Raw genomic sequence first — 144,179 nt, forward strand, 5'->3', positions numbered from 1 at the left:
TGCAAGATTAAGAGTAAAGTCTGGACAAATGATTTGTTATTCTTGGGTATCATCAGTTCTTGTAAATGCTATTTGTGATATCAAATGTATATTGTATTACATTAATGCTGTCCAAAGTATAGAAGTATAACTAGATCACACAAAATGTTATCAAAATATAAAAAGATAATAAATAAAACGAACTGAATTTTAAACGATTTGTGCGTCATTCTGTATCCTTCATAGGATGTCCTATGGGTCTCTACGGGATGTTCTTGAGTGTGCATTCTTACGATTCCTGTTGTCATTCAAGTAAGTGACTTTTTTTTTTTTCTATTGTGAACCTATTGGATTTTACATTTAATTAATGGCCTTTCTAAGGAAAGATTTATCTACCATTTCCTTTACATCTTCCACAGTGCCTGGGCTGGGCACACAATAGTAGCTTTTTGATTTCAGTAGAGCAGCTACATCTGTAACCTATTTTGAAGTTTCTTGTCCCTAAGGCCCATGTACCAGCACTGAGCCTCCTATGGGTAAATGTGATTTTGCAGCAGTAAGACAGTGGGATTCCTTAAGGCATGGTTGGTGAACCACTGCATCACACTCACCTGAGTGTCTTGGTGCAGATGTCTGAGTCTGAACACACAGCTTCTCCACCATAACCTACCGAGTAGGCGGGTGGCTGCCTCCCCAGAAGAGTCTTCTGAACTCTAAAGCTGGATCACCACTTTTCAGTTTCTGTAAGTTTTAATGACTTTGGTTGTGAAGATGCTTCCTGGGCCTGGCCTTTGACAATGAAAATAGAAGATGGTCCCTCACTTTTGAGAAAAGAGGTCAGACTATAAAAATGGCCCAAAACAAGGACGTCTGACACTTACTGAGAGAAAATGTTTACCTGTGCAAGAAACACTGTCACCCAGTTTATGGGAGCCAGTCCGCAAGCACAGCACCTAATTTCAGCAATCCACGGGGCTGCCTTCCTTCCACGTGCTGGCACTTAGCAGAGGACAAACAGGGCTGAGCACGGCCATGTCGGAATGACTAACATTTTTCCAACCCAGAGTGACATTACTGATTGGTAACTATTTTCCCCTCAAACCAAGCAAAATCAGCATTCCTCTCCCTCCCTTGTGCCAGAACCCGAAGATGAACAAAATAGTCTTTCGGAGGGGCCCGAGTTCTGCTCGGGGCTTCAAACCTGAGCGGGGCTGCAAAGGATGAGGCGGGAGGGAAAAGACCAGGGCAATGAATGCATATAAAGGGAGAGCAGGGCCCTTGAGGAACGGACAAAGAACGGGGACCCTCATTCCGGGGAAGGCTGGGATCAGGGGTTGAATTAACAAAGGATTCATAAAAGAAGGCTTCTGAATCTGAGAAGAGCGACGGCTTTAAGCTGCAGCCTGAAACAGTTAAAATCTGACCATACGTTCTTACAAACGTGGTAAAGTAGATGATGTGTCAAAACTTCTTTTTTTCGCCCTGAAAGGGGTAAAGGAAAGGCCCTATTTCCCAGTCCACATCCTGTAACCGCGGGCATGGTTCAGGGATGAGCCACCGCACGGCTCTTTCAAACGCCTGGCTGGGCAGTTCGAGGATTTTAAAAACACATCAGAGCTTCGCCCACAGCCGTACTTCGAGAATATCCTCTACCGCAGGCTCTTTCGCGGACTTACTTGGGATAAAGAGCGCCTAAAAGTCAGCAGGAAGGATTCAAGGACCTTGTCAGCCTGAAAGCTGGGACGACAGACCTAGGGAGGCGGGGGATCTGGGCACGCTTTCTGTTCCTGTAAAAACCGAGCCGCGGGCAGCCTGGGTCTCCCGGGTCCCCGCGGGGCTCGGGCTGGGGGCTCGCAGACGGGCGGTGGCCGCAGGGGGACCCGCGCGGGCGCCCGGGGGACGGCGCTCAGGTGGAGAGGACGCCGCTCTGCAGCTGCGCCCCGCGCCCCCGCCCCGGGCCCCGCCTCCCCGCCCCGCGCTCCGCGCCCGAGGAGCCGCCAGGGTTGGGGGCGCGGGCCGAGGCGCTGGAGCCGCGCCAGGCGTGGGGTCTTCGGCGCGCCGCGGCTTGGTCGCCCGGCGGCCCGGGGCGGGGCGGGCCCCCTCCCCCGCCCTCCCACCTCCCCCCACCCCCTCCCGGCCCGTCACCGTCCCGGCTCCTTCCCGCGCGCTTCTTTCCTTCCCGCTTTCCCCGGAGAAACATGGCCGGGAGCCGTGAGGAGGCGCCAGACTACGGGCGAGGCGTCGTGGTAAATGCAAACTCCGGTTTCGGGGCCGAGTCGCGCGCTCCCCGCCACTCCCTTGTTGGCACCCCTCCCCCCCCTTTTAGATTAAACGCCCGAAATGCATTCGGGAGAGAGCGGGCCACGGCTTTGTTCCTCCCTCGCGACGGGATCGCGTCCATCCTGCCCCTCCCCCAGTCTGACCCGCGCTTAACATCCCTTCACCCGGTGTCCTCAGTGTCCCCCCCTCCCGCCGCCAGGAATCCGCTACTCCCGCGTTAAGCCCGGGTGGTGCCGGCTCCCCACTCTCGCTGGCCACCGGGAGTCACCTCCGGGCGCCGGGCGGGCCTGCGAGGACCCCCGCGGGCCGCTCCTGTGGGCCTCCTTCCTCTCGTGCTCCCTCCTGACTCCTCCAGCGCGGGCTTCACGTGCTGTTTTCAGAAGGGATACTCAGAGCGCTCCGGGGCAGCCAGGAAGTAGAGGAGCTCTAGTGGACGGAGCTTGAGCTTGGAAACCCGGGCGAAGGCTCTTTCTGTGGGGCCTCTGCGCGGGCTCGGGACACGCTAGCGCCGTCGAGCGAGCCTCCGGTTCGGCAGAAGGGAAACAGCACGCTGGGCCCGCTGAGCCAGCTAGAGAGGGTGTGTACAGAGTAGCTAGTAGTGTGTCCGAATGAGAAGGTGGGGGAGGATGGGGTCCCAGACCAGAGCCTCTTTATCCCTGGGGATCCCTCGAAGTCAGCCAGCGCCCAGTGGGTACCCATCGCTCGGTGTCGTGGAATCAAATCTGGTCTTGGCCTATGGCGCCGGCTTCAGCTCGGTTTAGAATGGTCTCTATGGAAGGTGGTAGTTTTAACGCGTCAGGTTTAAAGTGACCCGGTGGTGAGGGTGCGGTGTGGGCTAACTTGCTACATTAAGAGTCTTTGTTCAGGGATCAGCCTCTAATGCACAGATAATCTGTGTGTGACGGGGAAGGGACTACAGGATAGGAGCGTTCTGCTAGGAAACATCTCACAGCCTAACCGATCTGTTCAGGTTGAACCGTGTTGCCCAGTATTAATTTCAAAGCCGGGCCTTTCCTTCTTAAAGGAGGAGTTCATTTATTTATTCATTCCACTCATGTTGACTGTCCTGCTGTGTTCCAGACCGTGTTCTAGGCTCTGGGGAAACAAAAAGCCCTGTGTTGGTGGAGCTCACATTCTAGAGGGGAACACAGGCAAGCAGTAAGAAAGCAAATACACAACGAAGATACTTTCAGAGAGTGATAACTGCAGTGAAAAGACAAGAGCAATGAGATGGAGAGTGGTTGGCGGAGGGCTGGGGATGCCGCTTTAGCTCAGGCAGAGCAGCCCCTCGGTGACATCTGAGCCAAGAGCTGAAGGCTAAGCAGGAGGTAGCCACGTGAAGACTCTGAAGAAGGGTCTTCCAGACAGCGCCTGCCAAGGGCAAAGAAATCATTACATTCTGAGAAGGAATCATGACATCCAGTTTACGCTTTAAAAAAAAAAAAAAGGATCATTCCAGTTGCCATGGAGAGGATGGTCAGGCCTAGACTTGGGGTGAGTTGGAGGGGGATGAAAATGTAAAAGGGGAAATCACTAAGTTCAATTCTGGGCAAGTTGAGTCTCTAGTACCTGTAAAGCCTATGGGTCAGGATGCACAGGAGGCAATTTGAAATTCCTGTTTGGAATTCAGGAGGGTGATTGGATAGATTTGGAAATTGTCAGCAAATAGAAAAATATCTGATGCTTGGCAGTGGATAGGGATGCCCAGTGAACATGGAGAAGAAATGTGAAACTATTGTTAAGGGTAGAAAGCCCCAAATGTAACAGGCCGAGTGTCTGGGAGAAGCCAGATAAGGAGACCAAGAATGAGTAGCAAAGTAGGAGAGAGCAGACGGGGTGGTAGGTGCCTAGGGAACAGAGTTTTGTGGAGGTGAGGAGGCTAAGAGGTCAGCAGCAGGGGCAGATGCCTCAGGAAGAGCAAGTGGCATCACGATGGAAAAGACAAAGCCATCAGTAGTGAGAATCTTTTAAACAACTATTTCATCAGTAGAACGGTTAAAGTATAGTACTAGTATCTAATAATAGATAGTCTTAAAAACGAATGAGGTCAGTCGATATGACTAATAGGAACGGTAGATTGTTAAAGTCTAAAAAGCAAATGATGGAACAGTAAGTAGCCCAATCTATCACTGTTAAAAGAAACTTTCTCAAAAGCAAGGTAATTTGGTGAAAGATGCAGGAAGGTAGTGAGAGGGTCCACCAAGGTTGGAAATAATCAAGGTATAATGGAGATCACCCCTGCCTTTATGTCATTCTCTCCAGTAGAACTTGGGATAATTACATTAATATCAAGTTGGATATGGGCAGGCAAGGCAAATTCAGAATGAATTCAAGGTGCTGATGGGAGGGTTGAGAGGAAAAGGAAAGCTCCAGAGGGTAGGTAATACGGGGAAAGCAGAGAACACTCAAGAATGGGTTGGAAAAAAATCAAAGGGAAATTTTAGTACCAGTGGAAAAGGGGGCAGGTAGTAATGGCAAGCATTTATTGAGCACTTACTATGTGGTTTTCCTGTATGATTCATTTAATCCTCACAAATCTTCGAGGCAGGGATATTATAATCCCCAGTTTACAGAGGAGGAAGCTGAGGCAATGATAAGCAGTCGCCAAGGTCACCTGATTAGCAAGTGGCAGAAGCAGGAGTTGAAGCCAGCTTTCCAGCACTGTGCTACATGGGAAGCTGTGCTTCTGGAGAAGAATCTGAACGGTGAGGCTGCTGTGGCGGATGGGATGTGGCTAAGGTGGACCGGAGGCGAAGTCGCTTGAGCTAAGGTAGGTGAAGTTACTACAAGATGGAGTAGCTAGAAGGATCATCAGGGCGTGTACTGGAGTGTCCAGAAATGAGGTGGAGAAGAGAAGTCTGAGTTGGTAGAAACTTGGTGATAAAGATGGCAAGGGACATAGAGCCAGATGACTTGAGCCTAAAACGAGAAATACAGTTCGTGCAAGAGAAGGGAAAATGAAGAGACTGAAGATGGCTCTTGCCTACAAATGGCTTTCAGTTTACTCGCGGAGGTAGGACATTAGTAGATTATTAACAGTAAATGGGAGCAGGTGCTAATTACCAAATCAGAGATGTAGACCCTGAGTTTAGAAACTTTGCTCAGGATAGACTGGCTACCAGTGTCCCCCATACCACGCCGCACACACACACGTCAGTTGGTATATCTTTGTTGCTTCTCAGGGAGAGAAAAGATTTCTCTACCTCTCTGGTCTTTGGGGATCAGGTTATTAGATATGGTTTACTTTTACAGAACCATTATCAAAGAAGCATAGTTAGTGCCTACACATGTGAGTTTGGTAGGAGTAAGGAGAAGAGAAAATCTGAAATGATTGTGCTTCTGTTATGGCATCTCCCTCCCCCTCCCCCCATGGAAACGACTTTACTAGATGTGAAGAGTTTCCCCTTCCGGGTATAGAGCCCCCCACAGAAGAGGAAGGCATGCAGATACAGGATGTTATTTGGTCTGTGGAGCCCCCCTTCATTCCCCTGGTAGCAGAACCTGGGACCCTTCTTTGAGGACACAGCTTCGACTCAGTTTCTCAACGTGTGGCTCTGAGGCATCCCTCACAGTGCACCCCCTTCCCTGGCTCTGGGGCTGGACCAGTGACCCCAGCTGGGCCAGTTGATGTTCTTGTCTGGGATTCCCAGAAGCAGAGCTGTGGGACGAGACACCCTTCCTCTCTAACAGTGGATGGGTGGATGTGAACCTGAAATTGGCGGCCACTGTGATCACTGCCTGAAGGAGAGAGTAGGGCCCAGGGTTTGGGGCTTAGCAGCAGAGAGGAGCCGAGGTTAGCTTTTTTTTTTTTTTTTTAAAGATGTTGATGCAAATACTTTAAAAAATTTTTTAAAAAAATTTTTGGTTGCTTTGGGTCTTCGTTGCTGCACGCGGGCTTTCTCTAGTCGCGGCGAGCAGGGGCTACTCTTGGTTGCAGTGTGCAGGCTTCTCATTGCGGTGGCTTCTCTTGTTGAGGAGCACGGGATCTAGGCGTGCGAGCTTCAGTAGTTGTGGCACGCGGGCTCAGTAGTAGTGGCTCGCGGGCTCTAGAGCGCAGGCTCAGTAGTTGTAGCTCGCGGGCTTAGTTGCTTCGCGGCATGTGGGATCTCCCCGGACCAGGGCTCGAACCCATGTTCCCTGCCTTGGCAGGCGGATTCTTAACCGCTGCGCCGCCAGGGAAGTCCCCCAAGATTAGCTTTTTGTATGTGTTTCCAAACTATTTTGCTCCCTAGGGGTTACAACTTGAAAAACAAGGCAAGAAATATTCTAAGCAAAAAATTTATTTCTGATGACTTAGAAAGAAGGTCTTCAGTATATCTTCCAATGGGGAAAAGAAAGTCCGAAGGAGTTCCGGGGTTTGCATGTGGTGTAAAATGGCTCAGTGTGTTTGTCACTTCCCCAGCTTGGCCATATTTTGCGTCTTTGAACAGAGAAGCCATTGTTCTGAATAAACTTAGAGCGTATTATCTGTGATACTGAAACTATTTAAAGACTTCTTGTTTTGATTTTTCAAAAAGCAGATGAAAAACATAATTATCTGCAGTTCCTAGCAGCCTCCATTCCTTCAGGTCTAGAACACATTTACAGTGCAATTTGCACGCACTATTAAGGATAAACCAGTGGTTCCCTCATTTCTAATTGTCTTTTATCTCTACAGTGAAAACTCACTATTTCAGACTCATTGGGAAATAGGCTGGTTTGGCTTATAGGATAGTTTTAGAGAAACACGTTTCTTGTACTTTGAAATTTACAGCTTTAACTAGGGTAATAAGACTTTGGCAGATAGGTTTAAAGCACTTCTTTAAATTAATTAACACACGTAATTTGTAAGTAAACTATTGATGTTTCAGTACATCTAACTGGTTAACATTTACTGCAGCGTTCTGTAGACCAGATACTGATGTAAGAGTTTTATATCCATTATCTATCTTATTTAGTCCTTGAAATAGCCATATGAGGTAGGCATCAGCTCCATTTTATAGATGAAAACACTGTGACCCAGAGAGGTTAAAATGCCCAAGGTCCAACAGCTAGTAAATTCACCCCCGGGTGTGTTAGACTTCTAATCCGTGCTCTTAACCATTACTCCGTGCTGCCTCTTAGCTACAGATTGCCAGTACAGTTTTTATATGTAGGTTTGTTCTGTCATTTTATCATTCTTTTCTTTTTGGGGGCGTCATTTATTAAGCATTTATTATATACCTGGAGATGTGCTAGGAATTCTAAGTACATTATCTGCTCTATCTTTTTATCCTCAAAACAACCCTGTCCATGGGTTTTATTGTGTCTTATTTAAAGGAGGGGGAAATGAGTCTCAAGTGTAATTTTCCTAACATCATAGTAAGTGTCAGAGCTGAGCCCTAGACCAGGGACTAGGGAGTGGTCTCAGATTCAGCCAGGCAGGGGGTTCTACAGGATTTCCGTGGTGGGAGGAGTGGCCACTAGTTCATGCCGCTGCCTCTGGGAGGGCTGCAAGAGGCAAGGTGGGTGGTGTGCGTGGTCTGGCAGGGGAGCCAGAAAGTGCTGTGCCCTTGGGTGATCTCCCTGGGGCCTGGTGCTGGTCAGGCTTCTCGTCTGGTCTTTGTCGTGGTCTGCTAGTGCATCTTCTGGAATCTCCTCACGTTCAGCTGGCGGTTCAGGCTCTGACCAGCCGTTGTGGTGTTGATGGTGACAGCAGGCCCCAGGAGTTCTCAGGGTGGAAGCCAGAGTTGCTCTGTGCAGATTCAACAGTTGCCACCAGCTGATTTGCTGGTCAAGGCAGAGCAGATGTGATGCTCTTCAGGTACGCAGATGACACATCATTTGACTGTCAGTCGGCCCACGGTAGGTAGGAATTTCTGGGGCCATGAACAGTGGTGCTCTTTATCACAAGGAGATAAACTGAGGGTTGGCTAACGTGTGGGTGGTGACTGTGCCATTTATTCACTCACTTAACATTTTTGAGCTCCTACCGTATTCCGGGTCAGGGTTCTGAGCACTGGCGTTTCAACAGTGAATGAGACAGACAAAGTCTCTACCAAAAGGAGCTAACATTCCAGTGGGAGGAGACAAGACAAAGCACACACTCAGACGTACATATGTCACAAGCAGTGGGAACACACTGAGCTCTGAGGGGCACCAGGAGTTTGGGAGACATGATCATAGAGCAGGAACAGTCAGCAAGGCCTCCAGGAAGAAGTGGGGCCTGACCTGAGTTTTTGTGGAAGATGCTGAGTTTGGGATACAGGGGTAGGGGGGACAGAGAGGGAGAGGGCATAGGTGCAAGACAAATGAGCAGAACACAGAGCTGGGAAGGATCCTGATTTGACTGGAGACCAATCTGAGGGCAGGAGGGGATGGTGTAGGCAGCTGGGCTGGGAAATTAGGATAGGTCTGCATTATGAAAGGCCCTGGAAGCTTACAGCTGCATGGAGGAGTCTGGTGGAAGTGTACGGGAGTAACCGGAAACCCAGAGCCCATTCAGCTGTGGTTTGTCTTGAGTGCCTAACACCTCCGTGTCACAGGTTTTCTGGATGACCTGAAAGTAAACGTAACTTGGTCTTCACCATCATTTACCTCTCCCGCATCTTCGCTATCTAACCATCAGACTTGCGCATCCTGTCCTAAGCAAGAGGAAGACTTGCTAGCAGTCTGTCCGCTATCTGAATATACCAGTTTTCTGGAGCAGTCGGCTCCCAACAGGACTGACTTACGTTCCCACCATAGCACAGCCTTTTTTTTTTTTTTTTTTTAATTTTTATTTATTTATTTATTTTATTTTCGGCTGTGTTGGGTCTTCGTTTCTGTGCGAGGGCTTTCTCTAGTTGCGGCAAGTGAGGGCCACTCTTCATCGCGGTGTGGGGGCCTCTCATTATCACGGCCTCTCCCGTTGTGGAGCACAGGCTCCAGACGCGCAGGCTCAGTAATTGTGGCTCACGGGCCCAGTTGCTCCGCGGCATGTGGCATCTTCCCAGACCAGGGCTCGAACCCATGTCCCCTGCACTGGCAGGCAGACTCTCAACCACTGCGCCACCAGGGAAGCCCAGCACAGCCTTTTGAAGTCTTTACTGTAATGACCCGACCACTCAGAAGTTTGGGTCCACAATAATCCCAGGAGACATGTACTTTTAGTAGGTAATCTTTCCCAGGCAGATGAGGTGATTACAGTGCACAGACATGTAAGAGTATATATAATAATATATTATAATAATGTGGGGCGATCCCGTCTCCGTCAGTAGACAGCCAGACCTCGGAGATATGGTGGGTTCGCTTCCAGGCCACCAAAATAAAGCAAGTATCGCAATAATGAGTCACAAATTATTTTGGTTTCCCAGTGCATATAAAAGTTATGTTTACACTACACCATGCAATAGCATTGTCTAAAAAAACAATGTACACACCTTAATTTAAAAATACTTTATTCCTAAAAAATGCTGAGCATCATCTGACAACACAAGGTTGCCATAAACCTTCAATTTGTAAAAAGCATACCATCTGCAAAGCACAATAAAAGGTGTGCCTGTAATTAGAAACATAATTTTACTTATAATATATTCATGATAGTATTTGTAATTTAGATATAAATTGTATATTTACATATGTGCACTCTTACAAACAATGCTATCAGGTTAGCTGTAAGACATTAAGTTGGTATTTTATCTTGTGATGCCAAAAGTCAGGAATGGAGTTCCCTGTTCACTTCAGTAGGTCCTTCGTCAGGTTACGTGAAACAAATTACCTTGTCCCACCTGGCTTCTCATAGGTTGACGGAATATAATTTTTTTAAAAATTTATTTGGCTGTACCAGGTCTTAGTTGCGGCTTGCGGGAACTAGTTCCCTGACCAGGGATCGAACCCAGGTCCTCTGCGTTGGGAGCGCGGAGTCTTAACTGCTGCACCACCAGGGAAGTCCTACAGAATATAATTTGATGCCATATGGATTATCAGACCTAGTCTGTTTTCAATATTATTCTTTTTTTCAAAGGATGCTCTTGTTTATTTATGTTTCTTAAAATAAATTTCCAATGAAAAATATTGTAACCAAGATAATTTGATTTGCAGATTATGGACGACTGGCCAGGGTATGACTTGAATTTGTTCACGTACCCACAGCACTATTACGGAGATTTGGACTATGTCCTCATCCCTCACGGCATCGTTGTGGACAGGTGAGTGTTCTTTGCCGTGTAAGTTTTGTCTAGCCCTCTCTTGTGTGAGTCATACGGTACACTTGGGGACCCTATTCCTGAGTCTCTTCTATATAATGGTACACAGAACTTTTATACTGCAGAGAATTTGGAATAAAATAAATCTGTGCTTTACATGAACTATTTACTGGGATATTTGTTCAGGGGAAATGGTGAGAAGGCTATACATATGGAAGGTGTTACATCACAAGTAACATCCTCAAAATAACAATGTCCTGTACAAACTGATGAAAATGAGCGTTGGGAAAGCGTTTATCTCACGTTTTTCACAGACTCTTAACCAGGGACAGTTAAGAGGTGACCTTTGCTTTCACAGGCCTCACCCCTGAAGGCTTTTCCTGCGACTTGTGTTTATCTCAAATAAGTCATTTCTCACAGGTCGGCCAGTCTGTGCACAATTACGTTTTCAGTGGTAATGTTTTAGAAATAGAAATATTTGCAGCTTAAAAATAGCAGCACAGAACTGTTTCTCGAGTAGTGTTTCTAGTTCTTTTGGACCCGTCGACATAGATATCCTCTGGCTCCTTCCTAGCCGATTGGCTTTTCGAAAGCCAACATTTTCTCTCCTGTTCTAAGCCCCTAAGTCACCCTCATTGGTTTTTTGGTTTTCAGAGAGCCCCCTCCAGTTCAGCCCACCACAGGCTTCAGGATTGATAGGTCCTATCCCTTTAACAAAGCTTCCTTAATGCCCGGACTCTTGCCTTTCCATGGACCTCTAATTTCTTGTACAAAGATCAAGTACTTAAGCCTTCACATTTATATGAAAAGCAAGCTTCATGGATTTCAGACTCAGAAATTGGGGTGGGAGAGGCTCTGAGAAGCAGGAGCAAACTGAGACTTTGGGCTCCGCACTCTCCCCTTTTCCTTAAGCCGTTGTATTTCTGCCTCTATTTTTTTAAGCTGTTATATTCTTCTGAGTTAAAATTTAACTTGTAAAATAGATCCTCAGCCAAAGGAAAGTTTGAAAAGCGCTGGATGGTCACTATTCCCAGGATATTATCTTTCCATCAGTGCCTGTCTGTAAGCAAAAGGAAATGTCATTCTCTCACTCACATTCTAAGATTTTCCACTGGATAAGATCTGCACATTGTGTATTCTCTCAAACTATAGTATATTATTAAAATAAGGTCTAGTTTGTGGTTTCTCACAGCCTCAGGTGGCCTTCCATGGTATACAAGTTTTGATCCTTGGAAGGAAAAAAGGTTCTGTGATGAAATAAATGTAAGAAATTTGACATCTCCCAACTTGCTAAACCTCTGTGTTGGCAATTCGTATTAAAGATACAGATTCCTGCAAAGAAAAAGGGAGGGGTAGGGAAGAAATCTGCTTGACTTTAGCAGTTAAAGCACCTTTTTTGTGTAGTGGGTGTCTTTGTACTCAGTTCACTTCTTAATAACTCTCAGAAGCATTTTCTCTTCACACGAGTTTGGGAACCCCTGGTTTAAACAAATTCCTGCTTTTCTCATCTGAAAATTAATTTATGACTTAAGTTAATTGCATCCTGATTTAGTACACGATTGAATCCTGGTAAGGTTACCAGTTCCCTCTACAGGACACTTACCCAGTGAACTTGTAAAAATGCATAATCTTAAGCTTTATGTCTAGAAATTCTGATTCAGTGGTCTGGAGTGGCGTCCCAAGAATGCCCCTTCCCACCTTTAAAAATGAATTTATTAAGATATAATTTACATACTACAAAAGTCACCCATTGTAGGTAAATGACTCAATGATTTTTGGTACATTTTTATGGTTCGGCAACCATCACCACCATCGTTTTACAATATTTCTATCATCACCAAAAGTTTGTTGTCAATCTCTGCTCCTACCCCCACCATCAGGCAATCACTAATCTGATTTCTTTCTCTATAAATTTGTCTTTTCTGAGCACTTCATATAAATTAAATCATACAATATCTGATTATTGACTCATCAGTTGATGGACGTTTAGATTTCTAGTTTTTGGCTATTGTGAATAATGCTTCCATGAACATTCATGTATAAGTCTTTGTGTGGACATATCTTTTCATTTCTCTTGGAGAGGAATTCTGAGTTTCATGGTAAGTTTAAGAAACTGCCAATTATTTTCCAAAGTGGCTACACCATTTTACATTCCCACCAGCAGTGTTTGAGGGTTCCAGTTTCTCCACATACTTGCCAACATTTAGTATTGTTTGTCCTTTTAATTATAGCCATTCTAGTGGATATATAAAGGTATTTCACTGTGGTTTAAATTTGCATTTTCCTAATGATTAGTATGCTCGTTAGCTATTCATACATCTTCTTTGGACAGATGCCTGTTTAAGTCTTTTGCTAATTTTGCAGTTGGGTTGTTTCTCTTCTTATTGAGTTGTAAGAGTTCTTTATATATTCTGGACACAAGTCCTTTATCAGACATATGATTTGCAAATATTTCCCACTAGTATGTGCCTTGTCTTTTCATTTTATTATTGATATCTTTTAAGGAGAATGTTGGGTGAAGTATTCTACAAATGTCAGCCAGGTCCAGTTGGTATATGGTACTGTTCCTTTCAACTATATCCTTACTGGTTTTCTGCCTTGTTGGATCTGTCAAGTACTGAGAGAGGGGTGTTGAAGTCTCTAACTGCAATAGTGGATTCATCTACTTCTTACAGTTCTATCAATTTTTTGGTACTCTGTTGTTGGGTGCAGATGCATGAAGGACTGTTATGTCTTCCTGGAGAATGGACCTCTTTTTAATACACTAATGTCAGCCTTTATTCCTGACAATTTCTTTGCTCTGAGGTCTGCTTTGTCTGAAATTGATACAGCTACTCCAGCTTTCTTTGGATTATGTTAGCATGGTACATCTTTCTCAACCCCTTTAATCTATCTGTGTCTTCATATTTAAAATGAATTTCTGGTGGACAACATACATTAGGGTGTTTTTTGGATCCACTCTGACAGTCTCTGCCTTTAATTGGTGTGTTTTGACAATTCACGTTTAAAGTGATGATTGATATACTTGGTTTAATCTCTACCATATTAGTAACTATTTCCTATTCATTGCCCTTCTTATTTTTTTAAAATAAATTTATTTATATATTTATTTATTTTTGGCTGCATTGGGTCTTCGCTGTTGCACGTGGGCTTTCTCTAGTTGCGGCAAGCTGGGGCTACTCTTCGTTGCGGTGCGTGGGCTTCTCATTGCGGTGGCTTCTCTTGTTGCAGAGCACGGGCCCTAGGCACGCGGGCTTCAGTAGTTGTGGCACGTGGGCTCAGTAGTTGTGGCTCGTGGGCTCTAGAGCGCAGGCTCAGTAGTTGTGGCTCACGGGCTTAGTTGCCCCACCGGCATGTGGGATCTTCCCGGACCAGGGCTCGAACCCGTGTTCCCTGCATTGACAGGCGGATTCTTAAGCACTGCGCCACCAGGGAAGCCCCTGCCCTTGTTCTTTGTTTCTTTTTTTGTCTGCCAGTCTGTGAAAACTGTCTACCCCACAATGTGTAGCCTCTGATGATGTGTAGTTTATTTTTCTTGTTTTTCCTTTTAAGTTTTGCTCACCAGAGTTCATGCTTGTGTCTGAATAGCTTAATCTTCAGCCTAAGATTGGGTAGAGATTGTACTCAAACACCTTGAGCCAGGGAGGCTTCCACTCTTTGCTGATGAATGTGTGTGGGAGCCTGGCAAGCACATTCAAATTTCCAGCCTTTTTCAAGCCTTCCTTGGCTTTTACTTTCCACTGAGCTTTCCTGTGTCTCTGCCACACAGGCTTACGGGCTCCACCATCCAGGGATGTGTGGTGGCCTGGGCCCACACTAGTCTCTGCAGTGCATATGCACGGCTTCCGGTCAACTTGGGATATGTGGAGAGTTTATTATCTGCCCCTCTCCCATGACTGTAACCTCCCGGAACTCTCTACTAAATCTGTGACTAGTCTGCCAGGTAGTTGCTCAAACAGGACTGCAACTTCAGGATAACGGGGCCCCTGGCCCTCCCTGTTGGCATGCTACCAAGATGGCCTTGTTAACTGACGGTGCTCCCCATCGGGTGAGCAGTGCCCCACCCTGCTTGACTACCTGGTTGAACGGTAGAGCAGATTGGGGGCCAGGGAGAGGGGACCATTCTCAGACAAGAATACCACAGATCTGTGCTGTTTCTACCCAGTGTTCAGTGTTTTCATGAATAAATGATTCTCAGTTTGGTGCATGCCTTTGGTTGATTTCCAGAGCGCTGAAATGGTTGCTTTTGACAGTTTTGTCCGACTTTCTACTTTCTTTTTGTGAAGAGGATGTGTTGACCTCCTCACTGCATCATGCTGGAAACAAGTGTCCCTTTTTATAGAATATCTGGCATGCTGGGGACTTTCCTGGCAGTCCAGTGGTTAAGACTTCGCCTTCCAATGCAGGGGGTTCAACTTCGATCCCTGGTTGGGGAGCTAAGGTTCCACATGCCTCATGGCCAAGAAACCCAAAACATAAAACAGAAGCAGTATTGTAACAAATTCAATAAAGACTTTAAAAATGGTCCACAACAAAAAAAATCTTTAAAAAAAAAAAAAAAGAATATTTGGCATGCTGATGTACATGTTTCGTTGATCATATTTTGAGAAACATGACCTGAAACCATGGTTGTCATTTTATATGTATATGTATGCACATATACACACACAAATAAAAAACCTATAAAAATATATAAAGTGAAGTATATACTTAGAAGTATATATACTTAGAAGTATATATATTATATATATATATACTTAAAAGTATATATATTATATATATATATATACTTAGAAGTATATACTTAGAAGTATAGAAGTATGTAGAAGTATATACTTAGAAGTATATATATTACATATTTAGAACATATGTGATATAATATTTTATTTTTTCACATCATTCACTTCATCTGTTTTAAATCTAATTCAGTTTGAGGTGCCAGTGGGAATATTTTAAAAAGTGTGCACCTTAGATCCTACCTCCATTCAAGGTTTTAGTGTTGTATGGGTGTATGGGCAATGGACTTCCACATATGAAACAATGAGAAAAAATACAATGACAGTTCCACATTAGGTGTTGGGTGCCAGCCCAAGGCTGCATCATTGTAGAACTTCAGGAGACACCATTCAAACTATGATCTGTGGAGACGGTGTCCACTGAGATTGTCTGGAGCACCTTTCATATAGGTTACGTGTTATCTTCATCAAATATAAGTCAAATATTATTCTTTCGATAGTTATTATGGTCTTGACTTTTCCTCCAGTCTCGTCTAATGTGGTCAGGTGGGTGAGTCATTCTCCATTTCCTTTTTCTCTGCTTTAAAGGGAACGTAATATCACCACATACCATCATAGCCTTGTTAAAGCTAACAACCAGGCTCTGTAGTGATCAAATAATAGCCTTCGTGATCTTTGACATCATATTTCACACCTTAATCATTTTTTGTGATGCAGAGGAGCAAAAATGTGTGATTGATGGTGTGGTTATCAGAAATATGTTTTGAACACTTTCTCTTTGTCCAACGTTAACAAAGCTTCTTTATTTGTAAGCTTCTGTCTCCCAAGCCCTTCTCCACATTCTCCTGCATAATCTAATATGTAGAGTACATCATGCATTTTTTTGGGAAAGGAACAAAAATGCTCAGAAGTAATCATGCTTTAATATATCTTTTAATCCCTTCTTTCAGAATTGAACGGCTGGCTAAGGATATTATGAAAGACATAGGATACTGTGACATTATGGTCCTATGTGTACTTAAAGGAGGCTACAAGTTCTGTGCAGATCTGGTAGAACACCTTAAGAACATCAGTCGAAATTCCGATAGATTTGTCTCTATGAAGGTTGATTTCATCAGACTAAAAAGTTACAGGGTAAGTTATGATTTACTCCATTTTCATTATATGATGTTCAGAATGAACAGTGCTGTAAATCAAAGAACTAATAATATTATGAAGATGAAGGATGTATTTTATTTTAATTTGCAAGATACTACAACCTGTAATTCAGATAATATTCTTTGGGCAGGGGGAACCCTCCTATTATATTTCCCATATAGGGAAAGATGATTCAGGAATGATTCATGCTTTTTTTATGGTTATAAAGTTCAGTGGTTATTTCCTGGTGCCTAGTCTCACCAATGGCCGTGTTGAGAATGAGTGTTAAGGAAGTCCAGTGAATACAGACGTGTTTCTGCTCTGGATGTCACTGTTGGCCCTGGAGACCTGTGGGAGGGTGTCCCCCCCAGAGAGGAGTGTTAGTACTTGGGTGACTGCAGTCAGGGCCCGGAGGTAGAGAAGTAAAACCTGTAGGGACAATGAGTTATCAAGAGCAATGAGACAAGAACAGGGAACCTCCACCAGTCTGTGCTGGGTTTTCTTGGCCACCACTGGATGGAATTGATAGAGATTATTCTCCAAAGACGTCTGCCCTTAGCCTTCGCCTCTTTTCTCTATGCTGTTGCCTTTTGTGATGCTTTTTTAAAATAAATAAATAAATTGCAGAGCACAGGCTCTAAGGCACGCCGTCTCAGTAGTTGTGGCACACGGGCTCAGTAGTTGTGGCTCATGGGCTCTAGAGTGCAGGCTCAGTAGTTGTGGTGCACAGGCTTAGTTGCTCCACGGCATGTGGGATCTTCCCAGACCAGGGCTCGAACCTGTGTCCCCTGCATTGGCAGGCGGATTCTTAACCACTGCGCCACCAGGGGACCCAGATAAGCTCTTTTTGATGAACTCAGAGTCGATTGACTAATCACCTAATCATGGGAGTGAATTCCTGTTATATTTACAAGTCACACCCACACGTAAGTGGAGGAGATTATACACAAAGGGTGTGTACACGGGGGGATAGGGATGGGAGGGCATCTTAGATTTCTGCCTACCGTTCTCTTTCTTTGACTCAGTTGCCTCAGCTTTTGAGTATCTGGCAAATTAGTTCTTATTTCTTAAGATACTCTGTATTTCCCTGATGACCTCTCAGGGCAGGATGAAGCTGGGGTTTTTTTGTTTTTGTTTTTTGTTTGTTTGTTTGTTTTTGCAGACATCTTAAACCTGATTTATTGGTTTCATCTTCTCTTAAAAATCTTTTCTCTCTTGAGGTGTCTTTCATCCTGATTTAAGTAGCTGTGCTTCCTTCTTAGAAGACTTTTTTTTCTTTTTTACTTGACTCTGATTCTTACTGTATTTTTCCCCAGCAAACAGCTTTTTAAAAAAATCTTTTAAAATCTTAAAAAAATTAAAGTGAGGTTTATTGAAGCATAATTTACGTGCAATAGAATTTGCCTCTTTTAGTTTGCAGTTCTATGAGTTTTGACAAATGCATACGGTCATGGAAGTCACCACAATGAAGACAGAGAACAGCCCTTACCACAAAAAATGCCCTTGTGTCCCTTGGTAGTTAATCCTTTCCCCAGGCCCCAGGCTCTGGCAACCACTGATATATTGTCTGTTCCTAGAGTTTTGCTCTTTGCAGAATGTCGTATAATGTAATCAAATATCATATGGCCTTAGTAAATCTGTAAAGCTTAGCATCATTCATTTGAAATTCATCCATATTGTTTTGTGTCCCAGTAGTTCATTTCTTATTGTCAGGTAAGATTTCATTATATGGATATGCCAGTTTTAAAATCATTCATCAGCTGAAGGATATTTGGTTTGTTCCCTTTTTGGGGTGATTATGAATAAGGCTGCTATAAATATTCACCTGCATGTTTTTGTCTGTACTTATGTCTTTGTTTCTCTTGAGTAAATTTGTCTTGAGATTCCTAGGTCATACGGGGAGTATACATAAGAAATTGCCAAACTGTTTTCCAAAGTGATTGAATAATTTTGCATCCCCACCAGTGTGTATGAGAGTTCCAGTTGCTTCACATTTTTGGCAACACTAGGTATTGTCAGGATTTCTTTATTTTCTTTGTTTTTTACCCATTCAGCTAGCTGATAGTATCTCACTGTGGTTTTAATTTGCATTTCCCCGGTGAATAATGATGTTGAGCATCCTTTCATTAAGTAATCTTTGCTTAATTCAAGGTCATGAAGATTTTATCCTCTATTTTCTTCACAGAGTTTCCTAGTTTTAAATTTAGATCTAGGTGTATGATCCGTGTTGTGTTAACTTATTAATATGGTACAGATAACGGTTTCTTTTTTTTGGCAAGTGAATGTCCACTTGTTCCAAGATCATTTGATGAAAAGACTGTTCTTTTCCATTGAATTGCCTTTGATCTTTGACTAAAAATCAATTGACTGTATATGCATGGGTCTATTTCTGGGCACTCTGTTCAGTTCTGTTCATCTACGTGCTTATTTTGATTTGGTCAATACCACACTGTTTTGATTACTGTATCTGTACAGAAGTCTGGAAATCAGGTAGTATGTGTCCTCCAAGTTTGTTCTTCTTCATAACTGTTTTAGCTATTCTAGTTGTTTGTCTTTCCATATAAGTTTAAAAATCATGTTGTTGATTTCTGCAGCATAACCTGTGTTCTGCACAGGTGTATCTGAGTTGCATGCTTCTTCCTGGGACGCATGTTCAGAAAATGACAGCGTTAGGATGATCTGAGGGTGGAATTTTCGGTCCTATGACGTCAAATGGTCATCCATCAGATATTTGCACAGGACCAGTTTAATGGTCGGGGGTTCTTGACTGATTTGACCTGGGCAAGACTAACTCCATGTTCCTGAAAAAACAACTGTACTATAGCAATCCATATGTCAGAGGTGTTATCTGTAGGGGGTGATGAAAGGCGTCTTGTGATATATTGTCTAAGCTACGTGAAGCTTGGAGGGTATGCAGTTTTCGAAAACAAAGCAAGCTTTGTCAGTGAAGGCAAGTTACAGGATGTTATTTATTAAGCAAGTTATAGTTTAAGGGATCTAACTGATGACTGCCCTTGGTTTCACTATTATATATGGTAAGTTTTTCTTTGAATTTCAATTTCCAGTTGCCTATTGCCAGTATATAGAAATACTAATGATTTTGTGTATCAAATACTATGACTTTTCAAAACTCTCTTATTAGTTTGAATAGCTTTTTTGTAGATGCTTTTGGATTTTTCTATGAACACAATCATTTCTTCTGTGAATAGAGATGGTTTTCCTTCTTTCTTTCTAATTTGTGTATTTATTTCTTTTTATTGCTTTATTGCACTGGCTTGGACTTCCTGTACAATTCTGAATAGGAATAGTGAAGGAAAACATTCTTGCCTTGCTCTCAGTCAGTGTGATATTAACTGTTGCATCCTCAAATTTTTGATGTATTGTTTTCATTTTCATTCAACTCAAACTATTTTCACATTTCCTCTGTGACTTCCTCTTTCATTCATGGATTATTTCTTGTTGTTTAATTTCCAAATATTTGGGGATTTTCCAGAGATAGTTCTATACGATTTCTAGTTTAATTCTGTTGCAGAAAGGATACTTTGTATGATTTCAGTTCTTTTAAAGTTTTTGAGTCTTGTTTTATGGTCCAGAATACATCAATCTTGCTGAAACTAAAAGCATTAGGACCCATGTGAGATTAAACCATGTTGCTAACTCTCACTGTCCATTTCTCTAAACATCCTCTATTTCATCAGTGTTTCAACCTAGAGGCACACATTCTAACACTTATTATCTCATGTTTATGTGATACTAGTTCTGAACAAGCATTTGCATTTGTATAGCTCCAAGACTATTGTGATCATTTTTGCTGCATCTCGACAGATTTTCAAGTCACCGTATTTTTTTCCCTGGGGATATGGCTGTTGGGACGCCTGCCCAGGGTTCTGATGAAGGAGGAAGGCAATAGTAGACTTTATTTACTATTTATTTTTGGCCGTGTTGGGTCTTTGTTGCTGTGCGCTGTCTTTCTCTAGTTGTGGCGAGCGGGAGCTACTCTTCGTTGCGGTGCGCGGGCTTCTCATCGCGGTGGCTTCTCTCGTTGTGGAGCACAGGCTCTAGAGCGCAGGCTCAGTAGTTGTCAGGCTCAGTAGTTGTGGCACGCGAGCTCGGTAGTTGTGGTTCGCGGGCTCTAGAGCGCAGGCTCAGTAGTTGTAGCACACGGGCTTAGTTGCTCCGCGGCATGTGGGACCTTCCCGGACCAGGGCTCGAACCCGTGTCCCCTGCATTGGCAGGCAGATTCTTAACCACTGCGCCACCAGGGAAGCCCTAGACTTTCAATCTTTACCACCAGCGTCCATTCTCACACACAGCGCATTTTAGTGTTTGTCCCACCCTTAAATCCTGTAGGAGCCAAGGATAATTGTGGTGTCTCTTCTCTTCCCTTCTCACAAAATATCCTTCCTCTTGTCCATCACCAAGGTGACACAGATCATCTCCTGAGAGACGACCTCACGTAAAAACCTATCTGCTCACTCAGAGCCAGGTTTTCCCCTGATTAAATTCCTCAGAAATGGATGGAAAGCCATATTCATAGACCAGGCTACGAGGTGAACAGCCCAGCTCTCTGCTCATAGAGCGTAAACTGTCCTCATCCAGAGGTGAATTCATTGCCCTCAGGTTAGTCTTGAGCTGACCATCCCTTTACACACTTGAGCTCTTTCAACATTCCCGAGGACAGAGACCTATTAAGACACCACCAAATAAGGGGAGCGGGGCTAGCTCATTTTCCTCTGGGGGTGTCTGGTGCTCCCCGTACCTCCAAACCGACTCATCCAGAGCAGACATCTTGAAGACCTCTTAGCAGAAACAGTGGCCACTAAGGTGTTCTATTCATTCCTTTAGAGATTTCTAGAGGGCAGTCAGGACTCTGGGGGCTGTTGTGACTGCTGGTCAGAAGCATCATGTAGTTTTACTCCCTCCTATCCTTCTGCTCTGTGATTCTTTTCAATTTTTCTTTTTTTTTTTTTGAGGAAAAAAGTTGGAAGTTCAGTTTACTGAGAGGCAGTGTGTCTCTTGGTCACAGCCATCAGCATTCATAGTTCACTTTAGGGGCTCTTTTCCCAGGAGGGGTCCCAGTTGTTTGACGCCCTCCACTGTTTACTAAGGGACCTTCCTGAGGGATGGATGGTCCAGATATCTCAAGGCTCTAGGCAATTTGACTTGTCTTTGTTTTGTATTAAACTTCCCATAAGACATGAAGTGAATTTGCATGAATGATAACCATCTAGACGAAGATTACTTAGAAATTAGCATTAGGCTAATTCATTGGAGAGCACGGCCTCACATACTCCTGTTCTTTAAATGAAATGAGAGGCACTGGCAGCCTGGATTCCTGAACATTTCAAGCTTTCCTTCCTCCTTCCCTCCGTTCTTCTTTCCTTCCATCCTTCTTTCTGTCTTTTCACTAGCGTTCATTTAGCATTTGCTAGATGAATTCATTATCTCAGTTAATCCTGAGTGTAACTCTGCCAGGTATCTCTCATCTCTTCTTTTATTGATGAAGAAAAAGAGGCTCAGAGAGGTTAATTAACTCACCTAAGGTCACACAGCCAATAAATAGTAGAGATGGCACCAGAGCCCAGACCCATCTGTCTCTCAAGCCTGTGCCCTTTGCAACATATCACATTTCCCACAGTTTTTTCTAAGGTTTTCCACAAAATTTTACTGTTTCACGAGATATTAACATGTTTGCTAACATTTATAAAGGAGTTGTTTTTTTTCCTAAAATATATGTAAGACAAATATTAAGTTCATATATACAATTATTATCATTATGCAATAATTTGCCTTTAAGAAACGGTGACCTTACTTGAGAAAATCTGGAAGTTGCATGAAGAAAGAACTTATTACATGTATTACACCCCATATGCCCACAAATGGCTATACTTTGTAGCTTGTCTTATAAGATCAACAAAACTAGTGAAAGTATTCAGTGTTTATTTTATTTAACAAAGAATCAAATATCAATTATTTCTCATAAAAATTTTTTTGTCTACGGAGCCTAATTTTTCAGCTGATCTAATAATCCAAAGATAACACTGCATTACATGAGCACCTATTTGTGTTACACCATTATGTTACACATTTTAAAAATATTTTCTTTTTCTCAAAGTAATACATTCAAGTAGGTTAACAACCCAAACAAAGAATTTGATTGTGGTAGTTTTATGGAATAAACAACTTGAAAATCCTCTTGCTACAGACATCTAAAAATGCTAGGTGAATATAATAACTTAAAAAGCCTTTTCAATGCTTACTGGAGCTCACAAGAAGGTAGGGAATATCCAAGGGGCAGAAATGAAGATCTGAGAATCAGCGCGTAAGTGTGAACTGGGGGCTTCCAGGAGGCAGGGTTGGGAGTTGTCTCAATAATCTGACTTTAACCCCCATGCAGAGGCAGATGGTAAAGCCTTGAACCCATATAAAATGGGAAGTTAGATGAGACCCTCATGCAAAGCCAGTGCCTTCAAAGGTATATGCCCTTGCCGAAAAGAAATCCATCCTTTAGTAATGGAAGACCCTAACAAACTAGCTTGTCCTTCTTGGCCTGGGCTGGAGTGGGAAAGTGAAATATCCTGTGGGAACTTTTAAACAGGGGTCTTTACCACATGTGAGTTTGAGGTTTTCATTTACTTTACCTGCATCATCTGGGAAATTCCAACCAGAGAATTTAATATTAAAATTGGTCTCAGACCACAATAGTCCCAAATTCCCTGGTAGAAGCAAGTGGAAAACCTCTCTGGAGGGAATATCTCAACCTAGGCAGGATTCCACAGATAAGCCTCACTTAACCTGAGCTCACACACCCAAAGCACAACAGATGCATAGAAACAATCTACCATAGGCCAGATCGGCTGGCAAAGTAAATAACAAAAATAAGTAAACAAGCTATGTGAAAGAGAATATAACATAATTGTATTTAACATGACTAAAGACATAAGTTAAAGGATTTAAAGGAAAGATAAGACAACACGAGAAGAAAAAATAACAGAACTTTTGGCAGGGAAATTATAGAATGTCTAGCAAGGAAAAAGATACTAATTGAATGGATAAGAAAGTAACTTGAATGATAAACAGCAGATTGAATGTTGTTATGGGTATGAATTTTGAACTGGAAGATAGATCTGAAAAAACTATCTAGAAGGTAGCATGGATAGAGATGGAATATAAGAAAGAGAGGATGGGAGACATGAAAAACTGAGTGAGAAGATCAAAAATGTGTCACCTAGGAATTCCATATGGGAAGACTAGAGAGAATTGAGGAGAGGCAATTTTTGATAAGATAATGCCTAATCATATTCTAGAGCTGACAGGAGACGCGAATATTCAGATTCAGGAAGCACGGTGACACCACATGTAGACACACCCTGGTGAAACTGAAAGGCAAAACCCCAGAGTCAAAGAATAGATTGTAAAAGTAACTGGGGAGAAAAGGAAAATTGCCTTTAAAGGAATTACCACCATCCTGTCAACAGACTTCTCAAAGGCAACAGCAGAAATCAGAAGTTGTGGAGTAGTATCATCATTTTGAGAGAAAATAACTGTTAACTTAGATTTTCATTCCCAGCTGATCTTGAACTCAAGCGTGAGTGGCAGATAAAGACTTCAGTAGTAATATTCTGGAAGAGTTTCCCGATAACAGATGCTGACTGAAAACATCTCCTAATTTATTTTAGTATATTTAGGGTATATTTTAGTAAAAAGGAAATTGAACCCAAATGAATAAATGTGATGCAAAGAGATTGACAAGCATGTAGGTAAATCAACAAAGTTTTGATTGGTTCAAATAATTGATGAAACAATACCACTATAACCCATTTTGGTGGTAAAACAAAGTGGAATTTAAAAAGACCAGAATAATAGCATTCTAAGGTTGTATATGGTTTAGGAGAAGCATCGAGAGGTTGATGATTTACAAAATTTCAGTTAGGTATGCCTGTTAAAAATTTAAGTGTAACACTGAAAGAATAAGAATACTATGTATATTATGTATAACTTTCCAGCAAATAGAAAGGACGAGAAAGAATAAAGAAAACTCCAAACTTGACTGATTCAATAGTAGACAGAAAATGAGAAACAATTAGGTAATATTGTTATACCCATTTTACAGATGAGGAAACTGAGACCTGAGCTGTTAAGTAATATGTCCAAGGTCAAACAGCTTGTAAGTGGAGGACTAATATTCAAACCCAAGTTCAACTTCAAAGCCCGAGATTGTGACCACTAAAACATACTGTGAATCTAGAGATATGTTGATGTGTTGAGATGTATTAGGCTGAAAGGAGGGAAATTTCACCAAACATATCAGCATAATTTTTTCCCGAGGTTTATTTTAATATTTACCTTACTAGGTTAAGCCAGCTCCTGTAATTGCTAGAAGAATGACAGTGTCCATAAATAGACACTTAACTGCTTATTTTTCTGAAATGTCTTATATTCGATATTAATAAACTATGAAGACGTACCCTCCAAAAAAATGAATAATAAATATTCACAGCTGGTTTTCTTGTAAATGATGGGAAGCTATGGTTTTCTTTTCATCTTTGCCCCCTACACTATGGAGATTTTCCAAAAGATAAGAACATTCCCTACACCTGCTTTCTGTCTGGATTCACTTAGAGCTGTTGCACTTGGGAAGCCAGATCTAGCAGAGTTTCAAAGGAACCTTGAGCACCAAGCTGCCTACCAACTCCGGAGGGTATAGAGACTTGAAGCAAAAAGAAACAGGCATCATTCAGCTACCAGTTGAGCTCCCCAGTTTAGTGTGTTCTGAGGAAGCTCTGTAAGGGTAGGGGTGGGAAGACTTTTGGAATATCTGTCCTAAGGGGCTTGGGAGAAGAGAAACGAGAGGATTTGAGAGAAGTGGGATGGAGTATTAGTAGGTGCCAGCAAGTTACTTCTCAGCCAGCTTTTTTGTGCGTGGATGTATTGTTTGCCAAGTGTTTTTCCTTTATTCCCTCTGAAATGTTGCCTTGATTTAAAGCTTCGTTAATTTGTGTACAAGCCCATGTGAGGATAAAGTGTATTTCAGGGAGCTATACTCTGATTTCTTTGTTTTCCACCAATTTGGTTAACTAACCTGTGAGCAAAGTAAAATCTTCATCAAACTTCAAGTCGTTACAAACTGAGACTTTAATTTTAGGCAAGTTGTTGTTGTCCTGGATCCCTCCCCCATGCTGCTTGCACATGCCCTGCTTGTATTCACTAATAATTCCTGTGTGTTGGCAGCGCCAAGGGAAAGCTTTTTGGAGATGAAATGGAATCCAGAGTGTGGCTGCAGGGGGACTGAAACATTTGCCGTGCAGGGCATGTGGGCCCCTGGGGAAGCTGGCACCTTTAGTAAAGAGGCTCATTAGAGCAAAGAGTTGGCCACAGACCCATTCCCATGAAGGAAGGGGAAAGCCAAAATACATTTCTTCTCTCTCATTCCCAGAGTTCAGAACAAAGGCTTTAAGTCAGTCCTTTATCATCCATGCTAGTGAGGAATGGGGACCCGTTAGATAAACCAGATCCAGCATCCTGAGTGTTGTTAGTGAGTAAGTGAGTACTTTTCACTTCACCCTGCAACAGCCTTTCACTGAAAGTTTTCCACATAGTAAGGGGGCCTCGTGTTGAATGCCCCTTTCTTTTGTATTTTTTTTCAGTTTATTTAAACAAAAACAAAAACAAGAACTGTTCACCCATTTCTTCTACCTCTCACCACCCTACCCCCGCTGCCTCTAATAACCACCAGTCTGTTCTTTGTATCAGTGAGTTTTTCTTTTTTTTAGATTCCACACATAAGTGATCATATAATATTTGTCTTTCTCTGTCTGACTTATTTCACTTAGCATAATGCCCTCAAGGTCCATCCACGTTGTCGCAAATGGCAAGATTTCATTTTTTTATGGCTGAATAATATTCCACTGTGTGTGTGTGTATACTATCTCTTCTTTATCCATTTATTTATAAATGCACTCTTAGGTTGTTTCCATATTGACTATTGTGAATAATGCTGCAGTAAACATGGGGGTGCAGAAATCTTTTCAAATTGGTGTTTTCATTTTCTTCAGATAAATGCTCAGAAGTAGAATTACTGAATCATAGGGTGGTTCTATTTTTAATTTGTTGGGGAACCTCCATACTGTTTTCCGTAGTGGCTTCATCAGTTTACATTCCCACCAACAGTGCACAAGGGTTACCTCTTCTCCACACCCTCACCAACACTTGTTATTTGAAATAGAAAATATGAACAGACCAGTTACTATTAAGAAGATTGAATCAGTAATCAAAATCCTCCCAAAAAACAAAAGTCCAAGATTAGACAGCTTCACTGGTGAATTCCCCTTTTCTTTTGGAGACAGGCAGTCCACCTTTAGCAGAGTCCCATATCGGGCTTGGGGTGAAGAAAAGGACCCCAGTTCGATTCTGTAGAGAGGGACAGGTGGAGAAAAGAGGTCCTCAGTTCTTGGGGGTGCTGGATGGGTCCAAGACAGGAATATATGTGTGTGTACGTGTGTGTGTATCTATAGTATGTATGTATGTGTAATTTGTATATATGTATATACATTTTACATATATATGTGTATATATTATGTACATATGTGTACACATGCCTTTTTAAGCGAGAAAGGGAGGAAAACTAAAGGAATAGAAAAGTAGAAGAAAATAAAGGAATGAAAGAGGGAAGGTAAGAGAAAAGAAACTCCAAAAGGTACATTTTGTTAAATCTGAGACATCATTGATGGTAAAGAACACCGTTACTTTAGGTACTACTAAGAAAGAAAAAAAGTGCTATAAATTAAGCCATGACATGACATGATTGTAAGATGCATCCTGATTTTGGGTATATTAAAATTTAAGGAAAATGTACAACTTGGAATCGATGAATTGGTAGTTCCCCTCTTTTGGGCAGTACCAAGTATTTCAACAGCTGACATGTGGCAGAAAACATTGTCTTTACCCTTTGGTTATTCTTAAATCTCAGGTCCTGTAATATTATTCCAATATTCTTTTGCAAATGGTAGGATATTTCTTTGAGACTACAGATTTTTTCCACCTTAGTATCTAAAATATTTTTAATATCCTCAAAACATTTATGCAGACTTCAAAGGGAGAGTTACTTAGTAAAGAATAAATCGGGGAGAGGCCTGGGTGGTTTGATTCAATCCACATAAATCCTTAAGCGTCATCAAAAGCACATATGAAAACCAGAACATAATTTCTCTGTGACCTCTGGATAGAGATGCTGCAACATCTGTCATGTTTATATGTTTACTGAAACAAAGAGCGTTGACATTACTTGTTTTGTCTTTGACCTTTGGTTCTTAAGATATATTTACTGCTGGCTTCCAGGATGCATGGATGAAGAAACTTGGCATGAAGCAAATATCTAGTTTGATCTTAAAAGAGATCATCTACTGTTGCTCTAGGGAAGTTTACTTTGAGATTTTTAATTCTGTCAAGTAAAATATATTAAAAAAAAAAGTGAAACCAAACTGTGTAATAAGATGGTAGGGATTATAGCAACATTTTTAGTTATCATTCCTGGTCTTTATTTTGTAAATACCTATGCATTTTCTTAGTGTACATTCTTTGTATTCAAATTTAATTTTCTGTAGAGATGCTTATTAGGATTTGTCTTTCCTTAGGAAGAGCGAAAACTGAGAGGGCAAATAAGAGAGTAATGCAGAAGCAATGATTAAATTGTAGAGGCAACCAAGTTTTCAGAGAACACTGGGGACAGAGCTGGGCTTAACTCTGTATCTGCCTCAGGCTGGGGTTGGGTCCGGGACAAGAAACCAGACCCAGCCTGGAGGGGGGCGTGCTGGGGGGCGGACTTTGCTGCCAGTGCAAGGTGAAGTCCAGTGCCGCAGGTGTAACAGGTAGTAGAAGGATGGGCAGAAGGACCACAGCCTTTAGAGCTCCAAGCACGAGGCCGGTAGTATCCACCAGCTCATGTCCTACTGTGGGTTCTACTATTAATAAAGCTGGATATCCGCTGAGTACTTATATATTACGGCAAACTATTGTTCTAAGTGCTTTATATGTATGAACTCTTTAAACCCTCACAAGACCCCTATGAAGTGGGTGCTCCTAATACCCCTTTTTCACAAGTAAGGACACTGAGGCCAGAGAGATTAGTTGGAACCCCAAGGACACATGGCCAGGAAGTGGAGGTCTGTCAGACTCCTGAACTAGGGCACCACGGCTGCCTTTGGAGCTGTGGAGGAGGCAAAGGACCCCAGGGCCTAGGAGGTAGACAGGCAGGAGAAGGGAGCACCCCCAGTTCCTTAAGAGTGCTGGGCAAGTTTCAAACAGGACAAGCCACAGATCCAGAGTACAGTGGGGTGTTGAACCTTGAGAACAAGGCAGAATGCCAAAGCCAGCAGGAGAAACGTACTACTGAGTCATGGGGCATTAGGTTCCAGATGCCTGCTCAACAGTTCCGAGGAGTTCCAGTCCCCATCTGCGGCTGGCTTTGTTCCTAGAGGTTTGATGAGGTTGAGCCAGTAGGTGAGGTGTGGGCGGGAGTCAAGTGACTTAGCTATTAGAAGAGAAGGCTGCAGCACCTGCCAGCAGGGCAGGGCCTGGCGCACCAGAAGGCGTATGTACTAGGAGTATTGATGGCATCACATGCCCCAGGGTTCCAGTTATATTTCATGTCCCTGCCTTGCCCCATATAGCATTCACAGGCATGCTGGACCCATGAAACTCGGGCGTCCTGCCTGTATACAGTAAGAATGCTAAAAATCATTTAAATCCATTTGTACCTGACCTTTTCCCAAAAAGATACAACATGGTGTTTTATTAATTATGTCCAGACAGTTTCTAATTTTTGGCACAAAAATAATTGCTGGCAGCAAAAATCCTTGCCCTTATTATCTTAATCAACATTTTGTTACTGATATAGAATATGAAACCTAGCATCAAGACCATAAAGCCTCAGGGCTTCCCTGGTGGCACAGTGGTTAGGAATCCACCTGCCAATGCAGGGGACACGGGTTCGAGCCCTGGTCTGGGAAGATCCCACATGCCGCAGAGCAACTAAGCCCGTGCGCCACAACTACTGAGCCCACGTGCCACAACTGCTGAAGCCCGCACTCCTAGAGCCCGTGCTCCACAACAAGAGAAGCCACTGCAATGAGAAGCCCGCGCACCACAACAAAGAGTAACCCCCACTCGCCGCAACTAGAGAAAGCCCGCGCGCAGCAACGAAGACCCAACGCAACCAAAAATAAAATAAGTAAAATAAATAAATTTATTTTTTAAAAAATCCTTTATGATGGTCATTGTGCTATAACACAGTTTGAATTTAATGTTTTGATTCCATTTTAGATTATAATATGGGTTACTTTATGGCATGAGTTTGCCATTATTAAACACAAGATGATTAACAACTTAGGTAATTTCAACACATATTAAAATGCTTGAGATTCATAGCTTTCAAAGACAAGAATGATTTCACTTTCTTTTTGTTAATTTGGCATTCATTTAGAGGATAGTTTTGAAAATACTTCTTTTTTTGTTTGCCTAGCATTATTTTCTCCTGGAGAACAGAAATGGAATTCAAACAGACATTGACAAATGAGAGTCTTCCATGAAAACAGGATGACTCTCAGGGAGGGAAAGGGCACAGCAGTACGTCAAGGGCCCTGAAACTCACGCCAGAGACAGAAATGACTGGTCAGAAACACCTCCGGAAGAGACTCAGCAGTCACTCTAGAGCAGTAGTTGTGATGAATCAGCAATGCTTTTGCTACAAATGCTAATCTAATACAGTAGTGGGAAGTATGGGTAGGCATGTGACACTTGGAAACCAGGAATTACTCCTTCCTTTCTCATGAGCCCCTGCAGAAGTGCCGGCGTGGGCTTAGTGCCCTACTAACCTCTGTGGGTTGTTTTGGTTGTAGAGCCTCTTCTAATTAGGAAAGGCAGCTGGAAGAGATGGCTTCCAGAAGCTGCCCCAATTAGAATTCTGGTAAGGGTGCACGTCTGAAGTTCATCTTGGCCTGTGTTTAAGAAATCTGAGAAGTGAAAATGTACAGTGTTAGCCCTCTTCCTATGAAGATAATTTATTTTAAAAAATTATCTTAATTGAAGTATAGTTGCTGTGCAATATTATACGTTACAGGTGTACAATATAGTGATTCACAATTTTTAAAGGTTATACTCCATTTATAGTTATTGTAAAATATTAGCTGTATTTCCTGTATCGTACAAAATATCCTTGTAGCTTTTTTAAAAAAATTTATTTATTTTTGGCTGCATTGAGTCTTCGTTGCTGCGCACGGGCTTTTCTCTAGTTGCAGCGATCGGGGGCTACTCTTTGTTGTGGTGCGCAGGCTTCTCATCGCGGTGGCTTCTCTTGTTGCAGAGAACGGGCTCTAGGCGCATGGGCTTCAGTAGTTGTGTTACACGGGCTCAGTAGTTGTGGCTCGCCGGCTTTAGAGCACAGGCTCAGTAGTTGTGGCGCACGGGCTTAGTTGCTCCGCGGCATGTGGGACCTTCCCGGACCAGGGCTCGAACCCATGTCCCCTGCATTGGCAGGCAGATTCTTACCCACTGCGCCACCAGGGAAGTCCTATCCTTGTAGCTTATTTTATACCTAGTAGTTTGTACTTCTACATCTCCTACCCCTATATTGCCCCTCCCCCTGAAGATAACTTCTTAAAGATGAAAATAGGATTTTCCCCTTATTCCACTGCTTTCTGAGCCCAAGTCACTCAGGAAGATATTAATTATGCCTCTATTGTTCAATTCTTTAAATCACTTCTAACTGTTGTTGAATTGTAGGCAGGGAAATAATTAACTATGAAAGAAACATAGCCTGGCTTTATTTCTTTATTTGAAGCAAAATCCACTCACTTTTAATGCAGATCAGTTTGGACCAGCAAAAAAGGGTAATTATTTCTGATGTTTTAAAGGTAGTGTTCTTGTAAGAATTAGAATTGTTAGTCATTTTAGATGATTAATGAGTATGTTTTAATTTGAAAACCATTATGTAATTCAGTTTGTTTCTTTCATTGGATAAATTTAAACATATTTCAAAAGGATGGGTTAATGCAGACTTTTTCAGGGATAATGGTTTTTCTGTCAGCAGTATTGTTAAGCTAATCTCTCCATACAGAACACATATACTAGAATAAATTATCCCTAATATTAGTTGTACAAATTCTTAAATTAAGATCTCTTTCTACTATAATAGTACTGTAATAGCACTATGCCTGGGTTTTTTTGAAAGTTGAGTTAGATTTATCCAAACTAATAATAGTAATATTGAATAATTGACTATAGTGTAAAAGTACTATTTTAAGTGCTTTACAAATATTAATGCATTACTGCCAACCACAGCCTGCTGAGTTAGGTATAATTATCCCCATTTTACAGTTGAAGAACACATGCCACAGCGAGTTTAAGAAACTGTCCCAAGATCACGGAGCTGATAGAGAATGGGGCTGAGATGCAAAACTAGGCAGCCTGACTCAACAGCATGGAGGCCGGACCATGTCTCGTGCTGCTCCCAGAAGGACCCCGTCACTACAGATCACTGTGGCAAGGACCTCATTTCTCTGAGCTTTCCTGTCTTCTTTTGTAAAATGACAAGGTCAGCTTTCAAGATGGGTAGGGTTCCTGACAGATTTGAATGTATAGAATCTTTAAAATCCTGGGGTGTCTGCATTAAAATGACAGGTTGACCACACGTAGTCGATTTACATTCTCCCCTGAAGTGACAGTAATATATTTTATATACACTATATATAATACCTCACATGGCACACTGAACAGGAGGCAAGATAGTAGTGCCAGGGATAATGGGCATAATGGCACAGGGTGAACAGGCCCCAAATGCCCACAGGAATGACACGGAGAGCCTTGAGAGACTTAGGGCTCCAAAGGTGTCAGTGCAGCAGACAGTGGGCTCATATCTGAACAGACCATTTGGACTTCCTGGTTGCACTACCCCACCTCCATAGTTTGAAGTCACGTGACTGCTGTCTTCCCCTTCCAACCCACCCTCATCTGCCTCTTCCACTGTTGCAGAAAATTGAGGATTAAATTTTCAGGAAAAATGAACCAAAAGGTGTCAAAAGTGTGGACATCAAGTAAAGCAGAGGCCTGGGGGAATTCAGCTAAAATCTCTATATAAGATTTTGGGACCATCACTCCCTTCCTTGGCAGTCAGGCGTATTACTACTCCCACCCCCATCTAGTAAATCCATCTGTCGTCACTCTCTGCCCCCAATGGACACATAACTCCTTACAATGGACTTTTTGTGTGTCTCACTTTTAAATACACTTTTAAAAACAAACAAGCAAAACAGTCTCTAACATGAAAGAGAAAGACTACACAACACGAAACAAAATAAAAGCAAAAAAACATATAAAGGGAACTCCAAGAAAATAGAAGTAAAGCAGGGAACAGAAGAAAATTTCAAAATATTATGTTTAATAATATTGAACGTAGGTCAAAAATGAGATATTGTATCTCCAAAGCGAGAACAAGACTCTGTAACAGAAAAAGAGAAGACAAATAAAAGGGGAAGAAAAATTCTTGGAAGTCAAAACTCTTTGCACGGTAGCAGATACTCTTGCCTGCCTGTCCAGAAACCATTGCTACCCCGACCATAACTTCTCCACCTCCCACTGCAGAGGGCGCTGGTGCCGCACCTCTCTTTCCTACCCTCCCTTGCACTTAAGAAGTGGGCATTTGACACAGTAAAGGGAAGCCCACTGTGAGTCTTCTCAGAGGGAATAGTTTGTTTCCCTAATGAAAGACAAACCGTGGGAGGAAGCTCTCTCTCTTTAGCAAGGTGGGGTTTTGTCACAGAGTGAGTGACTCGTGGAACTGTGGCAGTCTTCTCGGGACCACAGGAGGAAGTGTAAGGGCTCATCTAATTACTGAGGATGGCGGGAAGGAAAGAGGGACAGGGCCTGCGTCCTCGATGGCGCCACTGAGCCAGGGCGCTAACTCTGATCTCTAGGGCAACGGCAAGACAGGACGATACGGCAATCGGGCCGTAAGAGGGAAGGTCTGAAGTTTAGGTGGAAGAGACAGCCTTGTCAGGAAGTGGGAGATGATGCATTTGGGGGTTCTTTGAGCACAAGATTGCCGTAGGCTAGTCATTCAACAAATAATTATACTATGGGTCAAGCCCTGTTCTAGGTACTAGGGAGACAGGTGTGAACAAGACAAATTTCTTGCCATTCTGCAGCTAACATTCTAGGTAAAACAGACGGGAAATTTAAAATAAGACAAAAACAAGAAAATATGAAATGCGTCAAGTAGTGAAAAATACTTCAGGGAAAAATAAAGCTGAATCAGAGAGATAGGGTGGGCTAAAGAGGGTCATGGGAGGAGTAGTCAGGGAAGGTGGACTTTAATTGAGGGTCATTTGAAGCAGAGACTGGAAAAAAACAGAGAGCAAACCATATGGATAAGGGAGGTAAGACCCCAGCAAAGGAACAGCAAGTGTAATAACTCTTAGGTGAGAATGTGCTTGGCACCTTTGAAGAAAAGCAGAGGGGGCCAGAGAAGTGTAAGTGAGGGGAGATTGACAGGAGATGAAGTCAAAGAAGTAACAGAACTAGAATCTGGCAGGCCATTGTATGGACTTTGCCTTTTGCTTTGAGCAAGTGAGAAGACTTTGTTGGGTTTTGAGCAGACACGATCTTACTTATATTTTAAAGGGTAAGTCTGTCTGTTGTGTTGAGAACAGAAAGAATGGGGTAAAGGTTGAAGCAGGGAGACATTTGGAAGGCCATTACAGTAATTTGAAAGATAATAATAGCTTGAATCAGGCTGGTTTCAGAAAACGTGGGGAGAAGTGTTTGGATTCTGTATACGTCTTAGAGGAAAGCCAAAACCATCGGCCAAATTTGCTGCTGTGATGGATTTGATGTTGCGTTTCAAGAGCGACTCCCAGGTTTTGGGCCTGAGCAACAGTAAGAACTGAGCTGCCATTTGCCTAAAATGAGGAAGAGTATGAAAAGAGGAGGGTTGCAAAGGAAACCAGGAGTTTGGTTTCAAGCTATTTTTCCTCTTGCACATTTGAGATGAGCAGCAGCTGGATATGCCAGTCTGGAGTTCAGAGAAAAGGTTGAGGATGAATAGGTCAATGTATAGAAGGAATTTAAAGCCACGGTAAAGGATGAGGTCACCCAGGGAGTCGGTGGAGAAGAGATCCAAGGACTGAGCCCCGGGGCATCCTAATATTTAGAAACTAGGAGGGCAAGAAGAAACTAGCCCAGGAGTCGGAGGAGAAGCAGCCACGGAGTCATGTCCTGGGAGCCGAGTGAAGGTGGGGCTGATCAAAAATGCGGCTGATCGATCGAGTAAAAAGACCGAAAATTCACCTCCAGATTTAGCAAGATGGAACTTGTTATTGGCCTTGACAAGAGCCCAAGTGTCTTAAGGAACAAAGAGAGAAGGACAGGTTCAGCAAATGATGCTGTCAGCAATAGCAGCTAACCTGGACAACCAGTCATCGGAAGTGGGGTACAACATTGGAAATGACTCCTTGCCTAGGAGGTGTGTGCAATTCTAACATTGCCTTTGGGGAAATAGAAGCCAAATGTTGGACAGGGTCATTAAGAGGAAAATAATGGTAAATAGTAATGGTTTTACCTTTAAGTTGAGTAGTAATTATCTCTGAAGCTCTTATTTATTTGGAAGCATGGCTAAGGAAGCTAGAAGACCCATTTCCCTGTCCAGATGTCAGAGGTCTTTGAAAAAAGCAAGCGTAATAAAGAAGAATGTGGAAACCGTAAGCATAAACTTTAGAATAAAGATGCATCTGATGCAAATTCCAGTATCACATACTAATTTTTGGTACCAAGTTACTAAACCTTTCTGAATCTGAGTATTCTCATCTCAGGCTGTTCATGCCTATCTCATGAGAGGATTTTATGAGCAATAAATTAGATAGCCTGTAGAAGACCCCTAGTACAGATTCATGCAAATTGATGATCAATAAATAACAACTATGATTTATTATTATTATTATATACTAGTTAGGGTCTGAGGTGGAGGCCACTTGCTTTGATGTGGAAAAGATGAAGCATTTGTTGACATGAACCTAGTTGGAGAAGGAGTTGGCTGTGCCTGCAGTTTCAATAAAATTCTTTGAAAGGCATTTCTTATGGCCCAGACCTTGTAAGAAGCAGAGCAGGGCCGAAGGCCATATTTTCTCGATATATCCCAAAACAAATTTCACTGACTTCTCTTAAACTCTCCTCTTTAAACCAGATCATAGCATGTGTTGAGGTTAAGATAATACCACACCCCTGGGATGCTGAGGGCAGAAACCTTGAGCAGGAGAGAACACCTTGCTGCCTAAGGATGTCGCCAGGCCAAGAAGTACATCTTCGTGAAGCACTCGCTGGCTGTCAACCTTCATTCTATGTTTTCCTCTCACCATTATGCATTTTTACTTTAGAACACTGTGTACACATGGGTGTTGGTTCTATTCTCACTGGTTCACAAAATAGAAAGCAGATAGCAAATGCCTAAGAAATAATTCTGTGGAAGTACATTATGACTTTCTTTTTATTTTCACAGTAACTCAGACCAAACTGGAATCTTTATAGTAGAAAGTGTCACATTCCTCACACTTGAGTAAAATATTTAGAAATTTAGCAGATGGGTTCTATGTCCTAAAACAATGTTTACTTGTAGCTATTATTGACTTCATTTTCTTATTTAAATATGTAATTTTGAGTCCTGGCTCTACGATTTGTTTTTTCTAACTGACTTGTCTCTGAAACTTTATGGCATTGAAACACTTGAGCCAAGAGGTTCATAGGGCAGTGTTGGTTTTGGATTTTGTTTTTGTATTACAGTTCGTGGTCATTTAATTTATCAACATAAAAAAATTCAAACAAACGGATATTCCCAGAAGTCAAGTAATTTCCCCAGAGGGAGTCATGCTAATGCCATTAATTCCTAAAGTTTAAAATCTCCTAACTCTCTTTAATAATAACCATGGAAATCCTATTTCTTCACATGTGACTCAAAGAAAGATTTGTTTGTGCATCTTGAATGCACAGCTGCTTTGTATGTTTCCTGACCTTCACTTACATGCATTCTAGTCCCTATATGAGAGGCAAATAGATTCTAAAAATCTCTTTAAAATCACTGCCCGAGTGACCTTTACCCTTAGTAGCATCTGACTATAATCTGAATGAAAATACATCCTAATAGGGGCATTGGAAATCATTTAAGTTAACTCAAAAGGGTCATTTCTGGCAGAAATGACACAAGTTTATTATAATTAAAAATTGCATTAAGCATCTCACAAACCTAACATACACATGAATTTATTTAATGGGTCAAGCTTAAAGGAACTTTAAGATTGCTTGATGTTATTCCCTGACAGCTTTACACTCCCCTCTCTTTGCTAACCTAACTTTGAACTAACAAGAGGAAGACGATTACAAGGTTATCTCTTTATCGGCATAGCGTTCCTCTACTGGGTGACTCTGCCTTGGAAACTGGGCAGCCCTAGAAAAGATAGTGTTTTCTCCATAAAGTAGCTGAAATTTCAATGGCAAATCGTATTAGAACCATTCAAGAGGCCATACTTGAAATCCTTCCTATTTGATTTAGTGAAAAGATTTTATTATACTGTATTGTCAAACCTAATTTAAAAAAAAGTAAATGGGTAATATTTTCTGAAATGAAAATGTAAACATTTTCTCTGTTTTTACAACTGTAGTTTTTGACTTAGTAAAGGGAAGACTTTGGAGGGTTTTGAGTGGAAAGTGACAGGATCTGACTTTTGGTTTAAAAGGATCACTCAGGGGCTTCCCTGGTGGCGCAGTGCTTAAGAATCCGCCTGCCAATGCAGCGGACGCGGGTTCGAGCCCTGGTCTGGGAAGATCCCACGTGCCGCGGAGCAACTAAGCCCGTGCGCCACAACTACTGAACCTACGCTCTAGAGCCTGCGAGCCACAACTACTGAGCTTGTGTGCCACAACTACTGAAGCCCGCACGCCTAGAGCCCGTGCTCCACAACAAGAGAAGCCACTGCAATGAGAAGCCCGTGCACCACAACGAAGAGTAGCCCCCACTCACCACAACTAGAGAAAAACCCACGTGCAGCAATGAAGACCCAACGCAGCCAAAAATAAAATTAATAAAATTTAAAAAAAAAGGATCACTCAGGATGCTATGTTTAGAATAGCATGAAGGGGCAAGGGAGACCAGTTAAGAGGTTACTGCAGTAATCCCAGTGAGAGATAGATGGTGGAGCAGAGCGGGAGCAGTGGAGGTGGTGAGAAGTGTCAGATTCTAGATACATTTTAAGATAGAGCCAGGAGGATTGCATTGTGAAAGGAAAGAGGATGAGAGGTGTCAAAGCTGACTCTAAGGTTTGGGACTTAGGCACCAGTTGGAGGAAAATATTTGCAAAGCATATCTGATAAAGGTCTCGTATGCAAACATATGAAGAATTCTTATAACTCATTAATAAGAGGACACATAACCCAATTTTTAAAAATAGGCCAAAGGATTGAATAGGCCGTCCACCAAAAAAGATAAACGAGTGGCAAATGAGAACACAGGAAGATTCCCAGCATCATTAGCCGTCAGAGAAATGCACATCAAAACCACGAGATACCACTTCACACCCACTAGGATACCTATGATCAAAGAGTCAGAAGATGATGTCGAGAAATTGGAACCCTCATACACTGCTGGTAGGAATGTAAAATGGTATAACTGCTTTTAAAAACTCTGGGGCTTCCCTGGTGGCGCAGTGGTTGAGAATCTGCCTGCCAATGCAGGGGACACGGGTTCGAGCCCTGGTCTGGGAAGATCCCACACGCCGCGGAGCAACTAGGCCCGTGAGCCACAACTACTGAGCCTGCACATCTGGAGCCTGTGCTCCGCAACAAGAGAGGCTGCGACAGTGAGAGGCCCGCGCACCACGATGAAGAGTGGCCCCCACTCGCCGCAACTAGAGAAAGCCCTTGCACAGAAAGGAAGACCCAACACAGCCAAAAATAAATAAATAAAGTGTAAAATTAAAAAAACAAAAAACAAAAAAAAACTCTGGTAGTTTCTTATATACACTTGCCATATGACACAACAATTCTGCTCCTAAGCACTTATCCAAGTGAAATAAAAACATGTTTTACACAGAGACTTGTATACAAATAGTCATAGCAACTTTATTTATAAAAATAACTAAAACTAGAAATAATCCAAGTGTCCATGAACCAGAGAAGGGATAAACTGTGGTACTTCCATGAATAGAATACTACTCAGCAATTAAAAAGAATGAACTACGTGCAAAGAATAATACACACAGCAACATGGATGAATCTCAAATGCATTATGCTAAGTAAAAGAGCCAGACTAGAAAAGTTACATACTGCATGATTCCATTTCAGTGAAATTCTAAAAATAGCCAAAGCTATCATAACAAGCAAGCAGAACAGTGTTTGCCAAAGGCTGCAGGTAGAGGGGAGGGGAAAAAGAGGGGCGCAGGGAGCTTTCAGGGTGATAGAAGTATTCTATATCATGATTGTCATGATGGAGACATAGCTGCATACATTTGTCAAAACTCATTGAATTATATGCTCAAAATTGGTATATGTAACTGAAACCTTAAAAGAGCAAATTTTTTAAAAAGTAGCTCTAAATATCACTGTCTTTATTTTTGAGGTTAGCATATTTTAATTGTTTGAGATTCAATAAATAAATGCACAGGTGTACAGTGCATAAGCAATCTTGAAAAAAACCACTAAACTCTCTGGCCATCTGTCTCCTTACCTGTAAAATGAAGACCATTGTTCCTGATTTAGTGGGGTTTTTTAAATCTGAAAAGTCGTGTATAATAACTATTTTTGTAAATGGTTTTGAATTTTAATTGTCTCAGGTTCAGTTTTTATTTAATGGAATCCAGTAGTGATTCATAGGGTTGGTATCCTTTTGCAGTGAAATAAGTGGGCTTGAATTATTTTGTAGACTTGCATTTTTTTTTCTTGTGGGATTTTTTTTTTTATTATTCAAACAGAAAGTCACAAAAATTGTAATCATCCTCATCAGTTCACTCAGTCCCATGTAATTAATTTTTTTTTCATCTTGATCTTTTGTTAGCACTTTTATGAATTCATCAGTTTTCCATTAGAGTTCTGAAAATGCTTATTCATTCAGTTCAGCAGTACAGTCAGTTACCAGAAACCTGTACTTGTCAGAGTCTTTTCCATGAATTCCTTGAAGATGAAACCCTTTTATAGGAACATTTTTGCGAAAGCACCAGAGTACACTCAGAACTGTCTGTAAATGACAAAAGACTTAAAAATGACCATAGTTAAAGATTTGATGAAAGTTCATAATGCAATTGACAAGGAAATTTAGTTATTTCTGAGATATACATTTTAAAGTAATAACTAGAATTATGACTTAATAACATTATACCAGAACATATAAGATTTTTAGAAATTTCATGTAATGTCTGAAACATTTATATTAACATATTTCCATACAAATAACCCAAAGAAAGTTTAGTATGTTGTTTTTTTGTTTGTTTATTTTTTTATACTGCAGGTTCTTATTAGTCATCAATTTTATACACATCAATGTATACATGTCAGTCCCAATCGCCCAATTCAGCACACCACCATCCCCACCCCACCGTGGTTTTCCCCCCCTTGGTGTCCATACATTTGTTCTCTATATCTGTGTCTCAGCTTCTGCCCTGCAAACTGGTTCATCTGTACCGTTTTTCTAGGTTCCACATATATGCGTTAATATACGATATTTGTTTTTCTCTTTCTGACTTACTTCACTCTGTATGACAGTCTCTAGATCCATCCACGTCTCAACAAATGACTCAATTTCGTTCCTTTTTATGGCTGAGTAATATTCCATTGTATATATGTGCCACATCTTCTTTATCCATTCGTCTGTCGATGGGCATTTAGGTTGCTTCCATGACCTGGCTATTGTAAATAGTGCTGCTGTGAACATTGGGGTGCATGACTCTTTTTGAATTATGGTTTTCTCTGGGTATATGCCCAGTAGTGGGATTGCTGGGTCATATGGTAATTCTATTTTTAGTTTTTTAAGGAACCTCCATACTGTTCTCCATAGTGGCTGTATCAATTTACATTCCCACCAAGAATGCAAGAGGGTTCCCTTTTCTCCACACCCTCTCCAGCATTTGTTGTTTGTAGATTTTCTGATGAGGCCCATTCTAACTGGTGTGAGGTGGTACCTCATTGTAGTTTTGATTTGCATTTCTCTAATGATTAGTGATGTTGAGCAGCTTTTCATGTGCTTCTTGGCCATCTTAGACTTGCATTTTTGAATACTCTATTTTATTAAGGCTGAATAGATCTATAATCAGATATTCCTGAGGGGAGAAAAAGGCTTTTGGTCTCATACAAACAACCAGAAATTCTAGGTTTTTAGTGATTCTCACAGAGCTAACATCGATTACAGGATTGACTGTGATCATACACTGCATTTTCACATACATTATCTTAATCTTCCACAGCCTTTGAGACGGCTGTCATCGTCCCCATCATATACATAATGAGATAAAAATATGTGAGTTGTTAGATGACTTGCTCGTGGTCACCCAGCTTGTGATTGGTAAAACCAGAATTAAATCTTAGTTTTTTGGGCTTTATGCCCTTTCCTCAGCCAAAGGTGTATTCTTCCCCTAGTCCTTAAAATATATGTAAGTTGTCACGCTAATAATGGTTCTTAATTTGCTGAGACCCCATCTTCTGCCATGGTTCAGCTCATTAGACATATTTTCTTTTTCATTTTATTGGACTGAATCTGTGTGGGAACCCAGCAATGTTGATAGAGTCTGGCCATAGCATTGAGAAAGGTCCTTGCACAGCTAAATTAGCCCCCTGCCTAATTTCATTGAAGTGTAAGTGTTTCATGGACTTTCAATAGGAGGCAAGATGAAACAAAGTGTCATTTTTCAATATAGAGGGTAAATGTGGAATAAGAACCTTTGAAACCTAAATTTAGTGCCGGGAAGAGCATACTAGACTCTCACTATGGGAAGAAAGGGACATACCACCCCCCCACACACACACAAAGCTGTACAAATTAAGAAGTATACGCAATATTTAAAAATTCACCCATTTGACTGACATTTGCTGCAAGTCCGTGCATCAGTGATTCTGCTAGATCCTGCGAAAACACAAGCCCTACACGATCCCTGTCCTTAAAGGGACCCACAGCCTCGTAAGGGAGACAGCGCCAACAATGAATGCTGAACAGTGAGATCACAGGTAATGGATATATGATCCCAGCTACTTATTAAAAGTCCTGCAATCTCTCTCTAATCTTTGAGGTAGATGTTCTTTTTTTTTTTTTTTTAAATTTTTTTTAAATTTATTATTTATTTGTTATTTTTATTTTTGGCTGTGTTGGGTCTTCGTTTCTGTGTGAGGGCTTTCTCCAGTTGTGGCGAGTGGGGGCCACTCTTCATCGCGGTGCGCGGGCCTCTCACTATCGCGGCCTCTCTTGTTGCGGAGCACAGGCTCCAGACGCGCAGGCTTAGTAGTTGTGGCTTACGGGCCCAGTTGCTCCGTGGCATGTGGGATCTTCCCAGACCAGGGCTCGAACCCGTGTCCCCTGCATTGGCAGGCAGATTCTCAACCACTGCGCCACCAGGGAAGCTCGAGGTAGATGTTCTTATCGCTACTTAACTTACGAGGTGACCGAGGCTCAGGAAGGTTAGACACCCTGTTTAAGGTTGATCGCCCCAGGGTGGGAGTTGGTGTTTCAAACAGACGCCCTCTCTCCTGCATCCTCACTGCAGCCAGAGATCTGTTTTCCTTGGGCGTAGCTGGAATTGAAGGGCTGTTTGGAAAGGGGGTAACTCCTAACGTTCATCTGTTGCCTCCGAGTGAACGTAGGTCTCAGATCCAGTGAAGGGTACGGTTGCACGTGGAAAGTTATAGCACTCAGCCCTTCCCAGCCCCTTCCAGCCCTGGCTATGCCGTCATTCCTTAGGGGAAAAACTGGACACTTTGTCACTTGGTATATTTCTTCCTGCCTGAGACTGTGAAAAGTATCAAAATATGTAAAGAAACACTGTTTAGGCCTTAAAAATATTGCCTTGAAATACAGCATGGAGTCTTCCAGTCCTTTATTCGATAAAGGATAGAAGGCATGTTCGATTAAATGCAGTTCATCAAAAATGTATTGAGGGTCTTTTGTACCCCAGGGGTGGGCATACAAGCATGTGACGTAGCCGTGGGCCTTGGGGGACTTTGTTATAGCTGCAGCCGCAGTCAGTGAAACTTTATTCTAAAAGGCCCTATTCAGCATTCATGTTAAATGTCTTGGACCATATCCTAGAAAGCAGTGCTACCGTCAAGTAAAATTTTCCCACATTTAATGCTCAAAACACTTGGTTGCTAGAAAACTCTGTAAAGAAATTTTACTGAAAATCAAACTCTGAGGGCAAAGGTCATGACATTTTGTTGCCTGGCTCCAGAATGAAATAGTCTTTTATTCTGTATTCTCTACTTATACTGGGTTAGAATACTTCACTTTGAAATGTATTTGGATGCAGTTTTAAAACGAAAAAGGACAGAAAGAGAAAGAAAGAAAACAATCATTCCAAATATTTTTTTTATTGTTAGACATTACATTTGAAAGACTATAACTTCTTCAGTGGTGTTGTTGAAGCTTTTACGGATTTTCAGAGCTCAAGTGAAAGTGTAATAGCTCCAAAAATGATTATGTTGCTATTTTCATAGGAATGATTTTTTTTCTGAAGAATTTGCCTTGAAGTGATTCAAGTCAGATACTTTTATCCTGTGGGAATCCTAACTCATAAACTCACTATCTCTCCGTCTCCATTTCTTGGGTCATTTTCCATTTTTATACTTATCTACACTATCCCATTTTTCCGTAATGTGTTCATGTGACTTTTATATTCAAGAAAGTAAGACATAAGCTGCTTTATATGCTGAGTGGATATAACTGTGACATAACTATATGCCCATATTCCAAAGAAATCCATTTAAGGAAAGATAAACTAGCAGCAAAACCAGGAAAAGTGCCAAGATCGCCTGGCATCTTGTCCATTTCTCTATTCCTCTGACCCCATGCCTTTCAGAACCAGGGCCTGTGATGCTTAAATGGGAGCATGCAGCCAGGAGCCCTCAAGGCAGCTCTGAGGAGCAGCTGAGGCAAAGCTCTTACATGTGGGGCTCCCGTGAAATGAGGTCTTGTAGCAATCTCACTTTTATTTCCTTGACAAATAAAAATGTTCCAGTTCACTGGCCTCTTAGCAGAAATGCCAAGGATATCAAAGAAGTAAAGAGAGCCTTTTGTGTTCCTTCTGTGTGGTCTATATTCTGGCCATTTACCAAGGGAGATATTATTCTGTTTGTTTCACATGGTAAGACAAACTCATTCATTCACTCATCCGCGTCATTAGTTCCAGGTATCAGCGAGGCCCATCTGCGTGTAGGAGTTTGTTAGTGTGTGTGTGTGTGTGTGTGTGTGTGTGCGCGCATGCACACACGCACACGCATGCATGCTAGTGTTCTGTTAGCATCCAAATTATACCACGTTTTTGTAATTCTTAGTATTTCTCCGTATCCAACGTATAAGGATCCTCATGTGATGGGTGACCCAGGCCTCCCTTGACTTCAGAGAGGATCTGGCAGCCACACTGTCATCAGGCATATACACAAAGCACGGGAAGCAGAGAGAAGGCTGGGGAGACTTCCTCAGCTGAGTTATGAAGGCAGAGTAGGGTTCTTTTTGCAGACAAGAGGAGACAGCAGTTAGGCTGAGAAAGCAGCATCCGCCACCGCACAGGGACAGGAGGAAGCCTGATCTGGGAGGGATGGAGGACCAGGCACGTGGGGCGTGATGGGAGACAGGCCTGCAGAGATGGGCCTGGTCAGCCTCTGGGAGTTGGCCCTGGTGCCCTGGGCCTGGAGGATGAGTGTTGTGTGTAGTGAACTCAGTTGGGCAGAGAAAGACAGATACTGCGTGATATCACTTGTATGTGGAGTCTAAAAAACAAAAGCTAGTGAATATAGCAAAAAGAAACAAACTCACAGATACAGAGAACAAACTAGTGGTTACCAGTGGGGAGAGGGAGGGGGGAGGGCAAGATAAGGGTAGGGGATTAAGAGGTACAAACTATATAGACTACTATGTATAAGATACATAAGCTACAAGGGTATAGTATACAACACAAGGAATATAGCCAAGATTTTGTAATAACTATAAATGGAGTATAGCCTTTAAAAATTTTGCATCACTATGTTGTACATCTGAAATTTATATAATATTATAAATCAACTATACCACAACTTAAAAATGGAAAAAAATTTTGAATTTCATTAAAATCTTTTATTGAAGTGTAATTACATTCAGAAAAGTGCTCAAATTGTGAGTGTACAGCTCACGGAATTTTTCACCAAGTGAATATAAATACACTTGTGTAATCATTACCAGTTAACTACAAACAGAACATTACCAATGGCTTCTTTATTAGTTTTCAACTTTTTTATTGGAGTATAGTTGATTTCTAGATAGATAGATATAGCTAGATACTCTTTTTCAGATTCTTTTCCATTACAGATTATTATAAGATATTGAATATAGTTCCCTGTGCTATACAGTAGGTCCTTATGGTTTTAGTTTTCAACTTTTAAGGGATGCTCAGTAAATAACAATTTACCTAGTCTGTGAAGATGATCCAGTCATTTCTCACAGAAGTCTCTATACCGTGTTAATCCATTCATAGTGGGAAATTCGTGCCAGATAATCTACTCAGTCTTTTATGGTCTTAGGGGAATCAGTAGATATTTGTTGAAAGACTAAATGAATGGCTACCCAAGCCAACAATTATGGTGGAGCACCAAGAAAATGAGGGAGGAAGCAATCTAACTATAATCTTGTTAGACAACATTTGCTTACTTTCTCTCCTAGCTCCTATTCCTAAGACCGTATCACTGGGTGGTGAGGGAAGAAAGCTCTCTAAGCTTTATTGTCACTCTCTTTGGTTCCAAGTATGAAGAAAAATGTAAAAGGCAACTTCCTCTAGGGCTTCTAGAAAGAGCCAGAGAGGCTCTTTGCACTGGATTGGATTTACGAGGACTAGATTCTAGTCCTGGTTCTGATGTGACCTTGTGAATCACAAGGTCTCGGACAGAAGTTGACTGGGTCTCTCATCTGTGAAAGGACAGAAGTAGACAATTGCTAGAAATTACTCCTGCTCTAAGATTCCAACACCCATTCCTTCGCAACGACTGGCTGTAGCTCAGGGTGCAGCCTGTGGCCATAGAGCAGATAAAAATGACCTGGGCCCCACTGTAGTAAGCCATTGGCACGGGTCCACGGCTCTGTGAGTTGGCCAATCCTACTAACCAGGCAGAGATTCATGCCTGACTAGAATGTGAGTTGTCGCTTTGCAAAAGAGCAATTTGAAGATTAAGGGGGGAAAAAAAAAAGTCCTGGTCAATCACATCCCTCTACCATCCAGCTAAATGGGCAGCTTTGGTGAGTAATCTATCGATTGCTCCAAGCCATCGGCCTTCTTCTTCCATCCGGATTTGCTGGTGCCGAATTTTCACTGCCAAAAGCAACTCCGACTGTGTAGGTTCCCCCCAGATTAATGGTGCAGGAAATGCAGTGGTGTCCGTCGGGGGGACTCTGGGGCTTTGGACCTTGTGGATGGATACCTCCTGTGACCAGTTGTCGTGCCCTTAGACCACCTCATTTGGGGGAATTGGATATTCATAGATGCTCAGGAAGAGAAATTCACTGCAAGTGCAGTGATCTAATACAGTAAGACATTCTGGGTGTGACTAGAACCATGACACCACGACACGGGGAAGATTAGAAATGTTCTGTTTCAGCCTTTTTTCAAACACACTTTAGCGTGTATTAGTGAGGTGAGGCGGTGGTAGTCATCTCTCTTCCATCAGTAACTTCTGTTTTTGTCTTACTGTGACAGCATGCACACGCTCTCACCCTTGCCAGTTTCCTTCCTCTTCTAATTGCTGACGTTCTGCCAGAAAAGATGGTTTCTTTCTCACACAGTTGCAGGTTCCTTTTTTCATAGTGACTTGATGTTACCCTGCTCAGCCATTCAAGAAACAGGAGCCTAACAATTGAGAGATTTTAACTGTGGCTTGCAATCCACTACACATATGTAAAGGAACCAAGATACAATTTCCTATTAACTTGTGTGGTGATGTTTGAGGCATATGATTCTGAAGAATTTTAGAAGACTAGACACATTTCTGATGATAAATTATGATTTCCAGGTTGTAATTACTTTGTACTATGATAGTTTGAGGTTCAACTTTCAGAGTAGAAATTTCAAATTCTCATTTCAAACACCAATTCATGACAGGTGGCCATGAGGTAATTTCCTTTCTTAAGGACATGCACAGGAAACAAGGTTCTTCCTTTTTAAATGCAGCCTTTATGCATAGATTTTATTTACATAAAAGGTGCATCCCAAGTCTTTGTAAATAGCACTCAGCCCAGTTATTTTGTTTTTTATAATTCTGAAAATAAACATGTACAGAATTTAGCAACTAAAATCCAAACTCACTGGGCTTGCAATAATGATATAGATCTGTTGATTTGGTTTGTAGGAGAAATGACTGATTTTTTTTTTTAATTCAATGAATGAATTTGAGGAGACAATTTAAAATAAAGAGCTATGTATCCCAAAGAGCATTTTGTTGGTCACCAGATTAGCACATTCTTCTTTCTTTACGTCCACTCAAGATTCTAGAAGGGTCTGAGGTATTGCCTGTCTGTTAATTAGCCAGAGTAAGAGGGCAACTTCTCAGGAGCTGCAGAAGTTGATGGGAAAAATTCAGTTGCAAAAATACTAAGTTACCTAAGGTTATATAAAAAGTCAGCTGCAGAGAAGCAATTTCAGAGTTTCTGTTTTTTTTGGTTTCCATTTGGACCAACACTACTGCCGTGGTCTTCTTCTCATGTCCCCTTGATACTGGTTTAGGTTTTCACAAGAATTCGTATTTGGAAAGAAACTCTGAAGGGGCAAATATTTAAGTTCTCTCAACTTAGCAACATAAGAAATAAAATAAATGGCGTGTTTTTCAAAAGAGAGAATTAGGTTGCATCAGGTAATTAGGTGAGCTGTGGAATTCTGCCTACTGATGGGCAGTAAGCAACGACTAAAGTGGTTTTTTCTTTAATTGATTTTCAAACCTTCGCCAGCTAGCAATCTCTACAGATCCGTTCTCTTCATAAATAAAATCTGTGCATTCATTTCCAGTTCATCTTCAACCTACTTCTTAAATCCCCCAATTTTAGTAGGTAAGAGTCCACAGATATCCACGTCTGAACAATAAAGAAAATCTGTAAAAGCAGCAATATTGTTTAATTTGGAATACTTCCTGCAACATCGTTGGCTGTTCTCTAATGGAATTAGAGCATTTCACTGTTGTGCTAACATGTTTAAATGACCATCATTTGTCATGTGATTTGTCTCTACTGTCTTGAAATCTTGGTTTTTTAAAGACTTATGTCAGATTTCTCTCTCTTTTTCTCTCTAAAGTATGTGGTTCAAACACGGCATCTCTAATGATAGCATGATAGAGTCCACTTGCTGGTTAGTTAGAAATCAGTATGTTTTAGAAATGCTAGATTTCAATGCAGTAGATCAGTTGCTGTTTCCCATAACCAGCTCTTACCCACTGTGTTTTGTGGAAGATATGAAGCCTTTCATCAGTTCATCTGTCTGGTCCCATTCAAACAATGTGGCCGGGGGAGTCATGCACAGGGTAACCCCTATCCAGTGCCCTTTATCCCAGAGCACTTCCCAACCACCAGAGGAATCCCTGTACATGAAATAAAGGAAGACAAAGTTCCTCTCTAACCTCGCAAAAAGCCTAGGCCCAGCTATTATGGAGAGGAAGCACTGACAAATAATATCACCAACTGAACTCGTGGGAGACACACATGGGAGTGGCTCCCCAGGTCCTAGCAGCTGGCCAGGTGGCCCTGACTGAGCTGTCCCATCCTCTCCACGCCTCTCCCGGGGGCTCCAAATCGCCCCCTTGATCACAGCGGTTGATTTCAGAGCGGTTATCTGACACGAGGTAGGCTAATCCTTCCAGGTCATGTATACAATGATTGGAATAGACATGTGATCCAAACCAGACCAATCAAGTCTTCCTTGGAATTTATTACAGGGGGACATTGTTTTCTCCTGGGTGATGAGGTTGTTAGGTTGAGCCCAGAGATGGACTGGAAGCAGACACATGAGAACGAGAGGTCCTGAGGCTGAGTCCCTGGTTCAAGATGCCCTGTATCCGTCCTGCCTTCCTATAAGCTTAGTCATCCAAGTCTTCCTATAATCAATCGCCTTTCTGTTTAAATTAGTTCAAGTGAGGTTCCTATCACCTGCACTTGAGAAAAGCCTGAGTTGCACGCGTATCAAAAAGAAAAATTTCGGGGGCTTCCCTGGTGGCGCAGTGGTTGAGAGTCTGCCTGCCAGTGCAGGGGACACGGGTTCGAGCCCTGATCTGGGAGGATCCCGCATGCCGCGGAGCAACTGGGCCCGTGAGCCACAACTACTGAGCCTGCGCGTCTGGAGCCTGTGCTCCGCAACAAGAGAGGCCGCGATGGTGAGAGGCCCGCGCACCGCGATGAAGAGTGGTCCCCACTTGCCACAACTAGAGAAAGCCCTAGCACAGAAACGAAGACCCAACACAGCCAAAAATAAATAAATAAATAAAAATTTTTTTAAAAAAGGATAATTTCAAACTCACAGAAAAAGAGGTCAGATTTATGGTTTCCAGAGGCAGGGGTTGGGGGGTGGGGGAAGGGGGAGGGGGAACTGAATGAAGGTGGTGAAAAGGTACAAACTTCCAGTTACAAGATAAAAAAAGTACTAGTAATGAACAACATGATGAATACAATTGACACTGCTTTCTGTTATATGGGAAAGCTGTTACGAGAGGAAATCCTGAGTTCTCGTCACAAGAAAAATATTTTTTTTCCTATTTCTTTAATGTTGTGTCTCTGTGAGATGTTGGATGCTCACTGAACTTACCGTGATCATCCCTTCACGATGTTATGTGGGAGTCAAATCATCATGCGGTGCGCCTTGTATGCGGTGCGCCAGTGCTGTATGTCAATTATATCTCAATAAAAATGGAAGAAAAAATAAAAATAATAAAATATTTTTTTAGAAGAGTAATTTATGGTACCACTTTCAGTGGCTGGTGAGCATCCCATCATATGCGTATATTTACAGATTTTCCAGGTAGCCCACTATTATTAGACACTTAGATCCCTTCAAGCAGCGGTCCCCAACCTTTTTGGCAGCGGGGACCGGTTTTGGGGAAGACCGCGTTTCCACGGAGGGCGGTGTGGGCGGAGGATGGTTCAGGTGGTGACGCGAGCGATGCGGAGCGGCACCTTCGCTCACCTGCCTGCTGCTCGCCCCCTGCTGTGCGGCCCGGTTCCTAATCGGCAGCGAGTGGTACTGGTCCGCGGCCCGGGGGTTGGGGACCCCTGGCTTAAAGTGCTCCCGCATGGTAAATAAGGCTGTGGTACACATCCTTATTCACAAAATGTTGTGCGCGTCTCTGATCCTTTCAGTCGGCTAGCTACTGAAACCGTGTGCCCTTTGAAAGCTTTTGATACCTTATCGCCCGATTTCCCTGTCAAACAGTTGCATTTAATGTGTATTCCCAACGGCGGTTCATGAAAGTGTCTGTTGTTTTCACAGTGTCACCACCTCGGGATATTGTCAATCTATTTAATACGTTTCTCAATTTCATACTCAGAAAGTGCCAACTCATTGTTTTTTCAGTTTGTACTTCTTGGGAAAAACAGGTCATTCTTACAAAGAAGTCCTGGATTTCCCTCACGTTGTAGAGCCTCATGCCGGTGGCACTGTTATCACTCCACTGGGCCTCCGTGGCTGACTGACTCACGCTATCAAAATGCTAACAGAGTTTCCTGCTGTCACAGGGTTCTGTCAGAATACCACTTGCCTAATTTTGATCCAAAATGCCAACAACCCTCTTCGTTCTGACAGGAGGGGGAGAGAAAAAGCATCAAGCAAACATCCTAAGACATGATAGCAGGTCGCAGGAGCATTTCTGCTTTCATTTGTCTGGATTTGTCAAGTTTAGACGTGGTGATTGAAGGGCAGATGGGAAAGCCCTTTCTCTGGCAGGGAAACCGACCCTAAGGAGACTTTCTTTTGACCCAGATTGCTCTCGATTTTTTAACGCATTCACAGTAGTTCCTCCTTCTGGTGTGGAGTTGGAATGACCTTGGATTTCACAGAGGCACAGTGCCCCTCCTTGCAGATGGAATGACTCATGTTCCGTCCTTCCTCTGTCGCGGTTCCAAATAGGGTGCGTTTGCTCTCGTGTTTTTCCCTCCCTTCCATTAGGAACAGACTAAATCTAGCATTACATTGTCAGAAGTTGAACTTAGTGAACTCTGGGATTCTCATGAAGGGGCTCGAGTGAAGAAAGGCCAGGTCTCGTAATTAAAGGCTTCAGGAAGCATCCTTCAGGGCACGTGCCATTGGCTTCTGTGCCTCTTTGCCCAGCCAAAGCCCCTTCTCTGCATACTGCAGTGTGAGTGGGATGTGGCCAAAGAGAGCTGATGCCGGAGATTTTTCACCGTGACAGCGCAGAATAAGAAGGAAGGGGGAGGCACTATTTTCATTTTATTTTTAGATTAAGCGTGTGTTGTCCTAGCTTCCATTGGTCTGAGAATTACTGTATGAAAAAAATTTTTTAATAAAGTCTGTACTATTATATCATTATTATTAATGTAATGGGTTAAAAAGATTGCATGAAGCCATGTTGATTTTCATTTTTAACCAGTCTATTGTAAGTAATATATAGTTATATATTAAGTATTAAATACGTATTTCTATATTTAAATATATATGTGTATATATATATTTTGGCCAGCTTCAACTCTATCCCTCGTAGATTTTCAGGCTTTCTTTCACTTGTATTCCAGAACTACAGCTTTCCCCTAAGCTTACATCAGGTCCCCTCGTATGTAGAAAACTACTTTATTTATTTGAATAAGAAAGTTTAGAGATTTCCAGAAGAAAGGAAAAAAGGTACATGGGCATAGAAACAGAATAGTTTATAGAATATACGTTTCCAAGTTAATCTTGGTATAAGTCACAACTTCTCTAGACCTCAGATTTTATAATTATAACAGGAGAGTTTTATCATTAGAAGACATAACACAGGTAAACTTTTAACTTCAGACCTGTCTGAAGCCAGGCCCCAAATCTTTCACAAACCAGAAGCTGTTTCCCCTTCTCCTGAATTTTAACCCAATTCCCTCTAGTTCTTCCCTCTAATAGGGGCCAGACGGTAGTGTTAATAACAACCACTGATTCCTATTCTGGAGCCAGAATAGGTTTGAGGTTCAGAGAGTGGATTAACTGGCTCCGTGGGGCACGTAGTCCAGGAGTGGTTGAACCTGGACTTGAACCCATGTTATCAGGCTACAAAGCCATGATCTCAGCCACTGAACTGTGCCGTCTCCCAGCAGCCTGGTGGTTCTCAAACTTTTGTTTCAGCACTGAAACTTTTTAAGTGATATCTCCCCTAAAACCTCAACAGTGGAGCTGCTCTGGGTAAGTGGGAACCCAGGTCTCAGCAGCTTTGCCTCATCTACAAGCCTCGGTTGGCACCACAGTGCTTTCACAGAACCCTGAGCTACAGGAGGTGGGAAAAGAAACCACTGTATTCCCGTGACTACAGGCGACCGTGATGGAGCAAAACTCACCTTCCCTCCTCCCCGGAGACTCTGGGTGAAGATCAAGCAGTCAGGGTCCACAGAGGCAGAGGCCCAAGGGCATGACTCACAGCTTAAGCAGCGGTGCCAGCAGCCAAAGGGCCATCAGAGCTGCCCTATCTTGATGCTTCCTTTGAGGGCCGCAGAAATGTTATCAGGAGACAGGCAGCGTCTGCGCTTCCTCTGCCTTGACCCTCTCACACTTCCAGTGGACATGATAAGGAAGGAGCCCTCGGGCCTTCATTTTGGAGCACGGCTGCCACTAGCATTGCCAACTTGATTAGTGTTAATTTGTATCTTCTTTTATTTATTATTTTTGGCCACGCCGCATGTCTTGCAGGATCTTAGTTCCCCAACCAGGGATCAAACCTGGGTCCCGGAGTGAAAGTGCTGAGCCCTAACCACTGGACCACCAGGGAATTCCCAAATTTGTATCATTTTCATGAAGTTCACCATAATGGTCAAGTGTGAGAACTCTGCTGTGGGCGGGCCTGGGTTCCCACTCTGGCCCTGCCAATAAGTAAGTGAGCTTGGACCAGCTATTTAACTGAGATGCCATTTTCTCATGTAGAAAATGACATAAAGCAAGTAAAACACAACACAGCATCTATCACAATAAAGGGTAGCTATTAATAATATTATAAGTTAACAAAACATGTTTCTAGTTATAAGAAAATAAGAAGAATCCAAAAACTCTATTAATATATATGGTTATTTAATTATTAAGAGATGGACCCATGAAAACTTTTTTCTTTTTTACTTTGAATACTTTCCTTCTAAATTGCATTTGCATTTTTTTAAATTATCTCCACAATAAGTCCAGTTAATATCCATTGCCACACAGTTACAAATTGTTTTTCTTCTTATGAGAACTTCTAAGATGTACTCTCTTAGCATGATGTAATGTACAGCCTGTTGACTATAGTTAATAATAATACTAGTAATAGTATTGTATATTTGAAAGTTGCATTTGAATTTTAAGTGAGTTTTCTCTCATTACGTAATATAGGCTGTGCTACTTCCATTTCGTGGCACTGCAGTCAGAAGTGCCATTATGAAGAGGGATGTTACATGATCAGAGTTTGAGTGGATTTTATTATCTATGGATAAGCTAAATCCCAGGGTTTTAAGAGACTTCGGGAACTCCTTCTTCCCGTTCTTCTTAGCCAAATAAAAACCAGCGTTATAAAAATTGAACATCCTGTGTGACAGGTTTGGGAGTCATTAATGCATCCTTAATACCTAGCCATGTCTGCCAGTGGTAGCAAAATCTGCTTTTAGGTCTTTAATGCTCCAGAAATAACTAGTGCTTTAATAGAATCTGACATGTCCGTTTTCTAGTGAAGAAGAATATTGCTTTCATTGCCTCTTGCCTCCGGAAATACCTCAGTCCCTTTCCACTGTGGACCAGTGTATTTATAACACCCACAATTTGATATTAAATTTCAGCTGTTGAGTTAGGTGTGCTGGGAGAGCCTGTGAGCACAGAACCACAGCTACACTACCTAATTGGCCCCGGTGGCATTAATCATTAGATAAATGGGAGGAGAAGAGAATTTATTTTGACTGTAGGGGTAAAAACCATAGTGCACAGCCAATCTGAGCAGATGAGAATCAGGGGTGAACATGCAGAAGAAACAGATGGTGGTGAGTAAACAGAAGGAGGCCAAAAGTTTTACATAAAACGTGTGACTTAATCAGAATCCTGGCAACTTGAATGGGATTTAAAAGCACATCTGAAAGAAGTTTGCCTTGTTGGTCTCTATGGTGGAAATGGAGTTAGAGCACTTGGAGCAGCTTCCTAGAACTTTTGGCCACAGTAGGGTGTAAATTATGTAACATTAATCAAAACTGTTGATTGATTTTTAATTTTTTAATTTTATTTTTTTTAATTTATTAATTTATTTATTTTTGGCTGTGTTGGGTCTTCATTGCTGTGCGCGGGCTTTCTCTGGTTGCGGTGAGCGGGGGCTACTCTTCATTGCGGAGCGCGGGCTTCTCATTGTGGTGGCTTCTCTTGTTGCGGAGCACGGGCTCTAGGCGCACGGGCTTCAGTAGTTGTGGCACGCGGGCTCAGTAGTTGTGGCTCGCGGGCTCTAGAGCGCAGGCTCAGTAGTTGTGGTGCACGGGCTTAGTTGCTCCATGGTATGTGGGATCTTCCCAGCCCAGGGCTCGAACCCGTGTCCCCTGCATTGACAGGCGGATTCTTAACCACTGCGCCACCACGGAAGTCCCTGATTGATTTTTTTAAACTGAACTTTTCATTTTGTTTTTTTGTTTTTTGTTTTTTTTACATTTTCGAATACTTCAACCAGATGTGAAGTCCTCTTTGAAAATGGCCAGTCAACAAGCACTGTTACAGGCACACGTGGGCATAGCACACTTAGCAGAGGATCCTGTTTGCACATCCACTCATCCACTTGCCAGTGTGAGGCATTTCCGTTTCCTAGTGCACAGCACCCCCTCTGAGCCCGCCTCCTTGGCACCTGTTGATGGACATGGAGGCAGTTTTCAGTTTGGGGCTGTTACAGATACAGCTGCTATGAACGTCTGTAACAGCCCTTGTGTGTTCATGAGCTTTCTTTTCTCCTGGGTAAATACGTAGTGGTGAATGCCTGGACTTTATAGCAGACGCATATTTAACTTTCTTAAAAACTGCTCAACTGTTTTTCTTTTTTTTTTTTTTTGAAACATTTATATTAACATATTTCCATACAAATACAAATATAAGATTTTTAGAAATTTCATGTAATGTCTGAAACATTTATATTAACATATTTCCATACATATTTCCATACAAATACAAATATAAGATTTTTAGAAATTTCATGTAATGTCTGAAACATTTATATTAACATATTTCCATACAAATAACCCAATGAAAGTTTAGTATTAGTTGTTTTGTTTGTTTTTTTATACTGCAGGTTCTTATTAGGCATCAGTTTTATACACATCAGTGTATACATGTCAATCCCAATCGCCCAATTCAGCACACCACCATCCCCACCTCACCGCAGTTTTCCCCCCCTTGGTGTCCATATGTCCATTCTCTACATCTGTGTCTCAACTTCTGCCCTGCAAACTGGCTCATCTGTACCATTTTTCTAGGTTCCACATACATGCATTAATATACGATATTTGTTTTTCTCTTTCTGACTTACTTCACTCTGTATGACAGTCTCTAGATCCATCCACGTCTCAACAAATGACTCAATTTCGTTCCTTTTTATGGCTGAGTAATATTCCATTGTATATATGTACCACACCTTCTTTATCCATTCGTCTGTTGATGGGCATTTAGGTTGCTTCCATGACCTGGCTATTGTAAATAGTGCTGCAATGAACATTCGGGTGCATGTGTCCTTTTGAATTACGGTTTTCTCTGGGTATATGCCCAGTAGTGGGATTGCTGGGTCATATGGTAATTCTATTTTTAGTTTTTTAAGGAACCTCCATATTGTTCTCCATAGTGGCTGTATCAATTTACATTCCCACCAAGAGTGCAAGAGGGTTCCCTTTTCTCCACACCCTCTCCAGCATTTGTTGTTTGTAGATTTTCTGATGATGCCCATTCTAACTGGTGTGAGGTGATACCTCATTGTAGTTTTGATTTGCATTTCTCTAATAATTAGTGATGTTGAGCATCTTTTCATGTGCTTCGTGGCCATCTGTATGTCTTCTTTGGAGAAATGTCTATTTAGGTCTTCTGCCCATTTTTGGATTGGGGTGTTTGTTTCTTTGATATTGAGCTGAATGAGCTGTTTATATATTTTGGAGATTAATCCTTTGTCAGTTGATTCATTTGCAAATATTTTCTCCCATTCTGAGGGTTGTCTTTTTGTCTTGTTTATGGTTTCCTTTGCTGTGCAAAAGCTTTGAAGTTTCATTAGGTCCCACTTGTTTATTTTTGTTTTTATTTCCATTACTCTAGGAGGTGGATCCAAAAAGATCTTGCTGTGATTTATGTCAAAGAGTGTTCTTCCTATGTTTTCCTCTAAGAGTTTTATAGTGTCCAGTCTTATATTTAGGTCTCTAATCCATTTTGAGTTTATTTTTGTGTATGGTGTTAGGGAGTATTCTAATTTCATTCTTTTACATGTAGCTGTCCAGTTTTCCCAGCACCACTTATTGAAGAGACTGTCTTTTCTCCATTGTATATCTTTGCCTCCTTTGTCATAGATTAGTTGACCATAGGTGCGTGGGTTAATCTCTGGGCTTTCTATCTTGTTCCATTGATCTATGTTTCTGTTTTTGTGCCAGTACCATATTGTCTTGATTACTGTAGCTTTGTAGTATAGTCTGAAGTCAGGGAGTCTGATTCCTCCAGCTCCATTTTTTTGCCTCAAGACTGCTTTGGCTATTCGGGGTCTTTTGTGTCTCCATACAAATTTTAAGATGATTTGTTCTAGCTCCGTAAAAAATGTCATTGGTAATTTGATAGGGATTGCATTGAATCTGTAGATTGCTTTGGGTAGTATACTCATTTTCACAATGTTGATTCTTCCAATCCAAGAACATGGTATATCTCTCCATCTATTTGTATCATCTTTAATTTCTTTCATCAGTGTCTTATAGTTTTCTGCATACAGGTCTTTTGTCTCCCTAGGTAGGTTTATTCCTAGGTATTTTATTCTTTTTGTTGCAATGGTAAATGGGAGTGTTTCCATAATTTCTCTTTCAGATTTTTCATCATTAGTGTATAGGAATGCAAGAGATTTCTGTGCATTAATTTTGTAACCTGCAACTTTACCATATTCATTAATTAGCTCTAGCAGTTTTCTGGTGGCAGTTTTAGGATTCTCTATGTATAGTATCATGTCATCTGCAAACAGTGACAGTTTTACTTCTTCTTTTCCAATTTGGATTCCTTTTATTTCTTTTTCTTCTCTGATTGCTCTGGCTAAAACTTCTGAAGCTATGCTGAGCAATTGTGGTGAGAGTGGACATCCTTGTCTTGTTCCTGATCTTAGAGGAAATGCTTTCAGTTTTTCACCATTGAGAATGATGTTTGCTGTGGGTTTGTCATATATGGCCTTTATTATGTTGAGGTAGGTTCCCTCTATGCCCACTTTCTGGAGAGTTTTTATCAGAAATGGGTGTTGAATTTTGTCAAAAGCTTTTTCTGCATCTATTGAGATGATCATATGGTTTTTATTCTTCAATTTGTTAATATGGTGTATCACATTGATTGATTTGCGTATATTGAAGAATCCTTGCATCCCTGGGATAAATCCCACTTGATCGTGGTGTATGATCCTTTTAATGTGTTGTTGGATTCTGTTTGCTAGTATTTTGTTGAGGATTTTTGCATCTATATTCATCAGTGATATTGGTCTGTAATTTTCTTTTTTTGTAGTGTCTTTGTCTGGTTTTGGTATCAGGGTGATGGTGGCCTCATAGAATGAGTTTGGGAGTGTTCCTTCTTCTGCAATTTTTTGGAAGAGTTTGAGAAGGATGGGTGTTAGCTCTTCTCTAAATGTTTGATAGAATTCACCTGGGAAGCCATCTGGTCCTGGACTTTTGTTTGTTGGAAGATTTTTAATCACAGTTTCAATTTCATTACTTGTGATTGGTCTGTTCATATTTTCTGTTTCTTCCTGATTCAGTCTTGGAAGGTTATACCTTTCTAAGAATTTGTCCATTTCTTCCAGGTTGTCCATTTTATTGGCATAAAGTTGCTTGTAGTCTCTTAGGATGTTTTCTATTTCTGCGGTGTCTGTTGTAACTTCTCCTTTTTCATTTCTGATTTTATTGATTTGAGTCCTCTCCCTCTTTTTCTTGATGAGTCTGGCTAATGGCTTATCAATTTTGTTTATCTTCTCAAAGAACCAACTTTTAGTTTTATTGATCTTTGCTATTGTTTTCTTTGTTTCTATTTCATTTATTTCTGCTCTGATCTTTATGATTTCTTTCCTTCTGCTAACTTTGGGTTTTGTTTGTTCTTCTTTCTCTAGTTTCTTTAGGTGTAAGGTTAGATTGTTTACTTGAGATTTTTCTTGTTTCTTTAGGTAGGCTTGTATAGGTATAAACTTCCCTCTTAGAACCGCTTTTGCTGCATCCCATAGGTTTTGGGTCGTCGTGTTTTCATTGTCATTTGTCTCTAGGTATTTTTTTATTTCCTGTTTGATTTCTTCAGTGATCTCTTGGTTATTTAGTAACGTATTGTTTAGCCTCCATGTGTTTGTCTTTTTTACGTTTTTTTCCCTGTAATTCATTTCTAATCTCATAGCGTTGTGGTCAGAAAAGATGCTTGATATGATTTCAATTTTCTTAAATTTACTGAGGCTTGATTTGTGACCCAAGATGTGATCTATCCTGGAGAATGTTCCGTGCGCACTTGAGAAGAACGTGTAATCTGCCGTTTTTGGATGGAATGTCCTATATATATCAATTAAATCTATCTGGTCTATTGTGTCATTTAAAGCTTCTGTTTCCTTATTTATTTTCATTTTGGATGATCTGTCCATTGGTGTAAGTGAGGTGTTAAAGTCCCCCACTATTATTGTGTTACTGTCGATTTCCTCTTTTATAGCTGTTAGCAGTTGCCTTATGTATTGAGGTGCTCCTATGTTGGGTGCATATATATTTATAATTGTTATATCTTCTTCTTGGATTGATCCCTGGATCATTATGTAGTGTCCTTCCTTGTCTCTTGTAACATTCTTTATTTTAAAGTCTATTTTATCTGATATGAGTATAGCTACTCCAGCTTTCTTTTGATTTCCATTTGCATGGAATATCTTTTTCCATCCCCTCACTTTCAGTCTGTATGTGTCCCTAGGTCTGAAGTGGGTCTCTTGTAGACAGCATATATATGGGTCTTGTTTTTGTATCCATTCAGCCAGTCTATGTCTTTTGGTTGGGGCATTTAATCCATTCACGTTTAAGGTAATTATCGATATGTATGTTCCTATGACCATTTTCTTAATTGTTTTGGGTTTGTTTTTGTAGGTCCTTTTCTTCTCTTGTGTTTCCCACTTAGAGAAGTTCCTTTAGCATTTGTTGTAGAGCTGGTTTGGTGGTGCTGAATTCTCTTAGCTTTTGCTTGTCTGTAAAGCTTTTGATTTCTCCATCGAATCTGAATGAGATCCTTGCCGGGTAGAGTAATCTTGGTTGTAGGTTCTTCCGTTTCATCACTTTAAGTATATCATGCCACTCCCTTCTGGCTTGCAGAGTTTCTGCTGAGAAATCAGCTGTTAACCTTATGGGAGTTCCCTTGTATGTTATTTGTCGTTTTTCCCTTGCTGCTTTCAGTAATTTTTCTTTGTCTTTAATTTTTGCCACTTTGATTACTATGTGTCTCGGCGTGTTTCTCCTTGGGTTTATTCTGTATGGGACTCTCTGCGCTTCCTGGACTTGGGTGGCTATTTCCTTTCCCATGTTAGGGAAGTTTTCGACTATAATCTCTTCAAATATTTTCTCTGGTCCTTTCTCTCTCTCTTCTCCTTCTGGGACCCCTATAATGCGAATGTTGTTGCGTTTAATGTTGTCCCAGAGGTCTCTTAGGCTGTCTTCATTTCTTTTCATTCTTTTCTCTTTATTCTGTTCCGCAGCAGTGAATTCCACCATTCTGTCTTCCAGGTCACTTATCCGTTCTTCTGCCTCAGTTATTCTGCTATTGATTCCTTCTAGTGTAGTTTTCATTTCAGTTATTGTATTGGTCATCTCTGTTTGTTTGTTCTTTAATTCTTCTAGGTCCTTGTTAATCATTTCTTGCATCTTCTCAATCTTTGCCTCCATTCTTATTCTGAGGACCTGGATCATCTTCACTATCATTATTCTGAATTCTTTTTCTGGAAGGTTGCCTATGTCCACTTCATTTAGTTGTTTTTCTGGGGTTTTTTCTTGTTCCTTCATCTGGTACCTAGCCCTCTGCCTTTTCATCTTCTCTGTCTTTCTGTAACTGTGGTTTTTCAACTGTTTTTCAAAGTGGCTGTGCTGTTTTATATCCCCTTTAGCAGTGTGTGAGAGTTCCAGTTGCTCTACATTCTCACCAACATTTGGTATGGTTTTTCATTTCAGCCATTCAAAGGAATAAAGGTATCTCATTGTATTTTAGTTTGTATTTCTTTAATGAATACTGATGTTATATGTTTCTCTTTCCTTTTGCTTTTAACCTTTGTTTCTTAATATGTGAAGTTGGTGTCTGAAGGCAGCATATATACAAATATCTTCTACTAACTTTGCAACTTTTTTGTAAGTCTGAAATTATTCCAAAATTAAAAGTTTATATTTTTAAAAAGACTTAAATACTAAGAGAAAAAAATCTTTTATATTTACTCATGTAGTTACCATTTCCAGTGCTTTTCATTTCTTTGTGCAGATCCACATTCCCTTCTCATAATCATTTTCCTCCTGTCCGAAGTTCTTCCTTTAACAGTTTTCGTAGTACAGCTCTGCTGGTGATGAATTATTTCAGCTTTTGTTAGTCTGAAACCATCTTTATTCCACCCTCAGTTTTTGAATGATAATTTTGGGGGGTATAGAGTTCTAGGTTGACAGTCTTTTTTCAGTACTTTAAATGTGTTTTTCCATTATTTCCTTACTTGATTTGTTTCTAATCAGAAATATATTGTCATTATTATTTTTATGCTTTGGTGTAGTTTTCTTCATGTTACATGTACTTGGATTTCATTGAGCTTCTTAGATCTGTGGACTTACACTTTTCATCAAACATGGAAGTTATTCAGCCATTATTTCTTCTAATTGTTTTTTCCCCACTCCTCGTTTTCAGGGACTCTAATTACATGTCTATTAAGCCATATCCTAAAATTGTTCCACATCTCTTTGATGATCTTTTTGTTTTTTTATTTTAAATGCTTTTTTCTCTGTTCCATTTTGGATACTCTGTTGTTGTCATCAAGTTCACTAATCATTTCTTCTGCAATGTCCCATCTGCCATTAATCCTATTCAGTTGTATGGCTTCTCTATTGCTGCATGACAAATTACTACAGATTTAACAGCTTAAAACAACATACAGGCATAAGCTCATTTTATTGTTTCACTTTATTTAGTTTCACAGATAGTACACTTTTTACAAATTGAAGTTTGTGGCAACCCTGTGTCAAGTAAGTCTGTTGGCACCATTTTTGAAACAGCATTTGCTCCCTTTGTGTCTCTGTGTCACATTTTGCTAATTCTCATAATATTTCAAACTTTTTCATATCATTATACTTGTTATGGTGATCTGTGATCTTTGATGTTACTATTGAATTATTTTGAAGCACCGTGAACTGCACCCATATAAGATGGCAAACTTAATTGTTGAAATGATAGCACAGGATTTAGAATATTACATAAAGTCAGTTGATAAAGCAGCAGCAAGGTTTGAGAGGATTGTCACCAATTCAGAAAGAAGTTCTACTGTGGGTAAGATGCTGTCAATCAGCATTGCGCGCTTCAGAGAAATTGTGCTTGAAAGGAAGAGTCAATCGATGCGGCAGATGTCACTGTGGTCTCATTTTAAGAAGTTGCCACGGCCTCTCCAGCCTTCAGCCACTGTCACCCTGCTAGGTCAGCCGCCATTAATGTTGAAATAAGACCCTCCATCAACAAAAATATTACAACTCACTGAAGGTTCAGATGATGGTTAACATTTTTTAGGAACAAAGTATTTTTAAATTAAGGTATGTACCTAGTTTTTTTTAGACATAATGCTGTTGCACACTTAATAGAGTACAATATAGTATAAACATAGCTTTTATATGCACTCGGAAACCAAAAACTTTGTGTGACTTGCAAGAGAGTAAATCTGGTCTTCTTTATTCTGTCTTGACAAGAAACAGAGGTCACAGAGCCTTATCCAAAGTATAATGAAATTTTGAAGCTACAACAATAATAAAAATCATTGCCTTAACATTTTTGAAAATTAGGAAAGCAAGGTGTATTAGGAAATAGTTTCACGAACTCCATTATGTTAAAGACATTGTGACTTTTACAGCAAATGAATGTGGCATAGCCAGAGGAAGATTATATAAATGCCAAATAAGTACCTGAAATTTCCAAAACCCAAATGTCATTTTCTGTGTAGCTTTGACCTTTGGCATTACCAGTCAGTAAATACAAAATTGGATCCATTTATGAGTACGCCCAAAGTTCATTGAATTGGGCTTGAACGTTTCCCATCTGCCCAATCAAGAATGTAACCTTCAGTGATTTCTGAGGGTCCCCAAATGGGTCCTCACATGTGTCCACAAATCAGTCTGTCAGCTGCAGTTACCACAACGCACCTGCCACCTCCTTGGTCAGCCCCTACTCAGTCTGTGCCTGAGAAGCCTCTTGTAGCATCATTAGTGAAGCCTTCGCTAATGGGCCCTATTGTGAGAGTGCCAACCCTCTGGGTCCCAGGGCCGGGCCAGGTTTCTCACAGAGGCAGGGGGCCCCAGACAATTCTGAGCCTACCGTGCCTCAGACCTCTCAGCCCTGCAAGAATCTTACGGTCTATAGTGAAAGCAGTTCAGTCCTTCAGCAGCAGGGCTCAAGTGCAGGCCAGGGAGCCAGACAGGGAACAGAGGCCACACCACCCTCCAGCCTCCTCTCCTCTCTTCCCCACCACCTCTGAGTCAGTCAGACTTCTCTGTCTCCCCTTACAAAACAAGGGCCCTTGTGCTCATCAGCCAATGACAGCAAATATTCGACAGGGCAAAGGCAGAGAAAAGTAGGTATTTCATGCATTAGCAATATCTGGATGCAAAAACCCGACAGTCCAAGTGCCCTGTTCCATAGTTGCTGGAGCTCAGTAGCCCATGTCATGGGGACATTGTGATCTTCAGGGCACAGAGGTCATCGGGTCTGGAGCTCAGTTGAATGTCTCATTGAGTTGTTCTTGGATCATCCGGCAAAAGCTAAGAACAAAAGCCCCCTCCCAGGGTGATTTGGCATTCTCCTTGGCAGTCTAGAATAAGGTACCCTCCCGGAGCCTCTACATTCCCCATCTTTAGAGAAGGCACGGCCTCTCTTGCATCAGACACAGCTGTGGACTTCTTCATCCTCCCACTCCTCCTCCAGGCTTCCGCCAACAGATTGGTACAGTGGAGTCTCATTTCCTTTGGTGTCCTGGACCTTCCTCTCCACTGTGATTATAAGAACATTTACTAGAGAATAATTTATTCCTCAGGCACATTAATGGAGTCCAGATTCTGTTTGTTTTATATGGAGAGACAGATGTGCAGCGTTTTGGGCTACTTTTAGATGAGCAATGCTGTTTGTACGGAATTTTCCTGAGACCACCCAATTTAGTTCACATGACCTCTTCAGCTACTTCCAAGCCCTGGCTTCCAGAGAAAAAGAAAAAAACTTCATAACTCAGCGCCCCACCCAGTTTTGAAGACATGACTTAATACCGAAGGAATTTGCAAGCCTGCACTGCCAATCAACATGCCTACATCAAATAAACCATCTCTTCTTATTCTGAAAAAGGGAAGGTGGCTCTAGAAGCATTCTGCTCTCCAACCTCTTCACATATGACTCATGTCTCATTTAGATACCTGGAGCAGTTGGAGCCAAGACCATCAATCTAAAAAGTAATAATAGTAGATGAAATACTTAATAATTGGTCCTCCCCAAGTCTTCCACTTTCTATATGTTGCCTTTCCCCTCAGCTCAGGATTATGCCCAAAGATACTGTGAATGATTTTTTGCACATAGAAAGTTTGCTATATTTTTCATAGCATTTGCATAAATTGGCAATTTTTTGCTCATTACATGAACCCTGAGAAGCAAGTAAGGCAGTTGGTAGTGTGTGCGTTTTCCAGATGAAGTAAATGAGAAATCACGTGAGTTTGCCAACGTGTCCCAGTGAGTAATTGGTGAAGGTAATCACTCTGGTTGATCATAATCATTCATTTTCTCTTGTATGATCATGTTTAATCTGGAACCATTTCCTATTTTTAAATTTGCTTGTTTTGAGTTACATAGACATACCATTACATTATAGATGGATATTAAATATATTATGTTACTTTATCGTTTACCAAGATGTGAGGATACATCAATGCCTTTTATTTGTAAGCTCTGTCTGAACTTTAGCCAGTGAAATCGTACAGAAAATGTGAACCAGGAAACAATATTCTAGATTTCTTCTGTAAACAGCGATAAATTTTAGTCACACGAATGACTGGGAGTTACTCACATAACCAAAATAGAGCTTGATACGGTGGAAAAATGACTAGACTAGAATAAAGGTTAAGATACCTGGTACCAGGCCTGGCTCTTGTCATTAACTCACCTCCACACCCACGTCCTTTCCTGATTCAGATAATAAAAGAGGAAAATCCAGTTCAATAAATACTTATCAGGAGCTTACCGTGGGTGAGGCATTTTACGTATGACATTTAATTTAAACCTCACAACAATCCAAATGTGTAGGTGTTATCGTCCTATTTTATAGAAGAGAGGACCAATATCAGGAAGATAAGGAAGGGGGCAAGGGAGGGTCATGTTCCTTTCTGCATACAAAGCCCTGCTCACTGTTAAGGAACCTATAAAGATGAAACAGAGTCACTCTCCTCAAGATGCTTTCAAAACAGCAGAAGTGAACAGATGCACAGCCAATGAGCAGGGAGACGCCAGTTAACAAAGAAGAAGCAAGCGCTGCATGAAATGGCGCTGAAGGCAAGGGAAGCACATCAGAGGGAGAAATTGACTCTGGCTGTTGGTGGGGGTGCATAAGGGTCAGGTGATGATTTATCATGAGAGTATAGACTTTAATTTGTATATCGAAGGGAGATTATGATCTTTGACAAGCAGAGATGTGGCAGAAAGACATTCTTGGTGGAGGGAGCATCAATAAGACACTGGTAGATGATAAAACGCAGGGTGTAGACTGGACTCAGGCAGCAGGTTGGTGTCGGTGGAACACAGACCCTGGCAACTCAGAGTGTCCCCTCTGGACCTGCCCTATCCCTGTTGCCAGGGAACTCGTTAGAAATGCAGGCTGTCAGGCCCCACCCCAGACGGGATCACATCCTGCCCAGGTGATTCATGTGCAGAAGGAGTAAAGGGGCAAGTCACACAGAAAGGTAGCTTCTGTAGGACGTATTGGTTAGATAGAGGCCTTGGAGCAAGACACAGAGTCAATCTCTGCTCTGTCTTCAGCTCCATCACTTTCCAGCTGTGGTGTGAACTTCGGCAAAATTACTTACACTTTATTTAAGTTACCTGTTGCCTCATAAGATTTTTTTTTTAATTTTTTAAAGATTTTTTTATTTTTTAGAGCAGTTTCAGGTTCACAGCAAAATCCAGGGGAAAGGACAGAGAGTTCCTGTATACCCACCACCTCCACACACACTTAGCCTCTCCCATTATCAACATCCCTGACCAGAGTGGCACCTGGGTTACAGCTGATGAACCTACATTGATTCATAATCATCACCCAAAGTCCATAGTTTACAGTAGGGTTCACTCTCTTTTTTTTTTTCTTTATGGTGTTTTATTTAAGAAATGGTTTCTTCACTCTGTATCATAATGACTTGCCTTTCGATTTTTTTTTAACATCTTTATTGGAGTATAATTGCTTTACAGTGTTGTGTTAGTTTCTGCTGTATAACAGAGTAAATCAACTACATGCATACGTATACTCCTATATCCCCTCCCTCTTGCATCTCCCTCCCACCCTCCTTATCCCACCCCTCTAGGTGGTCAAAAAGCACCGAGCTGATCTCCCTATGTCGTGCAGCTGCTACCCACTAGCTGTCTATTTTACATTTGGTAGTGTATATATGTCAATGCTACTCTCTCACTTCGTCCCAGCTTACCCTTCCACCTCCCCGTGTCCTCAAGTCCATTCTCTAAGTCTGTGTCTTTATTCCTGTCCTGCCACTAGGTTCATCAGAACCATTTTATTTTTTAGATTCCATATATATGTGTTAGCATACAGTATTTGTTTTTCTCCTTCTGACTGACTTCACTCTGTATGACAGACTCTAGGTCCATCCACCTCACTACAAATAACTCAATTTCATTTCTTTTTATGGCTGAGTAATATTCCATTGTATATATGTACCACATCTTCTTTATCCATTCATCTGTCAGTGGACACTTAGGTTGCTTCCATGTCCTGGCTATTGAGAATAGTGCTGCAATGAACATTGTGGTACATGACTCTTTTTGAATTATAGTTTTCTCAGGGTATATGTCCAGTAGTGGGATTGCTGGGTCATATGGTAGTCCTATTTTTAGTTTTTTGAGGAACCTCCATACTGTTATCCATAGTGGCTGTATCAATTTACATTCCCACCAACAGTGCAAGAGCGTTCCCTTTTCTCCACACCCTCTCCAGCATTTATTGTTTGTAGATTTTTTTGATGACGGCCATTCTGACTGGTGTGAGGTGATACCTCATTGTAGTTTTGATTTGCATTTCTCTAATGATTAGTGATGTTGAGCATCCTTTCATGTGTTTGTTGGCAATCTGTATATCTTCTTTGGAGAAATGTCTATTTAGGTCTTCTGCCCATTTTTGGATTGGGTTGTTTGTTTTTTTGATATTGAGCTGCATGAGCTGCTTGTAAATTTTAGAGATTAATCCTTTGTCAGTTGCTTCATTTGCAAATATTTTCTCCCATTCTGAGGGTTGTCTTTTCATCTTGTTTACGGTTTCCTTTGCTGTGCAAAAGTTTTTAGGTTTCATTAGGTCCCATTTGTTTATTTTTGTTTTTATTTCCATTTCTCTAGGAGGTGGGTCAAAAAGGATCTTGCTGTGATTTATGTCATAGTGTGTTCTGCCTATGTTTTCCTCTAAGAGTTTTATAGTGTCTGGCCTTACATTTAGGTCTTTAATCCATTTTGAGTTTATTTTTGTGTATGGTGTTAGGGAGTGTTCTAATTTCATTCTTTTACATGTAGCTGTCCAATTTTCCCAGCACCACTTATTGAAGAGGCTGTCTTTTCTCCATTGTATATTCTTGCCTCCTTTATCAAAGATGAGGTGACCATATGTGCATGGGTTTATCTCTGGGCTTTCTATCCTGTTCCATTGATCTATATTTCTGTTTTTGTGCCAGTACCATGCTGTCTTGATTACTGTAGCTTTGTAGTATAGTCTGAAGTCAGGGAGCCTGATTCCTCCAGCTCCGTTTTTCTTTCTCGATTGCTTTGGCTATTCAGGGTCTTTTGTGTTTCCATACAAATTGTGAAATATTTTGTTCTAGTTCTGTGAAAAATGCCATTGGTAGTTTGATAGGGATTGCATTGAATCTGTACATTGCTTTGGGTAGTACAGTCATTTTCACAATGTTGATTCTTCCAGTCCAAGAACATAGTATATCTCTCCATCTGTGTGTATCATCTTTAATTTCTTTTATCAGTGTCTTATACTTTTCTGCATACAGGTCATTTGTCTCCTTAGGTAGGTTTATTCCTAGGTATTTTATTATTTTTGTTGCAGTGGTAAGTGGGAGTGTTTCCTTAATTTCTCTTTCAGATTTTTCATTGTTAGTGTATAGGAATGCAAGGGATTTCTGTGCATTAATTTTGTATCCTGCTACTCTACCACATTCATTGATGAGCTCTAGCAGTTTTCTGGTAGCATTTTTAGGATTCTCTATGTATAGTATCATGTCATCTGCAAACAGTGACCATTTTACTTCTTCTTTTCCAATTTGGATTCCTTTTATTTCTTTTTCTTCTCTGATTGCTCTGGCTAAAACTTCTGAAGCTATGCTGAGCAATTGTGGTGAGAGTGGACATCCTTGTCTTGTTCCTGATCTTAGAGGAAATGGTTTCAGTTTTTCACCATTGAGAACGATGTTGGCTGTGGGTTTGTCATATATGGCCTTTATTATGTTGAGGTAAGTTCCCTCTATGCCTACTTTCTGGAGAATTTTTATCAAAAATGGGTGTTGAATTTTGTCAAAAGCTTTTTTCTGTATCTATTGAGATTATCATATGGTTTTTATCCTTCAGTTTGTTAATATGGTGTATCACGTTGATTGATTTGCATATATTGAAGAATCCTTGCATTCCTGGGATAAACCCCACTTGATCATAGTGTATGATCCTTTTAATGTGCTGTTGGATTTTGTTTGCTAGTATTTTGTTGAGGATTTTTGCATCTATGTTCATCAGAGATATTGGCCTGTAGTTTTCTTTCTTTGTGACATCTTTGGTTTTGGTATCAGGGTGATGGTGGCCTCGTAGAATGAGTTTGGGAGTGTTCCTCCCTCTGCTATATTTTGGAAGAGTTTGAGAAGGATAGGTGTTAGCTCTTCTCTAAATGTTTGATAGAATTCGCCTGTGAAGCCATCTGGTCCTGGGCTTTTGTTTGTTGGAAGATTTTTAATCACAGTCTCAATTTCAGTGCTTGTGATTGGTCTGTTTATATTTTCTGTTTCTTCCTGGTTCAGTCTCGGAAGGTTGTGCTTTTCTAAGAATTTGTTCATTTCTTCTAGGTTGTCCATTTTGTTGGCATATAGTTGCTTGTAGTAATCTCTCATGATCCTTTGTATTTCTGCAGTGTCAGTTGTTACTTCTCCTTTTCCATTTCTAATTTTGTTGATTTGAGTCTTCTCCCTTTTTTTCTTCATGTGTCTGGCTAATGGTGTATCAATTTTGTTTATCTTCTCAAAGAACCAGCTTTTAATTTTATTGATCTTGGCTATCATTTCCTTCATTTCTTTTTCATTTATTTCTGATCTGATCTTTATGATTTCTTTCCTTCTGCTAACTTTGGGATTTTTTTGTTCTTCTTTCTCTAATTGCTTGAGGTGTAAGGTTAGGTTGTTTATTTGAGATGTTTCTTGTTTCTTGAGGTAGGATTGTATTGCTATAAACTTCCCTCTTAGAACTGCTTTTGCTGCATCCCATAGGTTTTGGGTTGTCGTGTTTTCATTGTCATTTGTTTCTAGGTATATTTTGATTTCCTTTTTGATTTCTTTAGTGATCTCTTGATTATTTAGTTGCATATTGTTTAGCCTCCATGTGTTTGTATTTTTCACAGTTTTTTTTCCTGTAATTGATATCTATTGATAGGGTTGTGGTCGGAAAAGATTCTTGATACAATTTCAATTTTCTTAAATTTACAAGGCTTGATCTGTGACCCAAGATATGGTCTATACTGGAGAATGTTCCATGAGCACTTGAGAAGAAAATGTATTCTGTTGTTTTTGGATGGAATGTCCTATAAATATCAATTAAATCTATCTTGCTTAATGTGTCATTTAAAGCTTGTTTTTCCTTATTTATTTTCATTGTGGATAATCAGTCCATTGGTGAAAGTGGGGTGTTAAAGTCCCCTACTCTCATTGTGTTACTGTCGATTTCCCCTTTTATGGCTGTTAACATTTGCCTTATGTATTGAGGTGCTCCTATGTTGGGTGCATAAATATTTACAATTGTTATATCTTGTTGGATTGATCCCTTGATCATTATGTAATGTCCTTCTTTGTCTCTTGTAATAGTCTTATTTTAAAGTCGATTTTATCTGATATGAGAATTGCTACTCCAGCTTTCTTTTGATTTCCATTTGCATGGAATATCTTTTTCCATCCCCTCACTTTCAGTCTGTTTGTGTCCCTAGGTCTGAAGTGGGTCTCTTGTAAGCAGCATATGTATGGGTCTTGTTTTTGTATTCATTCAGCCAGTCTATGTCTTTTGGTTAGAGCATTTAATCCATTTACATTTAAGGTATTATCGCTATGTATGTTCCTATTACCATTTTCTTAATTGTTTTGGGTTTGTTTTTGTAGTTCTTTTCCCTCTCTTGTGTTTCCTGCCTAGAGAAGTTCCTTTAGCATTTGTTGTAGAGCTGGTTTGGTGGTGCTGAATTCTCTTAACTTTTGCTTATCTGTAAGGGTTTTAATTTCTCCATCGAGTCTGAATGAGATCCTTGCTGGGTAGAGTAATCTTGGCTGTAGGTTTTTGCCTTTCATCATTTTAAATAGGTCCTGCCACTCCCTTCTGGCTTGCAGAGTTTCTGCTGAAAAATCAACTGTTAACCTTGTGGGGATTCCCTTGTATGTTATTTGTTGCTTTTCCCTTGCTGCTTTTAATATTTTTTCTTTGTATTTAATTTTTGATAGTTTGATTAATATGTGTCTTGGCATGTTTCTCTTTGGGTTTATCCTGTATGGTACTCTCTGTGCTTCCTGGACTTGATTGACTATTTCCTTTCCCATGTTAGGGAAGTTTTCGACTATAATCTCTTCAAATATTTTCTCAGACCCTTTCTTTTTCTCTTCTTCTGGGACCCCTATAATTCCAGTGTTGGTGCATTTAATGTTGTCCCAGAGGTCTCTGAGACTGTTCTCAATTCTTTTCATTCTTTTTTCTTTATTCTGCTCCCTGGCAGTTATTTCCACCATTTTATCTTCCAGCTCACTTATCCATTCTTCTGCCTCAGTTATTCTGTTATTGATTCCTTCTAGAGTATTTTTAATTTCACTAATTGTGTTGTTCATCACTGCTTGTTTGCTCTTTAGTTCTTCTAGATCCTTGTTAAATGTTTCTTGTATTTTCTTCATTCTGTTTCCCAGATTTTGGATCATCTTTACTGTCATTACTCTGAATTCTTTTTCAGGTAGGTTACCTATTTTGTCTTCACTTATTTGGTCTTGTAGGTTTTTACCTTGCTCCTTCATCTGTAATGTATTTTTTTGTCGTTTCTTTTCTTTTTTTTTTTTTTTTTGATGGGTGGTGCTGTAGTCCTGTCTTACTGGTTGTTTGGCCTGAGACGTCCAGCACTGCAGTTGAATAGAGCTGGGTCCTGGTGCTGTTTTGCACACAGTTGAATAGAGCTGGGTCCTGGTGGAGTTTGCACGCAGTTGAATAGAGCTGGGTCCTGGTGCTGAGATGAGGACCTCCAGGAGGCCTCACTCTGATTGATATTCCCTGGGGTCTGAGGTTCTCTGTTAGTCCAGCAGTTGGGACTCGGAGCTCCCACCGCAGGAGCTCAGGCCCAACCTCTGGCCTGGGCTCCAAGATCCCGCAAGCTTGGCGCGTGGTGAAGTCCGTGGTGAAGACTGCATATGACACCAGCCAGGCTGCTTTCTTCACCTGTCAAAACTACTACCAGATCAGTGATGGGCACTGGTCTTGACCACCTTGATGACAAGGACCACACTTGTGAAAGGATGTCAATCAAAAACGGACCTGGAGGAGAAGAAATGGCAGCTCTCACCGGGTTCACTCTTGGTGTTGTGCATTCTAATGGGTTTAGATAAATGTGTAATAATATGTATCCATCACTATGGTGTCATAGAATATTTTCACGACCCTAAAAATCACCTAAAAAATGTGCTCTGCCTTTTCATCTCTTCCTCCCCCTGAATCCCTGGCAACTACCAATCTTTTTACTGTCTCCATAGTTTCACCTTTTTCAGAAAGTCATATAGTTGGAATCATACAATATACACCCTTGTCAGATTGGCTTCTTTCACCTAGTAATATGCATTTAAGTTTCTTTTCATTGCTTGATAGCTCATTTCTTTTTAGTGCTGAATAATATTCCATTGTCTGGATGTATCACAGTCTGTTTATCTCTTCACCCACTGAAGGATATCTTGGTTGCTTCCATGTTTGGCAGTTGTGAATAAAACTGCTCTAGGGCTTCCCTGGTGGCGCAGTGGTTGAGAATCTGCCTGCCAATGCAGGGGACACGGGTTTGAGCCCTGATCTGGGAAGATCCCACATGCCACGGAGCGGCTGGGCCTGTGAGCCACAATTACTGAGCCTGCGCTTCTGGAGCCTGTGCTCCGCAACAAGAGAGACTGCAATAGTGAGAGGCCCGCGCACTGCGATGAAGAGTGGCCCCCGCTTGCCGCAACTGGAGAAAACCCTCGCACAGAAACGAAGACCCAACACAGCCATAAATAAATAAATAAACAAATTAAAAAAAAAAAAAACTGCTCTAAACATCCAGGTGCAAGTTTTTCCTTAATTGTTTTTTCTTCAGTTTTAATATTTTTTATTGAAGTATAGTTGATTTACAATGTTATGTTAATTTCTGCTGTACAGCAAAGTGATTCAGTTATACATATATATACATTCTTTTTAAAAATATTCTCTTCCATTATGGTTTATCATAGGATATTGACTCTAGTTCTCTGTGCTGTACAGTAGGTCCTTGTTGTTTATCCATTGCATATATAAAGGCTTACATCTGCGAACCCCAGTCTCCCACTCCATCCCTCCCCCAACCCCCTCCCCCTTGGCAACCACCAGTCTATTCTCTGTCCGTGATTCTGTTTCTGTTTCATAGATAGGTTCATTTGTGTTGTATTTTAGATTCCACATATAAGTGATATCATATAATATTTGTCTTTCTCTAACTTACTTCACTTAATATCATAATCTCTAGTTGCATCCATGTTGCTGCAAATGGCATTATTTCACTCTTTTTTATGGCTGAGTAGTATTCCATTGTGTGTGTGTGTGTGTGTGTGTGTGTGTGTGTAGATCTTCTTTATCCATTCCTCTGTCAATGGACATTTAGGTTGTTTCCATGTCTTGGCTATTGTGAATTTTGCCGCTATGAACATAAGGGTACATGTATCTTTTGAATTATAGTTTTCTCTGGATATATGCCCAGGAGTGGGATTGCTGGATCATATGGTGATTCTATTTTTAGTTTTCTGAGGAACCTCCATACTGTTTTCCACAGTGGCTAGGGTGCAAGTTTTTGTATGCACCTAAGTGTTTGATTCCGCGGGTAAATACCAAGGAGCGCAATGGCTGGATCACACCTCATAGGATTTTGTTAGGATTCATGTAAGCAATGGCCTTAGCGTAGCGCCTGGCACTCGGTAAATGGTTCTCAAAGTTAGTTTTGACCCTACTATGTATGAGGCCCAGGGCAAGAGAACAAATGGAGATTCACGTAGCATATACCTAAATAGTTAAGGTTTTGAAACTTCACAGCTTTGTCCATGGCCAGGCTCATGTTCCTAGCCAGATCACCTGACCTGGAGGCTGCAGGAGCGGTGCTCATCCCTGCAGCCTACAAGCCCGAGCAGAGCCGTGTACCTGCTAGGCAGGGTGGGGCACCAGCTGGGCCCAGGACCAGCTCCTGCATGGTGACCGAGTCTGCCTGAACCCCTCATGGGACTGGCCAGGTTAAGCTCTCCGGGGAGTTGGGGCAGCTAGATTCTTCATGCCTCTCTTTTCCAACTCAGATGCCTCTGAGACCCTACTTCCTGAGCAGAGAGGCGGGAGGGAACACAGTTATCTGGGGAGTCCAGTCTCTGAGGCACCTGCTTTGGGTGATTTAGGGCGGCCAACTGGAAAATAGACCAACGCCTCTTTGTCTGGCTTCCCAAGGGAGGCCACCACCACCTTCCCCACCACAAATTTGGCCCTGTGAGGGTCAGGGGTGGGAGGAAAAGCCCAGTTCAGCACACATGTCCCTATTGCATAATTCTCATTAGCTCAAGCTATTCCAGAATTTTCCCCCAAAACTTCCTTTTAAGACCAAAAAGAAAAAAGCAAATGTCTTTGTGTTTTGGTATTTGTGATGTGCAAGACCTCTCTTGCCTGGCTCTAAGGATGGCCCTGCCTGTTGCGATGACAAAATGAGACTTCATTCTGCAGGCATGGGCAACTGCAGAAATATTTTGAGCTGAGAAGTCACACAAGGAAGCAGAACCCTTTGGACCCAGAGTACAATTGGGTGGGAACAAAGGCAGATCCAGTCTAATGCCAGAAAGCAATGTGTGTTTTGGAGGTCTCCCTGGCGCAGGATGTGCTACCAGCCCTCTCCCTTGGCCCTTCCTGTTCACCGTCCCATCCCCTGGCAATCTTAAAACAGGTCTGTGAGAGCTGGCTTAAGATTTCTTTACTGTTGAAAAACAATTTCCATTTGGTTCTTTTTTTTTAAAGTTATAATTATGAATCTTCCCTGGGTTATCTAGGGAAAAAAAATTGTGTGGAGAAAATGACCTTTCAAGAAATAGTCACCACTGGGATATGGTCATCCACATTTGAAAACAGATTTTACCGAAGTCCTTTGGGGTCATTGAGTTGTGTCAAGGGTTCAACTTGTTTATCTTTCTGACTCATAATTTAAAAACATAATTTAAACCAAAACAACAAATCCATACTGAGGTTTAAAACAGAAGGATATCCTGCTTCAAGGTTTCAGAGTCCATGTAAAGCAAAGTCACCGAATCTGTTTTTAAACTGAGTTTCCTCTTTCCTGGGGTCTTTTATAAATAAATTGAAGTAAAGATCCATTTTCTTCTCTCTTCTCCCTTTTTCCTTTTTCTTGGTGACCCTTTATTATTCCTACCAGCCTATAGCTTCTCATCATTGTGGTCGCTTCTTCTGACCCAAGATTGCTTTATTTCTCATAAAGAAAAGAGCTTTTCTCTGTTGGGTGGGGATTACTCTGAGCTAACCAGGACCCCTCTTACAGACTGGGTGGTGTGGAATACCAATCACAATAGAGCAGTAAATCATTGTCATTACACAGAAGGCCATTTTGTCCTTGAATAAGGTCTCATCCTGCTTGCAAAGTTACACACCAAATTCAGGAAATGCAAAACGTGTGTTCTTTCAAATGAGCTAAATTGTACATGCTAACATATACATATTTTTTTCTGGGTTAAAATGCTAGTTTGGCTTTAAAATGTATCCTTTACTAATCATGAAATTAAAGACTGATATTAACATACCTTACTAATTCATATTTTCATATTTTTCATGTTCAGAATTCACATGGATTTTCACATTTAGATTTTTCAAAGTACTGAGAAGGCTCTGATAACTGAGATTATAAAATACTAGTAATAAGAAGAAAGAAACATAGTTTGGGTGGGAGTCATTCAGACATCACAAAGGAGGTTCTGTATTCTTTCAGTCTTCCCATCTTGCAAGTTACTCAAGTCAGTTTCATTTGTGCCCCTTTCAATTGAGCTTTACAGATATTTTCTCATAGGTGTTTGTTTATAGTTTTTATTTTTTCTCTGTCTCTATTGGGCAGTAAGCTCCTTCCGTCTCCTGGACAGCTGGAGAAAGAACTTAAAGCAAGAGAAACCAAGTGCTGCCTGAGAGCACTTAGTGTCTCCCATGGGTAGAGGAAGAAGTATTAAAAATACAGCAAACTCATGGACGCAGATGCTTCAGTATAGCTCAACAAACACTGGATGCCACAATGTGCCAGCCACTGGGGGTGCAGTTAGGATGAAAATAAAGCTGTTTGTGCTGAAGTTCTCATGCCATTGGCAATTGCTGCATTCACAGAAAATTCCAGTTGGACGTGGTCTGTTGACGCGCAGATATGCATAGAGTGTTGTGGGGACACATCCAAGTCCAGCACGTCCAGGGGACTCCTGGAAAGCTTCCTAGAAGACATGATGCCTGAACTGAGTCTTGAAGAAAGACTAGGAATCAGTCCTGTGGAGAAAGATGGGGAGGTGTGACAGGAGCAACCACGAGCTAAGACATGGAGGAGGAAGCACTACGTCGTGTGCCGGGAACTCTAGGGTCTCATGCAGCACAGTGATGAGTGTCCCTCAGTGATGAGTGATGATGCGTCACCACTACGTTGTCACTAATAATATTTATCATAATTTGCAGATATTGACTTCTCTTGTAAGTTGGTGTGAAACCTTAGTCAAGGTGCTGTTATTGACAAGTAGTGTAAATCTATTTTAAATTACCTTAAGCTGAGGTGGTGGATTAAAGGAAAGAATTGGGGTATCTCATGATCCCCAAGGCAAAAATGGAGCCAGGCCTGGGAAAATTATCAGGAAACCAGCCATCCATTCTCATGTTCTACTACAGATCTTCTGCTGCCATCTTGTAAAGCAATTTCAAGGTTAACTCTTTACTGACTATAAATGGCTCCAACAGAGTACAGACGAGAGCTGATAAGGACAAAAGTGGATCTGAGCATGATCTCCAGGTGGCTTCTGTCTATTGAGGAGAAAGGTGAAAACAGCAGAGTGGAATGATGCTTATTATACCCATGAAATGGTCTACTTTAAAGATTCAGACATCACAGCTTGGGAACTGGGGAGAGGTCACTGAGAAACCCCAAAGGACCATACAGCTGAGCTTGTTTTTAATCAAGACTGTAGCCATGATGCAGAGTGGCAACAGAAGGCCATGAGTCCTTCACCACATGCCTCATGGGTGGCTGTCAGCCTCAGAAACCCTAACCTCAGAGCACGAGGCATTCTCATAGCAGTCGTGTGCTCAGTGAACTGAACGAAGAATCGTCACGAAGTCAGTGTTAGGAAACTCAGGTAGACGTGCAAGTTTCTTAGACTAAAAGTAGATGATGAGAAGACAAGGCTTACTTTAGGAACTGCTTATTACATGCCAGGCACTTTTGTAAGTGCTGAATTCGTATTAATTCATTTACTCCTCCCAATAATCCTAGGAGGTGGGAACTATTGACATACTCTTTTTATAGACAGGGACAGTGGAGCATTGAGAGGTTAAGTAGCTTCCTCAAGGTCCTACAACTAAGAGAAGGTGGGGCTGGGACTGGAACCCAGGAAGTCTGGTCCCCAGGGGACCTGGGGACACCAGCTGCCTATTCACCAGTCACCATGTTCCTTTCTCACAATTCACCCACATAGGTTGTAAGAATGAGTTTCTAAACAAAAATGATCTCAGAAACAAATGGATATTTAAATGAACAAGAACTGAAAAGAAGGCAAGTCCATTTCAAAGGAAGAAAATATTGACATGAGAGTTTTCAAACTTTTTGGCCGCCACCATCTTACCTTGAACCCAGTTAATATAACAGAGATAAGAGGAGCTGTACTGGGTGAAGCAAGGGACAGGCACACAAGCCACCGGCTCTGACTGCCCTGTGACCTCTACTTTGACCCCAGGCTGCTTAAAGGACTCTGGGACCCACACCCTACATCAACAACTGGTTAAAAAGAAAACACTGGAACTGATTCACCTGTCCTTGTTATCTGACTTGGTATCAATGTTAGAGTTTTTGAAAATTTTTTCAACAGTTTGCAACATTTTCATTAGAAGCTCTCCGGTTTGATCGTTAAAGCTTCTTATAACGAACTGTTTTGGTTTGGGGTTTGCCTCTCTATCCATTTGATACAGTACTGATGACCTTACTGAGCACAGGAGAAGAGCTGAGAGGAAGGATGAGGCTGAAAAGAAGAGGGAAAAAGCAAAGTTAAGGCATCTGTGGAGGCGGAGCATGTTGAGAAAGCCTTTGCGTGTATAGATTCTGAATGAAGCAAGTTGCTCTGACTTTGGAAGTGAATGGCTGAGAGAGTGGTTCTTTTGTTTATTTGTTTTCTTTACTTTTCCCCTTCCGGTTCCTCAAAAGGAATTCAGGATATTTATTCTTCTTCGGTTACGTTTTTTTCTAAACATTATCTAAACAGTCCACATTCTCTTGCTTGAGTAGTCACCATACCTGCTGAGCTCTTTTTTGCACCTGGAGATCAGGTCACCTAAACTAGAAATTTCCAATATATTTCTTTCTGAGGATGCCTGGACTATACGTCAGAGACTTCCTTTGCTATTTAAATAAATCCACACAACAGCTAACAATATTTCTTTCAAGATGTAGATTTCTCCTAGCCATTTCAGCTTATATATTTTACTACATTAGTACAACCGGGACCCAATTTCTTCTCCATGTTACCCTCAGAGATGTACTATTACTTCTACCTTCTAGGACTATTGTGGAGGACGGGGGTGATTAACACAAGAATAATGTCAATTCAGACAATTCTAGAATTGAACTGGATCCCTTCACTTACTAGTAGTGCCTCTTTGGGCAAGTTACTCAGACTCTTGCTGCATCCAGTTCCTTGTTTGTAAATTGGGGATTAAATAATACCTATTCTGAGCTCTACTGAACCTTAACAAAATAGATAAATTCACCCATGTACAGACTTTTCTAGCATATAGAAAAAAAGACAAAGAATCACCCAACTCATAGGAGGCTTGCATAACTGGCTTTAAAAATCCACAAAGGTAGCAAAAGAAAGGAAAATTGTAGGTCATTCTTACTTACGAAGATCAGATGAACAATCCCAAAGAAAATAGTTTCAAATCAAAACCAGTGGTGTAAAAAAAAAAAAAAAAAAATCAATCCTAGGAATATAAGGATGTTTTTGAACCACTAGAAAAATGTTATGGTTAAACACAGTGAATTTAATGCATTCAGTTAACTTCTTTTTTTCCTGAAACCCCAGCGAAACGACAGTAAAGAAATAAACAAGGTATATATATATACCCACAAGCACGAGAGGAAAGGGAGAAGACCTCAGTGGGCAAGAGATGTCAGTGTTTTTTAGGCGATAAAACTGATTAAGGAAGGGCATTGACTCAGCAAAATAGAGAAAGTGAAAATCTAAATGTCTATGGAGGCTGATTTCAAAGAGTAGAGAGGAGTCATCAGGCCACAGAATTCCTGAAAGGCTTACTAGTTTGTCACCAGGTTCTTAGAAGGTAGAGTGAGGAATGGTCTGGACGCAGCAAGGCAATGGGAAGCGTATGGATGGAGAAGTTGGACCCCTAAGTGCCCTTCTCCATCCCAGACGTATTTTCCGGAGTCATTAAACCAGGGAGCTCCAGACTCCAGTGTACTAGGGAGGATTGAGGGGTGATTATTTCCAAGGAGGGAAGGAAGGAAGAAAGGAAGGGAGGGAGGGAGGAAAAGGAAGAAATCAGTCACAGCTAGCATCTACTGAGTGCTTACCATATGCCAGACTCTGTTCTAAATGTTCTGTGTGTATTAATTCATTTGATCTTCTTAACAGCCCACCAGATAGGAGAATAAATGTGCAAAAGTAGCCAAGACAATTTTTTAGAACAACAAAAAATTGGGACTTGCTCTACCAGACACTAAAACATACTAAAAAGCTACAATAATTTAACGGTATGGTTTTGATGCTGAAATAGACATTTTTGGTTAATGAAACAGAAGTATATAGAAATTGATCCTTGCATATTAGAATGAAGGATATGATAAAAATGACATTTCAAACCAGTAGGGAAAAAAATAAACAATTCAATAAATGGTATTAGGACAATTGACTGTATACACACTTGGAAGATATAAATTCCAGATGAATATTAAGGGCAAATCTAATATTAAAAATACGTTATAAGCTTGGACTAAGGTGAGGCCTTCTGAAATAAGACTTGCTTGAAAACACACTAAATTTATGACTTAGAGCACTGTATTCAGCTTTCTGATGTATTGTGTTTTTTTTCTGATCAATGGAATAGAGATGATAATAGTAGAATTATTGTGAAATTTACTCTGATCTAGCAGAGTATAAATCTCTTTTTTTACATTAAACTTTGTGGTTTATTTGTTCCATCCAATTCTGCATACCTCAGTCCTCTGGAGACACTGAAATTTTATTTTTCTTGCTGCTATTACCATGTGTGAGTCTAATACACAGAAATTCTCTCTATGTTAACTCCTCTTATCTCAGCACCTCTAGAAGTGACAAGAAAATTTTCTCCTTTGACATTTTTGACAAGTTCTCAACCTGCTGACATGACTGCTTGTGAATATATGATTATATACGCCTGTACAAAAACAGCAAAAGATCAGCGAATTCTGGATAGTCTTTGATTTTCTCCTTTTAAGATCAGTTCCCAAAAGAAGAAAATCATTGGTTTTATCTAACTTATGGGCCACTTCAAGCATTGTCTCCACTCCTTTGCAGTAAGGAATGAATGCTTTCAAAGTGGAAGTAAGAACATTTTAAGGTCATTTTTTTTTTCACTTGAGCAGTAAGGTAAAAAAATAAAAGGCTGCTTCACTGGTAAAACTGTTATATTGGTTGGTTGGCTTTTTTTTTCCCTTTCTGGATGACCAGTGCTATGACAAAGTAACTCTAGGTCTAGACTCTCAGTTGCAAGTGACAGAATCCAATTCAAACCAACCCCAGGGAAAATTATGTGAAGGGAATGAATTGGCTTAAGTAGCTGGAAAGTTCAAGGTTGGTTATAGCTTCAGGCATAGCTGATTTATACAGGTAAGGCCTGGCTCCACCTGATCCAAATGGAATGAACTCTCCCGAGAAAGAAGCAGGACCTTCTTGCCAGAATAAGGGAGAAAAGCAGTGAACTAGCCAAAGCAACAGCTGTCCGCAGCAGTAACCGAAGATGTTTCCTGGTTCAGCACAGTGTACATCTGGTCCCTCTATTGGTGTCTTCTCACTTTGGTTTTGGTTTGGATGAAGGGACTGCAACATCGCAGCAGTCTTGCTTGGTCATGAAACCAATTGCCTGTAGGATATCTGCTTCGGTTCCTTTAATGCCTCTTTGCAAGGAGGCCAGAAAACAGCTGCCTGCTCTCTGTTTCCCATTCTGCCCCCATGTTATTCTATTGTGATATTTATACTAAGGAACAATCCATATTTTGTTCATGGTGTGTGTGTGTGTGTGTGTGTGAGGTTTAATTGGGACAGGATAATGTCCTGTATATAAATATTGTGGAAAGGAATGCTCATAACCCCTGATAGGATTTGAGTGAAAAGGCTTTTTTTAAAAAATTGTAGTATAGTTGATTTACAATGTTGTGTTAGTTTCTGGTGTACAGCAGTGATTCAGATATATATATTCTTTCTCAGATTCTTTTCCATTATATGTTATTACAAGGTACTGTGATAACGTCTTCCAAATGGGGTTCTGGGTCTCATATTCCTGGAACTGCAGAAAGTTCCTAAGCCTTCATCATCCATGTCTGAAGGTCTGACTGTAATAGTTGTTGAGCCTTGGCCTGTCAGAACTGCCCTCAACACCAGATGAGGGATTGGACCAGCGCTGGTAGGGAGTAGAGGGGGTCTCTAACCTCTCTGGGAACCAGTCTAATTGTTCCCCACTGCAGGGCTGTAACTGAGGCCCGTTGGCACAGCTGACAAATGCTAGGCCCCTCCTGGGGCTCCCGTAGCCCCCCCTCACCCCAGGGAAGTTCAGGAGCATGACTGTCTCCTCCAGTTCCATCTGTCTCAGAATAGGTTCAGGCACCTTCCATGGTTTTTTTGTCCCAAAATTAGGTTTGCTTGTCCTCTCTCTACTCCTTCCATCCCCTCTCCACACAGACTCGCCCGCCAGCCATTAGAGTGCTTTGTCTCAAGCACAGTGGCAGGAGAGTGGCTCTTGGTAACCATAGGCAACCATGAATCTGTACCAGCTATTTGTGCTATATTTGTAAGGCGCAGTCTCGCCACTGGCCGGGTAGACAGGGAAACGTGCTTTAAAGGTTTTCTTGTACAGTAAAATATTGTTTCCCCTTTTTCTTTTAGAACGACCAGTCCATGGGCGAGATGCAGATAATTGGAGGTGATGATCTCTCAACACTGGCTGGAAAGGTTCGTTCATGTAACTATGCTCTGTGCACACTGAGGCATTGAGGTTGTGGGGAAATCAGTGACCTTCATTTCAGGTCAGCGCTGTAGTCCATTTTAGGCACTCTCCCGGGTTTGCTAATTCATGCAAATGGATGTGTGAATCCTTTTAATGATTTCTTCTTTTATAAAACACTCCTTCTATCACGCTTCCAAGACCTGATGCGAACCGAATCTTTTGTCTCCAGGCTTCCTTCCAAGCTTGTTTCAGACAACCTCACATTGCAAAACCCCTTAGCATTCCTTCTTCTCTTTCCCTTTCTTTTCCTACTCACCCTTTCAGGTACCTCCTGAAAGGGAAGACTTTTCCTTTATTTGTCTGCTTTTCTCCTCTCATCTGTGCCTCAGCACCTAAGCACTTCAGTAAGACATTAAAACAGGTTTGTTGAAATGTTTAAAATTTAGGCAGGGAATAAAAAAAGGATATCTGGAGATTTTTTTCATTTTTCAGCACTTCGCCTTTTTTCCCCGCATTAAAAAGAATGTAGCCCAGGAGATCATGAGGCAGACACCTCCGATGGTAACTTGGAGTTCCAAACCTGCCAGTGCTTAATAATAAAGTGAAAACCTGTTTGGATTCTGACATAAATCCATGCATTTGGGAAGGAAGAGTTGTTTCATCCAGCAGATGGTCTTTGTGCAAATGTGATCTGAAATGCAAGCTTTGCCATGAGTGAAAGCGACACAGAATTTGTTTTTGTTCACCTCTGCTGACGTATCTTGTATTCATTATCCCTGAGCAACTTCAGCTTTCTAAGTGAAACGGATCAGTCTATTATACAAGCTTAATCTCTCATATTTGCAGTTGTTATTGTTTTGCAATGCCCTCATGGGGAAAGAAAGAGCAGCCACATTTAATTTTTAAAAAAAGGTATAATAACACTAGGAACACTGCAGAGCCACAAGGACTAACTACAGAACAGCTTGCTTCCCTCTCCTCGGAAGATAGCATAGCATCTGAGTGTTAAATTGCTATCTAGTAGGAAATTGTGCCCCGCAGAAATTGGAATTAACTTGTTGGTGTTAATGTATGTATTACATGGCCACCATTTAATGTTACTACATCAGTGCATAAAATATTATTTGATATTTGAGTATTTTATCCTAGAAAGATAAAATACTCAAAGCAATTTCCAGAAATTCATAACTTCTAACAACCCTGGAGTGGTCTTTAAATGATAAGTCATTTTAGTACTTTGTTGTATGACACTGCCTTGTAAGTTTATTACACAGGAGAATTATCGTACCTTGTGCATTTACCATGGAAAATGTCAATGTGGCAACTCTAAGAATAGCGAAGGAATGCCAAGAAAAAATTTGCACAGAAAAAGTGTAGTCTTTCTCTCCTGCCTTCTAAAACCATCTTCTATTTTGTTTTAAAGTGATTTTCCCTCTTAAGTGAGCACTGGATATTCCCTTCCTTTAAGAGATAGGATAAAGGTTATAATTTTTTAAAAAGAGAGAGCGAGAGGAGATTGAGGAAAGGGTAGTTTCTTACTGGGGGTGGAGTCAGCAGAGGAGGTAACAAGGCTGTGCCTCAGTTTCCCCACCTACAATTACTGCAAAGACCACCCCCATCATGAGAAAGTAGAGATCATGGAAGTTGAGGTAGGAAAAATGGAAACCAGCCAGCAGTAAGTCTGAGCAGGAGTGGGCTTCAGTTTTTTGCTAGCATGACAAATGATTCGTCTAGGTTACCAGGTGCTGTTATGTGGTGCTGTTATGTTTCCACTCTCAGTGTGTGCATAGACACACTTCTATATACATTCAAAGGTATGCCGAGTAGAACCCCTTGGGCTTCTTGGGTAAATGTTTTCAAGATGAATCACCATTGATAACCAGGTTCTCAGCTGTCTCAACATGCAGCTCCGGTCCCTAGGCTCATGTCAGAAGGGAATGTTTAATGAACCAGTGTAGACCACACTCTCTGCTTTCAAATATATCTTGAATCTGCCTATGTCTCTCCATCTCCATGGTAACCATCCAAATCTAGACCTTGCTACTCAAAGTTGTGGTCTAGGGCAGGCATCGGATAAACTTTCCAGGTAAGGGCCAAATAGTAAATATTTTTCGGTTTTGTGGCCCACACAGTCTTCTGTTCAACGACTTCACTCTGCCATCATAGCATGAAAGCAGAAAGCTGCCATAGATGAAATGGAAACCAATGGACATGGCTGTGTTTCAATAAAACTTTATTTACAAAAACAGGCAGCAGGCCAGATTTGGCCAATGGGCCATAGTTTGCTGACCCTTGGTCTAGAAACCAGCAAGGTCAGCACCACCTGGAGGCTTATTAGAAATGTAGTATCTCAGATCCCACCCCAGATCTACTGAATTAGATCTTCATTTTAACAAGATCCCGGACATGATTCCTATCCACATTAAAGTTTGAGAAGACTAGTCTCTAGGACGAGACTAGCTCTGTCCCTCTTCTGAGCTGCTGTGAAAGCCTAACCAGTCTCCCTGAACTTACCTTCACTTAACTAAGCCACTCTGCAAACCATTCTCCAAGAAGCAGTCGAAGGGATCTTCTTAAAATACAAATTGGATCACATCACTTGCCTACTGAAAACCTTTCAGCAGCCTGTCAATTAAGGTTGTCAGACTTAGTAAAAAAAAAAAAAAAAAAAAAAAAAAAACAAAGCAAAAAAACAGGATGCCAAGTTAAATTTGAATTTCAAATAAACAATGAATAAATTTTCAGCATAAGTGTGTCCCATGCAATGTTTGGAACACACGTAAACTAAAAAGTTGTTCTTTATCTGAAATTCATATGTATCTGGATGTTCTGTATTTTACCTGGCAACCCAGTGCTCTGAGATTACAGTCCGGCCTCCTTATCACAGCCTCAAAGACCCGCGTGATCTGGCGCTGTCTCCCTCCCAACATCACGGTACAGCGTTCATCCCCACCTCGCAGTGCCGTAAGCACGCTGGCTAAGCTCCTTCCTGCCAAGACCTCGGACAAGCCGTGGCCGCCACCTGGAATCCACTTTCCTCCTATCCGTCAGATTTCAGCCTAAAGGCTCCCGTGTAAGGGAGGCCTTCCCCGACTCTCGGTCTGAAATGAGCACAAGCTCTTCCCCTCTAGCCGTCCCCCCCGCCCCACATTCTCCATTCAGTCTCTATACCCACCCCGTTTCCACTGAAGCCCTTTCCATAACTTCCGGTGTTTATTTGGGGCTTATTTTTTTTATTTGCCTATTTCCCCCACCAGGATGTCAGTGTGATGGGGGCAGGGACCATTCTGTCCCAGCATCGTGCACGGCACCTAGTCCGCAACAGGTCGGAATAAGTATTTGGTGATCGAGTGCAGGCTCTTCTTTCTCTTAGACAGAAATCCGAAAGACCTCTTCAATTAAGTTTGGGAACGGGCGGACATGGCAGAAGGAAAGGGTAAATAGAAGCCCACCTGGTCACATGGAAGGACGATCACCCAGCTGGTTTGGTTGGGAATTGGATGAGTGATGTCGAGTGAGGGGACATTCTCTCTGTAGAAGCAGAAGGGCTTCAGTGTCCCAAGAGAGTCCAGGCTAGACGGAGTTGGTGAGTGCTACACACCTGAGGTGGAGGATGAAAAAAATTTCACTTAACATTTGGAATTTCCTTTTCCTTAAAAGGATAAAGGCATTCATATGGCCTGCTCCGCTCATCCCTTCTTCAGCATTTCAGAAAAGGCTATCCATTAAGAGTTTGAGAGAACTTTAAAAATAAATTTCAGGGATTTCCCTGGTGGTCCAGTGGTTAAGACTCCACGCTTCCCATGCAGGGGGTGCGGGTTGGATCCCTGGTCAGGGAACTAAGATCCCGCAGGCCACGCAGAGTGGCTGAAAAAAGAAAAAGAAAAAGAAAAAAAAATTCAGAGGCCCTTCAGAGTTTTTCCATCATGCAGAATGCACACCAGCTGGGAAAAAAACTTAAAAGGAAAAGGCACCCAACAATGAGTGGGTCCTTTTACCAATGGTGGAAGAAGAAAGTCTGAAACTGCAATAAGTGTCTGCCTGGGATGGAAGATGCTTTGGGTGAATATCTACGTTGGAAGGGTTGTTACAAGCCATCAGCTAACTTATCCCTTCTCATAGAGTAATCACACAATTTCTCAATCAACAAATTTACATTGAAGTTATACTTATTATATTATTACTCTGCCATGAACTTATTCAGGCCGCCTTTTTGTTAATGCTCGGTACCCAGAGAAGAACTTCAGGGATTCTTTCCACCCACGACTGTTTCCTTGAGCTTAAAGAAATCCAGAGAAGGAATGATTCCTTAGGACTGTAATCATCTTAGAGAGAAGAGGGTGAGGTTTTACTTGGGACCAGAACGTCTGGGAATAGCACCGAAGAGGGAGAGAGATTAGCGTGTGGAAAGGGGGAGGAAGGGGAGGGAATAGCAGAGCCAGAGGACAGGAGTGGCCCAGTGTGACTGAAGGAAATTAGTCAAAATTAGGAAAACGATAATTTGAAAAACTGAAAATGTCGACTGAATTTGGTTTATAGAATATGTTGAATAACTAGTGTAACTTGCTCGGAAAAGCAAAGAGCCGCAAAAGTTGCTGAGCCGTGGTGACATCATGAAGCTGTGTTTTGGGGAAAATGCACCTGATAGGAGGGTAGAATCAACTGAAAGAAGGGAGAGACTCCAGGTAGAGAAACCAGTTAGGAGACCACCTGATTGTCCACTTGATTGATTGACTGATTGGAGCACTTGAACTACAGGAACGAAGTAGGGGGTGAAACAGAAGGAATAGCCCTCTCCAAAGGGGCAGGAAGGAGTTCAATGATTCCTGAAAGAGGGGGGGTTAGAAAGGATTTTTTTAAATCAAATTTGTTTATAGAAGGACTTTTAAAAACATGGGAAAATCACCTGTATAATTTTCCATGCATTGTAAACCCCATAACTGTACTATGTAACTTCTTAAGTCCTCTATAGATGTGCAAGTTAAAATGTTTAGGAAAGGGAGATTCTAGACAGCCCCTGTGCTCCTTTCTGTTTCTTGGCTTCTTTTATTACCTCTTCTTCCTTCCTTCCTTACTCCCTCCCTCCCTCCCTCCCTTCCTTCCTTCCTTCCTTCCCTTCTCTCTCCTTCCTTCCTTCCTTCCTTCCTTCCTCCCTCCCTCCCTTCCTCCCTCCCTTCCTTCCTTCCTTCCCTTCTCTCTCCTTCCTTCCTTTCTTCTTTCCTCCCTCCCTTCCTTCCTTCCTTCCTTCTTTCCTTCCTTCCTTCCTCCCTTCCTTCCCTTCTCTCTCCTTCCTTCCTTCCTTCCTCCCTCCCTCCCTTCCTCCCTCCCTTCCTTCCTTCCTTCCTTCCCTTCTCTCTCCTTCCTTCCTTCCTTCTTTCCTCCCTCCCTCCCTCCCTTCCTTCCTTCCCTCCCTCCCTCCCTCCCTCCCTTCCTTCCTCCATTCTTTTTTTTAAAGCAAAAGGAGGAAAACTCCCAAGAAAGGCTGGCTGCGTCATGGTTCTAAGTAGGTCACGGCAGTTGAATACAGGGAGCCCTCAATGATTCAGTTCAGTGGCCCCTTCAGCTCACAGCATTAAAAGCATTTCACTTGGTGTGTTTAAGCTGTCTGCACAATGCGCTCTCTGGCTGATTTTTTTCAAAGTTGATTTAATCCTGGCACTTCATAAAATTTGTGTATCCATCAAAGCAAGACAATTTTATTCATGTTCAAGAGAAATCTCTGAAAGGGTGGAATAAAACCAAACGCATGGAAACAGGCCCAAATCCGGCAATGGAAAAACACAGATGTGCAGGTTAAGTGCAAGATTTCAGGAGACGTGCCACCCCACCCCAAATAAGTTTCTAATCAAATGCCAGAGTGAAGCATCGGAACCTGCCCACCTTTCCTCCTTGGCTGCCTTAACTGTTTAAATCATTCCTTTTAAATTGCATCTGACTAGGCTGAGAACAATAACGGAAATGCCCACCGACTGACGATTCTGGCAATTTTGTGAATTATCACATAAAGTGGAGCGCTGGACTGCATGCCTTTCTCCATGGGGTTGATATTCACAGTCCTGTGCACGCTCAGCTCACCATCATTCCTGCCACCATCCCTCTGCTGGGTGTGACCACAGCCGCAAAAACACGTTGCTGCAGATTAGACCGTGGTGTGCTGACCGTTGTGCGTTTTGAAAGACTGAAAGGAATAACCTATTTAAGAAAACCATTTAGATGTGCATAACTCTTTCCTTCTTTCTTTTCTTCTTCTCTTTCTTCCTTCCTTTCTTTCTCTTTAGGAAACCCGATGGGATTAGCTTCAGTCAGGATCATGCAATAGCAAAGAGAGGACACACTCTGGAGAGTCCCCATAGGATTTTTGCCTGCGGTTCCCAAGCTACAGATTTTACTGGCTTTCTGGGAGGAAATGAGCTAGGTGTGAGGAGATGACTGAGGTGGTGACTGGCGAACATCTCAGATTCAGTGATTGGAGTTAGCAGATCGCAAGTGTTTAAGGGAGGCACAGTATGTTCTGAAAAACTCCCAAGGTTGCCCACTGAAGAAAATGGGAATTTTAGAAGATTTCTTAAAGCAAAATTAAAAGCAATAGACATTAATAATAGCTCAGTTAAGGAGGGATTATACATCATTAAGGAGAAAAACGGAGGGGATGTGTCAAAAGTATAATGAACCAGAGAAAGAAAGAAGGTCAGAATTGTTGATTTGTTCCACGGGCAGTTTTCTGAGCCCCTACTACATACCAGTCTCCATGTTACATGATGATCATATAAAGATGAGTTAGGGGGCCTCCCTGGTGGCGCAGTGGTTAAGAATCCGCCTGCCAATGCAGGGGACATGGGTTCGAGCCCTGGTCTGGGAAGATCCCACATGCCGTGGAGCAACTAGGCCCGTGAGCCACAACTACTGAGGCTGCGCGTCTGGAGCCTGTGCTCCGCAACAAGAGAGGCCGCGATGGTGAGAGGCCCGCGCACCGTGATGAAGAGTGGCCCCCGCTCGCCGCAACTGGAGAAAACCCTCGCACAGAAACGAAGACCCAACACAGACAAAAATAAATAAATAAAATAAAGAATTAAAAAAATTAAAAAAATAAAAAAAAATAAAGATGAGTTAGTCTTTGTCTCTTAGCTTGTGGAGCTAATCTTGGTCCATTAAAGTATCAAGAGATTAGTTCTCTTGGACAATACTGAAAATGCTTCCAAAGTTGGGGTAGTCACTTTCTCTCTACTCAAGGAGGGTTTTTCAAGGCAGAGCCAATCTTCCAAAGGTACTAAAAGCATTGCTGTTTTTGGAGGTGAGCTTTTCACACAACAGGCAGGCCACTAAAAATCCAGGAGTCAATCCATATACCACTAATGAAAGAGTTTGAAAACACTGTTGATGTTCTATAAAGGAAAATAAAGGTATATGTAGTGACTGCTCTGTAGAACTCACTAAAGAACTCCAGTTTTCTGCTTAGTCCCCTTTCAAGAGCAGGTGGTTTTTCTATACTCGTATTCCCGTGCCCATCATTTAGGAGCCTGTAAATAATTCTACTTTTTTAGTACTCTGCAGAACTCAGAAAGTCCTCTGTGTTGTTACAGACAAAATTAATTAAAAAAAAGACTAAATTAAAAGAGATTAAATATCCAGTGCACGGTCTTAGATTAGACAAACTAACTACAACAAAAGCCATCTGAAGGACAACTGGGAAAAGTTAAATATGTACTAGGTTTATATGATATTAAGAAATTATTGTCGAGGGGCTTCCCTGGTGGTGCAGTGGTTAAGAATCCGCCTGCCAATGCAGGGGACACGGGTTCGTGCCCCGGTCCAGGAAGATCCCACATGCCACGGAGCAACTAAGCCCGTGCTCCACAACTACTGAGCCTGTGCTCTAGAGCCCACGAGCCACAACTACTGAGTCCACTTGCCACAACTACTGAAGCCCGTGCGCCTAGAACCCATGCTCTGCAACAAGAGAAGCCACCGCAGTGAGAAGCCCGTGCACCACAACAAAGAGTAGCCCCAACTTGCCGCAACTAGAGAAAGCCTGCGCAGCAACGAAGACCCAACGCAGCCAAAAGTAAATAATTTAAAAAATAAAAATAATAATAATAATAATAAATAATTGATTTTAAAAAAAGAAATTATTGTCAAATAAAGAAGTGTGGTATACATATACAGTGGAATGTTATTAAGCCATTAAAAAAAAAACCAAGGAAATCCTGCCATTTTCAACAACGTGGATGGACCTTGAAGACATTACGCTAAGTGAAATAGGTCGGACAGAGAAAAACAAATACTGTGTCATCTTACCTATATGTGGAATCTAAAACAAAACAAAAGCCAAACTCACAGGAAGAAAGGTCAGATCTGTGGTTACCAGAGGCAGGGTGTGGGCCCGGGGAGTTGGAGGAAGCTGGTCAAAAAGCACGAGCTTCCAGCTTTAAGTCAGATAAGTCTAGAGATGTAGCATACAGCATGGTAACTCTAGTTAACACTACTGAGCGATACATGTAAAAGTTATTAAAAGAGTAAACCCTAAGACTCCTCATCACAAAGAAAAGATGGTTTTGCTTCTTTTGCTTTTTCTTTGTATCGTATCTACGTGAGAGGATGGCTGCTGACTAAATTTATTGCAGTAATCATTTCACAATATATCTAAGTCAAACCATCGTGCTGTACACCTTAAACTAACATAGTGGAGTATGTCAATTATATCTCAATCGAATGGAAAAAATGAAAAAAAATAAATTATTGCCATTTTTGTTAGAGGTGCTAATACTTTGGCTATGCATAATGTGCAATGTCATGATAACTTTAATATAAAATACATAAGCATTTTTTTAACATCTTTATTGGAGTATAATTGCTTTACAATGGTGTGTTAGTTTCTGCTTTATAACAAAGTGAATCAGTTATACATAAACATATGTTCCCATATCTCTTCCCTCTTGCATCTCCCTCCCTCCCACCCTCCCTAATACCAACCCCATAAGCATTTTTAAATACTTTTAACAGTTACAAACACACCAACATCTAGAAAATCTTTAGACTTTTCTATTTGATTTTCATCATGTGTATGCATTACCTTGATTTTTTAAATGTATTTAATTAATTTTGACACTATATCTCTGGATTTGTGCCTATACAAATCCCACTTCCCAGCCACCACTATATCTTGTAGTTGAAACTAATCACTTCAAGGATGAGTCTTGTTTTGCAAGGCTCTGAGCTTTCAGAAAAACAGATTTAATTATGTTCAGTGCACTTTATTTAATTAGGCAAGAATGCAGACTAACAGTTTAAAAGGCGTTTTCATTATAAGATTGAAATAAAAAGAGATTGTGAACTAGGACATTAAATTAACCAAGTATTCTCCCAGTATTCTGGTTGGTTAATAGGCATGGTTGATAAGCCTCAATCAAACTAAAAATGCACACCCTAACTAGCTGTGATGGGTTGATGGTTAAGAATATAGCAAATGCGTTCAGGATACCAAGGGGACTTCTTAGTCAGTGTGATCCACCGGGGATACTGTGGGCATGACCTATTTTAAAAACGGACAAAATAATCTTATACTTTAATGATAAAATTAAGATTCTTTAATGGATTTAATGAATAAAAAGACTGTACCTGTACAGACACCAATATTGCAGCACTCAGTAATTCCAGAAAGACTGTTAAAATGAATCTGGAAGCCTAGATTACCTCCAAACATTCGGGTTAGATGGACGGCGGAGGACAAGCTAAGCTAATTGTGAAATTCTAACTCTCAGCAAACTGTGTGTTTATCTTATGAGCCAGATTTGCCTCATATTCTGAATAGTTGTGTTTTTTGTTTTGTTTTGTTTTTTTATTTCAGAATGTCCTCATTGTCGAGGTAAGCTGACTTTTATTTATCCATTCTTGGAAGCTGAAAGAATCTAATGGTGAGTTTCGAAATATAGAACTTGTTATCAAACTGGCCAAGGATTTATTGAATTCCCACTGTGTTTAGGGCTCTTCAAATTTACAGAATAGGAGTCAACTAGAATCACTGGCTTGAAATAACTTAGAATGGAAGCTTTGCAATAATAGTTGCATGGTACTTTATCTGGTTTTATATCTAATGCCACCCATGTCTAAATTGGTTCTTATACCTATTTGTGAATCAGACATTTTCACAGAAGAGAAAACTAGCCCACAGAACCAAATTTTTTTAATAGCAAAACCAAGGTTAGATCGCTCTTCACCCTTAATTCAGTGTTCTTGCTAATGTCTTCTAATGACTTGGAACAATTCTCCCTTCGGCATCCAAATGATAAATAGAATCAATCTAAAAATTTGCTATCCAGGGGAAATCTATAATTTAATTTGTTCTTCTGTTTAAAAAATAAAAAGAAGAAAGAAAAGAAAGAAAGAACGGGTCCTGTAGCCCAGCAGACCTGTCTTATCAGCTGGCAAAACTTCAGGGAAGCTGTTTTCAAGCTTTGGTTACACTTGCCTGAGTGTGCCACATGTATCTGCAGTTCTGCCTCAGACATAACCCATAAAGTAGACCCTCTAGCCAAATGCATGGCCCAGCCCTGGCTAAATTCAGACCTGTTGTTTTGACAATCAGCTCCTGGCAGCTGATTTCTGCCCCACGGACAATCAATCTCGGCTGCCCATTCTACTCTAATTGTGCGGTAGCTCATCAGCGGGGGTGAGCCTCAGCTCACGGCAGCCTCGCGCCCTCAGAACTCACAGGCTGTCCCCAGCTGCTGCCCAGACACATCTCACTTCCCAGCCATAGAATCTCCTATTAAGTGAGGAGAGCAAGGGGGGAGGCATTTATCCATTCAGCGTATTCAGATGTACATCCCAAGTGCATGAAAATTCATGCGTCCTGTGTCGTGTTACATAACCTCAGGGCCAAATTTAGTCCTTGAATGCACGTGCACGAGTCCAAATGCACTCAATAAAGGGCCCCACGTGCTTTCCAGAGGCTGAATTTAGCCTTTCAACACAGCTCAAGGATTCTAGGAGGAAATAGTCACCAATATATCCCCGCCAAACCCAGCTTCCAGAAAGAAGCACCTGTCTAAAAAATATAACCGGCTCTGCCTCCTACTTTTACTCTTATTTGATGGCAGTTCTAATTATGATGCATTATTAATAAGGACTAGAATCATCTGTCTGGATGAAACGCCTTTTAATGCAGCCCAAAGGCATTTGGTTGAATTTGTCTGTCCTCTTTGCAAAGGATGTTGTCGGAACTGGGAGGACCATGAAAGCATTGCTCGGTAGCATAGAGAAATACAAGCCCAACATGATTAAGGTCGCCAGGTGAGTACCACATTCACATCACCGCTGTTTCTATCTTTCCAAACCAGCACGAGAGGGATGCTAACACAGGAAGCTGTTTCCAATGAGTGCAGCCAATTCCACACCACTGACCCTTTGCCCTGGAGTGTTATGGTTTGACCATACTGAACAAACAGCCCATTTGACCACTAGCCTGAGAGAGAGGAAAGGGAAGAGGACATGCTTTGCAGGGAAGAGGACATGCTTTGCTGTGTGTCTGAGCCCCTCTTTCCGATGCCTCTGTTAGTTGTTTGCAGGAGCAGCTGGCAGAGCCCCAGTGCCCGCGCCCCTCTCCCTTCCTTTTATCCAGAATCTCACTGATGAGGTGCCGCAGGAGGGAATTTGAGGGCTGTGCTCATGCCCCATGTGCCTGAGGGAAAAAAATGCACGTTTCAAATATATATTTTAATGATTTTCAATTCTATTTGCAATTCACAAACATTTCATCTGGATCACTAAAGCTTTTTTTTTTTTTCTTTTAATGGTAGTTTGTTGGTGAAGAGAACACCTAGAAGTGATGGCTTTAGACCTGACTGTAAGTGTTTTGGGGGGTTTTGTTGGTTGTTTGTTGGCTGGTGGTGGTGTTTTGTATTTCAGAATCTTTGGTGTCCTAGTTGTTGGCATTCTTGTGAAACGGAAGCTATAAAGATTTGATGGTCCCATAAATGGTCTATGGTCTCCCCAGCAGTAGAACCCTCTACAACCAGAGGTTTTCATTTTCTAATTTGCATCTTTCCCAGGAACTGTGTTGTGTACACTGAATGTTTTTATTTTTAGGTTTTCCATAGTACCTTCACTCCTAAGAACTCAGCTAAATTGGTTTCAGGGGGTGGAGGGAGACGTGACCCCCTCCTGGGCTGACTTGGATGCACAGGATTCCTGCCTTGGCTTCTGTCCCCACCAGTTGGACACAGAGAGGCACTGGGAAGGTCGAGAGGTGTTCTACTGTCTCCAGGACCTGTGAGCGGACAATGCACAGTGCTGACCTTCAGCAAGCCTGAATTTTAGCACCGAAGGGGAAATATGAGACACCTCTCCACCACCTTCAAACACAAGTATAATAACACAGAGAATTAACAGAGCAAATATCTCTAGATAGCATCTTCGCACTTGAGTTCAGACACATGTTCTGAAGGACTTTCCTCATCTAAGGCACTTTCCTCCCTCCTCCCCAGGATACGAATAGTTCTAATGCCAGAGAGGATAAACAAGCTGCTTGATTATTTGTTATTCTAACACTAGAGGCGATATTTTTTTCACTTGCATAGGCAGACTTCAGCTTGATTTTTATGACTTACATTTGCACTCAAGCCTCTGGGATAATTTGGCTGCAGTTCTCATCAGCAAGCTGAACAAACATAAGCACAAGAAGCACACTATGGATGGGTAATGTGCCAGTGACACTGAACCAGTGATTCTTTATTCTAAAAACAAGTTTCATTCCTACGCGGGGTGTATTAAATCTAGACAATGTCAGTTCTGGCCAGATAGACCCAGTAGCATGTCCCTGTCCAGTTATTGGCTTGGGGAATGTAATCTGGATATAGTTAAGGTCCAACAAGGTTAATAAACAGAAATCTTCTAAGGAAATAATGTAAGATACTGTATAGAGAAGATTTCAACTGAAGTTGAAAGACATGCACTTCAGACATATCCAACTAGTTACAAATGTCTTGTGTCACAGCAACAGCATTAATAAAATAATAGCAGCTAACAGTAGTAAGAGATTTACTTTTTTAATTTTTAAAATTTTTTAAAAATTGAAGTATAGTTGATTTACAATGTCTTAGTTTCAGGAGTACAGCACAGTGATTCAATTATACACATATATGTGTGTGTGTATATATACTTTTTTAGATTCTTTTTCCTTATAGGGGTTATTATGAAGTATTGAGTATAGTTCCCTGTGCTATACAGTAGGTCCTTGTTGGGTCTCTCTTTTATATATAGTAGTGTGTATCTGTTAATCCCAACCTCCTAATTCATCTCTCCCCTCCCCTTTCCCTTTTGGTAGCCATAAGTTTGTTTTCTATGTCTGTGAGTTTGAGTTACCATATGATCCTGCAATCCCGCTCTTGGGCATATAACCAGAGAAAACTATAATTTGAAAAGATACATGCCCAATGTTCATTGCAGCACTATTTACAATAGCCAAGACATGGAAGCAACCTAAATGTCCATCGACAGATGAATGGATAAAGAAGATGTGGTACATATATACAATGGAATATTACTCAGCCATAAAAAAGAATGAAACAATGCCATTTGCAGCAACATGATGGACCTAGAGATCACCATACTGAGTGAAGTAAGCCAGACAAAGACAAATATCATATGACATCGCTTATATGTGGAATCTAAAAAAAAAAGATGCAAATGAATTTATTTACGAAACAGAAAGATTCTCACAGACATAGTAAGAGATTATGATGTGCCTGACTCTGTTCTAAGAGCTACACAGAGATTAACACATTTAATCCTTGCAACATTCCTCTAAAGTAAGTGCTATTGCTGTGCCCATTTTACAGATGAGGAAATTGAACACAACCAGGTTAAAGAGCTTGCCAAGGTCACGAAGCTGTAAGTGTAGAGTCATTATTGAACCCAGGCAGTCTGGTTGCAATCATGGCTTTTACTCTTGCCCTGCATCTGTAAGTAGCATCTGCCATTGCAAATATAAGGGTAGGAACTGCAGCCATTTACCAGCTAGAGATAGGTCACTCTGATTCCTGGCTGTTCTCCTGTCCTACTGATCCAGTGTTCTTCTTTTTTTTTTTTTTAATTAATTTTTATTTATTTATTTTTGGCTGCGTTGGGTCTTCGTTGCTGCACGCGGGATTTCTCTAGTTGCAGCGAGCGGGGGCTACTCTTTGTTGCAGTGTGCGGGCTTCTCATTGTGGTGGCTTCTCTTGTTGTGGAGCATGGGCTCTAGGTGCACGGGCTTCAGTAGTTGTGGCTTGCAGGCTCTAGAGCACAGACTCAGTGGTGTGGCTCGCGGGCTCTAGAGCACGGGATCAGTAGTTGTGGTGCACGGGCTTAGTTGCTCTGTGGCATGTGGGATCTTCCCAGACCAGGGCTCGAACCTGTGTCCCCTGCATTGGCAGGAGGATTCTTAACCACTGCGCCACCAGGGAAGTCCCTGATCCAACGTTCTTTTTTTTTTTTTTTTTTTTTATGGCTGCGTTGGGTCTTCGTTGCTGCGCCGGCTTTCTCTAGTTGCAGTGAGCGGGGGCTACTCTTCGTTGCGGTGTGCAGGCTTCTCATCACAGTGGCTTCTCTTGTTGTGGAGCACAGGCTCTAGGCACGTGGGCTTCAGTAGTTGCAGCATGCGAGCTCAGTAGTTGTGGCTCGTGGGCTCTAGAGCGCAGGCTCAGTAGTTGTGGCACACGGGCTTAGTTGCTCCGCGGCATGGGGGATCTTCCTGGACCAGGGCTTGAACCTGTGTCCCCTGCATTGGCAGGCAGATTCTTAACCACTGAGCCACCAGGGAAGCCCCAACGTTCTTTTACTCAGAAGGTTTGGCCTTCTGAATTGACTTTTCCCAGTCTGAGTTGCCACGCCTGTTTTAAGGATTGCATTGCTCGCTGTAAAGTCATCATTATCCTTACAACCAGGGGTTCCTGGGATTTGCTAATATTCTTTTAGCTAGCTCAGAATCTCTGTTCTATCTTTCTTCCCGGATTTCTGAGGCTTTGTACTTTTTGGTCCTTTCTCGTAATTGACTTTTTCCTTTATGCTCAATGACACCTTTTATATCCTCTGACATCTTTTCTTCTGCTCTGCTTCTTCTCTTTGATTATTTTTTCTCAAGAAACCTACAGTTTGGGGGGATCAAATAGGCTTCCTAACAGTGACACATAATGGAATCCTTAGAAAAATAAGTCCCTCACCTGTAGCACTTTCTGCGAGCAAGAACCAGTTGGTTTCTCCATGTGAAAGCATCCTTGGTCAGAAGGACCAAAATGGTGGTGAATGGTCAATGATGGAGATATATTTCTCTGGGCTGTAAGTCCACTGGCTATGCCAAAGTACTGTTTCATAAAAGTAAGCAAGTACATCTCTCGTTTGCAATACCATAATAAACATAAGATTCCCCAATACTGGAAAGAATTTGAAAAATCATTGGGCTATAGTTTCAAGACCTAAAGAAGAAGAGCTATTATATATTCCTTAAGAATTCTTTTCAATAAAAATCATCTGGACTTCTCTGGTGGCGCAGTGGTTAAGAATCCGCCTGCCAATGCAGGGGACACGGGTTCAAGCCCTGGTCCAGGAAGATCCCACATGCCGTGGAGCAACTAAGCCCATGTGCCACAACTACTGAGCCTGCGCTCTAGAGCCTGCGAGCCACAACTACTGAGCCCGCATGCCACAACTACTGAAGCCCGCGCGCCTAGAGCCCGTGTTCCGCATCAAGAGAAGCCACCATGATGAGAAGCCTGCGCTCCGCAATGAAGAGTAGCCCCCACTCGCTGCAAAACAGAGAAAGCCCACACACAGCAACGAAGACCCAACACAGCCAAAAATAAAAAAATAAAAAAAAGTAAAAAAAAAAAATCATCTTTCTTTCAATATATTCATCGTTTGCTTAACCTAAGTATCTCCTACTGCATTTAAATCCATTTACTCTCATCCTGCCCTCAGTGGAGACAGAGAGGTAAGTACCAGCATCTGCATTATGGACTCAAAGACTAGCATTAGAGTAACCCTTAGCATTGTCTTCCTCAGGCTGAACAGTCCCTTTTCCTCTCATCTTGTCTCCCGGGTTTTGCTTTCCAGCCCTTTATCCAGCTGAGGACACTGAGTGCCGTGGGAGGATGGCTTCCTATTGCAACAGCCTGTGCCCCTATTCATGTATTACAGCATTGGAATACCTTCTGTTTGAACTGCACTTCATGCTTTGCAGTGTTTCCTTTGGCATGATATCATTGGATACTGCTTGCTTTGGAACAGCAGGGCTGCATGCCTGACTCATGCACACTTCTTGATATCCACGGGGCTGCCTGAGCCCTTGCTCAGCTCTGTCAACCGGGAGCGCAGTCATTTTTCACTGTCTGTTTGCTGGTCGTCCTGTCTCCCTGAGTAGAGTCACTCTGGTCCAGGTCCTACTGGGCTCATCCTATGCATTGTCTGTCACTTTTCTCACTTACTTCTGCCTAATGGAAGGTCGTCATAGGTTAAGTGCCAACAATAGCATATGGTGGCTTTATACTTATGTTATTTAAATTGTGTTCCTTTTTTTTTTCCCTCCCTCTCTCTGCTCAGATGCTGGATTTGAGATCCCAAACTTATTTGTGGTGGGTTATGCCTTAGATTACAATGAATACTTCAGAGATCTGAACGTAAGTCTTGCATGCAAATCCCTAGCCCCCGTTTCACAAGAACTTAACAATGACATCAATTTAACAAATTTTTGCAATAGCTGTAATGATGACTGCCATTTATTGAGTGTCTTCTGTGTCAGGAATATTCTGGGCACTAGGCATTCGTAATCCCAATGAATTTCCACCACTGCCCAGCAAGGTAGGTATTAGGTTGATGGAAGCAATTATGATTGTCTCTATTTTGTATGAAGGAAATAAGGAAGTTAAAAGCAGAAAGATAGCTTGTTACTGATTTTTCTCTGTCGTCATCGACTGTGTCTCCTCTCAACCATACTAACAGTCAATATTCAATAAACTGTTTAGTGTCAGTGCTTGAAATCTAGAAGGTTCCAATTACAGCAGCATGTAGCTCATAACTATTCCCCCTTTGGGAGAAATCGTTTTAACATGTAGACGTGGACCCCCAAGTGTATGACCCTATCACTGCTGAATGATCTGGAGGTAAATATCTTACCCGAAGTGGACCAGTCCGTGTCTCTCTCCTAGGATTTAGAAGCCTAAACCAAACGCCACAGAGACCAAGGGATTTTGGACTTAAGCCATGGGCTGAGGTCTGGAGCTACCCCGGTTCCTGCCTTCCAGTTGCTTCATTGCTCTGCTCTTCCTCTACCTCTGCGAGCTACCCCAGTACCCTACCGATAACAACCCCCCTTTTGCTTACGTTCACCCAACACCATTTCTGTTGCTTGCCATCAAAATATTTCTGACACATTTCTTGCTACCCAAAAAGGGTCAAAAGAGAGTCAATACTGTGCTTAGCACAGCTCTTTCTCTATTCACCCTAGAAGGTGTAACTTCACCAGTCGGACACATCTATCTCCACCACTGCTAACTATACTCCACCACCCTCAGCATTTCTGGTTGTTACAGACCTACAGAGCCAGATTCAGAAAGGAGCTCAAAAGTAAAACAACGAAGAACCTTTTGTCAAGCATTTTAGCGGGTCTCTTTAGATTTTACGTATATGTGCACGTATACATATATGTGTGCGTGTGTGTGCTTATACATATATGAATGTACATAAACATATAAATACATAGATATGTATTTAAATGAACAATAAGCAGGTAGGAGATGACATTCTGTTCTTACTGCATCCCATTTTCTGCACTTTATACAGTAAGTCCCCTAAATATGAACCTTCAAGTTGTGAACTTTCAAAGATGCAAACATATTATAAACCTATCACGGTACAATACTATATAGCCGATTGTGTTAGTTGGGTACCTAGGCTAACTTTGTTGGACTTACGAACAAATTGGACTTACGAACGCACTCGGAATGGAACTCGTTCATATGTAGGGGACTTATTATATTTTGTTAACAGGCTGATGCATTTAAATCCTTTATTGTTTCAGCACATATGTGTGATCAATGAACACGGCAAAGAAAAGTATCGAGTCTAAAGAAGTAAATTTTCACCATCGCATCTCCAGATAACATCCTACTTATGACTACACTCAGGAAGCCAGCATGTAAAGTTTGTCTCCCAGGCATGTTCACTCAGCAGGATTTAAAAGGAAAAAAAATTTTTAATGAGCGAGCTTTCTTTTCTGAGATTATAACATAACATGAAGAGTCCCAAAGGTTCTTAAGGAAAAGAAAGCAATCCTTTTATTTGACTTGTTCCAAATTAAACACTCTGCCTTTCGACTCAAACTGCCTTCACACCCCTGAGATACACCTTCTTTTGTTCTGATAAAGTCGTTATGCTTGATTACTATACCGCCACCTAGTTACTCAAATATTTTTCACTTACCTTTTTTTTTTAATACTTTACTTTGGTAATATTTTGCAATCTTAAAACTTGGAAGCCTTTTTATTGAACCTCTCAGCCCATGTACTGGAACTGCAAGTAGAGTCCCATCCTAATAAAGGAGGGAAAGGACAATTTAATATAAATTTCTGTTTGCGCACTTCTGACAGGCCATTATTATCTGCTTTGACAAAGTCTTTCTGAACAGCAGCGTACAATGAATCTTAATGATGTTATGAAATGGGCCTTTGCCCAGTGCTCTTGATTGGAGCTTCCGGTATGTGATAACGGTACGTCATGTATGCTTGGATGTACTCAACTGTGTTTAATACTCTGAATTTTAATTAGAAAAAATACAATGGCAGCAAGGCCCTGGTTTCTAAGCGGCATCCTTTTATTCATGCAGGACATGAGAAACAGCAAATCGGGGGTGGAAGGAGAAGTGTTTTCAGTGCTCAAAACTGAGGAAGTATAAATTTTTCATGTATTTCCATCAGAGGGCAAGACACTATTATGTATTATCCTAAAGAAGAATACAGAGGTTGAATTATTTTTTTAAGTGGCCTTATGAGACTGATCACACGACCCAACACGCTATAGAAAACTAGGATACTTAAGAAAGTTTTTTCTGAATAACGTTTTTTTCCATTTCCACTGTTTTATGAGAGGTTTTCTAATTTATGGGGATTTTAATAGAAAATAAACTTGAGTGCCAATAGAGCTGTTTTTTCTCACTTCCTAAAAGGAGCAAATGCAAAATAAATAACTAAGCAGCCTTTGTTTGGTTCTGAACTGTATGTGGTGTATTGTTATCGGGTTCCAGCTTCCTTTAAACTAATAAAGAATAAGAAAACTTGTTATGTCTCATAACTGCTTACTGTTTTTCTTCCGCCTTCATATTTTTTATATACTTTCAGCCATTAAACTGTGTGTGAGCCAGTAGCTTAAATATACGACTGCATACATCTTCCCTGTGGCTTTATTTTTGTTAACCTGGAAAAAATCCAGTATATGCACCAGTATAAGCAAACGATTAAGCCAGGCTTGATCTGCTGCTTTTTTTTTTTTTTTTCTCCTTAAGCTTGTTTGTAAAAACAAGGAATTTTAGTTGTAAAAGAAGATTTTCCTGCATATCTTTATTCCAGTCAGAGAAGAAAATAAACCACACCCAGCTATCCCAAGGGGCAAACCAGCAAAGGGAATTCCTTCTGGCTTTGTTCCACAGACAAATTGGTATCCAAGTTATAGGTTGATAATTTGGTCTAACTGGCCAGTTTCTTGAACTATCAAAATTAATCTTCTAAATATAATTTTCCACTATGCCACATTTATATCAGAGGACCTAGAAAAATCCAAAGACATTTGATTTTAAATATAAAATTAGCCATAAAGTATGTATTATTGAAAGATTTTCTTTAAAATGTCGAATTTTAGTAAACATCAGTATCATTTTTGAGGACTGTAGGTTTATTCAAATTAGAAAGGAAATTGATCTCCTTCACAAGATTTTGAGAAGGATTTGTGAGAGTTAATGCTGAAAAAGAAAAATTCATCAAACACACAAGAAGTTTAATCGTTCCTGAAATGTTTTCCTGTCAGACCATATTTTGACAGTGACATCCAAGAATATCATCTTGGGAAGAATAGTATTTCCTTTTCTCTTGAGCACTCTAATCTTTTTAGTATCGCTGAGTTTATTCAACCTAGACCAAAAATGTAAAAGCTTATCATCTGATTAACAACCGATGCATTTATTAATTTAGTGTTCCAAAGCTGATTAATAGGGGGGAAAAAAAAAGTGTGGCATGTGTCCCTGGAAACATTTGGATTCAGTTATAATCAACAGACTTTTAGTAATACTTTGGGATCTCTCAAACAAATCAGAATCCCTCATTGCAAATTGGCCCTTTCCTATTGGACTGGAATGTATCGCATATTGGACCATGTACTGCGCCCAAGGTGAGCTGCGTGAAGGTCAGATCCTGAGGTGCCTTGTTTAACCTTTGGATGTCTTTGGATATCACTTGTTTTGCCACGTCTCAGGCCTCCGGAGACTGAAAACAGCCTTGCAGAGCACAAGCAGCCACTTCCTCCGCCTCCTGTGTGGTGAACTCGGATTTTCCCAATGGAGACAGAAGGTAACCCATCCCACTTCTAAAGACCTGCTGTCGTGGAAATGTTTCCCCACTTCTGTAACAGAGTTACTGTGTTCTAGGAAATTGAAACCCTAAACCACACTCTCCGCCCAGATGTCTGGCTAATTTGGGCAAAAAATAGCATTTGGGAGTTTGACTTAGCTTACCATCATAAAGTTCCTTTGGATCCCCTGATGGCATCTGAGGACCACTGGGCCGGCGAGTTTCACGAAGGGAAAAGAGGATCACGGAGGGACATCTGGGATTTGGTGCTGGGAAGTGTGCAGAGTAAGGAAAGAGGATGCATGTGGAGAGGGCCGCGAGGCGCCATGGCCCCAGCCGTACCCCGTGAGTGGTTCTGAACCTTGTGGAGAGAAGAAGGCAAAGATGTCAGCAGAAAGAGCTGTTTTCCTGTAGCCTTCATGCCACACAGTGGAGCCGCCAGGCTGGTCTCCACATCTCACTGGGGATCCTGGTGCAGTTTTAGAGTGGGGGGAAGTCCTCGGAAAGCAGCTCCGTTTGAGGATCCCAAGGATTCTGCAGTTAGGGGAGTTCTTGGGCTGGGAAGGGTGTCCACATCCAGGGCGCTTCACAAGATACCCCCTCCAGAGACTTCACAGACCACAGGCTTCCACAGGGGACCAGAGCAGCCCATGAGAGGAATGTTGATGGCCACATGTAAGAAAGCTCTGAGCATCCTGCATGTGTTGTACCGTCCGTGCTGCTGGTACCCTAGGCAAGGATGCCTGGCCGAGGGGAACAAGGAGGAGCTGAAATCCAGCCCACACGCCACTTGTCAAGCCATGGACTGCATCAGCCTTCAGGTAGGGGTGTCTTTTTCTTAAAGGGGTTTCTTTTTCTAGGCCACCAGAAAAGGTTATTTTTTTGCAATTTCTCATCCACAAAAGGGTGGCTTTTTCTGCCAGGGTGAGCTTTGCTCAGAAATAGGTAGGGGAGAACATGGAGACAGGGTGTGGGTTCTGAAGTCCTGCAATTTCCAAGTGATAAGAATAAGCCTGAACTAATGTTACTGTGACCTCATCCGTATCCAGATCCTAGTGGGTGTTGACTAGTGAATAAGCTGTGTGTGAGGATGGTAAAGTTTAGATGATTTGTTCAAGAAACCTGGCTGTGAAGAGAAGAAGAGAGACAAAACCATAGCTAGAGGCCTTTTAAAAGATGGAAGAGGCTTGTGCATCTTTATTCGCTGTAGAGAACAAAAAAAATCAAACAGAATGGTAGAATGTATTCATTGTTGACCGCTGTGTAACAAATCACTCCAATACTGAGTGGCTTAAACCAACAATAATTATTAATGATCTCGCATGCTTCCAAGAGTTAGGAATATGGAGAGAGCACAGTGGGGATGGCTTGTTTCAGCTCCGTGATGTTTGTTGCTTCTGCAGGAAGATTCAAAGGCTGAGGGCTAAACTGTCTAGTGTGGCAGCCATTAGCGACGTGCAGTTATTTAAATTTCAATGAACTAAAGTTAAATGAAATTTAAAATTCACTTTTTCATTCACACTAGCTACATTACAATTGCTCAATTAGCCTCATGTGGTAGTAAGTTACCATATTAGCACAAACAGAAAATTTCCATAATTGCAGAACGTCCTATGGGTAGCTCTGATCTGAAGGCCTGTCTAGTGGATGATGTTGGCTGTTAGCCTGAACCTTAGCTGAGGCTGAAATTCTTCTGTGTGCTTTCTCCATGTGGTTTGGGCTTCCTCACAACATGGCGGCTGGGTTCCCAAGGCAGGTGCAGACAGAGACAGAGAGAAGCAGGTGGAAGCCATATTGCCTCTTATCTGACAGACTCACTTCCACCATGTTCTGTGAGTCAAAGCAGATACAGGGATTTGTCTGAGTTCAAGGGGAAGGAACATAGACTGCCACCACTCAGTGGTAGATTAGCATAATCATCATATTGTAAGAAGGCCAAGCGGAATGGCATATATATTGCTGTGGCCATCTTCAGAAACCTGCAGATGAAATCTGCCACAGAAAAGCGATATGCCCTGCACATTTCCCTACTAATAAGGTTAGTGAAGGAGTTGATTATCCAGTGGTCATAATGCGTAATTGACAACAAGCCTGCTTGCACAGATTTTTAAAGACTACAAAATACTGCCTAGCCACGTGGGAAAATATGAGATGATGAAAAGGACACCAGGCAATAGCACATCTTGATTACAAAGATAGAAATACACGTCTTCCCACTGAGAGTATTTGGAATAAATTAGAAGACTTTGAAAGAGCAGCTTTACTTCTATTAAGGTGCTTAAGTTTGAAATATAAAAAACAGTAGAGGGCTTCCCTGGTGGCGCAGTGGTTGAGAATCTGCCTGCCAATGCAGGGGACACAGGTTCGAGCCCTGGTCTGGGAAGATCCCACATGCCGCGGAGCAACTGGGCCCGTGAGCCACAACTACTGAGCCTGCGCATCTGGAGCCTGTGCTCCGCAACGAGAGAGGCCACGACAGTGAGAGGCCCGCGCACCGCGATGAAGAGTGGCCCCCGCTCGCCGCAACTAGAGAAAGCCCTCGCACAGAAACGAAGACCCAACACAGCCTAAATAAATAAATAAATAAATTTATTTATTTAAAAAAAAACAAAAAAACAGTAGAGTAGTTTTTGCTTGACAAATGCCCTATAGATGTAAATTCATACTGAAATTTTGGTAGTTCCATTTTTATATGAAAAAAGTTGCATAATAATTTGGCCAAGAAAGTGATTCAGGATAAGGGCCCTTAAAACACAATGAATGTAACTAGGTGAACAATTACATATATATGTTGCGTACATTATACTAGAAACAATACTCATCAAGTCAATTTTAAAAACAACAGATTACTCAGTACTAACCTACAGGATTTTACAATGAAAACTGCTCTGATTTATCTCATCTGCTAATATTGAATGACAGAATTGGTTGACTGGAAAAAGAAATCAATGTAATTTGTCTTATCTTTAGTAAGGATTTTGGTTCTGCCATGTGAAGAATATTCATCAATAGCATGAGAAAATGACTTATACTACATAGCTACTGGGTAATTGCACAAATCCTTATAGTTGTATTCAAAAGAGACATGTCATGAGTATAACAAAGCATCTTGTGCAAGATTCAAGCCCAGGCATTGGGTGTGCTGACATTTCATGAAATATTTGGCTGAAACTACTGTGGATCATGCACTATGCAAAAACTTGAGGATAACTCAATGTAATATTTAGCACAAAACTCAGAGGTAGGAATTGGCATCTCCATTTTAGAGATAAGGAAGTGAGTATCAGAGAGATTAAATCGCTTACCCAGGGTCACACAGCTTTGTTCAAAGCCAAAAATGGAAGCAGTGCTATTGGACTCCTGAGTCAGTACTCAATACACAGGACTAAGTTCATGGACACTAGAAAGTGTGTCTGCAGACTTACGGATGACAATTAGATGAGTATAAGAAAGGATGGTGTGGTATAAGAAATCTATTTGTTTTTTTCCCACTGGTTCCTGGCTCAGAGCTCCTAAAACCCTTGGAATTTCCAAAGTGATAGGAGTGTCTTTTGTTATTTATAACAAGCCTCTTTTGATCACACCTGGCTTTATGCTAATGAGGTGACTTGAGTGGGAACCCTAGATGGCCTCAAAGAACAAGTGATCAGAGGGTTGGAATTTTCAGCCCTGCCCACTGACCTCTGGGTAATCATACAACTGGATTTCATTAGCTACTATTTTTGTGCATCTACAATACATTCAAAGAAGAAATGGTCCTATAATTTTCTTTTCTTCTGTTATCCTTATTTGGTTTTGGAATCAGGATTATTCTAGCCTCAAAAATGACATCAGGTAGGATTTCCCTGTTGGCGCAGTGATTAAGAATCCGCCTACCAATGCAGGGGACACGGGTTCGATCCCTAGTCCAGGAAGATCCCACATACGGCGGAGCAGCTAAGCCCATGCGCTGCAACTACTGAGCCTGTGCTCTAGAGCCCGAGCCACAACTACTGAAGCCCGTGTGCCTAGAGCATGGGCACCGCAACAAAGAGTAGCCCCCACTCTCCGCAACTAGAGAAAGCCCGGGCTCAGCAACAAAGACCCAATGCAGCCATAAATAAATAAATAAATTTATTAAAATTAAAAAATGACATCAGGGAATTCCCTGACGGTCCAGTGGTTAGGACTCCATGCTTCCACTGTAGGGGGCATAGGTTCGACCCCTGGTTGGGGAACTAAGATCCTGCATGCCTCGCAGCGTGGCCAAAAAAAAAAAGACAACAGCCTTTACTTTTTTTCTGTTTTCTGGAACAACTTGTATAAGATAGGGATTCGCCATATGTTGACATTTGTACTACTTTAAAAAATTTCACTGTGTATGTAGTCATTTCTTCTTTTTGTTCCATATTTTATTTGCTTCTAATACCTTTTTTTTTTTCTCCACCAAAGAAACCACTTTAGTTTTGTTAATCTTCTAGTGGATCCTTTTTTCCAGGCTGTACCCATCCTCCTGATTCCATGAGTGTTGGCTGGAAATGATGCTTATCTCCTAGTATTGTTGTAAGGCTTAAGTAAGATAACATATGTACAGTTCTTCGCACTTAGCATTAATCAAGAATCGTATGGAATATACAAACATATGATCATCTATAGATACTTAATGCTGGCATTTTTCTTGTCCTTCATCTTCCATGCAGTCCCTTCCACTTCATCTCAGTCCTTGTACTTTACAACATATTTTAAATAATTACTCAACATTTCTATGGCCAAGTAACAGTTGTCTGAACCTTGATTTTGTTCCAAGGGTACAAAATCTTAGTTTTTGAACTTATCCTAATCAAAACAATGGTTAAAATAATTGAGGTGCTGCTCTAACTTGAACAGATGGCTTGTTTTTGTTTTTGAAGTACAAATTATTTTGGCAACCAACTTTGAACTGGCTGTCATTAAAACTTTGAAAAGAAGTTCCAGTTTTGAATCAGGAAGCCAGAAGGACTTGGTAAATCATTTCCATGCTGGGGAGAAATCACCCGAGGGGTGCTATGTCCCCGCTAGTTTAGTGTCACAAGTTCATCAAGGTTCTTATAGCAACCTTCAAGTAAGGCACTGAAAAAAAGAAAGTGTGCCAACAGAGAGAGGAAGAAAGAGAATTTTGATCTCATCATAACTCTAAGCTGTAACTCAAACAAGTAAGACCCAAGAGGTTCCACTCTTCCAGTTAGAGACAAAGACGTGAAATGCTGAAACCAAAACTCAGAACCCAAATAACTGTGACTTCTGCAGCACTGAGCTCTAGTTCCAGGCCCCAGCTGGTCCTCTCCAGGCCTTGCTTTTACTCATCTATAAGCCCAGGAGAGACAGACAGGCCTCCTCATTGTGTAGCTGTGAGGAAAAGTTCGTAAATAAAAGACAAGTAAACCTATTGGCAATAGCCAACGTTAAGATGCTTACAATTAGCTTGGGAAAAAGAGATACCCTGTGCTGTTTACCTCCATCAGACACTGCCCTTCTCTCTGAGGCCAGGCAGCTAAACTGCTTGCATCTAGAAAGGCCTCTTGTGAAGTCAAATGTCCTTGAATGTATAGAAGGTCCAGGGCAAAGTTGTTCAGCATGAGACAAACTGGGCAAGGTCACATGGTGAGCAGAGGCTCTAGAAGGAAGTGCTGATGTGCATGTAACGTGCTGTTCATTCACTCCTACTGCAGTCAACACAACGATGGTTCCCGAAAGATACCCACGCCTTCATGCCCACGGCGTGTGAATACGTTGCCGTACATGGCAAAAGGGACTTTGCAGCTGATTAAATGAAGGATGTTAAGACGGGGAACTTATCCTGGATTGTCCAGGTGGGGTCATTGTAATCATAAGGGTCTTCATAAGAGAGGAGCAAGAGAGTCAGACTCAGAGAAGGATGTGATGGCAGAAGAAGGGGTCAGAGACAGAAATTTGGAGACGCTCCACTGCTGGCTCTGAAGATGGCGGAAGAGGCCATGAGCCAAGGTACGCAGGAGGTCTGTAGAAACTAGAACAGGCAAGGAAATGGATTCTCCCCCAGAGCTTCTAAAAGGGACACCTTGATTTAGCCTGGTGAAAGTTGTTTTGGACTTCTGGCTTCCAGAACTGCAAAATAATACATTTGTATTGTTTTACATCACTGAATGTGTAACAATTTGTTACAGCAGCGACCAGAAACTCATACACCTCCTGTATACCAGTGCCATATGGCAGGAGACATTTTTCTTCCACAGTCTCTACAGGGAGGCAGCACACCTAGAAATGGGGGGTACCACATAGGAAAGCAGCCACGTGCTGCCCCGGCTCCCGGCCAGCAGAGCAGGAAGCGGGAGGCATGGATGCCTGTTTCTCCACTTGAGTCGGTGACAGGGCAGAATAAGCCCAGGATTTTATTCAGTCATTTAAACATCCACGAAATATATTGATTGTTTACTGCTTCTGAGAATTGCTAGGCCTCCGTACTTCTGAATGACGAAAACGTGCTAACTTTCTGCTGGAACGCTTGTGACCCAAAGCATCTGTGAAAAGCCCGATCAGGGCTGAGTCTCTCTTGCTCAACTTATCATCTGAGCCCAGCGTCACACCTAGACGACGGTGAGAAACCCCATCACCATTCTTGACACCCTTAGGTAGCTTCCTGGTTGTCAAGGTGACGATGTGCTGGGAAACATCGCATGCGCTCATCTCGTGGTGCTGCCTACAACTGGTTTGTTCCTTAGCCATCAAACCAGGGCAGATTCCTCAGAGGGCCAGCTGCTCACGGTGTGACAGGAACGTTTTTAATGCGCGTTTCACTTCATGGCATCATTTCTCACCGCTTGTGGACACGCACTCTCCATGCCCATCAGACGAGCCTGTGTGCAGCCCGTGTGGATGGTTCTCACTCATTGCTCCTTTGTCCTTTGGCACAAGAGGTATTTATGTCCACGTTGCATGTTTTTTACTTTTCTCTCTACCGATTGACACCCCTTTCGTCTACCTCAGTATGGAACAGGGTGCACTTCTAGGACCCCTTCCCGGGTTCTACTGCCCTAACCTGATTCTCCCTTGAACTCGTGTCTCCTCTGTTCTTACCTGTGGCTGGATTCACGAGGGAAGAGGCGAGGTCAGCTCACCAGTGCTCGCTTTTATGTATCGTGTGTATCCCCAGAGACGTTGTAAGCCTCGGGAGAGGAGGAATCACATCTTCTATCTCTTTCCTATTACATCTCTGCCAAGACATTAACTAGCACGGCCTTTGGTCTTCAGTAAGTAACAAATGGTTCTAACTGGATTTGTTGCAGGAAGGGGGACCCCTTCCAGGGCCCGAGAGTGGGCTTTTGTCTAACACTCAGAAATGAATTGTCCGAGGAGACACACGTGCTGACAAAGCAAGAGACTTTATTGGGAAGGGGCGCCCAAGCGGAGAGCAGGAGGGTGAGGGAACCCAGGAGAACTGCTCTGCCACATGGCTCGCAGTCTCGGGTTTTATGGTGATGGGGTTAGTTTCTGGGTTGTCTCTGGCCAGTCATCTTGCTTAACCCGTAGTCTGACTCAGGGTCCTTCCTGATGGTACACGCATCGCTCAGCCAGGACAGATTCCAGCGCAAAGGATTCTGGGAGGTTGGCAGGCTATATTGGGCTGGCCAAAAAGTTTGTTCGGGTTTTTCCATAACATCGATATTACAGGCTGGGATCTCCTCCCTCCTTGTGGCCCCTCCCGAATGCTTCTGGGTTAGTTTTACAAGACATACTATGGGCTGGGGTCTCCTCCCTCCTTGTGGCCCCTCCCGAATTCTCCCGGTTAGTTTTCAGCGGCTGCACCATGTTCCTTATTGGGACCTCCTGTTGTGAGACAACTCATGCAAGGTGTTATTATTGTACCTGGCCAAGGCGGGAGGTTTCGGTCAACGTTTCCCTAACAGGTTTGTTCTTTTCTGCAGGTAGAGAGAGCAGACCTTGGTTTTACTCCTGGCTCTGCCTTGAACCACCTGAGTGGTATCCACTGGGGCTTCACCCTCCTGCCCCTCGGCCCCTCGATTATAAAATGAGGAGGTGGCTGGACCATCTCTAAATGCTCTTTCAGTTCCTAAGTCCCATGTGTATATTTCCATCTTAGTGATGTTCCACAGCCTGCCCTGTCCTTTCCCGCTGCCACTATTTGACCCCTCTGAGACCCTCCCAACATCATGAACAGTCTTGAGGCATATTTGATGCACAAGTTCAGCCCAGCCAGCCTCAACAGTCAGGAGCGCTCTGTGCGCGGGTCATGGCTTTCTGAACAGATCCACGGAGGGTCTCCTCGTGTTTGAATAATTGGCAGCCGTGGAAGTAAGCATCCTTGTTGGGGTTGCCGCTCCACATGCATTCCCTTCTCAGACTAACAAGGCTTCGTTCCCATTCCCCTCTTGTATCTCCTCAGAACACTTCCTACCCTAGAAGCCCCCTCAATGCCCCCTCAAGATGTGCCTGTCTCGTGCAAGAGCTGTGGATGCATTCCATCACGAACATGGAGTGAGGCAATTACCCGCACAGGTGGATTCACTGGAGACTCTGGGTATGTATTTGGAAAGACTTACAAGTTATGAGCTTGGGCAAGTTGCTCAACCTCTCCATGCCTCAGTTTCGTCATCTGTAAAATGGGGCTAACGATGGAACCTGCCTCATAGGGTTCTAGTGAGGATTCAGGGAATTAGATCTGCTACTTAGTAGGTGCTTAGTAGCTGTTGGCTGCTATTATTATTACCATTATCATTACTAGGGAGCTATCTGAAACCAACTCCCAACAGGACTTTCCCCTGCAGGAGGATGGAAGCTCAGGTAGGGTGGAGAGGTGAGCTCATGGCAGAGCCAGTCGGCTTGCCGAGAAGCAGAGAAACCCAGGGAGCCTCATGCCAGTATTTTTAGCAGAAATAGTGAATCATAAGCATTTAACATCAGAAACACTTAAAACTGAAATAGCTTCTAACACCTCTCCAGTATTTTTACCACACTGTATTTTTTATGCCCAGATAAGGACATTAAAAAAAAAAAAAAGTTTTAATTACATCTTGCTCTGAAGGGAAAAAACCCCAAATGCTTGTCGTCTCTCTTCTCTGTATGTGTGTCTTTCATTCCTGATGAACGGCGGGCTTCTAAAATGATGGCGTCAGTGGAGGTCTCTTGGTGAGGTGGAACCAGCCTACTGGGCCTCATTCAGCCCAGTGTTAGGACAGGAAATGAATGCATTGTTTTGAAGGCTGTTTGTTGCCGCATTGTTTCTCCGGCGCAGGCCTGTGTGGGACAGTTTGTACTGCAGCACACACAGCAGCCATTATGTCCCCTGCAACACTCTTCATGCAGCTGTGAACACTTGTGCCCGCACCAGCAGAGCTGCCGCGGAATTAGCTCAGAAAGCAATTGCGAACAACGCACCGAGTCAGGGCCCTACTTCTCTATGGGAACGTCCTGGGCTCTCCCACATTCCTCCTCCCACTTGGCCAAGAACAGCAAGCAGATAGAGGCCTGCTTTGATGTACGTACCTCTGGGCTCTTCAGAGGTGGGGCTTTTGGGTAATAAGTTCCAGTCTCCACGTGGAATGCCCATTCACAACTTTCTGACCCAGGGCAGGAACAGTGATGCCCGGTTGCGGGATGTTCCTTTCCCCCAACGCGACGGTCTAATCACTACGAAGCTCCGTGTCAGCAGCGGAGGGGTGTCCACCTGGTCATTTGCACCACGATAGCTGTGAGATGAACCTGCCGTGGGACTCGATGAAAACTCCGCGGTTATTTCAGGTTTCCTTTGGCCCATCTACCAGAGGACACACATTTGAGTCATCGGAACGAGAAATACTGGTTCCCAGGCTAGACATGGGCGTCCGGGAAGACTGGGGCAGTGAGCTCACAGACAGACGTTTACTCAAGGCTCAGCCACTGCAGGCACCCCCTCTGTGTGTTTACAGTGACAGCGCACTTGCCCTCACCTTGAGCCTGGGGTCAACAAGGGCAGCCCTGGAGGCCTTGATCATTTCCTCTGAGGCACAGTGCCTACGATTTTGGTTGATAAACGACGGTGCTTGAAGGCTTGGTTGTATAATGTGAAACAACCATCTGGGCTGTTCTTGGGACTGCAGTGCTGATCATCAGAACATCTAACAGAAGGAACCAAAAGGGAAACATTCCCATAAAATGTAAGTGTGTAGATACGGATGTAAAACAGTGTGTATAGACTTATCAGTATAAATCTCTAACAAACGCAATTTCTCAATGTTTGCCAACAAATTTCAGAGTGGATGTAATTTAGAACGTGAGTTAAATAAATACAAATACATAGATGTCAGTTCAGTTCCTCTCTGGCTACATTTCCAGTTTTCACTGTTCAATGTGACCCTGCTGTTCATTCCCAGGACCAAGGAGGAAACGAACTTTCCCACTTTCAGCCACTGAATGCTGCCTCTCCTGTAACCAACAGAAAAGCGTGTGAAGATGTTCAAGGAAAGTGCATCCCTGAGAGCCAGTTTTTCCTGGGACAGTTATTTTTCCAATCAGGAAAAGGTTCTCTTGATAATCAAGTTACCCATTTCTTCTCAACTCTTCCCTCCCCACTGTTATTTGAAGGTTGGAGGAGCAATAAAAATAACTTCACAGAAAAGACTAAGGATTACTCACTAATTATGTTTCCTTCCCACTCGTCCTTCTTGCCAGTCTCGAGTTTTGCCAACTTTTTTTTTTTTACACATTAGAAAGCAGAAGGAAGAGAAGGCAGCAGAGAATGGAAACAGATGAGGCTTTAAAATAGAAGTGTTATCGTGATTCCCTGCAAGGTGTGTTCCTTCCTCTAGTGATTGGCAACCTGAGGTCTACTTGCTGAAGGCCAGTATCTCATAGCAATGGATGGAGCAGCCCCTTAAGGATGGAGAATGCCCCAAACTAACATGAATTCTCGAACACAATTGCTGTTCTTTAGGGTTTCCAGTGAAAAACAAATTTAAACAAACACAATATAAAATACTTCAATGAAACAACAATCTGTGAAATAAAATTCAAAGACGTCAGTCACTTGTCGAGAGCATCTTTGCAAAACACTCTAAAGTGGAGGTCTTCAAACATTTTTGCTCACAGCTCACCTGCCCCTCCAAAGAAAGAATTTCGAAAAACTCTGCACTTGTCTTCTGTTTTAAAGATAACTTCCAAAATTTTTCAATGTAAGTTTCAATGGTTGCCAAGGGTGTAACTTCCAGCATATTGTAAATGTTGTTTCAAACGAAAAGTACACATCACTTTGAAATGTGTCTGCTGGAATCTAAACATCCAGACAATTTGATACTCATTTTCATTCGCTAAAAAAAAAAAAAAAAAAAAAAAAAAATACATGAAACTCTTATTTAATATCTGGAAATGCTATGTCCTTTATTTTTATAATAAAAATAACTAATTAATCACGCTGTTAGGCTTCTCTGCAACAAAATAGGTTTACAAACTGTCCAGCTTCTGGCTGGAATTTGGAAGGAGGGTTGGAGACAGATTTATGGTCCAAGGGAGTGAAGCACCCCTAGGAAAGCGCTCACCAGCTTGGTTCGACGTCATGGTCAGGGGCGGAGCAAATAACATGGTGCCCGGGACCTAGATGTTTCCTCTGGTTCATCCCCAGTGAATAAGCTGTGAGGTCTCACGGGGTGAGAGGAGGAGGCCAGTAAGAACTGAAAGTGCCGTTATCGTGCGAAACTCTCTGTAAGACTTTGGGAACATAAAGCAGCACTACTTCGGCCTGAAGTGTGAGAGTGTGGCCTGAACGTGGGAGAAAAGGTCTGTCCCTACTTCAGTGAGGCCATTTCCGGACGTCATGGACGCAGTGAGACTGTAGCCCTGGGAAGCAGCGTGCACATCAGCCTTTGCAGCCTGATTCTGGTGTTGGCTGACCCACGGCGGGTGGCAGAACCCACCCCCGAACCAGCACTAGGGCAACAGCTGCTGTGGGCAGCAGCCCCATGGGCAGGCCCGCGATGATGGCCCTGGCTGGGCAGACACACCCCGCCATCGGGCACAGCGCCCCCAGAGCAGCAGTGCCTTGGGTGGTGGCCATGGCTTCAGTGGCAGCTAATGAGAGCAACCAAGTACCAGGCCTTCTGCTCGGCTGAGGGGCTTTGCTGCACCGTCCAGGGCAGCGTCCCCCTGAAGGAGCCCCATGGCCAACACGGGGAAGACTTATTTGCAAACCCATGTGAAATACCAACTGGGCCCCCCTCAAAAACACTGGTATGAACTTTTCAAGAGTCCCAGAGGTACTGCAATAGCAGAGGGCAGCCAGAACCAAGAAGTACGCCTTTTCACTCAACGCAGCCCTGATGTTTGTGGCCTCAAATGTTTGTGGCCTGGGCAAGCTTGAGGTCCGACAGAATCTCTCCAAAACTTCCAACAGGCCAGTCCATCATTGTGAGATAAGCAGCAGCCAGGAAATAGAAGAGTCTGAGCCTTAGTGTGTCAGGATGGCATCTGAGTTTAACCCAAAGTGCCCTCCAAGCTCTGAGGGTTTGCCTTTACTTATTCTGTAAGACACAAACTGGGAATTTTCCAATGTGGGAGATGACCCAACTTAATTAAGGAGAAATGATATTAGTGTAGGTCAAATCAGTACAAAGTAGTACAGAAAAGCAGAAGTTAGCCTGTCAAGGCCTCCCTTCCAGTTCTTACACAAGAGGAGAAATAAAGGGGCATTTGCTGCTAATCAACTAGAACTAGAGAATTCCTGCCTAGAAAATAGCCATGACCTTACCTGAAGGACACTGAGCTGAGTTTAGTTGTATTTTCAGAGAGTCTGATGTTCTCTGAATGAGAAGTCATATAGGTGTGCCAAGTATTCTACTGATGCACAGGACAAGCCTCCATCCTCTCTGCACAAAATAGAGGGAGGGGAGGTGGGCAGGAAGAGCATCTGTGCGCTGGGAAAGACTTCACGCTCTAAGACTGAGGCCCTGCTTCTAGCAAATCACCAAAAATTCAAAATCAGTAGGCAGCTGAGCCTGGCCAAGAACATGTTCTGAAAACAACTTGCTGTATCCACTCGCAGGCTCCCTTTGGTTTTTTCCCAAGAAGCTGAGAAAACCTTGGACTGTTACAGCTCTGGGCTGGGAAAACATTCTGGCTCCTGAAGACAAGTCAGCACGTGTACACGTGCCGAGAAGCCCCAGACCCTGACCCGCATTGGCATGTAACTCCCTAAACCCCACTTAGCCTGGATGAGGTGATGCTTGACTCTGGCATGGGAGCAGCAAATATGCATCAAAGCTAAATCTCTCCCACTTTGAACTTCAACAAGTCCTGCAGACGTTTGTCCACAGTCCGTTACTTGGGTTGGTTCTAGATTACTTATCCAGTTGTTGGGTTTCTTCTGCTAAATTATAAGCTCTTTTCTTCGTTATGTCCTCTGTAGCACCGAGGGCACAGGACAGGTCTTAGTGAATAGTTAAATTGATTAGATACACGTGATTCCACTGCTGGAGGTCATTTAGGTTAGCCCTGAAAACCTGACCTCTGCACATCCTTTAAGTGAATGTTCTACAGGATCATCACCCGGGCCTCGTGCATCCTGGTGTTGACTGGACAGAGCCTGCCTTGCATGGGGAATCTGGGAGATGTGCTTTTGGACTGATAAGCGTGTGTAGTAGAAAAAGGAGAGAAGAATGGGGGGTTCTGTGATCTGCAAAATAATTTTGTTTATGCTAACTTACTCATCTGCTCCGCATTACAACACTGAGCAGTGTTGATTTTACAGAGGAAGAAACCAAAGTTTATAAAGCCGTGAGGAATTGAATCGGAGTAAAATTGGAACTTGGATCTGACAGACTGAATCCTGGGCTCTCTCTGGTGCAGCATAATCCTCCTTAGGGAGAGGAGTCAAGGGGAGGGCATCTTCAGTCCTGCTCCGCGCCCTGGCCTCTGGCTCCTGCACACAGGTCCCCCTACCTGCCAGCCCCTCGCCTTCCCTCAGCCTTGGGCAAGGGTTCAGTGCAGCAGAAAAGCCCCGGCAAAGACTCTCATTTCTCACAAAGGCTTCGCATCCAAATCTGGAGCTAGTCATGGCCTTCCAAACATATTGCATCTATTTATAGAAAAAGAATCCGATAAGGAAGGGGATTTCCTGAAGAGAAGGAAAAAGGAAATCTAGGGATGTCCCCTGGACTCACTCTGTTCACATGTGCAATACTGGCTTCATCAGGCAAACTTGAACTTTCACCTTGGGAATATTGAAAACAATTAATATAGAAAAGGAACAAGGTGGGTCTTCAAAAAGGAGTCTCTCATATGTCATTTGAGGCGTGGTTGCTAAGGAATCAGCTCCACATCTTGTATTTGATCAACAGCTGTGACTCCAGACCATTCAGTTTTGTTTTTCCTCCAATGAGTTTCTTTAAAACCAAAGTAACAATCCCAACATCCTGCCATTTGAAATAACAACAGCCATAATCATAGCTGACAATTATATAGTACTTATAATGCATGAGGCATTGTTTTGATTTTATTCTCACAGTTACCCTATGAGCTGGCTACTATTGTATCCCCATTTCATAGATGAGGAAACTGAGGCATGAGTATCTTACCCAAAGTCACAGGACAAATAAGTGGTAGAGCCAGGATTCAAACCTAGGCAATTTGACCCCAGTGTGGACACCTAACAGGTCTAGGAGAGATATACTACAGTCGTCCCTCAGTATGCACGGGGATTGGTTCCAGGACACACCCATCCCCCCACTCCCCTCCCCTCCTCCCCTTCAGATAGCAAAATTTATGGATGCTCAAGTCCCTTACATAAAATGGCTTAGTATTTGCATATAACCTACACACATCCTCATGTATACTCGCAATACCTAATACAATGTAAATAGTTGTAAATACAATGCAAATGCTATGTAAATAGTTGCCAGTGTGTGGCAAACATTTGCTTTTTTGAATTTTTTTTCCGAATATTTTTGATCTGCGTTTGGTTGAATCCACAGATACAGAACCTGGGGATATGGAGGGTCGATAGTTCTCTGAGTTAGAAGGATGTTATAGAAAGAATATCAAATGCATCATCAGAAATACAACACAGCTGTGGTGGCATCACTGTGTCAGCATCTTTCTTCTTGCCTTTGCTGAAATTGTTAAAAAAAAAAAAGGAAGGAAGGAATTCAGAGTCTAGTGCCCTTAAGATGAAGTAACATCTGGTCCCTAAGGTTAACTACTCTAATAATCTCTGTATTTAGGTCAGATTTGTAGACTGGCACTCAGAGTGACTCCTGGCCCTTGGTCAGTCCAAGTGTGTAAAACAGTAGATCCTTTCATTGTCAGCAACCAAGCAGGGATTGGTGAAGACAGCAATAGATAAGACTTAAGGTAAGAGGGAAAGGCTGGAATTGATTGTTGTCATTTATATCACTTGCTGCAGGAGAAACAGGATATTCCTAATTCTCTGTTCTCTTCAGAAACATTTCCCCAATAACTGCTTTCACAGCAAACTATGGCCATTTTTGCTTCAAAGACTCACTCTAGAAGCTCTTTAGATTTCTGGCGAGATATGATGGGTTTAACACAAGCCTAATACATCTAATAAAATGTCAGTACTAGAATGTCAGGAATAAATAAGTCAGTAGTCCAAAAGACCAAATGAATGACATAACATCTCTTTAGATTAAAAAAAAAAAAAAGAATGGGTAAGATGTGATGCAGAATGGAGACTCCGCCACCTAAACCCCTGCAAGAGTAAACAACAAAGAACAGAGCATCCGTTTGCTCCCCGGAGCCCTAGAAAGCCTGGTCTTGAAGTCATCAAGTAACATGGAAGGTTGGTGAGGCACGGAACTGAAAATGTGGATGAAAGACTGTGTACACGGTGCGGCTGCTCTCGTTTTCTCTGTATAGGCAGGCAGGTTACCTACCACGGCCAAAAAAAAAAGGCAGTGTGGATGCGCCGTTCCAGGCATCTAAGATGGCAGACGCCATGTTTTTGTGTTTGATAAGCCTTGCAGAGTTTGCTACACTGAGTGAAATGCACGAAGTGAAAGAGTAGCAATTATAAGACAAAACGCACAAAAATGAGAAAAAACAAAAAGTTGGAAGAAGAGAAAAGGTAACCAGCAGTTTATACTTGGCTTAATTACTGAAATAATCACATAACAGTTTACGAGGGATTTCAAGAGATAGTTAAGGTAATTTGGAGAGTTTATTCTCATTCCATATAAATATATCTGTGTATATAAAAGTAACATATTATATATGTATATATATGCAGATATATTTATAGTAAGTTATATATGTGTGTGTATATATGTATATTCTACATATATTCCAAAATGTTAGCAGTGATGGGTATTATGGTGTTGATACTGGTATTGTGAATGATCTTGAATTGCATCTATGTGCTATTATTGTTATAGTTAGAAAAAACACAGTTTTTAAATGAGTTCTTTTTATAAAAACTGTGTTTTCTGTTTACTCTCCCTTTTGCTTTTATAAAATTGTAACTTTTTAGAATTGGAAGGGACAGGAGATTAAATTAAGATGGTGAACTGAGCACAGATACCTAAAAATGACAGAAAAGAGATGACATGTTTAAAATTACAAACCCATGGGAACTTCCCTGGTGGCGCAGTGGATAAGACTCCGCACTCCCAATGCAGGGGGCTCAGGTTCAGTCCCTGGTCAGGGAACTAGATCCCACATGCATGCCGCAACTAAGAGTTCGCATGCCACAACTAAGAGTTTATGTGCCACAACTAAGGAGCCCGCCTGCCACAAAGGAGGCCACGTGCTGCAACTAAGGAGCCTGCAAGCTGCAACTAAGGAGCCCACCTGCCTCAACTAAGACCTGGAGCAACCAAATAAATAAATAAATATTTTAAAATTTTAAAAATAAAATAAAATAACAAACCCACAATATAACTGGAAAAACTAGAAGAGATATTCTTGGTGGACTAGAAATAAGAAGGAATTCCTGAATGAGAGAAGGCAAGCAGGATTGGGATAATAGAGGAAGATGTTTTTCAAAAAGCAAAAGGCTGTTATAGAAGGAACAAATTGTTCTGGAATGCTCCAAGCCTCCAACCCCAAGCTTGGAGATGGCAGTTATGAGAAGCAAGAGGGGAGCCCAGAGGCTAATGTAGGCGTGACTGTTACAGAAATACAGTATGAGCAGTCAGATTGGACAAGCTCTGACCCCTCCTTGCCAAAGAGAGATTTCTGCCTTCAGGCAGGAGAAATGAATGAGAGCGTTGGAAGAATGCTTTGGAAAGATCCAGAAAGAATGGGGAATCCCTATACCCAGAACACTAACTACTGGCACACCTCACCTGACAGTAAGTCCCATTACCTGCTTGAGACTACTAGGAAGCAGAGAAAGCATTCATAGGCAGGCTCCAAGGAGATTCCAGCTACAATGATGAGCTCCCAGCTAAGAATCGTCAGTCATTTGGGGAAAAAAAAAAAAACCAACAGTATCCTGAATAGTGGTACCAAACTCAAAAAGTGGAAGTATTTCTTCTGAGGACCTAGGGTAATCTTGTGAGAGATTACAGGGGATATAGCATCCCTGAAACTGACGGCCCTTTTTTTTTTTAAAGGAAATTACTAGAAGCTTGGACATAAAAACTATGATGGTCAAAACAAGAATCTGCAGAATCGAGTCTGTATTTCCCTTTCTACTGCTTTCCTGACCATCTCTGCATGGACAGGGAACTATCTTGTCAAGCAGTCTATTCCATTGTAGGCGAGCACGAATTTAAAAGTTGAACAGTTCTCTCTTAAATTGAATCTCATCTCTTTGCTCTCAAACCCATTGGTCCTGGGCCTTCCGCTGAAGCAAAACTAAGTTGGCTTCCTCTTCTACAAGAAAGCCTTTCAAATATTTGCAAGCATTTATTATGTCTCTCTTTAGTCTTCTTGTCTCCAAGCTAAACAATCAATTCACTCAATTGTTTTTATCTGACAGCTTCCAGACTCTTTATTCTTCTGCTCTTTCTTGATTATTCTTAATACCTAGGATAGAGGCTACTTAAATCAAGCCTGAAATTGCACATGAGATTTCAGATGTGGCCTAATTTTCCCACAGCGATATTATTACTTCCTCTGGTTACTCAACTGCTATTAATAACATCTAAGCTGACATGAGCATGGTGCTTTCCTTGAAGAATTCCAGGAAATGAGTAAGTAGGTCTGTTTCTCTAATGTTTACTATTAGGTTCATCTCTCTAGTAAATATTTAATAACCACAAGTTGTGCTCCAGAGACTATACTGGATGCTACTGGGGCTTCGAGGATGAATACCGCATAGTTGCTGCCCTCAGGAGCTTACAGTTTAGTAGGAAACTTAAGATACATGTATAAATAACCTCCAACGTAGAAAGTGTAAGAGATGATGGAATAGGACAGATATGGAGCTAGGGGATGCAAAGGGGATACATAATCTAAAAACAGAAATCCTTCCCAATAAACGCTATCTTAAGAGGCTGAGGGCAGAGTTCTTACTGCCCAGGTTCCTTGACCAGACTTTGCCCAGCAGTCTTTTCCAGGTACCAACTCAGTTCCAGTGCTCAGTATGGGTCCCTGTTTGTCCTTATCATTCCCTCCTGAGCTTGAAAATAGCCTGAGACGCCTGGCTTTAAGAATCAGCCCTTCCAGAGAGCTCACTTCTGGGTAAATGTCCAAAAATATTGAAAGCAGGAACTCGAATAGATATTTGTACAACCATGTTCATTGCAGCATTATTCATAATGGTCAAAAGGTACAGGCAACCCAAGTGTCCATCAACGAATAAATGGATAGACAAAATGTGGTCTACACATACAATGGAATATTTTTCAGCCTTAGAAAGGAAAGTAATTCTGACACGTGCTACAACATGGGTGAACCTTGAATACATTATGCTGAGTGAAATGAACCAGTTACAAAAGAACAAATACTGTATGATTCCACCTAAATAAGGTACCTATAGTAGTCAGCTCATTGAAACATAAAGCAGAATGGTGGTTGCCAGGGGATGGAGCAAGAGGGGAATGGGGAGTTGGTATTTAATGGGCACTGAGTTTCCATTTTGCAAGATGAAAAAAGTTCTGGAGATGGGTGGCGGTGATGGTTGTACAACAATGAGAGTATATTTGATGCTATTGAACTGGACATTTAAAACTGATTAAAATTGGGCTTCCCTGGTGGCGCAGTGGTTAAGAATCTGCCTGCCAATGCAGGGGACACAGGTTTGAGCCCTGGTCCGGGAAGATCCCACATGCTGCGGAGGAACTAAGCCCATGCGCCACAACTATTGCGCCTGCGCTCTAGAGCCTGTGAGCCACAACTACTGAGCCCATGTGCCACAACTACTGAAGCCTGCCTGCCTAGAGCCTGTGCTCCACAACAAGAAGCCATCGCAATGAGAAGCCCACGCACCGTAACAAAGAGTAGCCCCCGCTCGCCACAACTAAAGAAAGCCTGCGCAGAGCAATAAAGACCCAATGCAGCCAAAAATAAAATTAAATTAAAAAAAAAAAGATTAAAATGGTTGGGACTTCCCTGGTGGCACAGTGGTTAAGAATCCGCCTGCCAGTGCAGGGGACACGGGTTCGAGCCCTGGTCCGGGAAGATCCCACATGCCACGAAGCAACTAAGCCTGTGCGCCACAACTACTGAGCCCCCGAGCCACAGCTACTGAGCCCACATGCCACAACTAGTGAAGGCTGCACACCTAGAGGCTGTGCTCCGCAGCAAGAGAAGCCTCCGCAATGAGAAGCCCGTGCACCACAACGAAGAGTAACCCCTGCTCACCGCAACTAGAGAAAGCCCGCGCACAGCAACGAAGACCCAGTGCAGCCAAAACTAACTAACTAACTAAATTATTTATTTTTTTAAAAAATGATTAAAATGGTAAGTTTTATGTTACGTGTATTTTACTACAATAAAAAAAGCATCAGCTTATCCTCGGCCCTTAGATAGTACAGCATTCAATTCTTCACCGCTTTTCCTGGCTCTGATCCACAATTTTGCCCTTCCTTTTAAGGCCTGTTTTGACTTAGAGATACTCCTGACACAAGGCTGTCTCAGGGCTGCTGTGACAGTGACAAACGTTAACCAATGTGTTCCCAGAGCAGAGACTTGTCTTCAGGGACCACAGCCAACTAACTAATGCTAGAATCTTCTAGGGCGAGACTCACATGCCACTCGTGGTCTCATCTGCCCATAAACCTGCAGGGCACAGGCCCATCAGTTAACCAATAGCATGTTTGGCTGTAGTCTGGACTGAGCCTGAAGTGAACGGCCCCTGTCCCCATTCCTGCCAATTTGGCATTTTTCAGAGAAACTCATTTTGAAAGAGGCTATTTGCCCAGCATTCCATCCTCCGTTCCCAGGAGAGGACCTCACCCTCAGAGTTTTCAAGTCGGTAAACGAGCCAACAGACTTGCAGAAACTGAAGTGACAGTGTCATAAAGAGCAGTCTATTAATGCATTTTGACAAGGGTTGTTTAATTTGAATTATTTATGGTGGTTTACAGTTCGCTAGAGACTGCCCACAATTCACGCAATAGGAGGCCATCGGCAGAATAACCTGAGACCTTGGCTTACCTCTCAACTGTCAAATCCTTCTTACTAGGAAAGGTGAGTCTTTTCAAGAAAAAAGAATTATTCATTAATTCAATAAATATTTATTGATATTGGTAGGATAGTTACATGGCGTGTGGTAATAAAAGGGTTATGATAATAAATGAGTCTGATTAAGTGGAAATCCACTGGTTATAGGTCCATAAACATTCTGCTTTTATACGAAGATTATTTCACCTCAGTCTTATAGACCCCAAAGCAGTTGTATCTCCTAGGTATTCAGGGGGCAATTAGTGGCATCTTACGGGCTGCATTGTGTCCCCTCCCCTCAAATTCATATGTTGGAATCCTTACCCCCAGTACCTCAGAATATATTTAGAGATAAGGTCTTTAAGGAGATAATTAACTTCAAGTGTGGTCATTAAGATGGGCTTGATCCAATATGGCTAGTGTCCTTATGAGATTAGGACACAGACACACAGAGGAAAGACCGTGTAAGGATGCAGGGAGAAGACGGCCGTCTACAAGCCAAGGAGAGAGGCCTCCAGAGAAACCAACCCTGCCCTCACTTAGACTTCTAGCCTCCAGAATTATGAAGAATTAAATTTCTGTTGCTTAAGCCACCCAGTCTGTGTATGTTGTCATGGCAACCCTAGCAGTAATACACTCCATCATTGCCCAGTCCTCTTCTCTGACGCCTTAATAACCCCATTCCCTTCAGTGACATCATATCCAAGACATTAGGATGGAACTGCTTGGATTCATGAAGGAGCCGAAGGAACACACAGCTCATAAATCTTCCTAGCAACACAGTGTGCCTGAGGAAGAACAAAACATGGTGGGAGGGGGTGGGGATGTACCATGTTACAGCTCGGCAAGCTGTGGATCTACTGAAAAAGCATATTTGTTATTATTCCCATTTCCTCCCAGAGTAGGACTCTTCCAGCTGAGGAAGGCTTCCCGGAGCTGGCATTGCTGCACTGAAAGCTGAACAGCCAGGGATCTATTCGCCCCTGTTGCAAGCAATTTACTGAGATTGTGCAGTGAACAATCTAAATAAGGACAGTGTCCTCTAAATAAGGACCTCACTGCAATTAGGATTTACATGAACATGAAAACTCCGAAACTTTCGTCCCAAAAGAAGGATGCCATTTCCAGCAGCCAGAGAATGTAGGTGGGTAGCTCCTGAGTTTTGCACTCCTAAAACGTCTGCCTTGTGTTTCTTCTCGTTCACAACCACATCCAACACACCCCACGGGAGGAGCCATATGGCCATACCGCCCACTCGGCCTGGCCATGCCAAGATTCACTTTTGCTTCTTTGGGGAACATTACAGCCTCCAGGCTGAGATGCCTAGAGCATGATTCTTTGGCTCAAGCATGATTCTGGTGCTATGGACTCTACCTATCACCCAAATTTGCCAGGATTTGAAAATGTTTTCTCAGCTTTTCCCTAATTTCTTGAGCCCTATGCCCTGTGTGCTTCATCTATAACCGCCCCTCTGCTCCCGGTATGCCCATGGCTGCTCTCCTGACACTTGGATATTAGCTTCCAATTCTCATCTGCTCACCTGGAAGGTGCCCATAAGTTTTCCTGTTTGAGGGTTACAAGCCTGTCACTGGTGCCCTGGTTAATACTGACTACCTTTCTAGACCTAGTAAGAACTCCCCAGGCCAAACAAACTCTTTGCCCTTTTTTTTTTAAGCGCTATTTAACTGCCCCAAATCTGGCCAACATTTAAATACTTCTCCCTTCTCATCTTGTATAAGGAATCTTTTTTTTTTTTGGCTGCATCGGGTCTTAGTTTCGGCGTGTGGAATCTTTGTTGCGGCATGCTGGATCCTGCGCTGCGGCATGTGGGCTCCTCGTTGCGGTGCATGGGCTTCTCTCTAGTTGTAGCCCGTGTGCTCAGTAGTTGCAGCATGCAGGCTTAGCTGCCCTGCGGCATGGGGGATCTTAGTTCCCCGACCAGGTATCAAACCCGCGTCCCCTGCATTGGAAGGCGGATTCTTGTTTTGTTTTGTTTTGTTTTTTGGCTGTGTTGGGTCTTCATTGCTGTGTGCGGGCTTTCGCTAGTTACAGTGAGCGGGGGCTACTCCTCATTGCGGTGTGCAGGCTTCTCATTGCGGTGGCTTCTCTTGTTGCGGAGCACGGGCTCTAGGCAGTGGGCTTCAATAGTTGTGGCTCGCGGGCTCTAGAGCGCAGGCTCAGTAGTTGTGGTGCACGGGCTTAGTTGCTCCGTGGCATGTGGGATCTTCCCAGACCAGGACTCGAACCCATGTCCCCTGCATTGGCAGGTGGATTCTTAACCACTGTGCCACCAGGGAAGTCCCGGAAGTCAGATTCTTAACCACTGGACCACCAGGGAAGTCCCTGTAGAAGGAATCTTTGTGCTCAACTCAGTGGCAAAACAACTTTGATATTTATTGAAAGCCGAGCAAAAGATTCTTCCCTAATGCCGTCTTCCCACGGTATTACTGATAGCAGACCTAAGAATCCAGCGTACTCTCACATTGGAATGTATGTTAGAGGCATCAGAAAACATCATTCACAAAATATAAACTAAGACTAAGAATGCTGCTCCCTTTTTTTTTTTTTTTTGACTGAAATATCGAAATTTATTTTCTCACAATTCTGAAGACTAGATTAGGGTGAGATCAGGATGTTGGCAGGGCCCTTCTGAGGGCCGGGAGGGAAGGATCTGCAGGCCTCTCTCCTTGGCTTGTGGACGGCCATCTTCTCCCTGGGTCCTGTGTGGTCTTCCCTCTGTGTGTGTCTGTGTCCAGATCTCCTCTTCTTCTTTTTTTTAATTTTTATTGAAGAATAGTTGCTTTACAATGTTGTGTTAGTTTCTGCTGTGCAGCAAAGTGAATCAGCTACACGTATACATATATGCCCTTTTTTTTGGATTTCCTTCCTATTTAGGTCACCCCAGAGCACTGAGTACAGTTCCCTGGGCTATACAGTAGGTTCTCATTAGTTATCTGTTTTATACATAGTATCAGCAGTGTATATATGTCAGTCCCAATCTCCCAATTCATCCCACCCTCCCCCTTTTCCTCCTTTGTATCCATATGTCTGTTCTCTACGTCTGTGTCTCTATTTCTGCTTTGTAAATAAGATTGTCTATACCAATTTTTTCAGATTCCACATATATGCGTTAATATGTGATATTTGTTTTTCTCTGTCTGACTTACTTCACTCTGCCTTACAGTCTCTAGGTCCATCCACGTCTCTGCAAATGACCCAGTTTCGTTCCTTTTTATGGCTGAGTAATATAAAAAAAGAAAAAAAAAGAATGCTGCCCCCAACCTCTGCTGGGAGTCACCCCTTTCTGTTTCTGAGGGTCATCAGTCGAAACAGCGTAACCTTCTTTCTTTGAAATCAACACTCATCTAAACCCCTCACCAGCTCTTAGACTAGATGATAGGTTTGCTTCTGTCATTTTGTCCTTTTTGTTCCCATTTCCTCCTTCCTCTTGCAGTTGGCCACGTACGTGCTGTGCCGCCTAGAATTCTGGGATGCTTTTCTCTGCTTCTCCATTTCCCCACACTTTGGTGCTTTCTGATTGCACCATTTCTGCTTATTCAAAACCAGAGGCTTGTGTGTGCAGATCTGTTTATGCCCAAGGCTGTGCACTGTATGCTGGGAATAGCATTGATGCTGTAGCACAGAGCGTTGCCCTAAGGAACACTAATTGCCACGCTGATAAACTGAGAAATAAGAAATGCCTCAGGGACAATGCCAGACCCATTTAAGGATAGATTCCTTAAAGCACATCTCCAGAAACTTCAGTCTTTTAAAGAAAACAGTCTTTTTTTCTCTTCCCCCAATTTTTTACTTCCTTTGGCTTCATCCTGTTCTCTTTGACCATTCTAGGCTCCATCATTCCCAGACCTGAACAAGGCATATCAAGCTAAAAAAGAAAAAAGAAAAAAAGAAGCAGAGCCCAGAATCAAGGTCTCTGCTGTTGTCAAGTTCAGGATTAGCTGGAAAAGCCCTGCCTTTCTGGTCTTGTCTCCCTATCGTGAAACGCCATTTTCCCAAGACATTCTTGTAATCCATGGCCATTCACCAATCAGAAAGCCCAGTGGGGTGATATTTAATTCATGTCTGTCAATCACGACACAAAGAAAAGGCCTTCAGCTGGTCACCGAGAGAATCCTCTGCTATGGAACAAAGAGTCCGTGGGGATCTGTGGTCCCAGCCTCGCCCTGCATTCAGGGGCGGGCCGGCACCGCTGCTGGCCGTTGCCTGATTTCAGAATAATTGTGGCTTTGGAAGCAGCAAGGCAGATTAAAGAGATTAAATCCAAAGTGCATCCCTTCGACACAGTCAGGGGAGAGTAAGATTGGGACTTTCATGTTTTAGCTCTTCAATCGCAGATCAGCGTGTCCTTGGCATTGGACCTTTGCATCGAATCCAAATATTTGAATTTTAGAGTAACCACTGTCGCCTAGCCCTCTGGACGGGTGGTGTAGGAGCGCCGTAATTTTTTACACTGACATATCAGCAAAGCAAGGCAGCTGAGATGTGAACCTGGTGTACGAAAATGGAAAAGCTTCCCTTCCCTGCTTTGCGTTTATCTTTGGAGGTTGGAGGGATATGAATAATAAATAAATGAAATGAAACGCTTCCGTGGCAATCGTCGGTAACACAAACACAGGATTCGAAGGCAGCAGCTGGACAACAAAGGAACAGTGCCTCAAGTTCAAGATTAGCTCACCAAAGCTTTTTTTTTTTTTTTCCCCAAAAACAGGCACGTGGAAATACAGTGCGTTTCCCCCTCTCCCTGCCCCTCCTGTACCAGTAATGGACTCAAAATGATTTTGTATGTTGCTGCTAAGTGTCAGGACTTAAGCTGAGGCTCCCTGGTAATGCAAGCCACGTTTCTTTTTACTGCAAGTGCCCTTTAAATATATTTTACATATCATTCATTACAAATACTTTCTCATTTGTTCACTCAATTTTAATGAAGGTGAGGGATATTTTACTAGCCCTTTCCTAGGTTCTTTTTACAAATGGGGAAAAAAAACCAGTAAGGGAGGGTGATATAGAAAATAATCAGAGGTTGGGTGGGGTAGGGGAACAAAAACAGAAGCAAATGGTTTGGGGGATGGGAAAGGTCTGGTTTTGAATCTCACCTTTCTGATTTCTAGCGCTCTGATTTTGGCAACCTCAACTCTCTGATCTTCAGTTTCCTCTCCTTCTAAATGGAAAGAATTCCTTTCTGACGGTAATCTCACGACAATTATAAGGTCAGGTAACACAGGAAGAGTTCCTGGCACACAGTAGGCTCTTAGAAATAGCAGTTTCTTCCTTAAGCCAACAGCACATTGACTACAGAGAGGGAACTTCTGCCTCCAAGCAAGATGCCCCGGACCCCTGAGCAAGCTCCACTGACCCTGGCGGCCGACTGGCCTTGCCGGTTTTGCTCTATAGGCTGGACACCCGTGGGCTCCCTACCTGCTCCAGCAGCAGGAGCCCTTCCAGAAGTTTCCCTCTCTCTCCTTCACTATACTTGCTGCCTCTCTCATGGAAACTTGTGATGGGAGGAATTTTGGGAAGAGGTTAACCCAGTGTGACCCAGCGCTGCCTTACAGCATGCTCCTATTATCATAGGCTGCAATTAATGTTTCAAAAGTAGAAAATCTCCAGGAAATTTGTCTTTCAAACATGCCTGCCTTGCAAACGGAGAAGCAACAATGGCAGTGTTCAAGTTTATAAAAATGCACATTGGTATAACCGGCATTTCCTCCGGGTTTGGTCTTTGAACTTGGAAGACCCATTTAGCTTTTCCAAAACCTCAGTTGTAAAGTGAGGTGCTTGAATGAGAATATTTTCTTTTTATGTTCTCATTCTTTTTTTTTTAATTTATTTATTTTATTTGTTTATTTTTGGCTGTGTTGGGTCTTCATTGCTGTGCACGGGCTTTCTCTAGTTGCGGCGAGCGGAGGCTACTCTTCGTTGCAGTGCACAGGCTTCTTGTTGCGGTGGCTTCTCTTGTTGCAGAGCACGGGCTCTAGGTGCGTGGGCTTCAGTACTTGCAGCGTGCAGGCTCAGTAGTTGTGGCTCACGGGCTCTAGAGCACAGGCTCAGTAGTTGTGGTGCATGGGCTTAGTTGCTCCGCGGCATGTGGGATCTTCCTGGACCAGGGTTTGAACCCGTGTCCCTTGCATTGGCAGGCGGATTCTTAACCACTGAGCCACCAGGGAAGTCCCTATGTTCTCATTCTTTACGTAGCCTCCAGGTTTAATTACTGTAAACTTGGGAGAATAATACCTCACATATAAGTTATTGTGGGGCTTAAATGAGAAAACACATGTAGGAGGTGTAAATCTCAATTCACAAATTCTGATATAAAAGAACTACATATATAACTTTCTAAAAATCACATGCTCTCCGAGCCCTAAGCCTCTGGGTTACTAGAAATTTAACTTCAGATCTTCTTGGATCTTTCTCCCCACATCCCCAGACAGAGTTCCAGGGCCTTACACAGCACCAGGATATAGTTGTGGGTGAGGGATTCTAGTCTATCTTTGAGATGTCTATTGCCCTTGCCCACATGGGCCTTTCAGTCAGTCTCCTGCCATGCTTGTATGGACTGAAAAAAAAAAAAATGCACAACTTAAAAGTTGAGAATTATGTTTTATTTGGCAGAATGACTAAGGACCAAAGCCCGGGAGACAGCCTCTCAGATCGCTCTGAGGGACTGTTCCAAAGAGAAAATGGAGAAGCCAGGAGATATAGGAGTTTTTGCAACAAAAAACCGGGTAGTGGAAACATCAAAGGATTACTGTTAATTAAAGAAAACCCTGACATCTCAAGTTAATGAATTTCGCGCTATGGGAAGATGCAAGAATCTGGGCTCATTGAAATCATTCCTTTGACAGGCACCTTAGCTGTCTAGGGCCAGCCACCTGTGTTTCTCCATCCTGAATCCCCTCAGGGTGCACAGTTGGAGAGGCTGCAGTGGCCTTTGTTTGCTGATACGGCGAGATGACATTCTTCGTCCACATTTGAGATAAGAGCATCTGTGAGTATGCAGTCGCACACCTCAGACTGGGACTATTCTGAACCCACGGGCCTGGGCTCGGACCCAGGCAAAACCCAGATTGGGACTTGAACCCACAGTCTTTTAATTGAAATCACACCTGGTCTCAGGACTTAAATGAAGCTCAGGTTCTTTATGTCTCAGCACAGAGAGAATTCAGTGAGAGACGAAGTGATAGGTAAGAAGTGGGTTTATTTAGAGAGATACACATCCATAGAGAGCATGAGGTTCCTCTCAAAAGGCAAGAGCGGCCCTGGGAGAAGCACACTCCACAGGGTGTGGGCCACCTCAGAAGGCAAGAGGCCCCGGAATATGGAGTGGTTAGTTTTTACTGGCTGGGTAATTGCTCTTTTCTTTCTTTCTTTTTTATAAATTTTGTTTATTTATTTATTTTTGGCCGCGTTGGGTCTTCGTTGCTGTTCACAGGCTTTCTCTAGTTGCGGCTAGCGGGGGCTACTCTTCGTTGTGGTGCGCGGGCTTCTCACTGCGATGGCCTCTCTTGTTGCAGAGCACGGGCTCTAGAGCACCGGCTCAGTAGTTGTGGCGCGCGGGCTTTGTTGCTCCGCGGCATGTGGGATCTTCCCAGACCGGGGGTCGAACCGTGTCCCCTGCGTTGGCAGGTGGATTCTTAACCACTGCGCCACCAGGGAAGTCCCTGGGTAATTTCATAGGCTCATGAGTGGGAGGATTATTCCAACTATTTTGGAGAAGGGGTGGGGATTTCTAGGAATTGGGCCACCGCCCACTTTTTGGCCTTTTATGGTCTGGCTTGGAACTGTCATGGCGCCTGTGGGTATGTCATTTAGCATATGCTAATGTATTACAGTGAGTGAATAATGAGGCTCAAGGTCCACTGGAAGTTGAATCTTCCACCATCTTAGACCTCGTCGGTTCTAACCAGTTTTTGCTGTATCCTTAACGGCTTTGTCATTCTCTTAAAGGCTGTGCCCTGCCCCCTTCCCTCCTGTCTCAGGCTGAGAAGTCCAGTGCCTGTAGTCTCTTTCCCTGTCTGAAGTCTTGCCCGCTCGCTCCCCAGGTCACTGCCAGGAAGCAATTCTTCTTCCTCATGGATCTGGGACCCGTATCTTCTCAACACTGACAGTAAGTTCCCCACTGCTACGCATAGCAAGAAAGAGCTTCACAATCCGGTAGCCACCGATTTCCCGATACTTCTGCTATCTTTTCACAGGTGTCCTCTACACCAGCCATGGCAAGGGACCACCTGCAGCTCATCATGCCTGCTGCGTTCTCTCATGCTTTACTGCTTTGCCTTTGCTCTCCTTTCTATGTAGACTATCTTCCCACGCCCTCCTTCCAAGTTAAATCAGCTGTTTTTCGTTCTTAAGCTTAAGCTCACTCCTCACCTCATTGAAGAAGTCTTGTTTTATGCTGCCTGCAGACACTCTGTGCTACCTGCATGGCACAGAAGTACCAAGGCACCCATTCCATTGCGTTGGAGTGGCCTGGGTACAGGTCTCGTTCACTGCTTGCCTCAAAGCAATCTGAATTTCATCTCTGTGTTGCGAGCTCCTGCCTGAAACATAGCGAGTGCCCAGTGTAGACTGACGTCAGTTTTCTTCTTAACTTCAGCCCTGTCTCTTAGCCTTCCTCTTCCCTCTGTTCTCTCCTAACCTCTCTTGCCCTCTGCACTTGAATCCTTGGCGGCACTCTCCACATTTGAGCCATTTGGCTATTAATGTGACTACCGGGTGACCACAGATTTGAATGAATTACAGGTTCCCTCTCCCAGCCTTCTAATTACAGAACCAGGAAGGGATCTCAGTGGTCAGTCAGTCCAACCTCCCATTTAGTGCAGGACCTGCTCTATGGATGGTCCCTCAGTCTTTGCTGAAATAACTCCTAAGTCTTTTTATAGTAAGTGAATATAATGGGAGCATCGTGGAAGATACCAGCGTGTGCGGTAAACATTACCAAGAAGACATCCTGGCTTATGGGAGCCAGCTCTCTCTGTTGATGAGAACAGGGCAGTCCAGAACCGATAGAGGCAGAGAAAAAAAGAGACATTCTTTTTTTTTCTGCAAAGCTTGCAAAGTTTTTCTTTCCGATTGCAGCCCAGGTGGAAAGGATGCTTGACTACCTTAATCTTGTGGGCCGTGGCCCGTGGGCTGGTTTTGGCTGGGACGCTACAGGTGAAATGACTACAGCCTTATGCTCAGCCTGCGAGGAGCCTTTGTTATCTCCACAGCGAGTTTTGGACTCTTACAGTTTTCGAAGAAGAAAAAAAGAGGCGAGGACAGTGGCTCTTTGTGTCTCTCAAAGGCAGCACTGTTTCCTTGGGCTGGCACTGCCCACGGACAACGTGCTGCCCTTCATGCGAGATTGTTTTACTGCCCCGACGCATGGACTGCCTGATGCCAGCCTTCACGCGGGAGAGAAATGCTGGACGCCCCCTGCGACGCCAGCACAACTTACAGAGCAGCAAATGGATATCACCTTTTGATGATGACTGTCAGTAATCCATCCTCATCCTCTCCTTGCGCCCCTGTGAAGCAAGTTTCGGGGAGTGCTTCCTGTTACCTGACTGATTTAGGATGCCTATCGCCTAGAAGTCAACGGTGGTCTTGACCTTAGAAGTAAGTTTCTAAAGATCTCTCTCACGTTTCCTTTATTTAGATTCATTTTCAAAAGTTGAAAGTCAATGAACAGCTCAATCTTTGGCAATACTGATCTGTTTTTTTTTAACTGATGTATAGTTGATTTACAGTATTAGATTCAGGTGTACAACATAGTGATTCAATATTTTTAAAGATTATACTCCATTGAAAGTTGTTACAGGGAATACTTATCTGTTGACTCAATCGGAGCCCTTCATTCTGCACCCTTCATTCATTGATACGTTTAACAGGCCTTTCGGAGGACCAGCTCTGTGCCTCCCACTGTAGCTGGTGCTGAGGTACCAAGAGGAAACACTCCTGTCTTCAGGGAGTTTCTAGGTAACTGACAGTTCACTAGGATAAGTAACAAAGGGGCACTGTGTGCCGTGGAGCCCAGAGGAAGGGTCATGGAACACCGCCAGTGGGAGTCGTGGAGGCTTCCCGATGTAGGCGGTGACTGAGTTGTCATGTTGCAAATACAGAAGTCAGCTGGGGGGCTGGCGATGAGGAAGGGCACACAGCGTTGTGAAGGCAGTGGGAAAGCACGGCACAGTTAGGGAACTGAAATTAATTTAAAATAGCTGGAGTTAGGGGCGGCAGGAGATATTGATGAAAACAGAGATTTTGAAAACAAGCCTTGGGTGCCCTTTGGATTTTAGATTTTATTGTAAAGGTAACTGGGAGCTTTTGAAAGATTTTTGCTGGATGGTGACATGGTCAGGTACACCATACAGACCATGAGTCTGAACAATAAACCAGTCCCACACAGAAGACAGCACATTGCCAGGGGGCTATGCCAGCCCAAGGAACAGTGCTGCCATGAGAGACATAAATGCAAGTTTCAGAAAGCTGGAACTTGTCCTTCATCTGCACTAGACTGTGTGTTTTTTGAGTTGCTTTTATTCCTGTACCTCTAAAACCTTACTTAGTAAAAAGTAATAGGTGCTCAATACATGTTTGTTGAATGATGAATGAATGAATGAATGAATGATTCTGCCCTCTGGGAGAAGAGGGAGCAAGTGTCATCTTTCTTTCATGGGATTTCATATCAGATTTTCTGATACTCGAAGACCACCTTTTCTTTAGTCTTCAGGTTCCACACCCTGAGATCCTTCAACTATCCTTCATGTGATGTGATTCTTCCCCGCCATCCTGATTGACCTGTTCTCATTTGTCATTGCCCCCTGATTAAAATATGGTCCTGAGAAGTAAATGCAAATCCCCAGGTAAACTCTGGCCTCAAGAAAGGCTTTCAGGGACTCCTCGTGTGATTGCTTTTCAACTCAGTTTCACCTGGTTATTTTCGCAATCACTTAACCCTGATGACTCAGATCGTGCTTATAGTAAATTGAAATCCTGAAATCTTTCCCATACGTTCTATTTTTAAACCATACCTCCTTCTACAAGAAAAAAAAATTTTTTTAAATATGTCCCCTCTTTGGGATATATGGTTTACATCGTTTAGACTCAAGTGTAGGGTTATACTTTTAACTCTTTGAAACCTCAACTTGTTTTCTTGGACCCGTTGTTACAGCCTATTAAGGCCATGTTAGCTACATCTTCCAGTCTGCTATCGTTTGTCTGCAAACATACTTGAAGTTCAGTCAGTGTCCTAAATCAAATCACCAAGAGAAATGTTTAACCGAGTAGATCCCTGCGGCATACCAACTAGAAACTTCCCTCAAGTCAGTGTTTTTAAGGATGAGCAAACCCCCCTTGCAAACCCATGCCAGACGTGGAGCAGAGTGAAAAATAAAGCGTTATTGTCTTGAGCACCTGAGATTTTGGATTTATTTGTAACTAAAACAAAAATTAGCCCATTCTAATATGTGGTTTATCACACACTTATTTTCCTGTACTTTAAGCCGTGTCTATTTTTTGTTTTCATCTGTGTCTTCGTTTCTATAGTGATAAATTGGGATTATTCTTCTTACATCTCCTCACTGTTTATTGAACTGTAATAATCCACTCTTCTGATTTTCCAGTGTTTTTTTTTTTTTTTCCTGTGAAAGAGTCATATTGCAAGAATCTTTCTTGAATGAATATCAATAATGGGGCAGTTGGAAGTCATACTTTTTTCATTATATTTGGCAAAGAAAAAGTATACTTCTTTTTAGAGGCGCTCCACCCTTCAGCTGCAACTCATTACTGTCTACCTAAATGCACTTAACTAGCCAGAAAGCAAATGTTTCCCATTACAAATGACATTTATCAGTTAGTCTCAGGAATAGGTTTCCTTCAGAATTGATCTAGTTTGGAAATAACAGTTATGACTCACTACTGGATCTCTCAGTGCTTTCAAAGTGAAGAAAATGCAATGGATGATATGATTAACATTGACCTATTGCATCTTTTGTATGTATATATCACCCATAACATTTATTTTTCCAATAGGACATTTTTTTGGTTACCAGTATTCGAATGCCTTCCTGAAGAGGCCTGGTAGCCTTTTGTGTGCATTAATGCTTTACATTTTAAAGTTTTTCATATAACCTTCGTTATTATATTTTTAGAATCTGTTATTTTATTTTGTACTGTTGCTCATAAATTTAATTATATTGTTAAAAAAATGTTTGAGCTAATATCATTCAGACTTTAAACTTGATTGAAATATAGCAAGTTCCCAGCTTCCCCAGTGGATTTTGTTCTGAAAATTTATAGTCTCCTTTTTGGAGCTTGGGTGATATTTCCGAAAAATAATTCTGAAATCCATGATTAGTTTCCACCCTAGCCACCCAAAGCCAATTTAAACCCTAAAGTAGTTGAAATATATATATATATTTGGAGAAAATGTTTGTTCCCCTAAACTTTCTTACAAGAAAGGAAAAAAAGGTAGCAGCCCTAGGAACACCTTTTTTCTCTTTCTTACAGCCATGGAAAGAATGATCTACTGATATTATATATATATATATATATATATATATATATATATATATATATAATTTTTTTTTTAAGAGTATGAAAGTATAGGACTCTTTCTCCCTCTTCAGGTAGTTGAGGTGATCCTCTTAGAACATCTGGTATGGCCTGAGATGGATGGTAAGACAAAAACGTCTCTGTAAATCAGATATTTCCTTCAAAATACTTGTAGTTAATTTCATACAGTAGCTTAAAAGATATAGATCCATGTAGAAGCAATATAATGCAAAATTAACTCATATGGGGTCTCACCTCCTCATTCTGACTTTCCGCCATAATGTGTTGATCACTAATAAGAATATCAATCTAATAATAACTTTTTAATGAGGTAGTGCAGCTGCAAAATTCACACTCTAACCAGTTCATCCCTCTAGTGCCATGGGGAGAATTGGGATGACTTTGAAACTCCTGAATTTGGAGGTGTGGAACAAACGGTATCTGCTTCTTTAGTGATAAATTGTCAGTGAGCTATGTCCTGTCACCTTGACCCATAGATGAGCTAACTCAGTGTTGAATCAGCAGGGATTTTGTTTTTAAGCCTTGTTTGCTCCATTTTGAAAGCGATAAAATGGCAGCCCATGAACAAGATAAGGAAGTAAAGAGGAAAATCTGTGATCCAGTAAGGAATTTATACCACGATTCCACCTTTGACCATAATAATACAATACTAGAAACTCAAGAAAAAGATTTTTTTCTCTGTTAAGAAAAAAAAAAAAAAAAAAGGAAATAGAGAAAGAGATCCAAACAGTGTTGAATTTTTGAAATCTTTTAAACAGCTATGCTCCAGACATTGAATAACATTGACAACCAAAGTCTTCCCATCACTTCTTGAAGAGTGAAGCTAGAGTTAACCATGAGGTTAAGTGATCTTGAAAAGATTATCTTATTGTAAAACTGCCTAGAATGCAAATGGAATTTTCTGTAAGTCACCAGTATTAACTTGTTTGCTAAGTTGAATAGAAAATGCCAGGAAGTTTGAAAAATCTGGGGAAATGTGAAGCAAAATAAAGTACAGTAAAAGAAAATACACGGGGCCCTGAATTTTGAACCAGGAGGGCTTGGTTTTAATTTCTCTCCTGTACTAACTTCCTGGTCACTTGGATGACTGAGACTTAGTTTAACCCTCTGCAACTGTATCTCATTGGATTACTTGCTCTCTAAGCCTTTTCCAACTTCAATATGTCAGTGACCTATCACTGGTCTACTCAGTCAGATAGAGGTGTTTCTAGATACTAAGGCGTGGTGACATTTGGTCATCAATGTCTGTCTTGAGTAACAGTAGTGGCAGCAGGCACAACCGCCATCCACTGAAGTTTATTCTGGGCAAGATTCTGTGCTGAATCCTTTACATGCATTATCTCAGTTAATCCTCAAAATATCGTTAGAGATTTCATGAATTTTGTCCAAGTCCTCCCAGCTATAAAATGCCTAATGTGGAAAGAAGTAGTGGATATTGATCTTTTTATCATCTGCTCATAAATTAGCTGCCATAGCAGCTTCAAATGAAAACATAAATCTCACGTCTCCCTTCTTACTGGAAATCAGATGTCTTGTGTGTGTTGGCAAAAGATTTTAGTTTCGGTCACATTTGGATCTATTTGTGGGTGTTACGTGCACTGAGTACACTCATAAAATCAAACAATGTTAGAACTATCAGAGATCTTAAAGACTATCCAGTGATGTGCTGTCCAAAATAGTAGCCACTAGCTGTATGTGATGATTGAAATTTTAATTTTAACTAATTAGATCAAAAACTTCTTTTCTCAGTCACCAGCTACAACTCAACAGACACATGTAGCTACCATATTGGTCAGTGCCTTTACAGAATATTTTCATCATCACAGAAATTTCTATTGGCCAGTGTGGTTCTAGTGACTACATTCTAATTCAACCCCTTTGTAGCAATTAGGATGCTTTTGGCTGCAGGTAGAAGATAACCTGGCCCAAAATGACTTATCCAAAGAATGAAAGAGTGGGGAATTTATTGGTTCACATAATTGGATAATCCAGGACTTAACTCAGGGTTCTTAAAGTCATGTGGGCTCCTCCTCCTGTTTATCTCTCATGCCTACCCTCCCCTCACTTCCTCCCCTCCCCCCAGTGCCTCAGCTTGTCTTAAGGTCAGATCCATTCATGGTGACAATAGCTAGTAGTTCCAAACCTTCCCATCAGAGGAAGAAGAATTTGGGTGGGTGGGGTGGGGGGAGTACTTAGAAGAGTGAGGGAAGTAACTTCTCAGAAGTCTTACCCTCTGTATGGACATGTCTCACTGACCCAAATTTAATGATGTTTATCTCTCAGTAATCCTATGGCGAGAGAGATAGAGATAGAACGTTCTGGGTTTAAGCCAATCAGGCCCATGCCTGGGTCAATCCCACTGTAATTACTATAATTTCATGACTAATATACAATAGATTCACAAAGAGATCCCGCCCCCCCCCCCAAAAAAACCAAAAAAACCTCAGGGTACTTTAAGCAGAAGAAAAGAATAAATTTTGGTGAGTTACCGCCCAAATATCCACTATACCCTTTATTTTTACTGTTTCTCCAAAATGATGTCTAGGGTTCTGTTAAAATGCCATACTGGAGGTCATAGAACTCAGGCAATGGTGTAGCTGGGATTAGGTTCTGTACTCCCAGGCAGCACACTTTCTACCATATTGTGAGGGTGCCCCATCATGATGTATATATAAAAGATATATATCTTTGGGTATCATAGAAGGTACAAAATTATTGGATGCACCATAGTAATGGGAATTCAATTTCAAGAGCTTTGCCCAGACCTAAAGAGGGGATACTCAGTGAATGGGTAACCTCCAGGTATGCTACTGTATAAACTTGGGTAATTCAGTTAAGCTCTACTAATTAAGCTTTTATATCACATTTCTCTTGCATTCCTTATAATGCAAGTCAGTACAATTGAGGTCTCTGAGTCTAAATTAATGTTTTCTAAAGCTCTTTGACACTCTAGGCTAGAGAGTGTTATTTAGGAGGAGGATACTGTTATCCAGTTTCACTTAAAGTGGAAGGAAATGGTACCAATAGTCATCAATTACATTTCTTTCAAGTCTTTTCTCTTAGTTTTCAATAAATATGAAATCTGCGCCTTATGTTTTTAGATATCTGAAGTTTATATAAATGTAGAAAAGAGGAATGCCCCCGTCTGCTCCTTCCCCAAATATAAATATACAAAAGAAGAATCCACACAAGTCTGTTTACAATTTAGAACAACAGCAACAAAAAAGAAAAAGTCATGGTGATGAGTCCAGAATGTCCAAGCCAGTTTTAAAGCAGCTGGCCTTTGAGTTGCTAAGTGTGTTTATTTTTTCCATTCTCTCCTGAAACCATAGTTGCTACAAAATCCCAGAAACAGAACTGCACTGAATCTACAGAACTGCTTTATTCCATCATACCCCAGTCACCAAACTGTGGTTAAATGGGTGTGAAGAATAAAACAGCCCAAGATTCCTAAAATGTCACATATTTGCAATGTGACCAAAATGGAACCAAGCCTGTAGGCTTGTCTCATTACTTTTTGGAAAAGGGAAAAGTGAATATCCATGGAGATGCTCTTAAAATTGTCCTCATTTTCTTCTGAAAAATCATACCAATTCATAAAGAAATTGTAGTCCTAGTCAAAGGGGTCAGCATACCCACCAAATGGAGACTCTCAAAGAAGGATCAAACTACCCAAAACTCTGGTGTGGGCTTTACGTTCGGAGGCACTAGTAAGACAGCTACGCGTACCTTTCAGAACGTGCTCACAACTTTATTTGCTCATGATAAAGAGCTCTCTCTTGCTCACAGTGGCTGCCCTCCTTCTGTGAGGCCTTGACATTAAGCCTTTCAGGACAGTAATTGCAACTCTTCTCTGAACTAAATGAACCAGCCTCTTTGGACTCATAGGAAGCATTTTAATGACCACTGATTGTGATGGGGTCAGTTCTTCCTACATATAAATGCCCATCACAGGAATCAGCAGACCCAAGATTCTACTCACAGATTCTAACAACAGATTCTACAGGTAGAACAGTTTTCTTCTTGTTTGTTTATTTGTTATAGCAGTTTTGGAAGATGACAACAGCACATATTGTTCATATTATCATCTCATATTACCTTCTTATTTAAGACAGCAACCAAGCCTATCAGCTTAACTCTCTCCGATGTCTTTCTTCTTTCTTAAGATAAAAAAAAAAATGAAAAAAAGTAGGGGACTTCCCTGGTGGTCCAGTGGTAAAGAATCTGCCTTCTAATGCAGGGGATGTGGGTTCCATCCCTAGTCAGGGAAGTAAGATCCCACATGCCGTGGGGCAACTAAGCCCACGAGCCACAACTACTGAGCCCTCGCGCCTCAGCTAGAGAGCCTGCGTGCCGCAAACTACAGAGCCCACGTGCCCTGGTGCCTGCGCACCACAACTAGAGAGAGAAAACACACACACCACAACTAGAGAGAAGCCCGCGTACCGCAATTAAGGTTACGCATACTGCAACTAAGACCTGACGCAGCCAAATAACAATAATAATAAATAAATAAATAACAAATCTGTATTAAAAAAAAAAAGTAAATTAGTAAACCAGAATCCTCTGAGCCTTTTCTCCACCCCTCACCACACACCTGTGCCTTTCAGGATGAATATTTGATAACATTGGGACAATAAGCGTGCTGTTCTGGGCCTTATAGTACTATAATAAAGTGTTACTGATATTTAAAATGCTACTGATGTTCTTATATGACTTTCGGATAATAACTGTAAGTCACTAATTAGATGAAGTAAGTGAATACCTGAGTCCTTAATCAAGTTTGAACCTAAGGAAACTTATAGAATTGATGAGGAAAACTTGACCTTCTCCTTAGTTGGTGTTCACTGCTGTAACAGAAAAAGAAATCCCCTAATATTTGTTTGTCTGTGTTATTTCAAGAAACAACACCCTATGATGGTAAACAAGGATTCTGAGCCTTTACTCCTCCTAAGTTATTGACAATAGCTACTGATATCAATCCTTATATTAGCAGGATCCAAGTGTTTTTATAAGTTTCCTAGGGAAATAGACAATAATGAGATGAATTAAAACAGAGTATAGGTCTGAGAACAAACACATTTTTCTGAAAAATCTTGGAAAGAATCGGATGCAGTATGGTATTAGAGGATGATATCAAGGATGACACTGGGGTAAAATCCAGTTCTGATGCTTCATGTCTGTGTGGACTTGAGGAAGCCGCTTGAACTCTCTGAGATTCTGCTGCTTCATCTACACAGTGGGGGTAATAATGCCCCCCGCCCTTTGCCTTAATGGATTATTCTAAGAGCCAAGTGATTCTTAGAATACATGTGTTATTATCTTGAAGTTTGTTCGTAATCTAATGATCAAAGCCAATGGCCCTTTCTGTCTTTGTGTTACTCAAGCTGTCTATATATTTAGTTAAGTAGCCTCAAACTCTCTCCTTTCATAATGTAACACTCTATGGGTTCTATTCCCAACTTTAGAAAAGTTTCTTCATTCCTATCTTTTGTAGACTTTCTCCTGCCGCCTAAAGTTAATACCCCTGAAATTATCTCTTTGGGTTTCTCCTCCTTCTCCTTCTCCTTTCCCTCTCCCTCTCTCTCTCTGTGTCTCTCACCAATCTCACTTGGCTAAGTATCCCCTATAGGTGGACGATTCTCATGTCTACATTCCTAATCCACAGCTCTGTTTCGAGATCCACATTGTTTCCAATTGCCACTTAGAAAGCTCCTGGGTAATTAACACTCAAGATTGACAGCTCCCTCCCCCAAACCAGCTCTTCCTAATAGGCTGCTATTTCTATAAATGGCACCGTTTTCCCCTAATTCCCCACTCTCAAAATGTCAGGTATATGTGACTTCTCTATTCCTTCTCCTCCACAATTTTCATATTTTGTTGGTTTGCCCTCTACAGAATCCTTTGTATCTATTTCCTTCCAATTTCTCTGACACCGCCATGGCTCAGGCTTACCTTGCCTCCTGTCTAAACTATTCCCGTAGCCTCTCTTCATCCTCGCCTCCCTCTAATTCATTCACTACATGCTGCCAGAAAAATCTTCCTAACGCACAACTCTGGACAAATCATTCTCCTACAGCACGTACTTTTAAAGACTCTGATTGCATATGAAATCAAATTCAGACTTCTTATCCTGGTTCCATTTATTCATTCCTTCAATGAATATTCATTGTTAAGTGCTGGAAATACAAAGATGAGAAAAACAGGCCTGATTCCTGCCCTCACTGAATTTTCAGTCTAGTATGGCAGACTAACATTGCATGAATGGGCAAACAAAAAGTTAATTCGAATTGTCAGCACTTTATGACTGAGAAATTAAGGTTATTTCAAATGACGTCCCCTGATCTGGAGGATCAGAGAAGGCTTTCCCACAGAAGTTTTATGTTTATATATCATACATGTAGAGACTTCCCTTTTCTCAAATCCTCTACTCACAATCGATCTTTCATTCAAATTGAACAACTTGGAATCCTTGGTTATGCCTTCTTCTGTGCTTTGTTCATGCTGAAGCTTTTATCTATGCTATATTCTATATATCTTTCAAGTCCCACCTCCTCCATGTAGCCTTGTTAGTAATTTCTCCATTCAGCTGTGAGTTCTTCCTCCCTAATCCAGTGGCCAGGGATCCAATGATCTTGTTAAAACCATACTTGTTTGGAGGTTAAGATGGAAACAAAAAATCAGTTGTATTTCTAAGTATTAGAAACAAGCAAATGGAAAAAGAATACTTAACAATCCATTTGAAATAGCATCAAAAATTATGAAGGGCTTCCCCGGTGGTGCAGTGGTTGAGAATCCACCTGCCAATGCAGGGGAGACGGGTACGAGCCCTGGTCTGGGAAGATCCCACATGCCGCAGAGCAACTAAGCCCATGCACCACAACTACTGAGCCTGCGCTCTAGAGCCTGCGAGCCACAACTACTGAGCCCCCGTGCCACAACTACTGAAGCCCATGCGCCTAGAGCCCATGCTCTGCAACAAGAGAAGCCACCACGATGAGAAGCCCGTGCACCGCAACAAAGAGTAGCCCCAGCTCGCTGCAACTAGAGAAAACCCGCGCACAGCAACAAAGACCCAACACAGCCAAAAATAAATAAAATAAATAAATTTATAAAAAAATAAAATTATGAAATATGAACCTCTGCTTCCAGCTCAGTTTTACTCTCCCACCTGAAACAACCAAGCAACAACCAAAAATCGATAAATAGATCAGTAAATCAACCCACACAAAATATATGAAACAATGACTTTGAAGACACTGATTATCAGGCAATGAAGGACAGTGATCCCTGAAAAACAGAAGGTAAGCAAGGGGAGCGCTATGATTGCCTAAGCTTATGAGCTTGAGAGAGTTTGGGAGCTTCTAGGTTTCAGCACAGAGAGAGAAAACCAGGCAAAACCCAGTGACTTCTTGAATTGAGGAGATGGCACTGAGAGTCCAGAGAGACGGTGGGAGCTGGAGTATTCAGGACAGAGTAATAAGGAGGAGAGTTTTGCACAAAAAGAGAAATCCAGATATCTGCAGAAGGTCCGCCTCAGGTATGCAGCAGAGAATTGATCAGTGGATGTATGTGAGGAAACTACTTGAAAGTGGACTTGGATTAGTTGTAAATGTTTATTAGTAATAGTCGAAAACTGGAAATAACCCAAATATCCTTCAACAGTTGAATGGACAGATTGTGGTATATTCATATAATGCAGTATATTCATACTCAACCATATTGACCAATCTCAAAAACAGAATGTGGAAAGAAGACAGTCACAAAAGTGTAAAAACTGTCTCTTTCCATACAGGAAGTGAAAGAACAGGCAAAATGGATCCATGGTGATAGGATTCAGATCAGTGGTTGCCCCCGGGTGTTGAGGATTAACTGGCAGAGACATGAGAGAACTTTCTGGAGTGATGGAAATGTTTGTTGTCTTGACTGGGGTGGTGGTTTCATGGGTTTATTATACATTTATCAAACTTGGTCAAAATGTATGCTTTAGATTTCTGCATTTTATTCTTATACACACGTTGCTTTAAAAATTAGACAAATATTAATCTTGTCGGGTAACAGATGATGAGTGACAGTTTATAAAGCTTGTATTTCTGAATATTTAATTTTTTAAGTAGGCTTTAAATTTCTACTCCGTTAAGTCATTAAATATATGACATCTCTTCAGACTTAAAATGCATCTGTTTATAAAAATTGTATAAAAACTCTGAGCCTTTACTTCATCAAAGAGTTAAAAGTTTTAAGAAATAAAAAATTGCTGAACCATGTCTGTAAAACATGCTACTGAAACGGAGATGACATGGAACGGGTTTCAAGACTGAAATGAAACTCCACCATAACAAAGACAGAGAACGATGAAGAAAGGGGAGAACAATTAAAAGTTACAAGAATGATTAAGCATCCTAGGACGAATGCAATAGAAGTTGTGAGTGTGGATAACCAACAAGCCATGATCCATGCAGAGGAACCTAAGTCAGGAAATATGCGTTAGAACTGGGAGCCCTGCAGTGACCTTGGGTCCTGTTCTCATACCACACATACCTCTCATTCCACGGGACACAAATATGCCTTTCATATTAGAAAGAAGACTATTTCCTATATGCTCGGCCTTTCCAGTGGCCATCAACAAGCACAGGGACAGACATCTGGACAGAAGCTACTTAGGTTTTCTAAAACCTTTATTTCTTCCCAAACACATATCTTATTCTCTGAAAGTTTATTCAGTGGACTCATTAAGTGCTGTATTTGAGAACAAGATTTTAACATGATTTTCAAGAAAATACATAATTTGAGAAATATGTTCATATAATTAATAAAGACCTACTAGAATGGGGGTGTCACGTTGGTGACAGCCACTTTCTCGTGGTTTGCTTTATATTAGAATCGTTTGCTCACTCCATTGTCTCTGTTCAGCTATAAACAACGTGAGGGCAGGAATTGCATCTTACTTCCTTTATGTATCTCTGTCAGAGCCTTGAACATGACTGGAGATTAAGCATTACTTACTCAATTAAAATTAATCAAATTGGCTTTTACTTTTTCCTCTGCATTTCCAGGTGCTCAAGAGTCCCTCTGGAACAAGTTCTTCTCCCTTTTTTTTTTTTTTTTAACATCTTTATTGGAGTATAATTGCTTTACAATGTTGTGTTAGTTTCTGCTGTACAACAAAGTGAATCA

General features: G+C 41.9%; 1 protein-coding gene across 4 annotated transcripts; it reads left to right on the top strand.

The window, feature by feature from the left end:
* Positions 1-1,804: 1,804 nt before the first annotated feature.
* On the top strand, positions 1,805-100,597 carry PRTFDC1 (phosphoribosyl transferase domain containing 1). 4 transcript variants are annotated; one of them, XM_057543714.1, is made up of 9 exons: positions 1,805-2,225; positions 10,300-10,406; positions 16,090-16,273; positions 81,234-81,299; positions 91,139-91,156; positions 92,501-92,583; positions 93,090-93,136; positions 97,867-97,943; positions 99,344-100,597. In XM_057543714.1, exons 1-9 carry the CDS (start codon positions 2,178-2,180, stop codon positions 99,389-99,391), a joined length of 678 nt encoding a protein of 225 aa, XP_057399697.1. In that variant the 5' UTR covers positions 1,805-2,177; the 3' UTR covers positions 99,392-100,597. The 4 variants fall into 4 exon arrangements, with proteins under 4 accessions (XP_057399697.1, XP_057399696.1, XP_007189951.1 ...); XM_007189889.3 differs by lacking the exon at positions 1,805-2,225 and adding an exon at positions 2,284-2,836; XM_007189891.3 differs by lacking the exon at positions 1,805-2,225 and adding an exon at positions 3,758-5,029.
* The last annotated feature ends 43,582 nt before the right edge of the window (positions 100,598-144,179 follow it).

Source organism: Balaenoptera acutorostrata, chromosome 3, assembly GCF_949987535.1.
Source record: "Balaenoptera acutorostrata chromosome 3, mBalAcu1.1, whole genome shotgun sequence".
Classification (NCBI taxonomy): Eukaryota; Metazoa; Chordata; class Mammalia; order Artiodactyla; family Balaenopteridae; genus Balaenoptera; species Balaenoptera acutorostrata.

What these genes read in the sequence shown, in the direction of transcription:
- PRTFDC1 (XM_057543714.1), top strand. Translation starts at nt 2,178, where the DNA reads ATGGCCGGGAGCCGTGAGGAGGCGCCAGACTACGGGCGAGGCGTCGTG. An exon ending in CACGGCATCGTTGTGGACAG is followed by an intron (nt 10,407 to 16,089) that starts GTGAGTGTTCTT and finishes CCCTTCTTTCAG; the next exon opens with AATTGAACGGCTGGCTAAGG. An exon ending in TGATGGCTTTAGACCTGACT is followed by an intron (nt 93,137 to 97,866) that starts GTAAGTGTTTTG and finishes CTCTCTGCTCAG; the next exon opens with ATGCTGGATTTGAGATCCCA.